We start from the raw sequence: 144,179 nt of genomic DNA, 5'->3' as shown, positions 1-144,179 counted from the left end.
GTTATCAAAAGGAGTTTCTGTTTTTCCAGATCTTCAGTCTCCCAAATCCCGCTCTGTTCTGCTCAGTGATCATGCTCACCTCTTCAAACCTGTGCCTGCTGCAGTGGGGATTTTTTTTCCTTCTGTATGTCATGGTTTTCATTGGCCTGTTTGCGATTGGATAGCCTTATCCATTGATTCCACCAGGCATGGCACATCTGCGTCATGGTTTTGATCCGTCCTCCACATGGCTGAATGTCCCACCAGCAGCATTTCAGTGGCGGAACATTTTGCCCGCCTGATAATGCTGTTGACTTGCTCAGATTTTGTCGATTTGCTCCTTTTTTTCCCTTGCTCTTTGTGCTCCCAACCACGGAGGCTACGTAGCTCCTTTTTGTCTGTTTTTCCGTCTTCACGATCACGAGTCTGCACACGGTGCTTTATGTTTAAAACCGACCCAATTTTCCGTGGTGTTGCTGTATCTGACTTCTTGCCCACTCGATCTGCTTTGCGCGGATTAATGTTGCGACTGTCAAAAATAGAGTCTCTGTGTATTTGAACTGGAGGAGTGCCACTTCTGGAATCACAAACAGTGTCTAGAATGGCTGTGATCAGCTCGGCCGCGGTGCAGCCGTGATGTGAAACAGCTGTTTCTGGAGGAACCGCACTGTTATTAGCTACAAAAATGAGGATTAAGTGTTTGGATATTAATTCAAATTCAGTACTCAAGTATAATTTTAAAAGTAGATTACATGGACAGTGTTTCATAAGTACGAGTAAAATTACAGACTTGAAAAAAAGTACAAGTACCCCCCCCCTCAAAATACTTGAAATAATTATTGTGATAGTACACCACATCACATCTGTTTTTACCTCTGAGAGATCAATCAGTTTTCAGTAATATGGCTTTGAATGAATAATTCTCTGACTTTCAGCCTTAGGATGTAATAAATTTTCATAAGGGATAATGGACAAAAATAAGAGTGAATGTCCCTTTAACAGCTGTGTAACACAGCGGTGACTTCACACTTTGCGCCCTGCCTTCATTAAGCATTCACATAACACTCGAGGCTTTCGTGACGGAAGCCTAAATGTACAAATAATTCTCGGTGGTTCCAGTTCACATCTTCTTGTAATGTGTTCTGCTGTTGTTCATTGTTACTGTGGTGGTCTCCATGTCAGCCTACACACACACACACACACACATCTCAGGTCAAACATCTGTGAAATATTCCCATATATATTCAGTGCTATATATAAGGTGGCCATATACCAGAGAAATAAATGAACCGCTAACTCAGAGGAACTGTATGTTCAATGGTCTTTCATCATAAGCGATAAAGCTAAAGGAAGAATTGTTTTTTGTTAATGCAGAAAAAGACAGACGATTAATTCTCTGATCCTATATATATTTATATACACACACACACACACACACACACACACACACACACACACACACACACACACACACAGAGTTTTGGAAATGCACTGTGGACTGAGGTAAATCTAAAGTATTCAGCAGCACTTAAGCATTTATGCGCTCAGTGTTTGTGTTCCACCATACTGATGTTAACCAGAGAGTTTCATTAGTGTTTCAATTCTGTGTACTCCATCTATTTTAATGGCTTTATCATTCTGTGGTTATTATTGCAAAGTAGTGAATGAATATACGCAAAAACCTGGGTGTCTGAGATATTCAGTAATCTTAAAAAAATGAACAATCCAGGAAGTTTGCCAGGATATTTTCTTAATCAGCTCCTACTCTATTGCACCATCTGTTAGAGTCTACAGTAATTAGCTCTACAATTACCTGTGAATGTATAAGGCCCACTTCATTCCGAGTAGCGATGATTACCGCGCTATATTTTTTTTATTCTTTAACAAATCCAGTACACATCTGTCAGAGAGTGACCAGGGAGAAGGCAGGAGGCTCTGCAGAGATTTTTTTGCGAGATGAGACTGCATCATTTAATTCAGAGATGGCTGAATTTCATTTAGACTTAAAACTCAGAAGTTTTTAGATAAAATATAAGCTGGTTTACTACGAAACTGCAGTGGAGCGGTTATTTACCTTGAATAACCCCCTACATCTAAACACATTCACTTTAACTTTGGACAAGAGACCAATTTTCGCCTGTAAATTTAACCTTACTGCAAAAATGAGCACTGATTTATCTGCTCTTATGAGAGGCTCAGAGTTGTAATGGGAAAAAAGAGAGGGCTGTAAAAGGTGTGTTCAGATTAAAGCTGCAACAATGCATTGATTAGGTGATAACTGTTGACTATTCAATTACTCATCAATTTTTGATAATCGATTAGGGTAACCTTTGGGGAAAATAAAGTCAAAATTGTCTGATTTCAGCTTTTTAAGACTACAATATGCAACATTTCCGCATTAAAATGTGTAAAAATGCCAGACATGAGTTGTTTATTTACATTATCCTGAATGTTTCCAGATCAAATTGAGAAAAATCCATAATTTATACAAGGTAAAGGTTTGTTTCCTATTAGCTGTTGCTGGCCAGTTGCTATAGCTTCTGGGAAAAATATGAGATGCTGGATACATCAGAGAGTGAGGAAGGAAGGCAGTGAACATAACTAAACATAACATGAATAAAATGTTAATTTCACCTTGTCCAGAACACAGATTCTGCCTCAGTCATGTCAGATTTTCAACCAGAAGTGATGGTTGTTTAAAAGTGATAAAAACAACAACAGTAAATATAATTGACAGATTAATCGACAGTGAAAATAATCGTTAGTTGCAGCCCTAGTTCAGATAAAATTTTAGGCTCACTGGTGTTATGGTTCCAAAGAGCCAATAATAATAATAATAATTTCGCAGTGGATAGGCAAACAGTTGTTTCCTAAATTGCACGACCCCCCCCTTTTTAACCAGAATCAGAATCATTAAAGGATAATAACATTTTATTAGAACTTTTTTTATTTTTTGTTGCTCCATTTAACAGATATAACTATGCTGGAGATCTGGGAATGGAGTGATAAAAGCAAAAAAATAGATCCAACAGGTGCCATCAAACAGGCAGAAAGGTTCTTGGGTGCAAATTTCAGGAGGGAAGCAGGGGATTTTCTGAAAAAACGAGGGGTGAAATGAGAGCAAGCCATTTAATATGTGAAGTGAACGTCTGTGGCTTCATCACGCTTCATCACAGGTTAGTTAATGATGTTACCGAGTAAATGACATGAGCCATTTTCTGCCTGTAGATCGAAACAAATCAGAAAAAGAGTCTTAGTGAGACTTAGTAACTGAAGTTTTTCTTTGAAAAAAGGTCCCTACTGTAAAATGCCTGTTTTTAGAATGGAGTTTGGTTTAACAGTCTGTCCAATGGACAGACTGTGAGGAGCAGAAGGTATTTTAATGTTAACAGTTTGCATTATTTAAGCTGACCTACCTTCAAAAAAATAAACATTTCAAATGGCATTCGGTAACATAGGAAGTGGAGCTAAAACCGAGCTGTTTCCTACTTCTCTGGGCTTAAAGTAAAAGGTCGTGCAATAAGCATATAAACTGCGAGGAAGTCCAGTGCTGAGTTTCACCACTACCACTTGTAATGAGATCAGTGCCCTTGGAAAGGTTGTTTCACGTTCATCAAATTCATGTTTTAACTCATTTTATCCTATTTATTTGGAACAGAAAGCGAAGGTGAACTGTAAAATTAATACCCCCGTCTGTCCGTTGTAAACATCCACCAGACCGGCTCCCTGCTTCAACCTTGACACAACCATATTTGCCACTTTCAAAAGAACAAAAAAAAAGGAAAAAAAAGAAAAAAAGAAAGCAAGAAAAAAACATTGAAAGTTTGCCCAGAATGACAGATTGGATTTTTCAAGTTGAGAAAGTAGGCCTACACTCCTGAGATCTGTACATTTTTTTCTACAGCAAACTTTCAGTAAAGTTTATTAATAAATTTATCAAAATTAGCTAATATTTCATAAATGAGCCACCATGCTGTTTCCCTATCAGTCATCAGTAATAAAGTGCAATCAAAATAAGGCAGGCAGATTAGAAACAAATCATTTCTGAAAGACAAGTCTGACAGATTAAGCATCTTTATACATCATTTATATACTTTATAGCTTTATTTCTATGTTTGAAATATTACATGCAATTCGTTCTGCTTAATAAAACCATTATGAAAGTTTGCATCAGGATTCATTTCATAAACAGCTTTGACTTTATTCCCACCAAGTTTGCATCCAACTGTCAACATGTCTTCAATCAAAGCGCTATCTGCCAGAGCAGTCACAAAAAATAACTTGTGATAACTTTCAATTTGTAATTTGATTCAAAAAACGATAAACATTTATTGGGACATGACATATGACGGAAATGTCAATCAATCTGAGGAAATACCATGACTCCTACTAATTTAATTTAGACCCCCAAATCATTTGATATCTTCGCAGGAATGATTTAATTTGATGAAACTCTGGTGACATTCTTCCAATATCCTCTCGCTGTACTGAAGCACATACTGTAATTTCTCAATCCCGACTCTGCCAGTGGACACGGCCCTATTTGAGAGTCTGCTGGTGTGCTGTGTGGTGGTGCAGGGTCTTGGCAGATGCATGAGATGGTGGAGGGCTCTCACTGAGGTGATTAATCAAAGCTGACATTTGGATGGAAATGAGCTAAGTTGGAGGGCTCATCTCAGTAATAACAGCGCTGCAGAGCTATTGTCCAATGTGCAGAATTCAACTTGCATAAAGTATTACAGCAAAGCCATAACTGCTTTATATCTGTAATGATATAACAAAATCATTAGTGCTAACTGCTCTATGACAATATGAAAAGTATGTGCAACAAACCATTTAAATCGTCCAAATTCAATTCAGAAATTAACATTCTTCTTTATTAGATGAGACACTTAACGTATACTGAAATAGAAGAAGCAGCAGGTTTCTTGATCAGTTTCTGCGCTCATTCAAGCAACTAATGATCAAAAGATTTGTATCTATGATTTAACGTTTCAGTTTCCAAACAAATCAGATTAATAAGCGCAGTAAAACAGACAAAAGGAAAGCATTAAGACTGCTCACACAAGAGCAAAAATAAAGGTAAAGTTATATGAAGTAGTTGGATTTGTTGTTTCAAGTCCACTTACTAGACATTTTCTGGAGCTTTTCCTCTTTTATCCTAATTACAGTATAAGATAATAACATGTGGCTGTTAGAGATGGACAGAGACAAAATCTGCAACTGTATTGAGATAGAAGACCAGGGGTGGCTGTGATCCTCTCACTGTAAACTTTGAGTTTTGAGTTAACCTATTACTAGAAATAAATGTGCAGATCATTACAGTACTCTTGAAAATTTACAACATAATACTGCTCTAATTTTGTCAGTAAATTATTGTAAATTTACAGTATGTATTTGAATCCACAGCGATATCCTGTATTTAATGATAAAGAATATTAAAGAGCTAATCACAATAATTTCAGTAAGAAGAAGAATGAAAAAATTACAAAAGGACAGTATTCATTCTGCAGTTCCTTTTTGAACATTTATTTAAATTCCTTGGACCTGAAAAAAGATTACAGAGTAGAAAACAGTGTAATAGAAATTGCAAAAATAATTGCATTATTCTCTTGTGTTTGATTTTCTTCAAATGACAACACCATTTTGACCAGTAGTATTACTTAATTTAGATAATCCAACAGTTATACTTTAAGACTATCTAACAGCCAAAAACACAAATCTGCTGTTTAGAGCACAGTTATTTAAGAGATAAACCTTGTATGGTGGTTTTTGCCGATGTGAGAAATACAAAGAACTAGGTTAGACTTACTGCCACATAGTTAAAAGCAACAGTGTTCTTTTTTATGTTAATGTAGGCTAACTTGAGACAAAATGCTGACATTTGCAAATATGAAGCTTTTCAACAGCTTTGCTATGAAACTGTTCTAACTTAAATGGCAGAAAATTGAAGTAAACTGCAGAAAAGACTAACAATTACTCGCCTGTTTTTTCATTTCCTTGGCAACGATTATGGTACGCCACTTCCAAACATTTAGAGTCTTTGATGAAGAATAAAAGTGGTTACTTGCGTCACTCGGTGGAGATCATCTTATCAATGCAGCAAGTGTGACAAAAGGTTGAGCAGGTTGCAGGTTGTAGGGTGGTGTGCTTTTGTGGCTGGGCGTTTAATTTTCCCACACTTTTCTTTCACCTTCTCAAGATACTCAGTCGCCCTCTTAATGTGTTGTTATGTTTCTCACAGACTGCACAGTTTACAGTATGACACTGGTTTGACTGAACTTGGTTTATACTGGAAGTCACATTAAATGGGCAAATGTTGTATTTTCTAACTTAATACTCATGAGCAATGCAATTATTGTGTCTGATTTTATTATGATGGTTTAATATTGGTTTATAATTAATTAGAAAATATATTTCCACCTCGCTTTACTGAGCTTTTTATCCCTCTTTTTATTTGTTTTTATCTGAACTAAATTTTGTGAATTGTCTGAAGTCTATCACCACCTTCTCTTTAACAGGCTGATATTGAAAAATCTGAAAAAAAAGTCAGTAATGACTGAAATCACTATTTCTAATACCAGTAATGAATCTTAAAGCTTAATATTGAGAACAATACAATGCAATGTTTTGTTCATTATTTTTAGGCAGTAACATTTGAAGATACTGCGTACCTCTTCATTTTGAGTATTTAAGATTTTTTATTCAGTTTTGTCTTTTACAAATGCACTGCACCGACATAAATCATTGTCCTGGGGACCTTTTTAATGCTTCCTCCAACAGTCAGCCACTAGTGGCCAGGCAGACTGATTAGAATCTAAAGCATGGACAAATAGCAATCAAAATGCTTAAAATGAGTTTAAGTGCATAGGTGCCATGCTAGACAGGCAGTGCTTGCACTTTTGAGGAGATTGAATTTGTTCCATAGGGCCCGGCTGCAGGATATGATTCATTTCAAACCCACTTTCCACCTTTACATAATCACCACTTGCTGTGCTTTTTAGGGAGGCTATTCTGCGGGGTGACAGAGTAAGTGTCAGAGTCACTATGGCTGCAAAGCAACAAGGTTATGGGTTTACTTTGCATATAAAGCAGCGTTCCTCTGAAGGGAGCCCCACCCAAGCCCTGGTTTACATCTGAGAAGTATTTGCAACAATTTGATTTGTTGAAACATGCGTGCTGGGATCCACAATGTACAAGCAGAAACATCAAGAAGCCTCATTGCCAGTCAGAATGCTAACAATGGATTCTGCAAAACTCTGGATTAGGGTGTATGACAGCAGGTTTGAATGTTCAGTTTCACTGTCACACCACAGGCCTCATGTAGCGACATTCTCTTAAACTGTCTCTTACATTTTCTCTACTAAGAGAAAAAAAAAGAGAAGCCAACTCCATAACTGGTCTTACCTAGATGTTCTGGAGGATGAATCCCAGTTGTTCATAAAATGGAGGGGTGTGGTCAATTGTTTGTTATTAGCATAGGTAGCACCTCCTAAATACTATATAAGGCAAATGAGCCATGTTCAAATACTCTGGCACATGCACAGAAATTAGAGAGAAGCAAGAAAAAGAACTTTAGCTGTAGTGAAAACAAGATATTCAGATGCTGTATTAGCAGAGAGATGCAAAGTAATTGAAGTGAGAGAATAAAGGAATTCAGTTATTTTCCTTTGAAATATGTATTGAACCCTAAGAGCCCTATCTCACACTGGTCTAAAGTGCAAGTTGAAAGTGCAAGGCGCAATGGATTTAATTTATTCAAGGTGCGTCCAAAGCCACCTTTGCCGGCTTGTGCCAGGGGCACAGGGGTATCGTGCCCTGTCCCGCCCCTTACGCCAGCAGAGCACAGCAGGAAACACGTATCAGCTGTTTCTAAGCGCCTTGAATTATTCATGAGTGAGTTTAGGACGAACATGCAATAAACCAATGAGAAAGTCAGCTCTCATTACCTTTAAGAAGCAGGTGCACAAGTGTTGGCAGCATCATGGTGGATTTACAAGGAGGAAACAGAGAAAAGATTTTCAAGCGAGGAGGCCTGGTTTGAGAAGTGAAGGCATGAAAGCGTGCAGTATATGGAGACAGTAGGGTGTCTCTAAAGCAGGTGTAAATAGTTTACAGCTGTGCTGTGATGAAGAGTGACAGAGAGAGATGATGCAGTCAAGAGGAGAGGCGAGCTGACCCAGACGAAGCTGTATCTCAATCCAGCTGGACAGCCACCTGAGCCGGACTGAGGAGCAGCTTCACAGCCGCCCTCGTTTCATCTCGTCCTTCTCCTCATCCTCACCTCCTCCTCCCACCCTCGCTCCTCTGTCCCGCTAACACTGCTGTGGGTGGAGGAAACAGGGTGAGAAAGTGTGTCTGAAGTTTGATAACCCGTGCGTAAAATGGTTGACACAGGTTATCCAGCCAGCGTCAGGCTCTGACAGAAGCACACATACCTTTTTCTCCCCGGGTCGGGCCGGTCTCATGGTCAGATATAAGGTCTTTTTCATTTGTATGCTATAGATCATAATTGTTTATCCTTGTTGATCTGAATCCAAATAAACACGAAGACACAAACACCTCAGCTGATCCAGCTGTCATGCTGACTGATCTGTTAAAGAGCCAAATGTGCCAGTTGCTATCTTGTGCAGACAGACATATCGTGCCACAGATTTTGTGCTTTGACCAGGTTTTAACCAGCCTAAAGTGCAAGAGGTTTTTACTCCAATACGCCAAGCACAAAATAGCAAATGCGCCTGGCCATTCCTTCATTTTGCTTTCATTTTTAGACTCAAGCCCATGGCCACACACACCAGGTTCAAGTTCATTTGCTATCTTGCAGATGTGGCACCAGTGTAAGATAGCAAAGCCACCTCTTGTATCTCTTGCCTCTTGGATGTAAGGCAGGGCTCCAAGTCTTATTTTTCCAAGTTTAATTTTTGCAAAGAAAAAAAAAAATTAATTGCTTTTTGTTAGTTTTTACCAACTGGTCTGAGCTTAAAGGGAAATGCTTATATTTCTTTTGTAAAAACAAGACATTCTTCTTCTCATTTTGGGAAGAGAATTTTCTCTTGCCTAAAAGAGGAGCAAAGATAAGAAAAAAAATGGTGAATCTTATTTATTAACATTAATGGGTACTAACAAAATAAGAACAAATCTTTGATACAAACAAAAGCAGTCAGTTGGCCATGAAAGTTGTGTGTACATCCACAAAGCAGGGTTAATACTGATGTCCTATTCGAGAAGAGCCAGCAAAGTCTGTTCTATTTAAGGAAGCTGAGGTGTTCAATGTTGAAAAGACATTAATGACCATGAATAATGGTAATAATCATAAATCCTTTATCCAGTCAGTTTGGTCTTAGTTTACAATTTGCTGTTTTCAGAAATATAAGTGAGAAAAGTGTTCTTCACCAGATTGTGAAGCGCAGCTGCAGGGTGAGACAGGCTGGTCTGCCTGAACTATTCAATAGAAAGTATGGCGTGAGCATGCAGAGGTCCAGACTCTTACCTATCTGTTTTATGGCACCGAGGATTAAAACAAACATACATAAGCACTCATTCGTCCCAGCAGCCATTAACTTGTTAAATAGATAGGGACTGGCACATTACCGCACTAATGTTTTACTCTAATGCACTTTACTCTAGACCACAACTCAGTGTGACAAATGTTTGACTGTGACTCTTAACATTTGAATTGTCCTTGGTGTTTGAATTCAGTTCTCTTTTCTCTTGCATTGTCCATTGTGATAAGTGTATGAATATGTCTTCTTTAACCTTTGTCCTATATTGTCCATTGTGATACATGTAAGACTATATCCTTTTTGTTTTTGTATTGTCTTTTGTCCTGTCTGTTGCTGTGTCGCTTTTGGCTTGAGAAGCAGAGCTGGTCAACCTTATTCCCACACTGCACAAGCTGCGGGGTTATGCTTCCCCCTCAGGTCAAAGCACTGACTTTGGTGAGGGGATGAAGCAGAACTAAAGAGAAAACCACATCCTGAGAGTGATCAGGGTGAACGGTAATCAGGTAAACTTGTGTTTCCTCCTCTCCAAGTTCGATATCATTCATTCACAGTGATGTTAAGTTGATGTGATAGTTCGCAGCGCACGGAGCGTCTCCCTCTGTCTGTCTGATGTCAGATGTGCTGCAATCTGTCTGTGTCGTGCTTAAAGGCGCATCCAGGGTTGTTCTGTGACTTTGTGTCTGACAGAAGTGAGAATGAATTACAACTATTTATCACGCTGATGAGCGCCAGTGTGCAGCGGCGTTTATAATCCGTGGCTCAGAAAAGATAACCTTGTTGCGTGCGAACATACATTCATATGCACACTTTCTGCACCAGTCTGTCTGTCCAGACAATATATGGACTGCATTCACAAAACCTTATTGCAGTAAAAGTCTAGAAATATTATCAGATAAATGTACTTAAAGTAAAAGTATTCATGTTGCAGTAATTATTGCATTAAAGTTACTCCTGTTTACTGCTGTAGATGTTTAAGGTTGAGCTCATTTTAATTACTTTATAGGCCATTGTTGGCTAGATTAATCTACAGAAATGCATCATGGTCTATAAGACCATCAAATGTCTGTAACATCACTGTCCTGTGAGAACCATAAATCTCTAAAAAGTCAGAAAATTTTCACCTTTGAAAATTCAATGATAGCGCAATCTTTTAATAACTTTTGATCACAAGGTAGTCAAGCTCGTACAAGCCAATTTTCCTGTTGGGTTTAGCTTATGGGTGCAAGAGACTTTTTTTGTGCGTCTGGGTAGGTTCTACATGTGTGCCGATTTTCATGCTTTCAGCAAACAAAAATCTAATACAACAAAAGGAACTGAAACCAAAAAGGAAAGCAAAAATACTTGTATGATACAGGGACAATATCAGTTCATTCCTGGCTGTAAAGAGCACAGACCAAAGCTGCAGGGCTGACCATGTTGCTGGGTGTCATCTCCAATCAATAAACAGACAATATTTAATGTAGTAATATGAAGAGAAAACCATTTTAGGGACAACACTGTAGATGTACAATTTGCAGGTACAGAACCATACAGTTGTGCAGTACGTGTAGAGGCAGTAGTTAAGTGTTGACAGGGTACTTATAGAGACAGCTTGTAGACAAAACAGCAGGTGCACCAAGAGAAAGGCAGGAGGACGGGCCGCCCACAGTACAGCCAATGGCGTGCTGGTGCCAAAGTGCACGAAAACACTAAACATTGCTAATTGGAAACTTTATCTGATTAAATTAAAGGTAATGCAAATTTGCAGATACATACCAGAAAGCAGAGGTGCAGTTTCTCCCACAGCAGGAGGGGGGAGAGCCAAACAGCTGCGGTGTAATCTCTACTTACAGCAGACCAGAGACCAAGACAAAAACTACATTAACTAGAGACCAAATGGAAGCAGGTTGAAGTTACTACCTCAACAAAGCCTCATGCAAAGCTCAAAGTGGAGCAGTATCATCCAAAACCTGTCATAATGCTGCAAAGCAAGGAGCAGAGGCAGATGTAACACCAACATCACACCATAAATGTGCAGCACAAAAAACTGAAAATTCCTACTTTACACTTGGTGTAAAACCCACTCACAAAGACAAAGCGACACAGCCACGCCAAGCTGCCTGCGCACGCCACCGTAACAGCCAGCTGGTCAGATAAGAGACGTTAAGAGCAGCAGTACACACACCTAGGCATAACCTGCGCTGCACCACCCAGTAATAAGGACACTGATGAACATCAAGGTCAGCTGCTGATAATTAAATAGCTGAGGTGGAAAGAGGGGGGAAAGACCCAACCTGATACAAATGGATGGGTGAAAATATGGTGCAGTGTGTTACAAAATAGAATCGTACAAAATCCATTTCAGTTTCAGGGTTTTTTTTTAGCCATAATTCAGTTATTTATTTAGGAATATGAACAGCAGTAAGTCTGTAACTCTGAGCAGATAATATAGTCAGCAACTTAATAACATTAAAAATTTAAATCACAAGACTCTTGAGTTCAGTCCGCTGGAAACCAGGGTTAAACTAAAACCAAAATAAGGAGTGGAAAAAAATGTAATAAACTGTAATTAAATAAAAGTTGTAACCTTTAAGAAAAAAATCTAATCTAAAAGTCAAAACTAAACTAAAATAAAAAACTCAGAAAAATTGGAAATTTAAAACAATTAGACCTATAACCTTGCCACAAACTTCAGTGTGGTGTAGGAAATCATGAAGAATACAAAAAAAAATGTTTTAAGTTAATAATCAAACTAAATTCCTTTGTCATTTTATTTCATTATTCAGTCAAACTTTAGATTTATGTGAGCCATTTTCTGTTTGTGATGGGGTGTAACTTTTGTTATAGCAGTCAGCAGTGACTGTAATGTCCCTTCTGTCAATGTCCTTTTTAATCAACACGAATGTGCTTGACTCACAGCAACCTACTGCGTCATCATCCAAGCATGCTTTTATTGCAATTTTCCTGACGCTTTTTTTTTTTTTTTTTACTGCCTGACGAAGAGGTTCTTCTTCCCCGTTTTTACTTCTATCTACTTTGCTCCGATTGGCTTGGCTATTTTTCAAACTGAGGACACAGCCGTGAAGGAACAGAGCCTCAGACCTACGCTGAAAAACAACAACAACAACAACAAAAAAACCCCAAAAAAACTCAGAGATGTGGGCACAGATCGAAGCGGTCAGAGACCCGACTGGCTGTGGTCACGGTGAACTCCTTAAAGTGAGGTGCACGAGGAGCGGCTCTGATCCAGATCACAGAGACGTCTGTCTGCAGCTGTCAATCACTTATATGATGGGTTAGGCCCTGCATTTTTGCCGTGGCATAGATCATTTACTCCCAGGCTGTACAACAGACCTATTTAATTACTTTTTAGAAGTGAAGTAAAGAAGTAAAGTGCCATGGCTTGACTTTTGCATTTCCTTTGTATGGCCTGCAAAGTTAGGAATTTAAATGTGTAAAACAGTGCACTTTTTATTTTTTCTCTGCTTTATTAGTTTTCATAGTTGGAAAATAAACTCTGCATCTTTGTAATCTTAAATCAGAAGCTAGTTGTTGTTTTGATCAGCACATCAACACATTTTTTCATTCAGTTTGACTCTAAATTACCTCTACTTAAACATATGTCTTCATGCTTAACAACAGACATGACCAATAAATGTGTCAACTGGCATAAGACAGCTTTCTAATGAACAATGCGAGTATCCATAAACTTTGAAGGTTTGCAGGTTATTTAAATTAAATTACAATGGAAATCAGCACGCATAAATTAAGACTATAGTGTGGACAAATATAGACATTTCAAAAGGTTTGAATCAGTTCTGACAGAGTGTTAATTTAACTCCTTTTTGAGAGTTGATACTTTAAAACTGGTAAAGTGTACTTGTACTTCGCACTTTGTATTGTATGGCAATAATATTTATTCTTGGTTTCCCCTCCTCACCTGAGGGTGGTGCTGTTATTGATGATTGGATTAGAGACTGAGACCGCCATTTAACATTTAAAGTTTTGATTCTTGGTCTTGACACCAACTAAGAAGAATCCCTGAGGGGAAATTATCTTCTTTTCACTCTGTTGTAATTTTTGTACATGCATAGTGCCCAGGAGGTAAACTGGCGCCTCTCCAGCTACCAGTCCACACTTCGTACTTTGGTCCGTGTGGGAGCTTTGGTTCCCAAGCCAAGTCCTTACAGACTGAGCTACTGCTGCCCCAAACGATTTACTTGTTTTCATATTTATGAATGATGAAAGGGGTGGATTGAGGTTGTTACGAGGCTGGATTTGGTCCACAGGCCACCGATTGAATAGGCCTGCTGTACAACATACAAAATGTTTCAAACCCAATTGAACCAATTACCAAAAAGTGCCCTCGAGCGCAAAACACATGTCCAGAGTCAGTACCCTGAAATCATGACTGCAGTCCCTCTCTAACCATAACTGAGTGTTTGAAATAGGAGACTCAAGGAATTAAGGTCATGTACTATCATTATGCAACAGAGGGTTGTGCAGAAAATTGTTGCTGCAGTTCCATCATACACACAAAATACAACATATATATAGATCAAGTCAGAATGGAAGAGGATAAAATATAAAACAAAATAGCACAATATTTACAGTTGTATTTTCATATGTACATGCATGCATGCATACACCTGGGAAATAATTCTGTAGTGCATTTTTGAGTGAAACCAACACACCAGGCTTTTCAAGGGACTTCAGTATAAACCCATCCCTCCATGGCTGTATGAGATGACCCAGGCTGTTGATGTATTATAAGGAGGGTTAGGGTTAGAGTTAGGGTTAGTCCACACATGAAGGAGGTGGGATGGATTGATGGTTCAAACAAACAGGACTTTCACTCTGAGGACTGGCGTTTGTGTACTGGAGTTTTTGTGCTTTTTTTTGGTGCCTAAGCCTAACTAAGTGGTTAAGTACCTAAACCTAACCAAACCCAGACACTTTCACAGCTTTAATCCCGTGTGAAAACTGCTTTCTGACCATGGATACTGCAGCAAAGTGGTACCCTCTGCTTCAGTATCAGACGTGGAGGAGTGGTGACATATCGGCGGTGCATGTATGCAACGAGTTGGGATGGGAACGCACTGGATAATATTGTCTACATCTTCACATAAAAGGTTCAACATCTGGGAAACAATGTCCATCAACTCTGACTGTGTTTGAGTATGAAGCACCAACAGAGTCCTCCTCTCAGGTCAGAGTACTATACTATATGGTCTTGTGGATTCCAAATTCTTCCCATTTTTTCCCCCATTTCTTGGTCCTTTTTCTTTGGTCTGTTTCATTTTCCTGAGTGGACATGAGCCAGGAGGAGAGTTAAGTCCCAGCTGTAGCATGACTGTTATCCCTCCTCCCTCCCTCCCTCCCTCTCCTCGTGGGGTGGTCTGCAGCAGTGCATCCAGTTGACGCCGACTGCATTGTTTATCCTGTCAGGGTCTGATGCTCTTTAATCCAAACCCAATGCCTCCCTTTCCAATGCCCAATTTCCATCACAGGCTTTAGTTCACAGCTGAGAAATAAAAGCTTATAAGTAGCAAAGTTTGAAGGAGCTAATTGTTGGTATGTTGGCCTGACAGGCTGCTGTAGGTGTGAAACTCAGACACTGCAGAATCTAACATGAACATAAGGGAATTGTACTATTTTAAGTACTGCACTGTTTATTGTACTAAGCACATACCTATAAGTGACTTAAGTACTGCGTGGCACAGAAGAGAATTCTCAGAGGTCCAATTATAAGATTCAAACATATCAGCAAAGCCATCAGATTGGTAAGGCTCAGAGGGAGACGCTGAATCTGTGGTCATCTGTTTGTGTATCAGGGATACACAGAGAGTTTCATGTCAATACCATATATTGTTGATTTAATCCTCGACACATAATGGCCTTCATCTGACTGGGGCACTTTGGGATCAGCTGTGTGTTCCTGAATTAAAAAGATTTTCTGAGTGTTAAAGCAGCATGAAATTGGTTCTGTTTGCAAGGTATTCCTAGGACATATATTTCTTTAGAAGAGGAGCAGCAAGTATTTTCAATCAGAAAACTCTGTATGTTCAGCCTCTGTGGAGGAATGGAGAAACAAAACAAAGCGGAACTCGCTGTTTTTGGCTCATTCTCAAAGAAGAAAAAAAAAGTAAACAAGCTGTGACATTAAGAGGCCTTTATGTGTTGAAGGAATATAATCAATTCCATTTCTTAAAAATTGCTCACAGATTACTCATGATTAAGTATTTGATAATTAGCAAGTATTATTTTCGTGCAGTTGGTGGTAATTACAAAGCAACGTATTTAATATTTCTCTGAATTTACCCACAAATAACCCCCAGATTTCATGGTGAGTATGCGATGATTCACATGTTTATTTTTATGCAATAAGGTGGTAATATTCATTTCACATTTTTTACCTTTATTTTAAGTCAACTGCAAATTTAATATGTTACTTGGTTGCTAGCATCCACTACATGAAAAGGGTACTTGGATAATTATTACATAATGAAATTTGGGGAACTTTTTAAGAAATTTCAATTATGTTACTTGGTAATTTCCACCTATTTATCATGAAATTAGGAGACCAAAGTAACTAATACTCTGAGTAGTTTTTGAGATGAGTACTTTGTACCTTTACTGAAGTACTCATACTTGTAATTAAGTAATATTTTAGTGATGTAACAGGTTTTCAGCACTCTGTCCACCTCTAGAGCAAGAGCCCAAAGCCTGTACAACTGGCCTGCACAAATAACTGATATATAAAACTAAACATGTTGTATTACATTTTTAACATTCTCTAAAGTGCGTACGTGAAATTGCCACAACTGTTTCATGAGATGTCACAACTCACCCTAACGTTGCATTCATGCTTCAAAACTGGAGCTATTGTGTCTCTGCCACCGAAATGAAAAGTTTTGTCGTCATGAGCTGCACTAGTCAAAATGTTTTGATGTATTTTTCACCAGTCAACCCTGAGAAACGTTCTTACACATAAACCTCTGTTTTGTTCGACTTTTTATGTTGACACTGACTGCTTATTGTAATATACAAGAATGCCAGTTTTGCTCAGCTGAATGATACTGTGTGTCACACTGAGCTTTTTAGAGTCAGATTTAAGTAAACAGTAGTGACAGAAAACATTCACTGGGAAAACTCAGTACTGAAGACTACTGTTGTTGGCTACGTGGAAAAAGGATATGCACATTTGTATGTATACAGGGAATTTATTTGTGTAGCAGGAGCATAGACGTAAAAATCTCAGCCTCATTTAAAGGATTTAAACTGAGTTGACTTATGTCTACCCCCAACTAAACCCTGGTTACACGTACTGTGAACGGAAAGTTCCCCTTTGATCTGTCATGTAAACTCATACACAGAAAACTGGCCACAAAATGATACTCATGTGACTACTGTCACCTGGCAGGTCACTGGCCAATTCAGCACACATCACAAACACTCCTGTCATCAATATTTATGGTATATACATGTATATATGACATATTTGATAACTGAATGGATTATTCTGCAAATGATGAAAAAATGTTTAGAAGTTGTGAAGAGTGAAATCTGATAAACTCAGCGGTTTTGAGCAGCGAGCCATACGAAAAGTGGTTGCTGTGCAAACTGTTGACAATTGTTACTGACTCTTTTGCAGTCGTTCCAAAACACACTTGAATGAATGAGAAATTCTAATCTGTTGTGAACAAGAAACTAATTGTTCAGAGATGTGAGCTTAATGTTTTTGAAAAAAAAAAAAGTTAATTCTCATTGTAGAATTGAGCCAAAGCAAGGAGAAAAACTGTAACCTTTTGGCTTTATCCAACTGATTGACAATTAACAGTAGCACGCCAAGAAACACATCAATGCTTCAGCAGAAAAAGGGAAAAAAAGAAAGCTACAAGTTTGTAAATGATGTTGGATTTAAAATGGGCCAGTTTGCAAATGGTTAATGAGGAAAGAAAATGCACTCAACATGTTCAAAAAAGTAACTTTTGTTTGTTTGGTTAAAAGCACTCCACAAGGTGCGTTCAAGTACTATTTAGAGATACTTGAACATGAGTTTCTGACATTTATGCCTCAAATGAAAATTTTTACAGAAGAGTATGAAGTAGTCTTGCTAGCAAGGAAGCATTTTTAGTGCAGTATTGCTACTTTTCAGTGTTTTAAGAGTCTCATCATGTCAACAATTGCAAGCAAGGCGGCAGTACACAGTGTATGCTTTACGATTCTATTAGTGTATTAAATTTTCTTTTGAATTGAGAGACGACATGCATGAAAAATGAGTCACAGGACCACAGTTTAAACAGTAAACACTTTGATTTAGAGACTGTAAAACCGTAGAACTAAATGTGCCCCTGTGGAAGTGAAAGCTTGTTCACTGTCAGCCAAAACAGGTTTATTTGCCTTTAGTTGACCTCACTGTGTGACAAACAGTGAAGTGAGCATGAACTTGAAATGAACATAACCTAAGTTTTAACTGTCACTTGTTCTCCGAGCCAACTTTGTGGCAACAAATATCCCTCAGAGTACAGTTTCGAAAAATTATAAATACACTCAATACATTCTTTTGGGATTTGTTGTTTGCAATATACAGACCTATTTTTTGCTTTCGAGTTTGTGACTAATTTTGTCAGGGTAGATTATTCTCGCCAGTCACCAGACTACAGCTCTGTGCCGAGGCAAACATGTGGCAGTTTCTTGATTGATGGAATACAGCATACGCACAGCCATATTACTGTTGTGACAGCTGGCACAGTTTGAGTAATTGCTCGCTTCTGTATCTTCTTTTATGCATAATTGGAGTATTTCTTTGTCAACAGGGTTCACTTTGCTCTCGTTTTTGAGTGTTTGTGTGTGTTTGAGTGTGTGTCGGTAGGCTGGATCTGTGCTGTGGGGTATGCGTTTTAGAAAGGCAAGGTGTGTGCGTCTGTTTGTGCACATGTGCTGTACGTGTGGGTGGGTGTTCTGTCAATGCAGAATACATTAATCCAACAGATTGTTGTGAGCTGTGACATCATTATTTAATGAAGCTATCTGCTAGCTCTTCTGTGGTGTTTCGCTAATGATGTAATTCCAACAATAATGCGATACTGAAAGCTGGGAAGACATCTGCTTTCTGCATGCATGTGCCATCGCCTTATCTTTAATTTATGCAATGCATATGAACATACAGTACGGAATAATGCAATTTCTGTTAAGGTTGTGTGATTAATTTCGCATAATTCTGATGCCAGAAACTCATTACTCACAATGAAATCTGAAAATATTGCATTACCACAAATCCCTTGAGGAGTGAATGTCCATTACACAAAATATGAACATATGACCTGAGGCAAGCTGAAATATGGAAATACTTCAATTTTTCACTCTCACTAAAAAATGTGTGTGTGTGTGTGTTTGTTTTTACATGGGAGTAGTTTGGCCACTGAAGGCGGGTGCTAACAGCAGCAGCTATAATGAAACTTCACCTGTTTTGATTTCCTATTTAAGCACCAATAGTGGCAGAGGCAGTGGAGGCTCCCTCTGCCTGATCGCCTCATTAAAGAGCCATAAAGCAGTTTGACACTCACAGGATGCCAATCCATCACAGCTAGGCCACTTCTGATGGTGGGGGAAACCTCTAGGGGAGGCAGGCTGCAATGGCTGGGAGGGAAGAAAAAAAAAAAAAAAAAAAAAAAGCCCATGTCAAACTGAGCTGTCGTCTGGTGAGCCGAGATGCCAACACCCCTGAGGCGGCAGAGCTGGATCCAGATCCAGTAGCCGACTAACACGTCCCACAAACTCATGAGCGAGGCAATTAGCAGGAGCCCCTATGGATAGCACATTCCTTTCCCAATGATTATTTCTTTCGCCACCACCCTCCTCCCCCTACTCTGCCGTTCTGTCTTTGCTTCTGTTGAAATTCCTCTGCTTTCTTGCCAGTCCAGGGCTTGCAATTCAGCCATCAACACATTTCAGTGGAGCAGCGGTTGTCTGCCCAGACACGGCTGTGTGGCCTGTTCTTGTTAAACAGCAATGTTCCTCATTACTCTAATTACCTCTGCAGGAAAATAAAAAGAAATAAAATGTCATTTGGGAGGCCAATTAACGAATTGAAAGTTAATCTATACTGCAGGAAACTCAGAGTTAAATTGTCAACTTCTCATTACTGTGCAATAAAGTTAGCGTAGTGTTTTATTTTATTTTTTTTAATTATCATTATTTGGTGGGCCAGTCCAATATAAAATCATCAAAAAAAGGTTGAATTTAAAATATTAAAGGCAGTTGTGTTTTGGTGTTCATAAAACAGTTGAAATCTTGAGCACACAGAAGACATTGTTTGGCGATTGTCGTCTGAGTTGAACCACTGTCTGCCAATCCAGATGGTGCTCGTTTTGACAGGAGCAATCCCAACATTTTGCTGTTTTTTTTCACAGATAACACATTTCACGCCTAACTAAATCCGGCGAACAAAAGTAGCATCTCCACAGTGCTGGTGGGTGATAACTGAGGAAACGCTGATTATGTAACATTTGTGTTGAAAGATGAACTAAATGGTTAAAAGGTCACAGAACCTGAAGATCCCAGGTGGGACAGAGGGAACTTATATATATTTGATTGAAACTGACTCCACTTTTGAAATTATTCACACATAAACAACGCTTTGAAGGTTTTGTTTATGATGGTATAACTTAGTAGACAGCATAAGTAACGCAGGAAGTGGAGCTTAAACCAACTTGTTCTCTGCTTCCCACAGTTAGTAACTAGTAAAGTAAAATGGAAAACCTTCATGGCACTGCAAAATTTTCTATAATGGATTATAATATGCTCTTTACTTTATGGTTCATACTTTGTGGAATCTTTTACATGCCATCTTACATTTTATTCAGGGAGTTTGTGTTAGAGATGAGATTTCCCTGGTAGGTGCAAGAATTTCATGGTGCAGACTCCTGCAGCTCCTATAGATCAGTAATAAACTTGAACACATCCTCATACCTACATGATATGGCTGGGTATCAGCACTCAATAGCTTTAAGATATTGATTGAAATAACACAGTACCAAGGAACACTGAAACTTCCCCAGTCAAACAATACTTTTTGGTACCTAGATCTAGAAAGAAAAAGACTATTTATATTGTATTAGTCACAGCAAAACACTGCAAAATACCCAGCCCTACTACAGAACACAGTAGTTTGATTACTAATTACTCCCACTCTGACAAATTACCAGTGGAGAGTACTGACAGCGACAGGCTTACCAGAGCTTAACTACATTACGAGAGTCACATGACATTGGACTTCCGTTTGGAGTTCAATTAACTATATTATGTACAGTATGTCACATGACAGAGGTGACGTCACTCGCATGATGGAAGTAACGCGATGGAAGTCACATACAGTCAAACTTATCCATCCCCTCCACTTCCTCCATATGTTGACTTTGTCTTATTTTTGCTGTCATGCTATGCCCACAAAAGGTCGCTGCCTAAAAATAAACCAAATTCTGAGTTCTGAGAAATAAGCTGCTTGCACATTTGACCAAGTAGCATATTTTCTAGTGAGGATGAGCTGCCTAAAAAAGTTCAATATAGCATATTAACATTTGGATAAATTGCTGTGTTGGTTGTTAACAATCATCACCCAAGTTTGCTGCTGCACAGAATTTATTGCCACTTTTAGCTCATTGCTTTCATTCACTCTCATTAACATACGATCCGTATAATTTGATCCAGTTTCCAAACCATATCAAATGTGTTTCCAGCAGCAGGAGGCTGTGTAAAAAAAATAAAAAAATGCTAGCATACATTGTTAAGTACGTTTCATACTCAGTTTCTGTACCTCTACATTCACTTTTGGTGTACCCCTCCTATAAAGGGATGTCTCCTGCCTTACCTCTCCCCTTGTGTTGCTGTACTCCATGGGAGAAGTAAGCGACTTTGCATGTTTATAAGTTTTCAGCCTAAACTTATTGTGTAATATTCTAACATATTCCTGTGTCACTTAATTTATTTAAGGGCTCAAGTTACATGGTCGTAATTGACGGTGGATTTTGTTTTTACCTTTTGCTGTCAGCTGTCAGAAATGAACAGAGATCGCCTATCCACGGTTTGGGCCTCTTTATCGATTCCACCAGTTACATGAATACTAAATGTGTATGTGTATCTGTAATGTGTATATGCTGAATGTAAAAGTAGCTATGTGTCAACAGAGACCCCAGTCTGCAGTGTAAACCACAGAGTAACATTAGGTGTGATTTAAGAAAGTCTGTATCACGTCGACTGTTTTGTCCACATTCACACACTCCCCGTGTCGTGTCCTGAGTGCTCTCTCTGTGCTGTGAGTTATCACACTTAAATAGTTGGATTTTCAAGCAGACAATACCAGGCTTGAAATCTGCCCCGACAACTGATTAAATGCACAGCATTTCACTTGATGTTGCCCACTCTGAATCTGAACAAAAGCTAAATTCCACCAGGCGTGGCTGCATTGTGTTACGGCTGCGCCACGTCAGCCAGAGCTGATGGCAGCCAGTCTTCTCAGTCCTTGTGATTCCAACAGCAGCGTCTTGGTGTGTTCCAGGAGTGGCTCTCCGCTCTGCTGCGCTTCGCTCGACTCACAGCCATTGCTGTTATAACCACTGTGAAATTCCTGCCATGTTTAAGACACTTTTTTCTCAAAATAAAAAAGACCAAAATATTGTCAGAATGATACAAATCAATTTTAAAGAATTTAAAGTGCATTATGCCCACCATATCTAACCTATAGACCATTTTCTTCCCATCAAGATGTGATTTATGAGCATAATTTCAACATCATCAGAACAATGGAAAGAAAAATACACACAAAAGCACACACATCCCTAGGGATAATATTTTCACATCACTTGATGATAGTCTGTCATCAGTAACCCCCTAACCAAATAGCCCACATTTTATCTGTGCTGCACAAACACTCACCATATAAATATCACTTACCTTTCCCAGTAAGCCTCACATTTCACTGAAAGCTAAAACCCATAATGGTTGTAACAAATACACAGGGATGATGGCGAAACACTCTTAATGGCATGATAGAAATATTGGATATACTCACCATGCTCTGTTAACTAAACAAATGAAAAACTAGATAATTCATGTTTTTGCTGCAGTGTAGAGAAAGCTGCAGATTGCCACTAAACCAGCACTTTCTGTAATGTTTTTTTTCTGTCAGACACTGAAAAAAAGTACGGACAGTGAGAGGACGGGTTAAGATTGATACGAAAATGTCAGAGAACCTGAGGGACACGTGGTAAATAAGCCTTCTCTGCCTCGCCACTCTGACACTGTAGGATGGCAGACTGCTTGGAAAAACAATGAGCGCCCTTTTTCCCCAGGCCTGCACACGCTGTGATATTAATAAGTGTCCTTCATCATTTCCCGCAGTGGGATCTTGTTAACCTATGCACCACACTAAATCAATCCTGAGGAAAACAAACTGTGTCACCATGCAGGTGCTTTTACTTAGCCTATAAGGCTAATAAATAAATATCAAATTAAATAAATAAAAATATTAAATATCTCTTGGACAGCACCCAAACACATGCGGTAACGGTGTACCATCTGCATAAATGTATTTGCTGCAAACATTAACAAAATGAGGGTAGTGATTTGTTTTTTTGAGAAGGTTTGTTTTTCATTTTCAGTTGAATCCATGTTTAATATTTTATTCATGGAAATCTTAATTTGTTATGGGAGCAACTGGCCACTAAAACAGAACTTTTTCAGCACAATAGAAAATGTGCACCCTGACACATTAAAAACAATATTAAATGTAGAATATAACAATAAACTAGAACCATGGGATCAAGATTTCTAGTTTGTTTGAGTTGGATTTCAGTTATAGCTGTTTCACCTTGAACCAAAGGCAGAGATTCTCCCCACCAGGAATAAAGGGAAGCGATGTTACTCCAGGCTTTGTGTAAGATTTCTAAACCTCAGGCTCTACAACCACCACTGCCATCAGCCATGGAGGTAGTTCTTCCTTTGAACATCCCTGCTGGAGGTGAACACAACACGGGCAAAGGGTCAGATACGGTATCATTCATTTCAAAGCAGAAAAACGATTCAATCATTTATGGCTGACAGAGATTCACTGATGATGAATGCACTGAAAGACTGAGGTAAAACTGGTCTGACCTGCATAAAATACGTGTTATAAAATATCTAACAAGCAACAACTTTATTTAATATAAATATCAGTCTCAAAGGCAACTGAATAGAAGAAATGTGCCATTTGTAATAATAATGATGGTTATGTGGCACTTATCCACAAAGAACAAATTTTATTCAGACATTGATAGTTGATACGAAGAAATCTGCAGCATTGACTACTAACTAAAGTAAAGACACTGAATTTGAATTTGAATTTATTGAAGGACAGCCCCTTGAGATGCAGCATCTCTTTTTCAAGGGGTTCCTAAGTTGTTAGTAAATGCTTAACTCAGTTTTCTTTCCCTTTCTTGTGTACTACATGTTGGTGTTCGAGTGGGTGATGCTACAAATTCTATTTCAAACATCCCTGTGCTGCTGAACATTGGTGTCACCATATTGACTTCACAATGTCAGGTTATGTGCAGCTCAGGAAATTGCAAATAAATAATTATCACACTGCAAAAGGAGCTTTCACACCACCACTCGGTAACCGAGGCCGGTCCAAGCCTTTATTAGCTTTGTAATCCTAACACACCCGCTCTCACTTTTAATAATTAAAGCTGTGTGCTGTACGTCACGCTACTGTTAGCCTGGCCATGTTTTCACCCTTCTATGTTTTTCGATCTTAAAAAGCCAGCAACTCACAAGACTGATCTGGTCTAAATGTTTTGCACTTCAACCTTCTGTGTGCATGAATGTAATACCAGCTAGCCAGTCTGAGAACACAATATTGTTTTTGTATGATACTATTGACAATAGTATATCACAAACAGGGAAAAAAAGGATTTCAGCATCTCTTGGGCGCCTTCTGGTCACCGTTGGGGCCCTAAGCAGACACTTAGTTTGCTTATGCCTTGGGCAAGATCAGGCACCCTGACAAGAATTGACCTGCAGGAGCATTACCCCAATAAGCAAAGTGTTGTAAAAAATGGTGTAAAGGAAAGAACATAGTTGCTGAAAACATGTGAAAAGCCAGAGAACAACTGAATTCTGGAGTTAGACTGTTGAAGTGACTGTTGTGTTCAGGTTTTTTCCAGGCAGACCTGAAACATGGCTCAGTGATGTGCAGGAGCAATGGAGTGATGACACTGCCCTCCATCCCCTCACCTTTCCTAATGGACAGTTACAAACACACCTTAAGTGATTCTCCTAGTCAGTCAGATTAACCCAGCATTTCACTTCAGTTCCAGCAACAGAACACAGAAGAAAAAAAATATATAATCCTGTCTCTGTCCTGTGGCGCTGATTTTCAGTTTTCAGGCTGTAGTTGTGTTTCACACTGACACAACGAAGCGGGTTAGAAAAAAAGTATCTGCTGTTGTGCAGATACTCAGACACCAGCATGGGCACTGACCATAAGGGTGACAGTAAATGTTGGTGTGATGTGGTGAGTAGTAGGGTGTAATATTTTCCACGAAAATTACAAGTTTTCTATCCTGGGAACAGAAGCACATTATCCAGAGAATCCCTGGAAATGTGTCTGTATTTGAGTGGTAATTTTTGCTACTGTCAAAACACATTGTTTTATACTTAAGGCAACAAGGAGAGATGTACGTTCCAAACCTGAGCACTTTAGTGTATTATCTGGTGTTATTCACTATTGAGGCAGAGGAACACTATTTCGACATGAATCAACACTATAATGAACATAATATAAAGTGTGGCACTGTGTGCTTTTTAATCTGTTAATTAAGTGCTCAGTGTGCTCAGTGGTAACACAAAAGAGCAACAAGACACACACTATTCTCATCATGTAAATCAAATATTCAAGGTTTTGTTTGCTGTTCTAATTCAATATACTTCTTTTTCATCAAATTCAGCAAATATCTCCTCTGTTCCTCTAGCTCCCTGTTCTGGGTATGTGCTGAAAAATAAACTCAATATTTCTACACAGCCTTGGCTCTGTAAATGAGATCTAACTTGGGTTGGATTGAGTCATGCAACACTATTCCAGCTAACAGCAACAGGTGAAGTTCATGCTTGCGTTATCTCGCAAGTGTGTTTATTCACGCAAGGCAAGGCAGCCCTAGGCTAATGAGCAACATGCTAACAGCAAGCAAGCACCGGCCGCCAGGCACCAGCTGTGTCTGTGTGACGAGCGAGTGAAGACAAATCCATTTTTTAATCCCAGAAGTCTCCTCTCGCTTGTAAACGGGTCTGCGATTCCTCTGTGGGCCGGTGCTGCAGATATGTTGAGAAGCAGGAGTGATGATGAAGCCTGTTTTGAATCCCAAAAGTTTTAAACAAACCCTGAGCTCTCCTCCTGCCGGTAAAACAGCTGGCATCACGTCTGTCCCCGGCTCTCTCCCCCAGAGCTCCTCAGCTCTCAGCAGCTGTCTGTCGGCTCTGTGCCTAAGCGCTCCTCTCCAAACTTGTATTTTCGTAGTGATAAAATATTACTGTCCCTCATCGAGGCTAGCAGGACCTTAATTTAAGGCTGCAGACGTGCTGGATTCCACCATGTTACTGTCATTTCATTGCATTTTCAGGAATTTGAGGGGTGGAGCTTCTGAAGGAGCACTGAAAGGAGCATTGTGTTTGTTTGGCTGTTGTATTCAAATATCAACAGTCTTGCTCCAAAACGACTCACCCCACCTTTAACAATAATATAGCAGATGATGCCTTTGTTTATTTTATTGCGAACACCAATTGGATTTATTAGTCTGATATAATTTTACAACTGTCTTGGCGCCTCGATCTTTAACTTTGAGGGGCATAAAAACAAATTGACACCAGCAGCATTTGCTCCACGTTTGTTCCTCTCTGACCTGCCATGCCAGCTATTTCCATGATGCCCACCCTCAGGCAGCAACTGCCAGAGGTTAAGCACGGTGAACTCTGTGCACGTGGGCAGGAAAACTCCTTCCTACCCCTACCCCCATGAGCGTAACCACTTCCCCTCTGCCGCCTCCCCCTCGCTGAAATGACTGGAGGCGGCGAGTTTCTGCGCAGCAGTGTGGAAAGGCCATGAGTACCTTGTGAAAACGGAAGTCTGAAGTGTCTAAGCTTTCTTTACAATGTCCAGCGTAAACTTTACAATTCAAGTAGCACATACCAATAGTTCATAATCAGGTTTATACAAAGATGTTATTCTTGAAGTTTCGGCAAGTAGTAATGTAATGTGGAGTAAATTAAAGAAAAGTCTTGTTCTTGCTAATTTGTTTACATTCTGTCCCACGCTTACTGCATACAACTTGATTACCGAGCTGCAACAGCACTCATGACCTTAAGCAGATTAGACAGAATAAATGCATTCTGAGAGCATTTCCATTTAACAGCACACAAATCTGCTAGTGAAAATGCAGCTTACCTTGGGTCATCGCACCCAGCTCCATGGGAAGAGATCTAACCGAATCAGTGATTAAAAAAAAAAAAAAAAAAAGAAAAGCAGGAGGAGGATTGGTTCCTACTGACTGAACACACTGTGATATATTCATCAATACTGCTGAAACCATGCAAGCAAGGCCACAGATAGTTTAGCCGTTCTATTCTTGGCGAGGCAGATAGTGCCCCTCTTGTTAAATTCATCTGTCAATGCTGTTAGAGGAGGAGATAAGAAGTGGAGCGACCCCCACATGGAACCAGTCGAAGTCATATCGATCACTCTTCCCTTCATTTCAGCGGGATGGTTAAAAATGATTAGGGTTTCGGAACTGAAGTTAATTCTCAGGGATTGGCTCTCTATAACAAGAGTGTGACATAATCAATGTAAATGATTTCACACCGCTGTGCTATCAAATCCTGCCCCCCTTATGGGCAGAAGCTTAATCAAGGACTATCTGTCATTGTTTAAGATTTGCATTATGGCTGTCTGAAAAGACCTTACATGGTTCGTCCTGGCAATTATTCTGCACTGTGCTTTTCAATGCTTACTATTAAAAGGCCAAGCTAATGAGCACGCTTGACTGGATTGGCAAGCTTATACACCATAACCATTATGTTGTAACCTTTTCATAGAAAGACCCCCATGTATAAAAGTAGCTAAAATCAATATTTTAATATAAACAGTTAATCACAACTAGCTCTAAGGGCTTTAGAGCTCTTTTAGCTCATCATTTTCAACCACAGCAGACAGCTGGTGAACATAGTGGAAGATTGACTAGCTAAAGAACCAGATTTTCCTCACATGTTGGATATGAGCATAACAGTAACTAAAAGGAGAGTTAATATGCAACTTACATCTTTCAGATTTAGGCAACTGTTTTCGTAAAAGTACGCCACATCAAGAAAAGGTCCAGTATGTAAGAATTAGGGGGATCGATTGGCAGGTATGGCAGGAATATAAATATGGAAAAGTATTTTTTCATTCATGTGTAATCACCTGAAAAGAAGAATCATTGTTTTGTTTTTTTTTTGCCTTAGAATGAGTCATCTATGTCTACAGACAGTGCAGGTTCTCTTCCAGAGTGTAACAGTGAACAGTAGCCAAGAACAGACATATAAATACAGCCTTTCACGTTTTTTTCGGGAGTTTCACGCTCACAACCTCACCACTAGGATTTCACTAAATCCTGCACATTAGTCCTTTAAGATAGTAAGTCGATGTTGTTTTTCAGTGGTGGACCCAGACTGTCTGAGGGAGAGGGGTGAAAAAAATAAATAAAAAGGTGGGGCACCAGCACGCAAAAAAGTCATGATGCATTTCTGGTGAAACAGTTCCAGTCGATGGTTGACATTTAAATAGTTTATTATCCGACTTAAAGTAAGACAACCACTGCACATCAGTAAGAAATAATAGACTGATTTTCCAGCATACAGGGCAACTGGAGTGGCACGGCATCATATATTTTCCCCTGGAACGATGGATAGAGGGCACTTACAAAGCATGTGACCAAAGATTCTTTAGAATTTTCAGTCATCTATTGTGTATTAGCCTGAATGAACTGTCAACTCATTACACCAGCCAACTCAGTGGAGTGGGAGGAGGTCTTTGAAGGTCTGGACCCAGGCTAACCGTGTACTGGACAGTATAGACGAGTCCAGTGAAGCACTGGAGGTTAAAAAGCCTCCATTGCTGCGGTGGCGTCTCCCTCTCCTGCTTGAGCACAAAATAATGTGAGCATAAGAAACTAACATTTTCTACTTACTTTTTACGTCAAGTTACTTTTGACAACTATGTCTAGGAAGTCGGGAAAAACCTGTGCAGTTCAGCTGTTCCAACAGTAGTGTCACATTTCAACTTTGGACAAAAAACAGAATGCAGAATACACAAACCTTTACTTCATGCAACGAGCTGCTGTCTGAGACCTTACACTCAAACCTACATAGATTCACTGAGTGCACAGAGGACTACAATGTGTCATACTGGATCAAAAATATTAACAGAGGAAATTTGTTCCTGAAAATCTCAAATACCTGATGAAAAAGGTGATTTCATATATATATTACACAGTACTTCATCACTTAAAATTGATGAAGGTGGTCTGTGTTTTCTCTTCTCCATTATCCATCGCTGGCTGTTATTACAACCAACATCTAACTACTCTGTAAAATTTTAAGAAAATTAATATCGCCATCCTAAGTTACTGAGGACCGTGCTGTCACTATTAGCAAGCAACAGCAAACACAGTGTCTAGAAGGGAACCCCAGATCTGCCAGAACTTATTCTTCTTCTTTGTTGGATTTTAAAGGTGGTTGGCATCTGCAAGATCTCGGGAGAGTGAACGTTCCGGCTGAAACCGTGAAAGATCTCGCCAGAGTCTTGCGAATTTGGGATTCCTTACTACACCCAACCAGCAGACACAGAGAGTGATGTGGCATCGCAGCATCGCCGGATCCGTCTATACAGGTGTGAAATTGGAATACTCATAAAAATAATGTTACCATTCCATATGTGTTCATTCATCCACCATATTCTGAATACACCAGCACCAGCTGTTTGTAGTCTATCATCATCATCAAAAACAGGCTGCAGTTGCTAATACAGGCAACCACAGCATGTTCTTGGAGAAAAAAAATGTTTGAAAACAAACAAAAAAAAATGTGATAAAACAGCTCTAATCACATTTATCCCCTGTGGATCCATTATTAATGTTAATATATTAGTAACACCTGTGTTTTTCATAAAATGTCCAGTGTCAAAAATATGAAAAAAAGGGTCTGTTTTTGTAAATTTTCACAGTTTTAACTAACTGTACTTTTCAGTCACATTATGCAATGATGTGTGAATTATGCTTTTCATTACTCCACACCTGCTGTTGTATGCTAAGCACACACAAAATACCAACATCTCTGGCAGCTCTGTTTCCATGATAGATAGAGTGTAGAAGGGAGGTGGCATTTTCACTCAGTGGCCTTGAATCACCGTAAACATGACTTGTCAAAGTCAGAGGAAAGGCACAGCGAGGGGATGTGTCACTAACAATCAAGCAGCACAGCGCAATTTTGGTGTCTTAAGCTGTGCAGATATTTTACTTATCATCTGACTGACAGCAAATGAAAGTCACTGAAAACTAAATCAAACTGCTGCTGCAGCAATCAGATTGTTCTCCGATTTCCCCCCTCCAATGTATTACTCCATAGTTTTTCTCTTGGGAGTTGCCACGGCTGCTCTCACTTGTTCGAGACCCGTTGGTCAACACGAAAATTGATCACCGAGATGATTCATCGTCTCTTTCACTCAAGCCCTCGATAACTTCCAAGAAGCACAACCAAGAACATTTCCTGCAAGGACTGAATAACGGTAAAATGCCTTTTTCAGGAAGACAGCTTCGGTTTACAGCACATATTATTTTGTTCACAAGTTGTCTTGGCAGGGATTCTCCACAACTGCTGCTTGATAATATTGATGAGGAGCAGAGATGGGTGAGCGACTGACTCTGCTGCTGATGAACAGCAGTGTGTTTCAGTTAATATACACACAAGAGGTTGTACTTTACTGTCATTATTAAATATGGCACTGATGCAGTAAGGAGGTCTGTAAGCAACTGTATTTGTTGCTGGGTCTTGTGCAGGGTAATGGATTATATGTAATGTAAAAATTTGATTACAAGAAATATGAAACTCCCCAGATTACATGTGCAAAATGTGGAATTAGATCAGAGTTACATTGACAAGAATTAATTGATTTCTTCTTGAATAAATGTTGGTAATTTTGCAATTACAAAGCTTTTTTTTTTTCATGGCAACTAATGACCTATAATTCAGATGGTTCATCTGACATATAAAGATTTGCTATACAAAAAACTGATGTGCAAAAATGCCTTTTATTTGCATTGAAAATGTTTAGAGAAAAATCTGTGGAAATTAGGTAACCAGTCACAAAAAAATGCCATGTAGTTTGTATTCAGTAAGTGACCACACTGGAAAGTAATCGGTTTTCACCTGGGTTATAAATGCTATGTTTTGTCACATTGCTTTATGTTACATACTTACTGATAAAAATAAATATTAACAAATAAATTAAAATATATTCAAAATAGGGCAGTTTGCTTTCAAAATAAAGTGGTATTTCCCTGGAAACACATGGGGTCTGACTAGTCAGTAGACTCCTATGTAATGAAACCTAATTTACTACCCCAGCAAGTAGCCCGACCCTTAGCAACAACCCAGCAACAGAGATTATTTCTAGTACCTGTTGAGTCAGCAGTCAACTTGGGCAAATGTTTAGGGTGGGCTTTCCCAGACTGAAAAAAACAAACCAACAAAAAAAAGTGCTTTGCTAGTTCAATCCTGTTGTGACTAAGAGATCTCCGGGAAAAAATATTTCCATCGACAGATTTAGCCATGGCGTCCACAAACTTCACATGTATTTTTAATCCATGGTGTCCCGTCACTGATGCACCAGCACAGCTGAAAGGGGAGGATGCTGAACAGAGTTTCCATGTGATCCAAACATTTCGACTAGCTCCAGAGCACCACAAAGTCTAAAAGTCAAAATGTATCTACACCACACATGTAATCATTTCAAACTTGATTTGATTATTCTAAAAATGTTACTTTAACAGTTACATGAAATAGGTCATCTCGTCGTCGTGGTTAGTGATTTATTTTTATAAATAAAAACTTTTTAAAAGCTTTGCCCCTTTTGTCCCACAAATCACACCCTGTGTATTCATCAAAATTTAAAAAAAATGATTAATTTTGTATCAGTATCAAAGCCTACTGGTTTTTGTTCCAGCTCTGGCAGTTACAATGTTTCCGTGGAAATGGGAGAATGATGATATTTCTTTTGTCATGAGCACACTGTGCCATCATGCTGATTTGATCATGTTCTAAATGTCTAATTTATCAATCAGAGCCAGTTATAATTTATTACTTGTTTAACACAACATCCTTAACTTCCCTTCAACATTCAGTAAGAGGTTAAATAATATAGCAAATCAAGAGAGTGTTCAAAGAATGAAGGGACACCAACAAAGGCAACAGAGGACTTGAGATACATCATGAGATTGAACACTTTTACACACTTGGTAGTTTATATAACACCATCCATTATGCAGAGAAACAAAATATCAGAATAGATTTTTTTTCCAAGATGTGGCCCTTGAGTGTACATCATTGTTCGCTCACCCACTGGTCCTTGAAGGGTTGATATCATAAACGTCCACTTGAGTATTGAGAGTAATATAGGCACTTAAGATTACAATGGGGCTTAACGGGAGGGAAGTGACTAAGGAAAACTCAATTAGGGCTTGTTGAACATCTGTAGGGAGGCATCACAGATCTCTTGGACTTCTGCAGCTAAAACAGGAAGACTAGGAGACTCATTTCCTGGGAATTGAGGGGGCACATGATGTGAATGGCTGGGCAGGCGAGGCTCCAGGATTCTGAGCACTACAGGGTTTGGGGAGAAGGTAAAGCTGAAGCAGACTTGGCAATTTGCCATGAGCAGTTAGTTATCTGAAGCAGCTGCTAAGATTGCTGCTCTCTGCTTTCCTGGAGAAGAGGTTTTAAAGTCCATGGTTTGTCTTCTACTAAAACTAAGGAGGTTGACCGAATTTTGTTCTTGTAGTTGGATAAAGTGCACATTTCTAACAATATCCAAACCTTACTTCATAAAAGTATTGTGTGCCGTGTGCATGAACATTGAATGTGAGAAAAAAAAAAATAAACATTTTGTGAATGACACAAATTTGCAGCGGTGGATAGATTACTGAAAATCTGCACTTACGTGATTACTGGTGTTAAAAAGTACTAAAAAAAGATAGAAAGGACTTTCATATTTTCTTGATTTTGGAGCCCCCTATGCACAAAACCAGTAATGTTTCCACTGTAATAACCACAAAATAAATGTCAAATATGAAATTATGTAAATAACAAAATCTCCCTCTGCTTCTTTAACTGGCTAACCTCACTGTAACTTTGCCTGTGAAAATGTAAACACAGGCTTGTTTCATCTGATTTCACAGAGAATCTGACCTGTTAGCAGGCATCAAGAATAACTCGTCTTCACTGATGGGCTTATTTACTTATGTAGGTCATAGAGAGGCATCAGTGTTAAAATGACACTGTTAAAAACTCCTTGTTGTAGCTCTAAGTACTGATGTTTAATCCTGCTCTGTTCTGCTCAGTGGTCGCGTCTCCACACCGGTGCCTGCTGCAGCATTGTCGGGTAACTTTTTGTCTTTATGTCGTGGTTTTCAGCAGCCTGTCTGTGATCAAAAAGCCTTACTGATTACAAAAATGCAGGTGAAACATTTAAATGTTCATTCAAATTTTACTGAGATCAATTATGACCTTTAAAGTAACTAAATAGATTACATGGTATGCTGCATAAGAGTAACATTATGCAGTTGATAAAAAAAAACAAAAGTTGACAATTATGAGAGAATTCTGTGCTCGGTAATCTGAAAGAGTTTTTCTAGACATCATTGTGAGACTGTCAGTGCCCCTCGATGTCCCGTACTGATGCTCAAGGTACCCTTTTGCAGCTGTATGCGATACTGCCAGAAAGCCTCTTTAACATGTGATAAACATTGTGAAATGGTTGCAGTATGTGTAGGTTTAGGCAACAAAAATCGTTGGGTAGGTTTGGGATAAGAGCATGTTTGTCGTTACAATAAGAGCGTTACGTCACGTGACATCAATGAAGCTATACTACGTCAAAAGCCCAGTGCATGTCTGTGAGAGTCGCCAAGGAAAAGTAACACAACTTAGGTATGTGACGATTTGGGAATGAGAGCAGGCTGCTGACACTGAGAATTTTAAGCCCAAATTCCTAAATGCATTTTGAGTCAATCTGAGCTGCCAGCATAACTAATGTCTACAAATAAATCAACAACACTGACATATGATGCAAAATACACTTGGCAATGCAACATTGCAACCTCAGTTTTTGATTAAATAAAGAAGCATTTTCCAAACCGGAGACCAGCGCAGATGGATGACATGAGTTTATAACATCTCTGTTTGCATACGTGTTTTCTGTCGCCACTATTCACCATGGGAATTCTTTTCACTTGTTGACATGTCTTGAAAATATGACAGACAGACAGTCTGACACAGATTGCGGCGAAGATTTGATTAGACTTGTCTCACACACTGTGACACGCAATAAACCTGCAGGATTGTGGTTATTGTGCATTGTGTAGCGTTGTGCCTAAAGAGGAGGCAAAGTAAAACTGTGGACCTTTCCCATGTGGTTCAACAACTTTGGAGACATGCACATTTTTTGCTGTACACCAGCTGTAAACTGGCTCGGCACCGCCGACCTCTCGGGTGACGGTCACACTTAAGAGGCCACGTTGGCAGAGGCTGTTCTTTGGGCTTTTTCCATTTTATTCTCTGTCAAAATTAAAATTGCATTTCTAAAGCCCTCTGGAAGAATTAGGTTATCCCATTGTCTGGTACAGTTAGCAGTATAAATAGATAGCAATGCTTGTGTGCTCTTAAAATGTGCTTTTTTGTGTTCATGTGCAAGCAAGCAATGAATTTCTCTCTTCTAGTTTAGGATACAATTACTGTTTAAATCCTCTTTCAAAAATGACAAGGGGTTTTTCAATTTTACTTGTAGTTTCATTTTTTGTTTTCATCAGCATTCCAAGTGATAAATTCAAGTTCAAACACTTTTCTTATTAAACCGCACTAATTCAGCTAAAACTTAGACTGCACAGCCCACAGGCTTGTTTTAAATATTCAGCTAGAATATGAACAACCAACAAAAATCATAGAAGAAAAAAAAAAACTACTTTACTTTCACTTTATGCTAAATTTAGATCATTTGCTTTGTTTTTGTTCTTTTTAATTACACTGGTCTGTCATCCTTCTCGGCAGATGAGACTCCAGCACACAACTGACTAAGGACCCAGCCTAAATACATTGGGGATAATAAGGTAGGCCTTAATTAGAAGCAGCTGAGACGGGGGAGCAGTCTGCATGTGGGAAAACGCAATGGGAGACTCAGGGACTTTTACTTGGCACGTCTGCGGTGTGTTGCATCTCAATTCAAAGGCAGCCTCATCCTATAGTCTGTATTTCAAAATGAAGCCTCCCTTTCTTTGAAACTGAAGGACACAAAACTGCTGTACCCTTTGCAGGACCTTGTACAATGGTCAATTGTTTAATGATGCATTCAGAAGGTTCTTGTCAACATGTGCCATTTCATATTTCCATCCAGGTTTTTACCAACCACATGCAAATACATGACCTGCACTCCAATAAGTATAATCCAGGCATAAATGGAAATTAATGCCGGTGTGTGTAAACGTAAACCTTTGTCCATCATTTGTTATGTTTAAGTGAAACAGCTCATAATTTAAACTTGGATATTAGGAAATTCATCCGTGTTTCATATTCATCACTTTGTCAGACTGCCACAAAAGCCATTTTTCAAATTTATTTTTGCACGAGACCCAGCACACTGCTTTCTCTTGACGAAAATCACAACCAAGAGTGCAGATGTGCACCATTTCCTACGGTGCTTTATTCTGTTTTCAATGTTCATTATTCAAAGGTAGGTCAGCTCAATTTATGTAAATTCTTAATTTCAAAATCCCCTCTGCTCCCAGCGGTTTTCATGTGGACAGACTGTTAAACCAAACTTCATTCTAAGCTGCTTTATGGCAGGGACATTTTTTTTCACCCAGTAAAAAAAAGTTTGTTACACCATCACTGAGAATCTTTTGTGATTCACTTTGATCTACCGGCACAATCGTCATTTATTCAGTAACATCATTAACTAATGAGATGAATACATGTATGTATAGACTAACTGTTTTAGAGTTTTCACAGTTGTCACGTGAAAGAGACATATACCACTTTCATTTTTCCTAGATAAATGTTATGCATCTTGGTTGAAGTTAAAGGTATAATCTGCAACAAAAAACAGTATAGACTCAATAGACACATCTATTTATGACCCAATAGAAGTGTATGGTGGTGTCTGTATCTACACAGTCTCTCTGCTCTCTGTATTTCTCTTTTTTTTATTGTTTTGCTGTACTCACAATGTTGGTATTGGATATCTTGATGTGTTTAGGAACAACTCTGATTGACTCTGCCTTAAAAAAGAAGGTGCCGGGGGTACCTGTAAATGCATAATGTATAGTATCATCTTAAGTTAGCCAGTGTTAGCAAAACACTAGCTAAACAGCTAGAACCTACAGCAGAGCTTTTAGGCTAGTTTTTTAGCGTGTAGAAAATCTACAGCTAGTTCAAAACATCAAACTGTTAGCTAACAAGCTAACTTGTGCCGGTATCCCAGAAACATATTTTAACCATCTTGAAAATATAGATTTTCTTTTTAAAATTAACAAGCCTTACACACAGCATATCTAAAGAAAGGTGAAGGTGTGATTTGGTTTGCCTCAAAATCAAGCTCCCAACAGTCATTTCTTATGTATTTTTCATTATCCATTAGCATGTACAGCTGTGCTCAAATCCATAGTTTGCTTCCCAACACAAAATTACTTATCCAAATGGTTACATAGAAAAAATACTGAACATGAAAACTTTAAAACCATTAATTGCACATCTAGCAAATCCAATGTAAATCCATCATTTCTTTCTGTGTCCTGATTGTATTGTCCTCATAGTAAAGCACATGAAGAGGTGTCTTTGTTGATATCTTGCCGGATAATCTGTCAGCGATTGTTGCGCCCAGCTGCCATCTAATTGATACACCTACATGATTTCCAGTGGCTGTCATTTTGAGCAAACAAGGTGACCGAGGATGAGACGACTTGGCGTGAAGCGCCGTGGGCAAGAACTCAGCCGAGTGAACATAATATGATGAGTTGATATTCAGAGTGTGACAATGTAAAGCAAACGCCAACCCACTCCGCCGCCGCCACCACCACCCCCTCGGGCCCTTTCAGACTCCAACTGACTCCTCTTGATAGCAGTGTCAGCCAATGATTGACACTTGCTAATTTCCCACTTTTGCATGGGCAGTTTAAGGACAGCGAAAGGCTTGAGGCTCTGAGCAGGAGTCCATGTTAATGACAGCCCCTGCTGTGACAAAACCAGCCTTGGAAAAGTTCATGTGGGCTCCATCTTAATAATCATGGCTCCACTGAGTATAATTGAGGGGAATATTTGACTGGAAATAACAGAAACTCCTTCAGATTTTAAGTGTACAAATGAGACATGAGCTTTTCGCAACATCGTCACAGCTAAGTGGGAGATAAGATACTACATATTAGTCTATTACTGCAAAAAAATAAAAATAAATAAATAAATAACTCACAACGGTAGAAGAAAAGAAATATGTCTCTGGTCTCACCTGCAATTTCACCGTTTGAGGTCGGTTTCCATAATTGCTGTAATCAATTGTGTTATTGTATACTGCCTAATTAGGATTTATTTGTTTTGATAGTACAAAAGTCTTTCAGGCCCTGGAGTTATTGTAATTGTTGTTCCCATAAATGCAGGAAAAAAAAGGTTTAACAAGGTGCAGCACAGAAATTTAGCAGCAAATGTAGACTTTTAACAAGGTGTTTAATAACGTTGTCTTCAAAGTCTATATTATAAAACTGAAACATAATTTAACAATTCATAAAAGCCTTGTGGAATTATAGTGGAAACTACTTTATAATGTCAAACTGCATAAAAGGTTAATTTATATACATCAGAGTCTGGCAGTGTCTCCGCCTTTTACTCAAGGTAGTCTGTCTCAAACACTTGAATCATCAAGTCTGTGCAGATTTTTATACATACTGAAATTAATGTTAGATGAGTGGCTAAACCAGAAGAATCACTGGCATGGTCCTTCCACTCAAAATACCAATCAGCAGGAAACCATCAAGCTGCTAAAAACGGAGACTGTTCCTGCAGTAGCAGCTCAAATTATGAGATGCAACCACTCCCCCCACCACCTATTTTCTTTTTTCTTGCCATTACACGCACGCTATTTGGTTTCCAGCCTTATTTATAGCCAGTAACAGTGGAAGACATCAATCTTAAGGTTTGACAGCTGTAGTTAGGGGGGGAGTTGATAACTCCCTAGCACCTGTGTCGTTTCCCATAAACCCCGCTGCTTCCTGTTGAAAAGAGGATGTTGCTTCCACTCTGCCTCCCTGCTGTTTGTTTACAAGAGCGAAAATGGAAAGACAGATGATATGCATTCAGTCTAGGGAGGCTAATGTGAAGGAAAAACTTCATCTCCAATAGAATGACAGAAAAAAACTGAAATATTACTTGCAAAGAAAGTAACATTTCACATTTCATTGTGTCAGATGTCAAACCCATCTAATTGATTGTGACAGGCAAAAAATAGAATGATTAAGGATTTTATTCATAATCCTTTACTATCAAACTCTTGCATGTGGCACATGTGGTGGAGTCTTATAATAACTGTTGGAAACCTTTGTAAAAATGTTTTTGTACAAACTGCAGAGCAGCAGTTTGCTTTAAATATATATAAAAAAAGGAATAAAACATCACGATAAAATCTAAAAAGATCCCCATCGCAGGCTACAGGAAATAAGATGTGGTCACAGGATGAGCTCCATCAAGAAATGTTGTACAAATAATTGATGCAATAAGAACTGAGTTGTCTTGAGCTCTGAGGGGATTGAAGTCAATCTACAGGTATTTGAACGAAAATGGATGGCAAGTCTTTTGAGAAAAGCCAGATAAAAGTGACTCAGTGACACCAACAATACAGATTCCAACACTGAATGCCACAGAAAAATAACAGTGCTACACAAAAGTTTAAGACCTAAAACCAAATATAATGTTTTTGCTCATTTAAATAAATAAATGAAAACTTTAATGTTCCTTTTTAAATAGGAACCAGCATAAAACACCTGCCCATTATGTTTGACATTTGAGATAATGGAACAAAGTTTCATATTTTAAAGGTTGACAGAAATGTTAAGTCGGTGTCACAGACTCTAATCTTGAAGATTCTAACCAGACACCAGCAGGTGCATCTGTTTAAGTCTCATCACACCTTTGGCACACCCACACAGGTGGTTTCACTTATTCAGGCTGATCAGGGCTCAGAGCTCTGTGGACAGAGCGCAGACTGAACTAGAGTGATATCACTGCCATGTTCTTTTTGTTGTATCTTTTCAGGCAGGAGGACTTAAACCTTTTATATGTATATTTCAACAAGGTAATCAACCCGCTTTGTTAACCCAGGCTTTATTTTCAGACTCTATGCACATTAAGGTAAAAAGGGATGTCTGACATTTTTATTTGATTTTTTTAGGCATAGAGTAAAGCGATCGTGAGCCACCCATTTCAGTCAAAACAAACAAGTTGGGATAATGATCTATAAAAATCTCAAAAATATGCCACGGCAAAAAGCAACATTGTTGCTGCAGAAAAAGCAAGAGAGGAATTCTGGACAGAAATTACTAATCGGTTTAATGCTCCCTTAATGCCTGCCATTTATATCTAATGTGAAAACTGCACATTACCCAACTAAACATGATAAAGTATACTACACACAGTCATGGAACATGGAAATCACTTTAGTTTTTTGGTGAAATCAAAATAAAATGCATGTTACAGATCGAATATTCCATGATACGCAGGATAGAGTAATCAGTTTCCTAATCTGTGTTCAGAGCTGCGATGTCAGCAGTGTAAAACGGACTTGGCAGCAAATTAGGATCAAACATAAAAACATCAAAGTGTCTGCAGCCGCTTCATCATTCTTTTAGTTTGTGGATGATCTGCCGTGTAAAATTTAAAGTGCTAATATGACCTGAAGCATGCAGGAAAAAATAACTTTCTGCATGATGCATGGTGTAACTGCATGGCTCCGTTTGGTCATATTACTCATGTACAGCTCTGCCACTTCGCATATATCGTCTTGCTTCAGCTGAGGCTATTGCTGATAAAGAACATTGTCAGAGAAAGAATTAGTTAAAAAGCAGTGCTTTTTAGTGCTAATTTTAATCTGAAACTTTGAAGATAACCTGCTCCCGAGCAGGTTGTGTGTTTGGCATAAGTTATCATTGTGATCAAGCCAGGTTAAAAGAGAGCCACCTTTGTGACATTGAAAACTCCAGCGTTAGACTCAACACGCTTGCTAACCCATTAATCTCACTTAATACACCCCTCAGGTGCAGATATATAGTCCATTGAAGTAATACTTTATTTTGCAGGCCCTATGCACTTTTCCTAATGAATAATTTAGGAACTTTTCTGGAAATATCTTGATAAGTTTGTACTAATTAAAGAGAAAATATAGACAGTAGGCTTTCTTATACTCACTACACAGAATCAATTTGTCTTCAATAATCACACTATGCATGCTGATTACTTGATCCTGACTTGCTACAGTGTCATGTGGACATTAGCGACAGTGTCCTCAAAAAATCAAGACACCTGCAACTGACCCTTCCCTAAGCACCGCCCTCCTTAGTTACTGTTGCTATGCCTGCCAAGCCTTCGATTCTTGCACTGCATTTATGCAGTTTACAGTGATAATTGTGGCAGACATTGAAACTGGGAGTAACTGCTGAAACACAAGGGTGATAACAGTGGATTTTGTCAGCTAAAATAATGACTCGCAAGCAGATTTCATGTGTGGCTGCTAATGTAAGCTACTGCTAACTCGACTCTAGTCAACTGAAAAGTATTCAGCTGTTTTAGTTTTCCATCTGACAGATTTTGCAGCAGACTTTGAGTCAGGTCACCCAGCCAGACAAGCTGGACTGCGATCAGCCAGGATAAGAGCTTAGCTAACCTGGCTTAGACCTGAGACAGCGAGCCAGAGAGCCATCCTCCGCCTCAAACCCCAACAGAACAAATGCAGATGCACGAGGTAAAGTTACTGTTCTAGTAAGCTGGTGTTAGTTAGCCAGAAATGCTAACATTTGCAGCTTACGTTAGAGCAGATGAAGTAAGAGTATAATCCATTCACCACACATGTACTTGTGTTTAACATTTTGGAGAAAAGACGTCACCGTCCAGAGTCACAAAACACTGAGTATCGCTCATGTCAGAGCCTCCTGCACCCTACAACAACATGTTCATGTTAAATGGAAACCTTGACAGCTCTAGTTATGGTTGTTAAGCAATAATTGGACAGCTGCTGTTTGTAGGTGGGGCTTAGCAAAGGGTCAGCCTGGCTTGCCCCTAATCTAAGAGCTCATCGGCTCAGATGTGTGACCAAACGCATTACCTTATGACAGAAAAATATGAAGGTATTCTAATTAAATCATTTCGACTTGAGAGCCCATAAATGCTGAACAGATTCTGTATAAATAGTCAAATTGTGTCTTTAGTTAGTTGTGTCATTAAGAAAACTGACAAGCAGTTGTTAATTTTCTTAATTCCTGTATTGTTTGATCATTTTCTCTCTCCATATTTTTGAATTATGTTCTTGCCTGCAGAAAAAAATCACATTGTGCATGTTAAACTGACCCGCTGCGCACTGACAAAGGCTCTCCTGATTATGCAAGCAAACACCTGGAATACATGTTTTGGAAGTGTACCAAATAGTCTTTCTAAAGGAAGAGTTTGTGGTTGCGTATCTGTTGCTTAAACTGTCTACAACAACACAAGTTGTTCTGGAAAAAAAGACAAGTTATACATTTTTCATTTTTGTGCATGATTATTAATGTATTATTTTGATCGCTGCTTACTTCTGTATTGTTATCTTACGTTCACTGCATTGCACTGTCCTGTTTCATCTTGTTTTGGGTTTTATTTATACTGAGCAACAAGAGAGATGAGCAGAGATTTAATCAGCCTGAAGTGAAAACACCCATGTGGGCCTTTAACATGACATGCAGCGAGGACTGGACAGTAGGGTTAGAAGCATGCTGGTATTCTCCTCCAGATTAAAGGATCTTGTAAAAAGTGATACAGTGCAACCCATCTGCAACTCACTCACTGCTATGACTTTAAGTGCATTTCAAAAACATGCCTTATGAATATTTTATGTCAGTCCCAGGGGAAAGCTTTGACATCGGCAAAGCAATCAGACAATGGCTACTTGTTTACTCACAGCTGGCACTTCGAAAAGAAAGACCCTTTTGCATACCCATCAAAATCATTTTAAAAATAAATATTTTTCCCGGCTGCCTTTTGGGCTCTCTTTGCTTAAAACATGCAGAATGTTTCTGAGTGACATTTGCAAGGGGGGTTAGAGTGAAGCCTGGGTCAAAGACTACTTGCAAATCAATCTTTGTGTTTTAATCTGAGTACAGTACATGATGGCAGGGATTTATGGCACCAGCACAATTAAGACTGTGTCAGCAAAGTCGACAGGTTGTCAGTCACACAGAAATATACTGAACTGATTGAATTTCAAATGCATTCCTGTTACTGTCAGAGAGCTAATTGAATAATGGCACATCCAAACATTATTGTACTTAAAAATAAACAGAACATATTTTGAAATGTCAATATTGATGTAGAAATTTTAGGGCAGAGGCTTTTCAGTTGCCAGTATTTCTGTTGATGTACAATATGTCTTAATATCAGCATGACAAAAAGTAAGCATTGTTCTCCTCAGATTGTGCTCTGGTCAGGTGGAAGTATCTGTGGAAAACATTCAGACTATTATACGGACATGAAAGCTCTCCTCTGAAGCTCAGGCTGATGAAATTCTCAGTGGTTCTTTACAATATGGTGACACATTCTTTTCTGGTGGGAAACACTGGGAGGAGAGAGAGACAACCCAAATGACATGCATGTGTTTAAAAAAGAAAAACACAAAGAAAGCAAAGAATATCAAATTTGTTTATGTCTTTTATGTAGAGGATGAGGGAGGCTCCATCCAAATCTGATGTTGATCAAGCAAGGTGCTATCTAAGTTTGCACATACTTCTCCTCATGCACACACTTGGACAAATCATTAGTGTTGTATTATGGAGTCAGTGGGTGTTTCGGGTCTTGCAACAGACCAGGCGACTCAGCCGAGGTTGATCAGGTCCCGGCGTGTGTCCAAGTGGCTTTCTGTTGACCCCACTGATCACCCCTCCTTAGTCAGAGCCATCTAGACACTCTTACTCTTGTTTTCCACTTCAGTATCCTGACATGACCGCCTGCCTTTACCATACTCCTGGTGGATTTTAACTTGTTGTGCCAATGCGATATGAAAGGGATTTTTCAGGTTCAGTTTTATAGCAGTGTTTCCAGGAAAAAAAAAAACAGTGTTCTTTATGGATCATTTCCAGGATAACATTCATGATGCAATACAAAGAATAAAAAGGCAACAATTTCATCAACAACATGATGAGTCATGTTGCATGACCAACCGGTGCATTGTGGGTTTGGCTACTTTTGCTGTATTGCTTTTGAACGTCTGTCTTCAGTGAGGTGTGTGAGGCCTCTTTGGCTAGAAAACTTTGAGTGCAGTTCGACAGACGGGCTGAGAGGACTAGTTCATTTGGTGCCAAAACTGATTGGACTTGTTAAATATGTTTACTGAGAAAGAAAATATAACATTTGCCAGGTTTAATGTGATTTCCAGTATAAGCCACACACCCCTCCATTCTTCTATTGGAATACACATACAAACACAATTTCTTTGAACAATTACAGATCCAAATAGAAAAAATAATGACACCTCTGTGCACCTCAAACTCATGATACTGACTGATAAAACAAACTAAAACCATCTTAGGACATTGGCAAAAAAGTTGATTCAATCCAGTAAAACTAAAAGTCTAAAATACACTATTACATCAATAAGATGACAGATTTCCTGATCTTCCACATTTAACTCGAGTGAATGTAAATATTAGCAATATATTGGTATCAAGATGGCCAGCACACTCTGACCTTTGGAATGACACCTCTCTTGAACCAGTTGGAGCTTCTATGTCCTGTCCATCATCAACAATAGCCAGCATGAGTCAGCATTGAAGGGAAGTACCTGCCCATCCCATGTCGCACAAAGACAGTCAGTTAGAACAGATTGTGCTGATGACTGAGGGTCGTATGACCAATGAAATCCCAAAAATACACAGTTGTAATGTGTAATATTAAGCCAGAACAGAGACATGATGTAACTTCGAATAGTTTGGTTTTTATAAACTGCCTTTCCACAGTAGCACTTGTTTTGATGTCTTCATGTGCACAAAGTGTAGTTTCAAGAAGCAGTGTTTAGTTACTCTGAAGCAGGGGTTTTCCATGGTGTTGTTATCCCAGTCCCAGCTGCAGGCATCCGTTTGCAAAAAAAAAAAAAAAAAAAAAGAATAGGTGCAAATAAAAACCTTCCACTTCAAACTTCTATAACTCAATGCCAGTGGTACTTACAGTGGCTCTGACTATTCGGGGAAAACCTTCGGAATGTTAACCTTTTAAAGGAGACCAAAATTAGACATGTCCTCCAAATGGTTCGAAAACAACTTTGAATTTACTTTGGGTATGACTAGGATAGCATAATTTTACATGCCTTTATAGGACAGGGTTAAGCGATTAACTTGAAAATAGAAAAACAGATGAAAGATTAATTGTTGTTTATCAGACTGGATCTAACAGACAAAGGACTCAGACGCAGGACTCAAAACACAAGGTCTTTTAATCGAAAAGTGTTCTGTGCACAGGTCCAAAGGGAAATGGAGGTATCCAAAAGCAGTAGGCTGAAGCAGAGTCAAATCTAAAAAAAATCTGGTCAAATCCAAAAGAAAATGCAAGGAAATATGGCTAGAACAAAACACTGAAGTAACTGAGCCGACCCGGCACTAGATTAAGGGCAGCACGGGGACTAAATTCACAAGGATGGCGGGGTAATGAGGGACAGGTGAAACCAATTAGGGCGGGGCAGGTAATCACAAAGGAGGCAAACGCACAGGAGCAGGAAGTTAAATACCTGAAATGAGATGAAAAGATGAGTATCAAAATAAAACAGGAAATACTTACAGAAAACTGGAAATGAGGAAAACGTGACCTTAACTGGGACATTTATCATTTATCATTAATTTACAACCTTAGTTCCGAAAAGAAGAGACGTTGTGTAAAATGTAAGTTTTATTTTGTCTGTTTGCAAGACTGCAAGACCCTTTGCAAATCATTGCATTCTGTTTTGACTTACATTTTCCCAACATATTTGGTTGTATTTTTTTTTGTGTTTGACAAATTGCTTTAGCCAGCTATATCTGCTGTATTTTTCATATATGCTCACTTAAAGAAAACCAGAGGATAAAGAGCAATATACAAAATATTGATTGGTGGTGCTTTGAGAAAGTTAAAAAAGATATATCTGTAATTTGTTCGGCGGTGCGGCTCCACCATCGAGTTTTCTTCTTTCCAAAGGACTAATGGAGCACATAAATTCACAGGGTTACACATAATCTATATGCATCCCAAAGACCTGTGAGGTTATGATACTACAGAACTGATTAGGTAAGAGGTGATAAAGAGGAGACAGTTCAGTTTACACAATTAGCAGGAAAGTGTTTATGTCAGCTGATTCATAGGCTGTTAATGACATCATGTGCTGATGGGTGGTAAGAACACACATGCGAGGATAAAACAAACTGGAAAGATAAAGAGCCCATAGATTTCTGTCCCTTCCTGTCCTGTCCTCCCTCAGCCTCCGGCCTGAGCGATGGCTCTCAGTAACTTATGTGACGGTGAGGTTATCGCCATGATGGATGGAGCCCCAAAGGAATCAATAAATAGCATGCATGCCTCAGACGGGGGAAAATGCCTACATATTTCATAGCCATTAACTGACCACAGTTACCATACTCAGGGCAATGTTTCTCAATTTTACCTGCCTCTTCATATCAGGAGGCAGGCCAGATATGAAAAATTAAAGTCGGATAAAGAATGGAAAGGTGCGTGTGTACGGCTTCTGCTCTCTGCTGAAAGCGTCGGGGTCGAGCAGGAGGGCTGCCGGTCTGCTTCTCGGGTCAAAGGAGATTTGTTAACAGCGTCTGCTAGATCTCTACTATCCCCTTTTAAGTGATAATGTTTACAGGCAGGCCAAGTGATTTATGACCTTGCCTCCCACAATCGTATATCGCTCACCATTTCTGAGATATCGCATGTAAAGCAAAGTCAATTAAATGATTGGGTGACACGGTGTTTTATCAGAGGGGGGCGACAGCGCAAATGGAAGCACTACCTTGGTCAGTCGTTTGACCTTTAATTATCTTCCCTCAAAACTGGATTAGATAAAGCTTTGCACCCAATGGAAACATGTTGTTATCTATCCTTTCAATTACCCCGTCCCTTGATGAAGCAGAGGTGGGATTACGTTTGAAAGGGGGGTAAAAAAAAAAAAAAAAAGGTTTGGAACTTGTTGTAAGTGATGGATAAAACGTGTTATTTTAAAATGCAGTAATTATCTCGAATGCTGCATTCATGTTTTGTCTCTGATGTTTTCTGTAGCTTTTGTTGTAATGAAATGTTGCGTATATTCAATTATCAAAACTGTTTGCAGGCTCTGGATACTGATATATAAAATTGTGAATTAAGTCATGAGGCCTTTTTACATAGAGATCCTGCAGTATACTGCCATAAGAGGGTGCGTCGCTTTGCTTTTACGCTGCCCCAGTGTGTGATTTTTAAATAGCTTACCAGCATTCAGGAGGCAAAAGAGGTGTGATGGGTGTGACACGCAACACAACAATGTCAGCATCTAGTGTGCTGCGTAACATATCGTTTTCTAAACAATAACAATTACTGTCCCCGTCCCGGTCATTGATCTCGTCTTCTGTTCCGAAGGTAAAGAACTCCGAGACCTCCTTGTCTAGGAAATTTTCAGACATTTCTGGTTGCCGTTCTTCTTTGAGACAGCTGCTGGCTGCTCTTTAAATCCCTCGGTGCTGGGTCACAATTCAGCTCTGTTGCTGCTTCCATTGTTGGCTTAAAGGTGGAACAACATTGCCCCTGCGTTCCATTTTCGGATGTCTTATATAGACTGACTTGGCAGAATTACGGCACAACATTCCTGCCTTGAACAGGCTGTGAAAAAGGGACTATAGATACCACGTTTGCCATTTCCTTTGCGCTGAGAACCAAGCGCCAAGGTGCAGGAGCCTATTGTTTCTGTAGTGTTTATTTTTCTAGAAAATTTCTGAGGGCCTTGGAATTCTCAAAAATTCACAAAATTTCACACATGCATAAGAAGTGGATGTGGCAAAATGGCTTGATAACCATGTACAGGTATCATGTCCAGACATGAAAAATATGTAATTTTCTTTTTTTTTTTTTTCTATTTTTCTTTTTTCTTTTTCGGCATTTACAGGCGACACAGCAACAAAACAGCTGTGCACAGCTGTGCTTTGAGATCAACTCATCATGCTAACATGCTCACACTGACTTGTGTTTAATAGATGTTTTAACCACAGTCACCATCTTGGTTAGCATTATGCTAAGTAGCACTATATACAGAGTATAGTTGAAGCTGATGGGGATGGCAAATTTTGGAAATTGAAGTTTGGACCATATGAAAGAACCACTCAAGAAAAAGTGAAGGGATCGCAAAAAGTGTTTAAAATTTATTCTGAGGAGGGGACATGAATGTCTGCACAAAATTTAATTGCATTTCATCCAGTTGCTGTCACTCAAAATAATAAAAGTCAGTCTCCCGGTGATCCTATCCTCCCTGACTTTTCATCCACCACCACTTTGTCTTTCATTCAGATTTCAGAAGAACCTCTGAGGATGATGTCCAGACAGAATTGTGTCAGTCTGTTTAATAAAAGTTAAGATATTTCCTGGAAAAAGTAAAAACTTGAACTTGGTGGCGGTGCTACAGGAGAAGTCAGGGTATCACCAAAACTTTGATGGGGAGGGGGGGGTAACATTTGTCAGTTCATGAGCTGTAAGTGAAATGATCAAAATGTAAATGTATTTCAGCTGTTGAAAGATGATGTGAAATACATCAGAGAATTAATACAAAAACTTGGCACTAAGAAGTCTGAAATTTCTTTTCAAAAGAACTAATTGGATTTCATCAGATAAAACTCTTGATGAATCAGTTTGTTGAGTGAAAACTATCCGCTTGTGTGGAAGCACTAAACTTCCCTCTCAGATCTGACAGCACATGGAAGCCCCGGGAGCTGTGATACTGAAATTAATCACAGCATTTTTTTGGAAAGCGATGGCTCCGTCAACAAAATTAACAAAACAGATGAGAGGGCCAATAAGGGCATGTCCCATTGACACCAAAGCATTATTGTCACAATAGACACGTAGGGAGCTGAATATTTCCTCCTTGGCATTGCATGTCTTTCTGAGGCCCAAGCAGCTGGGGTTCTATTAATTAACTTGGCATTAGCCGCGTTTGGTTTTTGTTCAGCACCGGGTGCACAGGGGTGTTTTAGGACTGTTAAATTAGGGCTCGGGAACAGGGGAATGCTTGCACCAGATTCAGGGAAAATTACAGCCAGTCAGACCACGAGGGGAAGAAGCCTCCTCTGGAAGCTCTCTGTAATTTAACATGGCTGTCAATCACTGTTTCTAAAGGGCCCCTAAATCCCTTGTCTGTAGCGGGGATAAAACAACAACGCCAGGGATTGGCGACAGCTCTCTTTCTCAGTAAATATTCTCCGAAACCCTAAAAAAACAGATGCCCAACATTCCAGCTCTTAAATAATTGTTGATGGGCGGAAGTTTGTCTTGAAAGCAAGCTAAATCACCACTGCTCAATGTCCCAATAAAAGCAGATATGCGTGCGTGGAATAGAAACCCACTTATATTCCTGAGGCGAGCGGTTATATTATGAAACTGACTTTGAGAGTTTGGACTTAATAGTTCACTGGTGCAAAAAAATGCCTCTAGCAATGACCTTTCCTTGTTTTCAGGTTGATGATCATGTACTTTTGAAATCCTCTATTTTTAGATCTATGTACTCTTAGGATTTAATTGATTGTCAGTTCATTAAACTCTACACACATGAAGGTTAGCAAAACAGAAGCTTTAAAAGTTTTTGTTTTTTTTCTTTCCAGTACAAGTGAGAACAACTGTGATATTTTAGTGACTCTTTCTCTGTTGAAAATCCACGACTTGATTTATTGAGGAACACTATTATTTGCTGTGGGATTTGCTGGGGCCCCTTTTATTATTGATAACCCCCATCTAAAGTGGCTATAATCAGTATTTTTATTTTAAAATGTTAGTTTGGTTCAGTCTTGTCATTTTTGGTTGCAGCAGGCAGCTATTTCCTGCAAAAAAAAAAAAGGCACTAAAACAACTCACTGTGCACTGCCTGATCGGCACCAAACAGCAGACAGACACAGTTCTGGAAATCATTGTGGGGAATTTTGCAGATCAAGAGGCAGATATTTCACCCAGGAGTCAGTAGAGACCAAAAACAAAGCTAAAAGAAAGTGAATTTACATTTGTCAGAAAAACAACTGTATATAGTTGTGGGGGAGTGACCACATTGACGTTCACAGTAATATGGAGCAAGCTCGCTGAGCTAGCCAGTCAGGCAGATGTTAAAGCGGTTCAGTAAATACACTTAGCATCAACTGGATAGAGAAACATCATGAACAACAGAGAGAGAATCCAGTCATTGTGCTACATGAGCCTGACAGCACGTTGTCTCTGCCTTCTTGTTCACGAGGAAGCCAGAAATATAACGGACAGCGGAGCTACAGGAAGGAAACTTGTATGCATAATTTCAAAATAAAACTATCAATTCATTCAAAACAATGGTAGGGGAAACACTGTTAATGTAACTGCTTTAGGGTCAATTCTTAATGTACAATTTACAAAATTATCTCTCTGAGAATCTCTTTCACATCCAAGTGAAATTTGTGAAGCGCTATGGGCTCGTTTTTTGATAAATCAAAAGTTTTGGCACTCATTTCTGTTTGACTGGGGCTACATTTTGGTAAATGTTGTTAAATTACAACACGAATGGCTATTTTTTTTCTTGTAATGAATTCTGTTGCCCCACAAAGCCAGCAGAGCTGCCCAGCCACTAATTATATTGTGTTTTAATTAGCAGCCGTGATCACAGTCTTGACCTAGTATTCATAGACATAAAAACATTTGCAAAATGCATGGACAGTGCCGAGAGCCAAGGCTGACCTGTCTTTTCTGTTGCTACCACTTCATTTCCCCTGATTAATATTTATTGTGACATTCATCAACTCAACTTGCAAAAAGAGCAACAGCAACACTTTAGAGACTGAAAACACTCTTTAAAGCATCTATTCTGAGTTTTTCTTTAGGCGTGTGAAAAGTGAGAAAAAAAAAACTTTTGTCTTCATTAATTTTCAATTAATTATTATAATGAAATCAAAAGTAAGCCTTAAGTCAGAATGAAGCAGAATTTTCTAAAACTAAAAAAGTGCCCATATTAGATCATTTAGATCTTTGACTTTTTAGATTCATGACATTTGTGCATACACAACCAGCCAGTTTGATGTTGTATAATTGGCTGATAGTGACACCGAGTAACACCTTAATGACAGCTGCAACATAGATTAATCCATAATACATAAATATACACACACTGGCTTACACATAGTATGTTCCTAGCTAAGGTATCGCCTGCCTACACACATACCGTACCTCATGTTGCACTGTAGTTTACCACATGAACCATCAGACAGTCACTGTAGGAAAAAAAAAAAAGCATGGCTAGCATCACTTTGCAGGCTACATTTCTAATTAGCTAGTCATTTGTGGCACTGTGGATAGTTTAAAAACTTACGAGAGCAGTTTAGATGCTAAATGGTCCCGCTAACACGATGCTGTTTGTCCTTGGCTTATACGCTGTGAGCTTTGTTTACATTGTGCCTCGATAATCCTGCTGGGTCTCCTGCCAGTCAAACACATTCAGCAGTCTGCCCACTCAGAGGCTTGGAGGCTAAAGGATGTATCTCCAAAGAGCTTTGAATAATTGAGAGGGAAAAAAAAAGATATTTCATGATTTTTTTTTTTTTTTTTAGATGAAGCTCAAAAAAATATCTGCAGATGCTGAACACAGACTTATTGCCTGCTCATGACCAAAGGACTTAAAAGGTATTCACCTCCATTTATGATTCTTTTTTTTCTTTTCCACCAGTCTGATGATTACATGTGTAATGCACAGTGACTGCACTTGTTAGTTTATATTGCTAAGCAACCAGAGTATTGTGGTTATGGTCAGCTACACGTCAGACTCATTGTATTCATCTGATTGTACAGGAAAAGTTGTTTGGAGAATTTTATGGTATGTATGAGCTAATTCACTTGATCTGATATTTGAACCTACAATACATACCTTGTTATTGAACAACAAAGTGCTGTAAAGGAAAGTAAAAATAATGGCTTGGGATCATTCTCACATAACACACACACACACATTACATTTAGGAAATTTAAAAGAAAACAGTACAAGTACATATGTGTGACGGCAATTAATGAGATGAGAGACTAAAATACACTTTAAAGGACAGTGAATCCTTGTGGATATACGGTGTTGTTTCATCCAGTATCCATGAGCGAATGATGATCAAAATAGGAGTGACTGGCTTTTGCTCCGTGGCCAAAAAATGCAAATCCATTCTACTAAGCTCCACTGTAATTGAAGTTATTAATTTGGGGAGACAGATATAAGCGCTTTATGGTAATGTTTAAAAAAAATCAATTTCTCTGCATAATGTTGGAAGCAGTGGCTTTAGTAATACTTCAATGGGAAAAGCCTGGTTTTAGTTATGCTTTTAATTTGTGTGTTTAATCGGGGGTCATAGTCCACAGAAGAAATTCATCAGTTCTATCCACAGTTTTGTGCACACAGTGAGATCACACAGCCTTCAGGTCACATGCATTTTCCTTTTTTTTCCTGGATGGTTCTGGCTGGTTTGGGATACTTAAAAATTCCCTTTCCTAGAATAATAAATGCTCTTCATTGCAAACTGTATAACTTGTGAGTAAGTTCAGCTTATGCTCACACCTAAGCTACATTCACCCTGCAGGCCAAACTGATCCACATCTGACTTTTTTTTTTCTTTGGCTTGTATGTGACTCTGATCTGTTATTTTTCTCATGACAGTGTGAACAAAACATTTTTTTTCTTTTGTTTGGCAATGCAACTTCACTGTGAACAGTCATATCTGTATTCATGTGACTTTTATGTCATCTGAGGCGCCACAAGACCCTCGTGGCGAGGCGCTGACAGATGTAGTTAAAAGCATCCCTTGACAAGCTGAAATTTTGGATGAAATCTCTGTGTGAAGTCATTCTCATCATGATCCTACCACTCCTGGCTCTAAGTCCGCATCCACACACATCTCAGTACAAAAAAAAAAAAGATGTAATCAGACTGCAGATATATTTAGTAAAAATGGGGATCATTAGCAGGATCACATTTTTAAAATAGATTTTAGTCTCACGACACCACTCTGGTCTTAGTTAAACCAGCCAGTGTCACAGTTGCCAAGTTATTATCATGGCCTTAAGTAAAAGTACTTTCACTGGGTGGAGATTTCAACGGCATTTTGTCTTTACTTCAGAGGAGAGAAACATCATACGTTACAGTGAAAGTTGTGCCTTCAAATGCTGTCACCATCTAAAGACTCGACGAGCTGGACCAACCACTAATATTAGCTATGCAGACTAATGTACAGAACAACTGCCAGCATTAGCTACACAGAAATCCAGTTATCTAAGCAGTCACCACTACTACTACTAATAAGCACTACTGCAAAGGTAAGAAGTAATTGTATCATAATTATCTGTTCACTTGGCTTCCACTGCACTTCAACTCATAAATGAAACCATAAAGGCTGCCTTCAATGGTCTCCGTATGACAGTTTGCTGTGTGTGGAGTCTTTTTTTTTTTCTTTTGCGCATGTGGATCATTTCAGGACCACAACCACTGGGATCTGATATTGGCCACATAACACCATTTGCATCATACCTGATATATGATTTTCTGATACCTCTACAACATCAGTTTGATCAATACTTTTCTGAAAACCTGTTGTATGCAAACTGAGTCACGACTTCTGCCCTCTGGTGGATTATCAGTGCACTGCAGGCAGTAGCCAGGCTGTGCGTACAAAATCCAACATGGCTGCCTTCATGTGGTAACTCACACATTTTTGACAGGAAAATATTTGCTAATTTTTAAAAAGGTATAGAAAGAATAACAGTTATACTGTTATTAATATTTCAGTATGAATATTTCGTGTATTGAAAAAACTAATAATATTGTGTAACTTATGTTTAATAAATTGCATTTTAAATGTGTGTTGAGTAGAAACATATATATGCATTTTTTAATATATGCTCCTATATTTTTATATACCTCCTTTCATAATAATCACTTTTTTATCACAATTATTTGCAAGTGAGCACTTAATTGTCTTTTGAATTAATTTTCACATCATAATCTGTATGTTACCAATTCAGATTACACTGACTGAGCTGTTTTTGTTGACCACAAGGCCAAATGAAAAAGTTCCCGTTTGGGAAAAAAAAGAAGCAAACCATTTGAAATGTGTCAAATAAAATAAAAAAATGTTGTGATCAATGAATTTCCATGAATGCCCAGATATGATCTAAACAAAAACTCATATTTAAATGATATAGAAGAAAAGGGGCAGATTTTGTCAAATGGTGCAATAAACATTATAACCTCAGTTGAATTTCTGGTGGTTCTTTAACGTGTCAGGCTTTACAGGGTTAAAAAAAATAGTGAGAACAGCCAAACAAAAAAGGGAAAAAAAAGCCTGATCTGAGCAATAAATCCAAATTGAGTGCTAAGGCTTGCAGTCTGAATGAATCTGAAGGTCTAGTGTCCATCAGAGGCCCAGTCCCACTCAGGCTGTTCCAGAGAGAAATCATCTGCACAGGGAGTGATATGGTACCTGCCAAACTGTTTGACAAATTAAATCCCCGCCTTAACCATAACTGTTGACGCCGTTACGACTTTACACTGAAACAATAAGTACCTAGGCAGCAGCGGTACATTATGATATTGATTATTCAAATCGGTACACATATAAACATATTTTATAACGTGCTTCGGCAAACACATTCACGGGATCTCCTCCTTTGGCGTTACTGATAAAATGAAAGCGGGAGATTCTGACATCTTTAATGACAGAGGAAGATTCAACAGCAGACTGGGCAGACAGTGCACCAGCCAGCTCATCCCTGATAAATTAACTGTGGACAACACAGTGCCAAACCCATCACTGCTTCGACAGCTTAAGTAGTGGTAGGTGTAATAAATGATTCAGTAGTCCCGAGAAGTAGGGTGTCAATTTGTAATGTCCTCCAAATGCCCAGCCACCTCTGCCTACAGCCACAGAGCTTACAGATTTGTCTGAAACCTGCTGTAAATTTAATTTTAATGGTGCGACACCTTTCGCTGAGTCATGCACTTTCCCCCCTTCTCTGCTTTTCCCCCAGTCCTCGCTGCTTTTCCCAGTGCTGTCACAAAACAGTCTTTCTCTCTGCCTTGTATTATCTCTGTCAGCAGAGGGCCCATGGATCTATCAGGCCAAGCTGGGAAATACAGATAGTGACAGGGGTAATGTGGACCGGGTCACTTCACATGCCTTAACTTGTCCCGATGCTCAATCCTCTGCAAACCACAGGTTGCGAATTTATCTCTGCAGCTTCCACTCAGCTTTGTGTCATTTGTTTACTCTCTTTACACTTTTGTTGGATGAGAAGAGGACACAAGAAGAAAGGGCAACAAAACCATTCAACACTCCTCATTTCTAGTAAGACAACTTCCTCATGGAAAAACCCACCTACCCAGAACAAATAATAAAGCAGTTCTGCAATTAGATATCATAGATTTGTGCACCAAAAGAAATTCTGTTGTCAGTTATGATCCCAGGGACCGAAATATCTGCCCTCAGAAATAAATGAAGAATAAGATGTCAGCTTTCTGTTTTGTTCATTTCTAAGGCTGGCCTTTTTTGGGGACCTTAAAAGATTCCAACTAGAACTGGCACAATGGCAGATTATCATGATCAAAATAATTCACAATAACGATATGATCGTAATAACTATAAAATATGAAAATAATAATAATTTTGTCAGTCAGTCCGGTTTAAGAGAGAATCTGTAACCATAAGAGCATCCAAAAAGTGCAGTTAAACTTGCTGAGTCATAAAAAAAGTAAAGCCTGACTCATCCGATAATTGGCAAAATTCTATTTATGAAAATTAATTGATCACGATCATTGTTATTATTATTTTAGAAACAAAAACAAATTATTATTAATTGCTTTTAAACATTTCAACTGGCAGCTCGATCGGTATAATCTTATATCAATATAACATACAGATTATAATTACCAAGGAATTATGTTGTGCTGTGCAAATCAATTAAGAAGGGATAATTATAAGTGCTCACTTGCTAATAATTGTTTACACCCAAGTGATGATAACAAGAGCAGGTTGCATACATAAAAAAACACATTAATATTTAAATTTTCACTTCAAATTAATTTTGAGATGACATTTAAATCTTTGATAAGTTTATTTAATAGCATATTTGTGATTGTGATAGGAATAATGCAGACTGCATCATGAACTTCAGTAGATTAATTGATCGAAAGAATCACAGATAAATTATCCTTATAAATCTGTTGTCTCATATTTGATACACATATTTTCTATAAAATACAGTAAAAAATATTAAGTACTGATAGGCTGTTTTAGAATAGTGAATATTCATATTAAAATATTATCAGCAGTATAAATGTTTTTCTTGCCATAACGTTTCATAAATAGATTTTCCTTCCAAAAATGTATCTTATTACATGGAGGAAGCCATGTTGGATTTTTTACTGACAGTCTGGCTGCTGCCTGCAGTGCACTGATAATCCACCGGGGGGCAGAAGACATATCTCAAATTGAATACAACAGGTTTTTAAGGAAAGTATTAATCATTGATGTTGTAGAGGTCAAGTATGATACAAATGGTGTTGTGTGTATCGTTAACATGACATCACCCCTGATTCATGACACACCACATTGTTAATTGTCTCATTGGCCTCATGATATCTTTTGCAACAATGCAAACACTATAACTAGAGATATCTAGGCAAGTAAAAGCATTGCTCACTGAGCAGCTAATGGTAATGAGCAGCTCTAATCCCTGGTAAATGAGGCTTGCTCACGGGCTTCATCAAAGACAGTCAGCTGCCTTCAAAGGTGGGAAGCCAGTGAGGGATCCTGCCTTTCTTGCTGGTTGGATGGGGCATTTAATTACACAAATCATGGTTTGATCTGGAGGGACAATATGGATTTCTGCAATGTCTGGTGAAGCTTCATGCTGGCAAGTGAAACAAAGCACTTTTATATCAAAGGAGGCGTGTGTACACCCCAGCCCTGTCTTCTCAAAATTTATGGGCACCACTTTACAATCAGGCTTCCCTCATAAATTATTTATAAATGTTTCATAATTAGGTTGTAAAATCTTTACAAATAAATAATATAATAAGCTGTTACAACACATCATATAAAAAGGGAAACAGTGACCTATCTCTTGGCAAATAGTGAGCCCACATTTATCTGTATGGTTTAGCCTCAGATCTTATTGTTTACTTATCTTAGTTTGTCTTCTCTATCAGGGATCTAAGTAACTCATGAGTAAGATTTAATAGTGGTAAACAGTGACTGGATCTTGACAAAACGTGACCTTCATCAGTGTATGAAAGCTGTGTTATACTTGTTTATAATTGTTTATCAATGCCTTACAAACAAACATTTTAAAATGTCATTAATAACTTAATTTTAAGCCATTTATAAAGCATTTATAAGCATAGCCTGATCGTAAAGTGGTACATGTTCATAAGCAGGTGAGTTTTTTCAAGTTAAGTAAAAGTCCTGCGTTTGTGTACTGCATGCAAGTTGTAGGAAGTTGGTTGAAGTGGAGGCATGGGGAGGTCATATAAAAGTTCAGCTGCATTCTAAATGACACATATTATTTTTATTTTTGTATGTAAGCTGTCCTTGCAAAGTACATACCGTTCCATGCAGTATGCACACAATCGGACATACTTCGCCATAACATTGCGGCATCTCTATTGCTCATACATCCGCCGGAGTCCATAGAAAATGGAAAAAGTATGCGATTTGGAGTTTGTGCGCAGAGCAGAGCACAGATAGATGACAGCTTGCACCGAGGATTGTGGGTCAGAAGCCAGGAAAGCATGCTGGCTTGCATACTGCAAAATCCAACCAGACGCAGTAGGACATCCTGGTATTTTTGGCATACTGCATTCAACATACTGGGTATTGGGATATACTATACTACTATACTCTTTACTCACCAACTAAATAATACATGGTAGAATGGGTATGGCAATACCCAGTTTGATTTCATGAGTACTGCATGCTAGTTTAGGTTTAGACAAAAACCAAGCTTCAAGCTACCATGGACTTCTTCTGTGTTAATCCAGGACCAAGATTGTCCCCTAAACACAATTTAACAAAATGCTTTACTTGTTATGAGCAGATATTGTAAGACAACAAATAAAATACAGTTAGTGAGTATTTAGTATTAAGTTACTACAAATTTGCATTTACATTTTGCAGCTTGCTAGATATGTGACTTGCAAGTTTTCCTCATTATCTATCTCCGGGAGCATTATGATTCCCAGAACATATTTACTGTTGCAAATTAGTTGTATTTCAGGGAGACACATTTGGTAAGATGCTCAAACAGTGACCAGTGATAATAAGGATATAATAATAACATTTTTATTGGATTTTTTTTGTGAGTACTGACCTTGTTTCTTCTACAATGCTGCTAGGCTTCTGGCTGAAATTTCTATTTAAAGTTCAATATTTTGTTATAAGAGAGGCTGTCCAAATCCTGTCCAAATGTGCCAACAACTGATCCAGAACGACACTCTTCTCCCCGTCGTACAAAACACTATGGGATACTTTATTAAATTTAATTGTAAACCATTAAATGAAACCTGTAAAATAGGCTATATTTCCTTAATGCAAATGCATTAACAAAATGCTTAAACATATATAATTCAGGTCATTAACTTTAATGAAGTAATTATGCAACGCATGCATGGTGCAGCTGTGCATGCAGCTATAGTACGGAAGAAAATGTAAATATTGGGTTGACCTCTATCGGCCGACACTCAATATTAAAGGACTTAAATTAGTACTCGGGATAAATATTCAAACTAGGGCATCCAAGGAGACTACTATTGTTAGGATATTAATATGCAAAGATCTTGCTGAGAGTCATGTTTTTTTTTTCGGGCTTTTTGAAAGATGAGTCATCTCTTTGGTAAATGGTGTTTATAGACTGAATTAGGTTGATAAAGTGTCACTTTACTGATGGCACTGATTCCTGAGCTTTAAAGTACTCAGAATAAAGTCAGTCCTGTGCTGCTGGTCGGTGCTGCTCAAGTGCAAAACTAAACACAGCTTTGAGCAGATTGTCTTAGACTCCTGGTCATCAAACATTTACATCTAAACACAAAAGGCAGGCTCAGCTGCAGTCTATTTTTCACTGTCAAGGTGGAATAAAACCAGGTGTTATATGAGCAGGTGAGGTCCGGTCTGGTGAAGACGCACCTCAGCCGCACAGCGTGAGAACAGCCCTTTGACTTCACCTTCAAGCACTGATGTCGAGGAGGGGGGGACTTTCCATCCCATGTCTGGAGACAAATTGTGTGTTTGTTCTTTTCTGTCAGTGCACACACACCACCCCCAAGAAGTAATAGTGTTGATATGAGTTCCCTCGTACGGAGACAAGCTCTGACTGTTGTATTGAAAAGAGGGGGCTGTGTATGCTGGGATGGCCATGGGGGAGTTTTCGCTTTCATCAACGAGGTCAGCCTCTCAGCAAGAGCTTGTTGCTGCCTGGTAGTTTATCTGCAATACATCATTGGTGATGGATGGGTAATGGAGGAGCCATACCCTTCTCATTCACAGCACTATATCATTTCTGATAAATCTCCAAGCAATCTGTTCATTGGGTTTCAATGATAGGCTTCCTCCATGGCAGCATACTCTAGCTATAAAAGCACACTAGTCTATCCATATCTGGCCTCTCCATCCCCTCTTTTTTATGTAAGAGAACTGACTGATAATGTCTGTACTGTTAAATGTGTCACTACAAAGAAGGATACCAGCTGTGCTGCAGATTATAATTTAAAAAATAATAATTTAAATGTTTTAAATGTTACTTAACACGATTTAAAAAAGAAGAAGAAGAAGAATACATTACACCAACAAGAAGGGAGTGTTTGCAGTGGGAATTCTTTGTCAGATGTTTATCATAGCTTTGTTTTGCTCACCAGTGAGCCAGTGAACAACTTAACAGGGGTAGTTGCAAGTTCAGTGACTAACCGAAGGGCACTTTGACTGTAGTTGATGTTCACTTTCTTTTGCAGCCTGTCCAGGGACTTCTGCCAGCAACTTTGTTTTCCCTGATTTTCTGCAGATTTTAAATAAATAGATGTTGCTTGTAAAACTCACGCTGAACCCTGCATTTTAGATGCCACGCGTTCCCCTTTTTGTGCCGGTTAACTTTTCCAACACGTTCACATGTCAAATTTAAAAGGGAAATCTGGAGTATATTTTACTGCAATAAATCATAGAGTGACTATTAACTTCTTTTGTACTCCAGTTTCATTTTAATTAGAGTTCAAGTTAATGTCAAATCTTCACTGAAGGATTAAGTGTCTGTTTATGAGTTGTAAGAAATTGTTAATAATCTTTTAGAAGGAGTAGATGTTTATAGAGGTTAAACTGAGCAATATGTTAACCGAGTCTGGCAGGCAGCCACTTGACTCAAAGTCCAGAGGGTGTATTTTCAGGGCAGTGGGCTTTTGTTTTGACAATAAGGGGCTTAACTTTACACTGAGAGATCATTGTTAGCTCTGAACAGCTGATCAACTTACAGTGTAGGACTCATCATCACTTGTTATTGTCAAATTACAATGTTACACACTTTCTACATTCCTGCAGGGCTCCTGCAGGACTCCTGCAGCCTGCAGAACATCCCACCAGTCTAGGGAGGAGAGGGTGGGGGGAAAACAACTCACTTCAACTATATTAAATAGGAATTAAACCCATTTAATGTACAGTCTATGGCTCCAACTCGCTATTTGGCCTGCTCTACTCATTTTTGCAAGCACAACTGCTACTTATTGCTCCTTTAATGGTTCTACTGAATCTTGCTTGGTTGGATTAATGTGTTGGGTAATATTTTTGCTCAAAAACAATATTTTTTATCTTAAATGAATGTTATCTCTCACAAAACAAGCAACAACCAATTAGGTTAAGTTTTGTGTGTGTGTGTATGTGTGTGTGTGTGTGTGTGTGTGTGTGCACAATCATAACTGTGAACGCTGAAGGACCTCTGTGATTCACATGTTTCAAAATCTTTTTTTTTTTTTTTTTGTGGCTCCACACTGGGAGCAGCCATGGCTGCAGGCACTATGTTTTCAGGTCATCCCATTTTTTTGAACATGGTATCTCAAGAGCGCCTCGTGGGAATTTCATCAGACTTGGTTCAAGTCGTCCACTTGGACTAATGCATGGACTGATTAAATTTTGGTGGTCAGAGGTCAAGGACATAGTGACCTCATTTTGGCCATATGACAAAATTACACACAAATATCTAAAATGATGAAGTGATGACTTTTTATATCCAGAAAGTCAAAGGTCAGCTTCACTGTGACATCATGAAGTTCAGCCCTCTATCAGCCTCTGTACTCTTCTGTAGAAAGTATAGTCTCTAAGTTAAGACTGTGTGTTTCTCACTGGAAAGTATATAAGTGACTTCCATTTTGCCAACATGATTTGACTGTTATATAACTGGTCTGGTCAGGGGAGACAAACAACTGAGAGGTAGTAATTCTACGTTTTGACTGCTGTGTTTTATACGAATATTGACAGCTGACTTCTCACTCTTCTTAACCGGCCACAAGCGGCCATAAGTGATCAACAACTGCTTCAGTTTGAAATCTTGTTTTAGCTCAGGACAACATATGAGGGGGTCATGTTAATCCTGGCACAACTTTGCAAATCTCTGCTGGTTGCATCTGGCAGTTATGGTGGCATTGCAGTAGGTGCTTCATCTGTTGCTACTGAGTGGAGAGACCTCTTCTAGTTCAAAATAGAAAGCAGTACTCAATTATGATTTTAAAAGTTACTCAGTAGATTATATAATGAAATGCATACGTAAAAGTGCAGACTTGAAAATGTAATCATAAAAGTACAAATACATCAAAAACTACTTTGCACAAGTATGTCCTACTTTTACTTCTACTTAAGTGAAATGTGTGTACTTTTACCACCTTTGCAAACTACAGAGAGAAAATAAAATTTGCATTTCAAGCTATGACTCAGAAGTTTACTAAAGCTCTTTGTAAATCCGCAGTTCTTATGGCATCATATGAGTGGCTGAATGTTTATTCAGAAGAATAGCACATTATCTGTATGAGATTGTGAATGCGATCTGTGTTTACTGAAAGGTAGACAAAGCAGCTTACCTTCCTCATCCCCCTCCACAGTTGTTTTATCAATCCTACAATCCCACTGAATTAGCGGCCGCGCTGTTAAGCACTGAAGCTGCCATACCATGATAAATATCTTGAATAAAAACACTGATTACTATCGCAGTATTACTGTCGTCCCTTCCAGCCGCAAAACAAGGTTATCTCACCTTTATAACTCTGCCTCTGGTATCATCTTAATTCCTCTTCTCATCAGGTTCATCATTAAGCCTCACATTGGCCATTACACAAAGTGTTGTTTATGGTATAATAAGTACAACAGTAGGGTGCATTTGGGAACTGGTTATGATATTACGAGAAGTTCCGGTAGATTAAAACATTAACCCTGAAGAGTCTCATTAAGTCTTTTTTCAGCACCCAGTAAGTGTCAATGGGGTTGTTCTTGAGGTTTTGCTGTTCAATAAAGGGTAAATAATGATGATTGCTACTCGCCCTCTTAAAAAGTCAAGAGGGGAAGCAGCAGAATTTGCTTTGTGATGAGACAAAAAGTTAAATATTCCCTGCGAGCAGTTTAAAAGTTCCTTCTGTTCATGAACCTTTTGTCCTGGGTATGCAGAGATAAGCATATAAACAGAGTATGATACTGCTGGCACTGGCTTATATTGTAATACTGAATCTGTAGTGCAGCAATAGATAGGTAGCACAAGATAGCTTGGGGTAATCTGTATGAAGTATGAGGTATATTCACCCCATGCACCAAATAATCCTAGCTGTTTTAAATATAGAATAGATAACTGCTGGTCTGATGGTATTCTGGGGAAATGATAGACGGTGAAATGGAGCCAAAATGAATGGGTCCTTAGTTGAACAGGCCTAAATTCATTTCACAGGCCCAGTGGAATGGAGTTATCTGAATCAACTGTCCTCCATGCCTGCCTGAGGGATATTGGAGACGGCTAAGGTCAAATTATAGGGGGGGGGGGTTCAGCTTGTGTGTGACTGTGGAGGAATTGCTTAAGAGTTTGCGGGAGCCTGACAGTCAGCCAGTCAGCTATACAGTAAAGATCTACAGAGCCTGAGCACAGAACGGGGGAAGAGATCGCAAAAATCCTGTTGCGCGTTAAGGTCGCCATTGTCAAAAATGTAAAATCAAACAAGCATGCAAGCGAAACCCAACAGCCCCCCAAAAAAGGTTACATCTCTGATTCAGGGCTGACTCATCGCTGACATGGACGTGAACTCCTTTTTGAACGGAGCGCTGGCATTCGAAAATGAAAAATGACAGCGAAAAAGGCCAAATATTACACGTGATGCCACCCCCCCCACCCCAACGGAGGAACATTTTCCGCACCCGTCCAGACAGTCACAGAGCTAAAATGAACGCGATGTTCTCCAGACACTCCCAGGTCCTCTAATGAGACTGTGCTTAAGGTGTAAATTAGTTACGCAGCCACGCTCGTCTCAGACACTGGAGCGGCAAATCCACTGGGTTGCTCCAGTTCCACCAGACATGATGGAGATCCATTTCATGAACATCACTCATTAATATGCTAATGGAGGTCATTAATGGTTGATAGCGAAATTAATGGAATTACAGTACTTAGCAGGTCATGGCCAAGAAAAAAGGGACACTGCTTCCAATGAAGAGCCATTTAAAGAAGGGAAAAAAAGGTATTTCTGCTTAAATTAGACTCTTTTTAATATAAAAAACACAATTAAATACACTGTAATTTTGTTTTAACTTAAAAAGTGAGAGTCCAGCCTGCTTTAAAATTTTAAGTTGACTGAACTGGGAAGTTGAGATAATTCTGTGGTGATTAAAAATAAATAAACTTGATATTAATTCAGTTGTACTTGAGAAAGCATCCAATAACTTTAAGATATTAAGCTGAACTCTTGTTCAAGCGTTGGCTCAAAGACAATATGTGAAACTGCTCTCAGTAGATTTATTAAATTTTAAGTGGATGGAGGTGGGCACTGAATTCAATAATAACCTTCACTGTGGTTCGCACTGTTTTTATTATGATGAAAACAAGAAACCATGACTTATCTTAAAGTTTATTAGAGACATGCAGCAAGTTTTCATCAAACATATTTTCTTCAAACTACAAAATAGAAGGCTCTCAGAAGAGCTTTAACTCTTACACATTGCAGGCTGGGAACTCAGCTGATATTCTAATCATGGTTCATTAAAAAATCAATTTAATAGTGAGTTCACTGAACTCTGTTCTGTACGTTAAATCAACTCATCATTTTCAGAACAAAAGACTTTGAGTTAAAAGATTGTTCTGACAATGAGTATATAATTTTGGATATTTATGTTTTAAGAAAAGATTACTTGGTTTCACTAAATTCCTGTATGATTTTTTTTTATTATAGTAAAATGGTAGCTCATGATGAGCGCTCAACCCAACAGGAAATGTCGTTAAGATTCACTTACATTTAGCCAAAGACTAGGATTAGGCTTTTTTTTCCCCCATGACATATTTTTCCTCCCTACAGTTTAAACCTGGGGATACACATGTGCCTTATTTGAGAATAAAATTACATACTGAATAATATATATTAAGCAAATACAAGCTCTTATCTTATGCTGACCATGTGTTTTTAGAAATTAATTTAATCATGAGTTGACTGAAGTAAGTTCTTAAGCCTTCTGAAAACAATTCAAGAATCCTTAAGTTTAATTAACTTGAAGAAATAAATCTTGTATATGTGTTTTAAGTTAACGAGGGAAGATTAGCTGATTCCACTAAATTCCAGTGTGATGTTTTTTACTGTGTAAACTGGCCAGAAAATATTCTGTTTCGGTTATGCAAGGATAGCAATCTTGGTAATGCTTTGCTAATAAATACAGTGAATCACTTATCCAATCAAGCATTTAAGTGGTTTTTAATCTACAAGTTAAACTTTGATGATCCCAGGGGCTCCAAACAGTGTGAGGCTGGTTATTCAGCACCATGGACAGCAGCCCCATCCACAAGCTTATCATCAACAGCAACTACCACAGAGCTGGATGGGTTTAATATGAATGATGAATGGAGCGGTGCATCGTTTTTCTAATGCAGCGCACAGGTGGAATGATACACTTAAGGAAATGCTTAAATTAATGGGATTTTTCTAACAAGTTGTCACTTTTTCTGGCACCATCCTGATCGGAATTGACAGTCAGGAATATAAAAACAGAGTCTGTGTCACACCGAATCTGGCACAAATCTCTGCTGGGACGCGACATAAATCAACTTCAGAAGCACGGACAGCTACAGCACAGCACAGCATACTAAATGGACACTGAAACACACGGGGAACTGGGTTAATTAGCACCACACTGAGGCTGCTGTGTCTGTAGAATTCCAAGACCTGATTGCTTGTGCAGATTAACTTCTGCTGTTTCTGGGTAGATTTACTTTCTTTTCTTTCAACCCAACAGAATGATGAGTAAACACATGAATCATGGACACCCCTTTACACTGTATTGTACATGACATGGACACAAATACATCCAAAAGTATATTGTTACAAATAACAAATACTTGTTTGTTACATAAATTTAAATGAAATACAAAAAACTACTATGGAAAATGTATTTAATTAAAATACAGGTAACCTGTCATTTGAAAATTCAAACCCACATTCTATACAAACTGACATTAACGCATTTTAGGTACCTGCAATATGGGTCTGACATCAACTCCCCTTGTTTTAAAGTATCAGCTCTGTTACTTTCCCACATCATAGATTTTCAGGATAGCTTGGAGGTGGGTGGCTGCCAATTCAGGGGTGAATGAAAAGAGGGTGACTGCCGATTAGGTGCCCCAATGTTATTAAAAGAAAATGCAAAGGTGCTGTCCTAGATGCCCCTATAAGAGAAGGGATAAAATGTGGGGGAAAAAAAATACCCATTTGGGTGCCCTCCCAGTGGACAAAACATGACAAAGTGCCCTCTAAGGTGCCCTTCCAGACAATGTGATGACGTATTGTTGTACAATAAAACAGATTTAATCTAAACCAGGCACTGGAACTTTTGCACCATAAATGCTTATTGATTTTCACTGCAGTGGTGCCCCACAATGCACAGCTGGTGCCCTTTTTCCTTTTTTTTCGCCCCTGTCCCTCAGACAGCCTGAGTCTGCCACTGCATATACAGATGGCAGTGATAGGCCAGTATGTACCCAATATTTATCATGCATCCATATTTTAAATACATTTAACTGAGATACTGCCCATCTCTGGTTGCAGCACCCCTTTTCATTGGTCTCATGTCTCAGTGTTTATCAGCATTGATAAACACATGAAAACACCATTAGCAGAAATATTGCAATTTGCATTTCAATACTTTATATTTTATGTTCTTACTAACTATTCAGAATTCACCGTTCGCCTCCGTGGGCTTAAAATCTACTTACCCAGCAGAGTGTCCACATAACTGAGGATTTCAAATTGCATTTCAGATGTGATTCAGACAAAAGACACTCTTTTTCTCACTGCATATTAATTATTCCTACTGAGCAGTAAGAGCCAGTTAGAGACGAGAGGAGCTGGTCACTTCAGATCCCACACGCTCTGGCGCTGGTTTTGATCGGTGCGATGTGAAATGAAATCAGGTTGCTCGGGCAGTTACAGTTTAACGGCGCTGATCCGTGTTACTATAATGTGTGCTGTCATAGTCATTATGAAAATGCCAGCATCTATTCACTCACTCAGTGGCTATAGTCTCTGCTGCATGGTGATGTTAGCTGAGCTGCCACCTAATGACTCCTGGTTCATGCATAGGCATGCTCCACAAGACAAAACCAAAGAGGATTAGACTCAACACCTTCGCTCAGCTCTGACTAATGTGACAGCTCAGACAGATAAGGACTTAAATGTTGACGTCCTCTCTTGAGGCGCCTTTTGGAGTGGACCAGCCAAGCAGTTATGGGGGATATTCAATTACTTCCACTGCCCATGTCTTTATAAATAACTGCGGCATTAAAAGAACTATATTACAGCATAAAGTTAATGACAAGAGTGTCATTTCGCTTAGTGCACACCAGAGCTTTTCATCTCAAGTGAGGAGGAGAGAGGGGGGACTGTTCCCAAAAAACGCTTGTTATCATTCTCGCCACGTCGCCTACCTTATTCTACCATCCTTTGGCAGCTATTACAGAGGGCTACTTGTGTCTTAAACATGTGACTAAGTGAGAGAGGGGCACAGAGGAGAGCTGAGGCGCCCATGCCTGTTATCTGCTGCTGCTGCTTGCTTGCTGCTGCTGGGCGCCTTCCTACACTTTCTACAGGATCCGGCTCCTCCGCTGCGCTCCGCTCCTGCGCTGCTCCACACAGCGATGCGGAGTAGGCGGGTCAAGTAGAAAAAAAAAAAAAGAAAAAGAAAAAAAAAAATCGGCGCTGGGGTGGAATTCATAACGGGATATTTAACCATCTTCGTGGGGCGGCTGTCCGCGTCCCCGTAGCCGCATTCCGACGCTGGACCCCGCCGCTTTCTGGCTGAAACAAATGCGCAAAACGCGTCTTTTTAATCTTCTAATCGACAGCCCCTTTGCGCTCCTTGAGTCTCTCCTCCTCCTTCTCTCTCCTCCTCTTCTCCTCTTGACTACATCTCCTGCTGGATGATTTCATTTTGTAAAGTCATTATCCCCCACAAAGGTCAAAGCCTTCTGCTTCTAGGAACGCCGAATTACACTGGGATAAGCCGACTTTTCACCCCCAGCCAAAGTCAAAGTTTCTCACTGGTGTAGAACCGCGGGATTGGTCCGGAGCAGCCTTCCTCACCGGTCACTTTTTACCTCTTTTTCGGATCCTTGAGCGTGTGCTAGTGTTTTTTGGAGTGCTGCTTTTTTTTTTTCCTCCGCGGAGTTGTTGCTATTGAACCTTGACAAACTGTGAAATGAGTTTCTCTCCAATTCCGACACTTGAGAGTCACCGAGATTCAGCGAGAGGATGGGAAATACTGAGTTAAAGTTTATCTGCTGTTCCAAACCGCGGTGAGTTCTTGTAATTATGCATTTTTTTGTCGAATTTGGGTGTGTGAATATGAAGTAGAATGCCTCAACGTGTAAACAACCTACCTGTGGATATTTTCTGCATATTTTTTTTCTGGTAAATAGCAGCAGTGTACCTGGCCTGGATAGAGCTCTAAAATCTGCTGTGCTGTGACATGTACTGTATGAAAAATGCTCTTTGAGGCTTGACCACAGACACACACACACACGCACACACACAATTTGCACAAACATGACTACACTCACACCTGCACATGCACATACACAGTATTGCTCTTCATGCCTTGTCAGTGCACACATGAGCACTATCAGACTACCTTTCTCACTGATCCCCCCCCCCCCCCCTTTTTTATATACACACACTGCCACCTTTTCTCTGCCTTTCCAACAAACATGTCTAATCTATATTCCTTGGGGTGTATTGGCATTCTCGCCTGTAGAGGATCAGATCTCTAATACTGATGTGTGCACAGAGCACGGTTTGCCAAGCACAAGCGAGGGAGAAAAGAAAAACAGCTCTGCTCTCAGCCTGGAAAAGAAAATATGAAAAAAAGTGCCATGGATTTCATAATTATACATTTCACCCTCAAAGAAGGCACATGAGTCAGGGCAGCCTTATGGGATCGTCAGTGGAGTCTCTGATAATGAGCCAAATGCCCTCCAAGAAAACAAATAACATTTTAAATGCAATCATGCTGGCCCAAGGGCAGGCTGGCATAGGTGTTATTTGTAGTATTTTCAATGTAACTTTATATTAAGCCAGTATCTTAGGGTGAATAACCCACGCCGGTGACAGCAAGGTGGTTTTGTAGCTGAGCTTTATGGTGGAGGAAAACAGTGAATCACTGCTGTAATTCTCATTGCCACTTGCCAGTGTTAGGCAGAAGTGCCAAAGCCTCTGACTTTTTATTGGGCCACAACAGGGCCACTGTTCAGCGGTGTCCTCATCTATCCTGGGAGACTGGTGAACCCGACCGTGTCTAGGCCTGAAAGGCACACTGTCTCCTCCCATGAAAAGAGCGATTTCTCTCCTTGTATCGCTCTCCTGCCCCGCAAAGAGGAAGAAGTTAACAGCTCAACACATTTCTGCTACAGCCTGACCGATATATCAGACGACCGATATTAGCAGCCTGATATTGGCCAGTCACAGTTAGGACTGGGTATTGGTACTCAATACCTTTAAGTTATCCATGAGCAATTTAAACCAGGACTAAGTAGTATCAAACCTTCTCTAGTAAAATGATACCTGCATTCAATCCTTTTCGTAGCCAGATCTAGAAAAACATGTTTTTCCTCATAGCCAATCAATGCAGTTTTTCTTCGATTTATTGCGATGTGTGATCGACCCACTGCTGCTGCAGGAACAACCCGTAGCCTGCAGTCTGTGGTGTGATGTGATGTCAAGCACAATGTATTTGATGCAGCGTGCCAAGATACCGCCATGTTTGAAAGTATGCCTACACTATTTGAAGCATACGTTAAAAAACTGCTTGAAATGCAGAAAAGATTGGTTTTAAAAAGCTAAAAAAGACAAAATTTATCAAATGAGCTACTCAATTTGTATCTATCACTTTAAAGGTACCAGTATTTGTACTGTTTTTGTAAGTTTTTAAAAGATACTCAGTCCTAATCATAGGTATATTGCTATTGGCATATATGTTGTGTGATATTGAATGATATATACCTATTTGAAAACTTTTTTTTAAACCAAACACAATGCAAATTGTTTTTATTTGTTTGCTTTATAGGCAGTATTTTATTATTAATATACAAATACTTTATTCTGTATTTGTTTTATAGAAGAATCATTAATAATGCAATTGAAATTGAACTTTATTGTCCAAAATGATATCAGGGCACTGAAACAATCATTTTTTAAAGTTATTGATTTGTTCCAGAATGATCCAGGATGTCAAATACCAATGTTTGGTTGGTAAAACGTCCCAGACATAAGAAAAAGAAGGGCATACAGACAGAGGCCGGAGTCTCTGCTGATACAGTCACTAGAACACACTTACAAGTGATGATCTTTCTTGGTCTATTCATTATTTTTTAGGAAAATGTTGCATGATGCCTTTAAACTGTAAAATATGCTGCCTCTGTTAGGGCTGGGTGATCTGGACAGAATCAAATGTCACAATATTTTTGACCCAACACCTCTATTGATATTTAGCAACATTGGTTCACAAATGATTAACACAATGAAATTCTTGATAAATAATCATCTATAATGTGGATATACAGACCAAGTGAGTAAAACCAAACAATAGAACAGCTACAGCAGGCTGGTAAGTTCTGAAAATTACATCACTTTACTGCAATGCAGCCTTTAAAACAAGGTACAGACAACATTTATGCCATATCACAATATCAAAAATCCAAGACAACATCTAGTCTCTTATCACAATATCAGTATAATACTGATATTGTCCAGCAGGAGCCTCCACTATATGTCTGTGTCACAAGTGTTAAACACCTTTGAGTGAATATTCTATATTCTACATATGTTAGTCTGTATAAAGAGTATCTGCCACTAAATAAATATTTGATTTTTTTTAACTTCCTAATGTCGACGTCAGCCCTAAAAATTCAGTATTGGTTGGGCCCAAATTTCTGCATCTTCTCCCTGTTTAACTAAACATTTATGTCACCACTTTTAATCCTTGCAAGAGTGGATTTGCTTGTTTGTCAAGGTGTTGGCGGTAAGACCTGCTGGTTGTGATGAACACAACTGAAAGGAGTCAAATTGAGCTTGAAAAATACTTTTACATGGCGACTGTGACTGAGCAGGGAGCCATCTATAGGCTTGTAGACTAATGCCAACAGCAGGAATTACATGCCTGAGAGGGCGCCTTGTTCTTACAGTTTAGTGTTGGCTGCCTGATAGGACTGGGTGAGGCATCATACGTAGGTGTAATGGCTGAGGAGAGAATGGGAGAGGGCGGGAGGAGACTAAAGGAACCCTTCCAGCCCTCTTCCCACAACCACTGTAAACACACCAAAAGGCGATGAAAAGATTCCACGGAGTAAATGCAGTTTGCAAAATTCTTCTCCATCGCTTAGCTTTGGATAAAGGGGTGGGTGGGATTGGAGGGTAGAATGCTAACAAGTGTTCGACTTAATGAATGAGGGCCCTTCCTGTGTGAAATACCACTGCCATGTATTTGATCATAACAGCTATTTGCTCTGAAGTAGGAGTTTGAAGAGGGAGGTAAAAATCAAAATCTGAATTGCGAAGACAAGGGATTGAAAGAAAAGAAGAAATAGAAATGTGGATGAAAAGAGGGGGAAAAAAACGATTGACTGTGCAGGTTCTTCTGGTATTTCGGGGTCAAGTTTTGCCAGGATCTGCTCAATATCCACAGCCCATTATTTTATGATAATGAGCAAACGGTCGAGTTTGACTTCGGTGTAAAATGATGGAGAAGAGCGGTTGGAGGGAGAGAAGGGAAAAGAAGACGAGATGAGAAGATGGGAATAAAGCAAAAGAGGATAAAATCATAAAAAGGGGAAGAAAATGTCTCATTGAGAGATTTGAGACTGGGCGTTAAAATAGAGTCTTTCAGATTAAGTGCAACTGGGGCATTAAACTAAAATCTCTCTGTGAGGCAACTGGTAATTGAATGTTGAGTCTGAACGTATGCTGTAGAAGCACACACTAACGGACAGACAAAAAACTGCTCTTACAGCAAATTTGCAGCCGTTCACAATAAGTACTGTTTTTCATATTAAGTTCTAAAAACCTTCATCTCACAAAAACAGGCAGACATTCAACTGTCATAACCAAGGCGAAAACCACACACTAAGCATGACAAAAATAACAAATGTCAAAAAATACACCCCTAATATTAGCCAAATTACTGACACAACGAATCGTAGTTAAAGCTGCCTTCAGAAGAAACTTGTGAAGTTGCATTTTCGACATGGGAAATCTGAGATCAAGTGGTTAAAGTCACACAAACATTCTGTGACTTCAGTTAAAAACAGATGGCTCCTAGTTCGCTTTCAAAAATGTTTGATAATTTTGTTTTTTACATTTAAGGGACATGCTAAGAAGAAGAAAAGGATGGGAAACTAAATTAACAGAAAAAAATGGATTTCCAGTCAGTGTTGATGGTAAATGTAATCAATTGAAGCAATAAATTATTCAGTGCAGACTATATTGACCGAGAAAGCTGACTTCTCCTGCTTGGGGAGTCGGGCTGGCATTGCCTACATGTGCCAGGATGCATTGCATGCAAGCTTCTGGCACCTGTGTTGCCATGTGTCACCACCCTTGCATAAAGCTCTTCCTTTGTTGGCCAAAACGTAGCGTTAGGTGACAAGAAATACTCACCTAGCACATCCCCTGGCTGTACTCAGTGGTGGAGATTAGCAGTCCAAGCTGAAATAGCCTGAAGTTCTTCTTTAACAGCAGCTACATCACTGTGACAACGCATGTTCTCGAAGAACAAAAGATTTTACAGCAGGGGAACTCAGCTTTCTCGATCTGAGGAATATTTGGACATCCCCATAAACAACATTTTTAAAAACATCCCGACACGGCTTCTGAACTCTGATCTTTCAGAACATGTCCAGTCATGCAGTTGTGAATGCTACATCATAAACATTACATAATTCTTTACGATAATACCAGTAGAGATGGGGCCGATCTGATTCAATATCAGTATTGGGGCCCAATATTGATGTAACACACTCATCACCTGTTTTCTATTCGTAAATACTACCCTACGCAGTGTGACCTGAGAGCTGAATTTTAACTTTGATTCTGCATCAGATTTCAAAATAAGGGAAACACACTCCAATGTGCTGTGTCACCATACAGCTGGTGTGAAGCGATGTACATCTCACTCATGGTATAAACAATAAACCAGCACAAAAATGACAATTAGCCGCATAAGCCACCATTAACCACCATGTTCTGAAGAAACACATCACAAATGCATTACAAACACTGACTTTTGTTACATAAAATAGTCAACTTAAACTCTCAGCAACGCATCATGGGAAATGACGCAAATGAGGGTCGTCACAGTCATACAGTGCCCCACAATGTTTGATGGATGCCATTACACAAGTTACATTAAACAAACTATGCAAACTTTTCCAGACTGATTAAGTTCAGTTTTATAATCACCAAGAAAAAAAAAGAGTGCGTTTATTGCTATAGTATTGTATCAGCAGATATCCAGTCACAGATAAGTAACTAAAAAAATCGTTATATCTCCGATATACCGAATTTTGATATCTGTGATATCCCTGCTACACCACTAAATCAGTTTCAAATTGCCACTTCTCATGATCAAAATATACACAGCACCACTTAAAGGCTTCATACATTAGAGATAAACCAACTGGAAGTTAGTGTACATGATTGCTGTATTATAAAAGAGTGCTCAAACAAGAGCTTCAAACAAGATGGCATGACAATCACTGTTTGATTATAATGCATGCTCTCTATATATCCTATACCGCCTCTTCAGTGGCGAAATGAAGTAAGGAAAGTAGGGAATAAATGCTTCAATTTGCAGCAGAATACTCCAACAAAATAAGGGAAAAAAAACAGAGAGAAGAGTGAGGAAGGAAACCGTCCCTTTAATTTAAGAGCAACCCCTGTCCCTGTTTGCACAAGGCCACCAGAGGAAGAGGTCTATTTGTGTTTTACTGTGATTTATAGAAGCTTCGTTCTCTGTATGTTCTTGGCCACTCGGTGATATGCAGCCATATAAAAACGTGCAAGTGAGAAGTTTACAGTCTGGGTAGCAATCATTAAGGTGACTTTTCCCCTGTTTGCTTTCAACTTCAGTTTTTATGTACTATAGCTTATAATGATTTACAACGACAATACTCTTGCAGATTAAAAATTGCACACTTGGTTTTAAAGGAGAAATCCCCACTCGAAGTAATGCTAGATTGGTTCAAAGAAATCTGTAATAAAGTCACTTTAATTTATCATAGAATGAGCATGATATGGCATCAGAGATTAAAGAAACATGTTGAAATACTTGCTTCTCTGATAACACCACCCCAGCTGCGGCACAATAACTGCTTTAGTTTGGCCATTTATTAGAGTTAAAATTTATGCTGAATGTTCACCAAAGTGTCCCTTTATGAGTCGTAAGAAATCATGAATAATCTTTTAGAAGGAGTAGATTTTTATAACAGTTAAATTGAGCAATGCGTTATTGGAGTCTGGTAGGCAGTAAGGCAAGTAGCCGTTGAACTCAAACTCCAGAGTTTGCATTTTAGTAGCAGTGGGCTTAGCTTAGCTTTACATTGACAGACAGCTGACAGTTATAAACAGCTGATCAACTTGGTGCAGGACTCGTCAGTACTTGTCAAATTACAATGTTGCACTCGTCTTACACTCCTGCAGTCCTCCTGCAGTCTGGGGAGAAGGGGTTGGGTGGAAAGAAGTCGTTTCAACCATAAATTGCACATTAAATTGGGATTCAACTGATCTAATATACTGTATTTTCGGCTGTGTGATTGCTACATATTGTTCCTTTAACTTGCTAAAACCTACACATGTACACACAGACAGTATAGACACTGATAGAGACCACAAGCTGAGTAATTGATTGAATCCGTCTAAATAATTAATCTGAATTTGCTGCTGCAACCATCAAGGAGAACAAAAACACACACACACACACACTTCCTGTCTGTACTAACATAGTTATATTGATCGTCAACACAGGAAAATCAAGGTTTGTTCAGAATTGATGTGGAGGAGGTCGAACAGACGAGAGGCAACTTTTTCGGATCATTTTTTCATCTTTGCATAATGATGTGAATTTCTGATGGCAGCGTGTGAGGTGACTGGGCTCGGCGCTATCCATCTTTCATAATGAATTGTAACTGTATTAACAAAAAGGGAGGATTTGCTGTGTTTGCTATCAATTTATTGCATCCTGCAGCCAAATTTCCATCTTGCTTTTTGCGAGAGGACGGATTTGTTGGCCTGATCTATTTCCTCGCTGGCCTAGAAGATGTCTGCTGCAGACTTCCTCCGCCTTAATAAGCTACTGTCTTATTTTGTAAATAGTTGAAGAAAGATTAAATGGGATTTTACAAAGACACGGCTTCTGATGTGTCGCAGGCTCGTGCTCCTTTAAAGAGACACAGACGCTGTAACAAACTGTAGCACTGTAAAGTCCCACAGTGCATTTGTGGCAGTAGCTCTGGCCGGTTTATTGGTTTATCTGCTATCTGGCTCCCCTGTTGATCGTCTGCTTCACAGACAGAAATCCAAACAGTCCAAAAATCTCTAACGCTGTCAAATAATCATATAAAGAGCAAACAGATTCAGCACATAACCTAGTACATTTGCTTGTACAGTACTTTAACATAATATTCTGTTTGGGGTTGTGGAGAGCCCAGCCGATCTTTGACAGTAGAAAACAGATACTTAACATTGTTTTATGAGCTTGACACTCAGTGACTTTTACTAATTTCACAAGAATTGCTTGTTAAGACAAATTGGATCACAGATGACATGTTGTAGAAGCTGGCTACAGATAATTACTCCTGTTTGGTCTCAAAGACGGTCACAGTAAACACAATGGATTTTCACATGGTTTGTATTTGTGACTGACATTGACGAGACTTTTTTCGAAGCAGACTTCTCTGTGGCCTGATTGACCAAACACAAGAAATCACTAAGTCGCCATAATTGTACATTTTTGCCTGTGAAAGACATGGCAAACAAAGGAACATAAGAAACATGATTTTTCTTCATTTAGTCTAACGACTTTATGGTAATTTTGTGCTTCATAAGCTTTTACCAAATAAAATTAAACAACAATATGTCCTTTGTCCGTGCTCTGAATGACACGTAGTAGATGTGCTTTTTGATCAGAAGCTGTTATCAGCAGGACAGCATATTTTTTTTCTTTCCAAAAGCATTACAAATCACTGTTGAAAAATGAATCAGTTTTGTGATGTGACAGTGCAATGGTTCAAGTTTGGTTCGACTTAAATGTCTTGAATAGGTTTAGGGAAAGATCAGCCCGCTCTCATTCCTTATTCATCAAATAGCGACGTTTTGTCATGACCCCCTGTGACTCATACAGACAAATGAGCTTTTGACGTAGTACAAAGAGTGAGACAGTCTGTGAATGGAGGAGGCGGGGCAGCTGGGAACAAACAGGTCTTACGCTCAGGTGGCTGGGATTCGTGTCTGATTTGAAATGTTTTTAAAAGTTTTGAGGGACATTACGTTGCGTGCATCTTGTGACTTTCATCTTGCAAAGTGCTTCACTGTTGTCGTATGATGCATGTAACTAGTGATGCAACGGATCAGAAAACTCACAGATCGTATCGGGGTTTTGAGTCAAGGATCAGATCTTTTTTTTGGTTCTGCATATGCAAAATAATACTCTACTGCATTGTAGTACACGATAACATAGTGTTGAGTGATGTCTACCAAATTAGCATATGATAGTGAAACACTGTGATGGACGATGATACAGTTGCTGGGTGTAAAGGTGTCTGTCTGTCTGTAACTTAGTTGGGCAACTCTGAGGGGACACATTACCTCAAATACAGAAGGCTTTTAAATCACAATCTTACGATGGTAGAAGGCTCATTGTTCAACCACCGTGATGGACGATGACATAATCCATCCACACAAGCAGTGCTACAATACATAGATAATGATACGCTACAGTATAATAATAGTACACTCCGTAGTCTCACGTAATGTCCCACGCATAGCACTGATAGTTATACATCCAGAGTGATAGCCAGGCTGTCACAGACATGTAAAGAGGCACCTGCTGCACCGATTGATCGATTATTAATCAATCATTAAATTGATGGCTAACTATTCTGATAATCAAAATTCAAAATTCTGATTTCAGAACCTTAAATGCAGTTGGTTTTCAGTTTCTTTTGCCTTCTGTGACAGTAAACTGAATATTTTTGGGTTGTGGGCAAAACAAGACATTTGAGGATGTCATCTTAAGCACCAAGCAACTATTAATCAATTAATCCAGAACATAATCGACCAATTAATCGACTATGTAAATAGCTGTTAGTTGTAGCCGTACTTAAGAGTAGATGTGAGTTGAGGGAATCGCCAAAGTTACAATAAACATCACAATCTTAAGATCTATTTCAGTGATGATAAACATATTTAATTTCCCATTTACTCCACAGAAAATGCCTGAATTCACAGCATGATTTTCCTCAATGGAAGCGAAAGTGACAGCCTTCTAATCAGTCACTCTTAATTTTTTCTTTTTTGGTATGATTTTTTTCTGTATTTCACACTATTTATTACACTAACAAGGGTCAACAACTTATGGCTCCAGAGCCACACACGGCTCATTTGCCCATCTCCTGTGGCTTTGACAAAAAAATTAAACGGAAGTGAATAATGGTTGTTTTGTGAACATTTTAATTTTCATTTATCATAGTTGTAAGGTCTAAAGATCTTACATTTTCCTTGTAAAAAAATGTCTTGTGTCTTCTGATGCTGTCTCAGAGGTAAATAGAGAATTCATAGTTACTCCAGACAGATTATTTCTTTGTTTGTTTGTTTTTTGGGCAAAAATGGCTCTTTTGATCATAATGGCCGCTGAACCTTATGAAACTATTAAATTTAGTCATTAGAACAAATGTTTACTGAAACGTAGGAGGTTGATCTGTATGGACCACGGACCAGCTATATTCTGTTACGCCACCACACATGATGTAACACATATTCTTAGCCAAAACATGATAATATACTAAACAGAACCAGGTAGTTTTGGTGCTTAAACCTACCCAAACTGCAGCCTTTTCACAAACATGTTAAAAGGCTTTCCAACAGCGTCTCATACAGCCACTAAAGGGTACCTTGTGCATCAGTATGACAGTATGAGGGGCGTGACAAAGCAGCGTCGTATTCGAAGAGCTGGTTTGAAAGATCATCGGTTAGGTTAAAATAATCACGCAGTCGAGCTTTGCCACCTCCCTTAGCAGACTTACAGCTGTCGCTGTGCAACAACATCACCCTCTTCCTCCTTTGTTCCTGTCGTAATTACTAGGGCTGCTGGAGGATTTTGTCACATGAATGCAGATGTGTGTCATTTGAGGACACCATGAAAGAACTGATACAGTCACTCTTCTAAAAAGGACAGTCTCTCCACAAAGCCCAGTTTCTGCCAAAGAGACAGGCAGGTTTAAGAAAAAGCTTGTTTGTGTTGGGTCTCTTATTAAAAACAGGTTTAAATATACACTATTTCCATGTAGTGTAGTCTGCATCATTATAGCAGCAGCACATGTAAATAAGTTTCTTTGTTGTGTGACTTCACTAAAACTCATTTACATACAAAGAGGATTATAAGAGATAACAAATATTGCAGCCAAAATGCAAATCATCAAACTTTAAGTCATACATTACAGTGATAAAAGCAGGAATTATTAAAAAAAAAAAAAAAAAAAGTTAATGCGCATGAAATTATGCCTCATAGTGTCCACTTACTAAATGTGAATTTGGACTTGAAGACGACAGTGTTGAATTTTTAAGAAGTATGGGTGGTTGAGGGAAAGTTTTTTGTTTTGTTTTGTTTTTTTGTTTTTTTTTTCTTTTTAAGAACCTTCCATCACTAAATTAGATCCACAATATCTCCAGGAGGCTCAAAAGTAAATTTAGTAGTCCACAAAACAACACCTACACAGCAGTCTGTGCAGAAAAACACACACTCACAGAATACATGCTTTCATTTGACCTTTCCTACAGCAACTTTTTTTTTTTTTTTTTTTGCTAGGATGGTTACATATGCATGTTTGCAGATCTCTACATGTGTGTTCATACATCAACATTTTTTTTTTGTCTTTGAAGTCTTCTTCCCAGGACACAGTGGGAGCTCATCCTCTGTATTTGTTTGTAAGACAGCCGGATGTGTGCAACTGGCAGTCATATATTATAATTTCACAAAGGCTGTGTTTTACCCCTGGCGCTGGTATGAGAGGTATTGTTGACAGTTGTAGGAGGGAAGATAACTGGGTTAATTAGGGCCAAAAACCTCATTAGTCAGCACAGAGGGGAAGATGTAAAGTTTATCAGTTCCTGTTTCCCTACTTTGAGGATGGTTTTGGGGTTGGCTCGCAGACAAGTTACAAAGTGGATCCTGTTGAAGAAATTCTAATGAAATGTTTTAATCAACCCCACCCCCACCCCCCACAACACGCGCCATCACTTTTTCCACCGTCATTTTCCTCAAATGTGTTCAAAGTGTGCGATATCACAAAAAAAAGAGTCATTTCAATTTGCATACTTGCCATGCCAACAAAGAGGATCTGCTGTGGTGAGCGTTCCAATCACGGATACGGACACACACTGCAGGAAGCCACACAAACGTGCAATCATCTACACACACACACACACAAAGCTCAGGTAGGTGACCGTTACAGCTCTGGCATCCTACAATAAGCGAGCAGATGTTTAGGGGCTGAATGCTCTGCTTTGTCCCGGTCTCCAATGAAAACGGCTGCTGAAAATCTCAAGAAAGATTAGGCTTGGGAGTTCCCACATCTCATCAAGCGTACTGTATCCTCCAAAAGCCAGGGTGAGAGTCAAGATCCAACACTGCAGTCGGTAGCCAGGCCCATATCTCTGGAGGGAACATGCAATTTTGGCACAAAGTTACAGGAAGTGCTGCAGCACAGTCTGAAAGACGTGCTCCGAAAATTTTGTGAAGACAGAAAAATCCATTCATCACAATCATTGGTACGAGAGGCCAATAAATGAGCTTATTTCGGATTTGTTCTCTTTAGCAAAATCAATTGAGATATTAACTCAAAGTGGCAACACTGGCAATTTAGCTAATTTAGCTCAAGAAGTCTGTGAATCCTTCACATAATTTCAAACCGAGCGCTGAATAATGTCAAGAATATCAGCAATCATGGCTTCTATGAAATTATCTCTTTTAGTGAATGACATACTGAACATTTTCTTTTCTTTCAAAGGCTGCTAATTTACAAGATTTCAACTGAAATATCAGCTGAGAACCTGGCATTATACAATATTTTTCCTCTGTTATTTGAATGCATCTTGATCATTCGGATGAAAAGCGGAAAAACAAAGAGAGTTGTCATTTCGCACAGAGGTTCCAAATAGCCGGAGGACATGCCAGGCCCACACTTTGCATGTGTCATACCTTAATGTAACCACCAGAAGGCCTTGTAATGAAAAATGCCTTTGACTCACTCGTCCATCATTTCATTCATTTTTTTAACATCGTGCCTCGGGGAAGAACATTTTGAGATATGTTTTAAGTTATGAGCATGTTTTCCTTTTTGCTTGACTGGAAGTCTTCTGACGCAGACTGATGGTTTTCTGTCAGAAAATTATGTTCCAAGAACTGCTTCGATTCTCAGAATGAACATATTGTGTGAGGCCCTCTTCTCCAAATGGAGTCACACTGGTGTGGCATGCAAATTGTTTGTCCCTGTTTAAGAGAAAACGCTGAAAAGAGACAGTTCACCCTAAAATCAAAAATACATCAGGCCAGGACAATAAAGCAATGGCGATATATATTGGCAATAGATGCTTGATCAATAGCAATAAGAAAATTGTTCAATAAAATGTTCAATAGTTGCATTTAAATCCACTTAAATGCATTAATCACAAATCCCGTAAACAGCCTGTCATATCTCTTCTATTGAGTTTATTACCTGTGTGCCTTCATAAATAAAATGGTCGAATTATCCTGGTCTTTAAAATTGCTCATTGAAAATCATCAATAATTATATATATTGATTAAAATGAAACATTTTGTTGTGATAAATTTTACATATATCTGTATCGCCCAGCCTGACAATACATATTCTTCCTCTTATCTGTACCTGTACTCACGGGAGGTTTGTGCTCGGAACCGTGCAGGATGTAAACATTAATGGCGTCCTTCTCAGCTGAGCTGTAACCTCTCGTCCATGAGTAGATGCATGATTCCTTCTGCGCAGTGATGCCATTGGTGGGTGCTGTTTGATAGCAAGAAAATAGTGCCTACTGTAGAGTGCAACAACGTCTGTATTATTTTCAGTACCCTGGTCATTATTTCTGTAAAGACACATTGATGTTCAGTTTTTTAAATGTATTTTTTGGTGCTTTGAGCACAACAAGCTATCTGGTTCCATTATACTGGAGAGAATGCAAACATCTCTACAGCTGATATCTATAACACTAGCAGCTACCGTCAAAACAATCTAAATGAATAGCACTACAGGAAGAAAAAAATATCTATTTTTGATAACTGTTCCTTCAGATTCTCCTCAGAGAGTTTAATATATTCAACAAGCGCACACCAGGGCTGCACAATTAATCAAATGATCAAAATTGCAATAAGGCCAAGTGCTATATTCAAATCTCAGAAGCTGTAATGTTTTAATAAAGGAAAAATATGTGACAAAACAATGTTATAATGAAGTGCACTCTGAGAAATAAAGGTGCCAACTGGAACCAGAAAGGGTTCCAGGAACTCTTTCTGGTTCCTGGTAGAACCATTTATAAAGGTCTCACTTGGAACCCTTTCAGAGGGTTCTACCTAGAACCCCCTGTGAGCTTTTTTTTGTAACTTGCAAAAGATCTTTTTCCTTTTTTTTCCCCCTTCCAACCCTTTTTGATAATATTCCTATAAAAAAGTTGCCGTGGATCAAAGGCGCAGCATCTTCTCAGCCTCATTAATTAGAATCTTGTCCACCCTGTCGTCCTGCTTTGATGAGAGGAAATAGATAAGTCAAGGATGTGGCATCAGTTTCAGACAGATAAAATAGGTTGGAGGCGCCCAAACCTTGGCTGAAATAGAACCAGGGTGAGCGATTTTTCAAACAAAGCAACACGTCGCTCAGCCTGTTCATTGATACACTGAGCAGTTTTCAACATCTTAGGACAGCTAACAAGAACCTTTTCATATTCCAAGGGTTCCATGTAGAACCTAGAACCCTTATATATTCCAAGCATTTCATCTGGAACCTGCATAGGGGGTTCTACTAGGATTCCTTTCATTTTGTGGTACAAAGATCCCTTGATGAAAGTGTTCTTCAGGGATTTCAGCAATCTTAAAAGAACCCTGTCTTCTAAAAATGGAATGGAACCACTTGTCGTACAAAGAAGCCTTGATGAACCTTTTCCTCCAAAAAAAAAGGGTTCTTCAGAAGCAAATGGTTCTGGGTAGAACCTTGGCCCTTCAGGAAGAGCTGTTTTAGAACACTTATTTCTAAGAGTGTACTGCTGTGCTGCAGCGATGGCCTGGTTGACAAATCTTGCAAGATTGTGTAAGAAAACAAGTTTGTCTGGTACAGAACCAACAAATATCACATTATCATGATTGTTTTTTTGTTTTTTTTAAAATCAGCAAATCAGCAAAAATAAAAAATCTCAATAATCAGGCATTATGTTACCATCACAATATCTGTCCAAATAATTGCAATGTGATTTTTTTGCCACATCATGCAGCCCTGGTGCCTACTATGTTTTTTTTTTATTTAAAAAGTAAATGGCATGAGTAATAGCAGCAGGGTTTTGCATAAGTCTTTGCTCTGCCATTGATCTGCAGAGCCTTTTGGTCAAGTAATGACAAGACATTAAACCTTGCATATGACGGGAGTCATCATAGACGACTTGTTAAGTATTTCTGCAGCTCAAGTATTTGATATTCAGCGGTGCTTACTGAATATGGCCTGCCATTATGACGGGCAGTGGGCGTAAAAATGTTGTAGAGCTTGATCCACTGTTGGCTGTACTTCACTTGAATGGCCATTTGTTTAACACACCTCCTTTCCCCATCGAACTGGCAGAACAAGAAAGACTTCCAAATGGATATTTCTTCCTCACAGAAACAAACAGGACCCTGTCATAGGTGTCATTTAAAAGAGAAATTGCAATCTCTGTGCTTTCTCTCTACTCAAAGAAACGTTATACCTTCCCTGCGCAAATGTGTTGGATATTTTTTTAAACACGTGAAAGAAAAATTGTGTGTCACATGACAAGGCTGAGGCGACTGTGCATAAGGGCACACACTGACTGCCAGTTTTTGCTGGAGAACTGTTTCTAAACCATCAGGGCCCTGTGACATTTGCGAAAGCAGGAAAAAATGCTTCTGAATGCTCATACAGTTTTTAATTTAACTTTAAATTATGATTACCCTGGTGCCCTGTGAATATGTCTGGCAACGTTTTCATAATCTGGAAGGAGATAATGAAAACATTAGAGGAACAAAACTGTCACTTGATGGCTAAAATCTACATGGATAATTGGTAAAAGGCTGCATTTGTTCCATGATTCCACATCTTGACTTTCACCAATATTATTCTTGGCGTTTGCCTATTCAGGGAACGCAAGTGCTCATTACATTCATGTGTGGGAAAATCTATTCCCCCATCATTTGCACTCTTCTCACAATTCCATTGAGAGGACCTCACAGGAACAAACAGAGCTTTCATTTTATACAGAGGTTCCAAACAGCCCCGGGTTATTGCTGGCCCACGTTGTGCAAAATCATATTTGAGTGGATCCAGTGGAGCCCTGGTGCCTGTCTACCGCTTGAATTGAAAATTCCTTCTTGTTCTATCCCCCAACATTTGATTTGTTGTTTCTAGATTATGTGAGGGCTTCGTGCCTCAAGGAGGAGCATTTTTAACATTGTTTGATGAAAAGCAATGCTTGCATAAGGTTGGAAATGTGACATAATGCCCTTGTAGAGCAAAAATGGCATGTATCTGATATCACCCAGGCAGCTGATAACAAAGGCTTAGCGGATGGCTTTGTTTGGGCGATAATGTGATTATAAGGCTGGCGCAGACCTGTCCTGAAAACAATGAATGTTTACTGACAGGACTGTCACAGCAAGTGTGCAAAAAAAGCCATGCAGGATTTGAGTCAAAAGTGGGTTTTGGAGATATTTGAGAATGCAGGGTAAGGACAGAGTGGGTTGTCTGAGGAAAAGGAGACAAAAAGAAAAAGACAAAGGAGGATGAGAGGAGGGAAAAGAGAGCAAGTGCACAGGGAACAGAGAGAGCACAGTGTTTTTTCCTGCATCAGCTTTTTGGACAGCTGCCTGTTAGATGATAGGATTAAAGAGTCTTTTAATATGACCTCTGTGCTCTATTTTGATATTAACACGCCACACACTCCCCTCTGAGATAGGTCACTCTATACACAACATGCACCATGTAAAGCAAGGCAGCGTTCACCTATAATATTAAGTGGAAGCTGAGGGTAGTTTGGATTCAGCAAACGAATGATGCACTTGTAGCCGTTTTCAGGCCAATTTTATTGCAGCGGAGCCACATTGTCATACATTATCGTACAGCAAACCGCGCTCAAACCTGATACTGTATCATGGTGAGCCACAGCTTTAGTGTCAGATTTTGTCAAAACACCCACAAAGCTCAACTCTGCTTGCTGTGTGGCCCTCCACTGCTGAAGGAATAGAGAGAAAAGTGCAGTGCTCGAGTTGGAACAGAGAGCATGGCAGAAGATAACAGAAGAGCTGGGAAGACAGAGGTCCTCTGTCTCAGTGCGAATAAACTATTCAACACTGCTGGAATGAGAACAGATACTGCTAAAGGACCCGTTCACAGTTTAACTGCATCAACAACAAAAGAAGTTAAAAGAGAATTGGGGAGAATTTCTGGGCAACTTTATTTTCGTCCCCTATTTTACTGTTAGTCACAGCACCGCAGAACAAAACATTCATGCCTGCGCTTCATGCTATACATGAGATCAAGTGCAATATGCACTATTCTTGGATGGTGTCTATTTTTTCCTACCTTCATACCCCCCTGACATTTTACCTTGGTCTACCGTATTATGATGGTATTTGTGTACTCCACTACAGGGTTGATGGACGATACCTTGATCCATTGTGATGGCTGACAGTCGTCCACCACTGAGCCATCCACTACCATAACATCCTGATTTAAAAGCCTCCTACATTTGAGGTAGTTTGCCTCCTCAGAGCCGCTGTAAGGCAGGACTTGTTGGCAAAGTTCAGTTTTTGATATGTGGGGGAGAAAAGAAAAAGAAGCGGTTGCTGCTTATTTTCTAGTTAAGCTCATTAGCCAAAAACAGGACAATCTGTTACACCAGTTGCAGCAGTGTTTCTTTACAGCGAGCCGCTGAAAATTATCGTTCATCGCCATGTTTCACTATGGACATCATCACATACCAATTAGGTAGAAATCACCCAGTCAGGTAGTATCCTCTCAAAGGAGGTGGTGTTGATCACACACACACACACACACACACACACACACACACACACACACACACACACACACACACACACTCTTTGCTTTGGTCTTGAGAGGCTGCAGTCTTTATTTAACTCACTCACCCTCATGCCGACTGAAGGTCGGGTTTAGATTTTTAGTCCACAAAACTCTGCTGGAGTTTGACAGAAAAACAGCATTGCGGAATTTCCCAAACAATGGAAATGAATGGTGACCAGTTTTCAAATGTGAAAAAACAACAAAATAAAAACATAAAATGCCTCCATACTACTCATTTGGTGGTCTCATGAAATCCAAATATGCCAAGTTGACTGAAAAAATGTTATTTACACCAAGTTTTTAGCCTCAATCATCACTGTAGATCCTTAGCGTGGAGCCACATTCACCTGCACATGCAGACTGTCTGAACTGGGGGTGTGTTGTGACGTTGTGCAAACAGCATGTCAGGACTTTAGGAGACTGGATTATGACAGACGAGCACTAAGGAGGTATTGTGTGCTTTTTTTTCCAGTTGTTTTTATTGTTTGAAAACTGGTCACCATTCAGTTTCATGTTGTGGGAGATTCTGCAGCACTGTTTTACTGTGAAACCGTTTTCCTTCCCAGACCCTCAGTCAGCATGAGTGTGAGTACAAAATTGAAAAATATAAGCTTAAATTAAAAAATCCAATCGAATTGTCAGCTTAAAATCAAAAGTCATTTGAAATCATGGATTTGGAGGATCTTGACACCCCTAATCCTTACGCTGCGTTGCTCTGACCAGTCAGTGGTCAACAGTGTTTGCTGGCTCACCTTTATTATTGGGACTGAGCCCGAAATACTTACAAACAAGGAAAGGCATTTTTCTTTTTTACTAGTTAGTCCTGTAACCAGTAATGTTGTGACACAAGTGTATTGATGATAACTGTGATATTTGAAAAATGAAATACTGATAGCATGTTAGCAATACACCTGTACCCAATGATTCTCAAACATACTGTTTGCTCTTAAATCATTTGTTTCTTTCTGTTCTCACTTTGTCTCCGTCCCCAGAACACGTTTTTATTCTCCATTAAGTGTAATCGCACTTTTGTAAAGTTGGTTACAGACACTCTCTCCACCCCCCTACAATCACATGTAATTCATTTGCCAAAAAAAAGAGACCAATAAAAAGTTAACAATGAATTTGACTGATGTCAGCATATTGAATTCTTCTGGCCACGATGATTGTGTAGTGAGAATTTGATATTGTGACAGCCATACCTGTAACTTTATCCCTCAGATGCCATGTTTCTTGGCTCAGCTGAGCTGCCTTGCTCACCGGTAGAGAGACTGACCTGAAGTGGCGTGCTCTGCACACTACAATACATGTCCTCAAAACAGCATCTCCGTATCAAGTGATAGAAAGCAAAGCATCTGTAATTTTGATGGTATTAAAAATCACACCATCAGGATTTCTTAATATCCTGCTTTACTATAACACATTGATTCAGCCCAAGCCTGATAAGTACGCTTGAAAACTGCAGGCTTGACACAAGAGACTTTGACATGAGTTAGACAGCAGGTGCACATATTGTGTTTATAGTGGTAATTATGATCTGGCAACATGATTGGACTAAGTTGGGTTAAATTCATCACAGTCTGGACCAGTTGGTGTTGACAGTTGGGATATAAAAAAAATATTGTGTCTTTTTTTTTTAATTTGTATAATAATAATTTGCCTTCTCAAGTCTCTGCCCATTTTTCCCCAGTAACATTATTACAAATGTGTGATTTTTACAACTGGAATCCGGACCAAGGTGGAAAAAAAAGCAAGCAAATGGTAAAGCGATGGGGTGCTATGAGTGAGAATTATGATTTAATCCAGTTCAGCAAATTTCAGCGCCCGGCAAAGTTCACCTCATGCTCACTCTCATAAAGCTCAATCTCCTCCAGCTGTCTCTGCAGAGTCCTTGTTTCCCACATACAGTCCTAGATATCACCGTTTCACTCGAGCATAGCTTTTTCTGTGGTTTGTGTGCCTCTTCCGTGCAAACATGCAGTTTCTGATGAATGCCCAATTCTGTTTTGGCACAGGAACAAATAGATTGCAGGGGTTTTCTAACTCTATTTATTTCTATGTATTTATTTATTTATATGTATTGTCCAATGTGTTGTGTCCTATCTGCCTGTTGAGAACTAAAAACATCTGTGTTTGTCGGCTGAAAAAGGTGCTATGTGCGGGATGTGTGGTCTTTGTTCGATTCAGTCTTTTTAAGGTTTATGCAGGCTGAAGTCACAAAAATGAGAATTTAAAATCTTGACTTGGGCTTAAGGCTTCACTCAACAAAGATTTAGCTCAAGACATGATCACAAATGATATCAAATTATTGAGTTTCAATAAAACCAACACTCAAGTCTTCGGTTTTGATCCTGTATAAAACACTACAGAGTCTGCCTTTTGCTAATGACATGAAACTTGACTTGAGCATACCTCTTTAAGCAAACTCACGTCTCTTTACTGTCTTAAAAAAAAAAAAAAGTTAAAAGCCTTTTGTATTTTTTAAAGGACCAATGTGCAGGATTTGGTAGCAGCTAAGGAAGAGTTTGTTAATTGCAAACGTTGTGTCACCCTCCCCTTCCAAACATGTTAGGAGAGCTTTGATTGGCTGCCAGTGTTTGCTTTATCCATTCTGGTCAGCCATAAAAACCAGGAGTAGTAAACCAGGTTTCATTACAAACTTTTATTCATTTATTATTTTTTGTTTTTAGAATGAATTGTCCCACATTTTGTTGGTAACCTGTCCTATAATTCAAATATTACACTCGAGGGTGAGCATTACTGTCATTATAAGCACGATAATGATGCAGTCAGGAGGTCTGTAAGCATCTTGTCTAATATTGCTTAAATGAAATATATTGATGAATATCATACCACCTCTGCCATATTCTGCCAATAGACCCCCCTAAATCATACACACTGGACGTTTAAAGAAAAAAAAACCCTAGACTAAAGTCAGCGAAAATACACAACACATAATAATAATAATAATAACAATAATAATAATAATAATAATAATAATAATAATAATAATAATAAGAAGAAGAAGAAGAAGAAGAAGAGCACATATTGACACTGAAATCCCAGTAGATTTTAATGAACAGAATAACAAGAAAATGAAGGCTTATACACACACACACACACACACACACACGCAAGTGCACACACACAAACACACACACTCTCCCACACAGGTCAGACAGACCGAGGCTGAGGAGTGATGACAGCGATGCCAGCCTGAAATTTCCAAATAGCCAGCTCATCCCATCTTATTAAATCTACTAAATTAAAGTCCTCCTTCATGCTTAAACTTTCAGCGATCAGTCGTCATCACCGTCCCTTTCTGTGAATGAACATGTAATAGTGGGTAATGTTACATTTTAAATCCGTTCATGCTCTTTCTATCCACCTCCTGCTAATGTACGCTCTTCCCATGCCTGTCTGCCGGGTTGTCTGAGAGTAATGATTTTTGAAACCCACACACATGTGCACACACCCACACAGACGGTCATATGGCTGAGTTAACTTGACAGATTGTCATCAGAATACTGTAATGGGACTCAAACCCCCCACGTACACACACGGCGAAGGAGTGTGTTTCTGCGGGGGAGATGATTGACGGGGCTCGAGATGGTGATGGAGACTAATGCGGGCCCTGGACAACACTCAGAACAGCATGTAGTCTGATAAAATACAGCAACCGAGACTTTTTATTTCAGGAAAAAAAAAGTGTGTCTGTGTCTGTCTGTGTGTGTATTTCCTCCTTCATTTCACAACTCTTAATAGATCTGTTGTGTTACAGTGAAACAAGTGCTCAAGTATGATGAGTGTAATTTTGAAAACAGCAGCACAGCAATTATTCGCTGAGTTAAAGGAATGAGTTCACAATTAGAATCATAACATTCAGAATCATCAATCAGCAATTAGACTCGTCGTAACAGTTTGGAAGAGGTTGTGTTAAGCGAGAGTTTTATATCAGAACACGCCGACTAACTCTGCTAATCAAGTCGGCGAAACTTTCGGTCTTGTACGTGAAAATGCAAACTCACCAGAAGCGATGACTCATAAGAAACGTGGAAAACTCTGTGTCCTAAAATATGAGCTGAATTGTTCTTTTTCCAGCGGAAGATGGATTTACGGCACACCGCAGTGCATTTCACTTAAAAGTCCTGTGATTTTCTTTTGATTTGATTTCCCCAGCAGCCTCCTGCAAAAACCAATTTTACTTTTAACGCAACCACGGGGCTTGCAACTTACTGTTATTATTAATCAATCTTTCATATATTCTTTTTTTTCACAAATCATCACTACATCTTCAAGTCTAATTTTGTCATTCCAGCAATCTAAAATCACTTATTTTCCTCTTTTGATGTAAAATGTTTAATTTTACAGTTTAACTGAAGAGTTCTTTCTTTAAATTGGATTAAGTTTAAATTAAATTGAAAAAGAGCCCAACTGATACTGGATTCTCCAGGCTGCCACCAATATTTGGGATTTAAAAAATTCTGATATTGATATATATCAGCCGTTATTCTTCAAACAGAATAAATAAATTTACATTTTTTTGGAGTGATCACTAACAAAAGTGGTTAACACTGACCAAAATATGTAATAGAGGCAGGATATTTTAGTTTAACAAAAAACTTTACTGTAGAAAATTACATCAGGACACTAAGACGTTCACTGGTATTTTTAATAATAATGAATAAGAATAAGTAATAAACACAAAAAAATCAAAATACGTTTATCTCGAAGAAAAAGTATCAAATAAAGAGCAAAAAATGTAAATAAAGGATCCAAGCATCTATTTATTAACTTTTTTTTTTTACTAGTTACTTCCCTCTAAAGTTGTAAAACCTGTAAAATGGGAAATAAATCTGTAAAATAAATTATTTAATGCCAGTATTACCGCTATTTTTTCTTTATGTTCCTCATTTTTATGTTGATATTTCTCTAATGCATTGAGAGAAACCAATCCATTTCCTTTCCATTTCTTATTCTGTAAAAAGTGCTGCCTTTAAAGCTAACAAGTAAAAACAGTCTGCATTATGTCCTGTTAAATAATAATAATTATATTATTCATTCATATTTGTTTTCATATAGGCGCATACTAGACAACATATATAGATACCAATATAGACCAATATAGCTGTGATAGGCCAATATTGGACTGTCATCATATATCTGTCAACAATATGTCAGTCGTGCTCTACAATGAAGGACCTGATATAAATAGCTTATATTGATTAATACTGCAGTATGCAGAGATAGAATTGACGAACTGCGTCATCAAAATCCTGGAGTCTGATTTCTCGCATTGTTAACAATATTATTTTCTTCTGTAATATTCCTACAGTTTCCTCACACTGTGACTGATTAATCTGTGATGTTCTCCCCAGTTTGAGCACTTAGAGCGGCGCGGATCAAAACAAGTCCGAGGCTTTGCTAAAGGACACGGTGGTTGAGCCTTGGCTTTTCCCAGCCACATAATGAAGTGTCTTTGATCAAGACACTAAACCCCCAATTTACTGTTAATGAGTAGACCAGTGCTGACATGGGATGTTCAGAAAGGAACTATTTCTAACTATTATATTGGCCTACCACAGCAATATCACTGACAGGTTTGTTTGTTTGTTTGTTGTATAAAGCAATTTCTATATATACGATTCCTTTTCAAGTCTTGTTCTTTTTGTATGTATTTTTTTTTTTAATTCATAGTTATTTATAATTAGTAAAACATACTGATGAGTATAAGTTTACTGTTTCAGTGCTTAATGTTATTTTGGACAATAATGTTTATTATTAAACTGTACAATATCCAGCCTCCATTAGCACTACTGTTTGATAACCACCTTTGAGAGATCATTGCAACAAATGCATGTTTATGTATACTACATTCAGTATATTATATTCTACTTAAATTGATAACAGATTTTTTTTTAAATTCGTATTATCAGAATTGGAATTAGCACAAAACTACCCCAAGGATATTTTGCTGATTTAGGAGGCAGCTGTGGACAAAGGCAGGTGTGTCTCCACTATAATAATCACAAAATATATGGTAAAAAGTAAGATGCTTCTTTTGCCTCTTTTCCTCTGTAAAATGTAAACACAGGCTTTATTTCTGCCTTTACTCAAAGGTTTGGGATAAACTAAAGAAAGTTTTGCCGGCCTGTAATCTTTTGTTGAGTTAATTTGCTTTTCTTCTTTAGAAGAACTTGAATCTTTGTGTTTATGAAAAATGTATTTTAAAAATTGTTCACAGGGAGCTGTGGACCTGTTTGGTCATTCTTTGAATGCTTGAAAATTAAATGGCTGCAATTTAAAATATTAAATTATTAACCATTATTCACTTTTACTTCAATTAATTTACTGAACAATTTCTGAAATACAATTTTCTGGGGGTTTCTAAAACTCAAAGTCTCCAGTTTACCTAAAGAAGTAGAAGTCAATTATCTCAGAAAAAGTTTTTTCATTTTGCAGTGTATAGAAATATGTTTAAAAGTTAAGTCAAGGTTCTGTTGTCATCTAACATCTTCAATGTTGTTTCGTTTTGTTCAAACAGCAATGAAAAAGCGAGGTATTCAAATCAACAAATGTTTTTACATCCTGAATTTGTCAACTGAATAATTGAAAAAAGCTGAAGATACATTTGAGAAGCTGTGATGAGTTTTGTGATGTTTTTTTTTTTTTTTTTATCTTAGTTAAATAGTTAAATGTTATTGACCATATGTTAAATGAACATATGAAATATGTTTCCTGTCAATTCACACTTGATGAATGGATGAATCATTTTAAATTAAAAGGACTACATTTTACTGATCATGTCAGGGTTTCTGTGTAATGAAAGCTCCTAAAAATTTGAAAATGCAAGCATCTTTATCTTGCTGCCAGATGGAGCTGCTATTGTAAGATTTCTGTTTCTGTCACCGCATCGGTATTTTTTGCTGGATGTGGGTGGTTGTATGTATCCTTATCTGTATGTTTGTGTTTTCCTTTAGGTGTTCCGGGGGCTTTGAGGTGATGCAGGTCCCCCGGTCATCCCAGTGGAGGAGCCAGCTAATGACGAGCAGCTTTGGCTGCTGAACGCCCCCCCCCACCCCCACCCACCATCACCACCCTCATCCCTCCCTCGTCCCCCTCCATCTCTGATGGCTCTATGGGGCGTCGTCAGCCTCAGCCTTCACTGCTGGGTGTGTTTACGGTCCGCGGTAATAGCAGCAGCAGCAACAGCCAGCCTCCCCAATGACAAGCCCGGGGGCCCCCTGGACTGGCTCCTGTCTGATAAAGGGCCTTTCCACCACTCCCCAGAGTACATCGACTTCGTGGAGAAGAACCGGCAAGGCTTCTCCACCAGATACAAGATATACAGGTGAGTCATGACTGCAGGATGAAGAGACACTTCATACTGTATAAACTACCACTATTATCACTTCTCCTGCTATATGCATGACAAATACGCCAGCAGCTACGTCAAGGCTACGTAATATCACAAAAAGTTCATGCAGTCACCCTCAAGAAAAAGTTTTGATTTTGCTCCTGTTGAAGTAAAAGATCTAAACTTTTTCTGCGCACACAAAAGTTTTATTTTTCTCACATTTTGTTCTCAAATTTGTCAAAGTGAGCATTTCTCTTTTGATAGCGTAATCCATCCATCAGACAGGTGCGGCGTATAGATGTATCAGGCGACCGATTTTTATGTTCCATCAGCTAGTGGCACCGCTACTGCGGTGAAATGTCATAGTGTCCAGAAGGGAACCCAAGATTTGAGACTTCCCTTCTAGACACCGTCTCTGCTGTGGCCTGCTGACAGTGACAGCATGTATAATTGGATTGATGGCATTAGACAGTGGCCCTCAGTAAGTAATGAAGCTACCTTTGTGGATGACGAGATTAATATTAATGTTCTTCAAATTTTACGTAGTAGTTAGACGTTGGTTGTGACAATAGCCAGAAATAGATAATGGAGTAATAGAGTAATAGACCACCTCCGCCCTATTTAAATAATGATGTACTGTGTAATATATGTGTGTGTGTGGACCAGCTGAGAACTGCACAGCTTCTTTCAGTCTTCCTAACCATTGTTGTCAAAATTTATGTTAGATAAAAAGTAAATAGAAAAAGAGAAATGTGCACTTCTTATGACAGCTCATAAGTGAATGCATACAGCAGGGAGACTGTAGCAATAGTGGCTTGTTTGCTTCCGGTACTTCCCTTGATTTGTGTGTAGAGACGCTCCCTAAACAGCAGGATTATTGGAACTTTGTGCTTTAGACAATAAAAGACCACCCTAAAATGTTCATTTTTATCTTGGAAAAAATACATTTACCAGTTATTTAACTATGCAATCTCACAAAGGACTGCAGATATGATTTTTTTTTTTTCCATGAGGGTGAAGTCATGACAGTGTGATCGGTTAGGGTTAGAATAATGAGAGTCATGACTTTGCTGTCCTGTAAAAAAAGAAGATCTCCATAGCTCTGTGTGAAGTTGCCATGGTTCAGTGTCTAATAAATGTTTTTTTTTTCTTCAAGACAAAACTGCAGATCTTAGAGTGCCCTTTTATTGTAAGCAGCCCACGACACACCTGTGCAATAACCATGCTGTTTAATCAACATCTCTGTATGCCACCCATTTTAACAAATTACTGAACATAATTCGAGAGAAAACAAATCCTTTTGTGTGCATAGAGAAAGTCTTAGATATTTTACTTTGACTCAACAAAAATATAAACCCAACGCTTTTGTTTTTGCTCCCATTCTTCATGAGAGAACATATTTAGGTTAGTAGATTTCACAAAGTCACAGTATTTTGTCCTTAGCCACAGTATGTATTCAAAAGCACTTAGAGCTGCACTTTAAGATTTAGCTTATGTAACATGAACAGTTTATTACTGATTTTAAGCATCAGCATTAAGCTGACACTTGGCTTCTTCATCCTGTGTAAGCTTGCATGAGTTGCCACCTTCAATGTGGAAAAAATAAGGCACACCTTGACAGTGACCCCATGCCCAGGGGACAAAAAAAATCAAGCAGGGGGTTTTGAGGGTGACGTTTTGACTGTCAGATACTTCATTCCCTGCATTCAGTTTGTGCTTTTCATGCATCGGTTTTAAAGTCCCCTGTTTCTTTTATAAGTTGAGAGCAGCAAACAGTCAGTGAGTGTAAAGCACAGTAGGATCTTTTATTATTAAGCATTAAAACATCTGATCATAGACACAAGCAAAATGCTTCGTCTGTCAAATGCTTCCACTCTGTGTCCTCTGTCCTTGTGCTGCTCAGATGTGGAAGTCCCCTGCCAAATGTTGCCTCAGGACGGACAGTCCACCACGGACAACAGAAAATACTTTAGGGCAAACTGTACAGTTTGTTGTGTACTCATTCCCACTGACATTCAGATCTGTATTTGAACATCCTCTTGTTTTTTTACGGGTGGCCTTGAGCTGGAATTATTTGCTAGTCATTAAAAAAAAAAAAAAAAAAAACACACACATTTGAATGTCTGTAACCAGGGTAACAATGACTTCAAGTGACAAACGTCTGGCCTTTTCTTTACCGCAAAGTCTGATTTAATACTTCTCCACTGTGTCTCATTAAACTATTTTGGTTTTATTTCTCATATCATTCCACACATGTAGGTATGTGTACAAAACTAAGGGACAACTTGGATCGAGTAAAGAACAGGTGCTTTTACTTTGAAATGTGGAAAAATTATATGTCACGGATGGCAACCCTAAGCTTTTGGGAAATATTCTAGACTAATTTGCTCTCTTGCCAAGAGTGAGATGAGAAGATTGATAACATTCTCATGTCTGAAAGGTAAAGATGAAACTAGCATTAATACTGGAAATAGGGAAACTAGTTTGGCTCTTTGAAGCTAACAAACTCTGCATACTCACATCTAAAGTTCTCAAATGAACACACAGTCTGGACACAGCCCCCGTAAAACCACAGCTTTGGCTTGTTTAAACACATCTTTAGTAGAGCCAGATTCAAGAAAAAACAACTAAATGCCAAATGGCTGGACATCTCCTCTGTTTCACCTGTAAAGTTAGAAATTTATGTGAATTAATGTGTAAAACATTGCATCCTTTTTATCCACTTTGTTGGAAAAGGAACATTATGTACAATAGTGCAGGTAAAAAGAAAATATCTTTGCAGTCCTAGATGAGAGCTAGCTTGCTGTTTTGTTATACACAGTGTTGCTTCATCTTCACTCAGTTTGACTTCTACATTCCCTCTGCTTTAACAGCTTGAACTAAAGCCTTTTAATAAAATAAGTGTCTCTGTGCTTAGCAACAGAAATGAGCCCATTCATAACCAATAAATGGGCTATAAGTAGTCTCTTTCTGATTTGAAGAAATTATTTGTTTACTTGTTTTTTTAATATTTATTTGGAATCAAAGAGCCGGGTTAAGGTTGTCAATGGGCCGGATTTGACCCACGTGAATAGGCCTGTCCTAGAAGACTGAACCGTTGCTTTGAATGCAGCTGCTGTAGCACAGCCATGACACAGTTATTGTTCACATCCACTTCTTCCCAAAGGCTGAGGACCTCCATTACAGCTATTAGACACAGTCACTGTAGTAATTATTGAACTAGAATTTCACGAGCATTACTTTCATTGTGTGTATGTCTATATATTGGTTTGGGGGAAAATATTAAGTTTCTGATGGATTTTGCCGTATAAATCGAACCAGCATCATTCTTGGATTTTGGAAGAGAGAGCTCCTGCATGTGTTCATTAACACTGGATATTTTCACTCAGCTCACAATGTTAAAATTCTTACCTAAAATTATTCTGCTTGCAGCTGAATGCACCTCAGTCAGAGGTAAATTAAATGTTAAAGATGAGAAAGGAAGGGAGTGAACTTTCATCTGCTGTGTTCAAATTACCTTACAAATCTGTGCATCTGTTCTAATATGTTGGTTGGGAAACAGATTAAAGGACAAGGTCCTTCCAAGGGCACTTTAACATGTGTGTGATAAGGTTTCCTGAGCACTACTGTAGTGTGACGGCAGCGTTCACAGCTGCAGCTGCAGAAGGTTTTTATGAGCAGTGCATTCTGCTTTTTCCTGCTAACTTTTTATTGTAACATCAAAATGATGTAAGGAGAGAATGCAGCACAACTGTATATCTTATGTTAGTGCACACAGTGTGTTCGTGGTTATTTACCAGGCATTATTTACCCTGCGTTGTAATTCGAGCTGCAACAATTAGTCAGTTAATTGATAATTAACTATTTTGATCATTGCAGTTGTTCTACAGTAGCTTATTCCACCATCTTTAATGTAAACTTCTTCTCCTTTAAGGATTTACTGCTTTTCTTTCTCTTTTATGATAATAAATAGTCTTTAGGTTTTGGACTGTTGGTTGGACAAAAAAAGCAACGTGAAGATGTCTGGGTGTTTTGTTCCCCTGGTTTATTCTAGGGAATGAGGGAAGTAACATAATGAAAAAACTGGAGGAAGAAATAAAGGAAACAAACACAGTATTGAGCCTGATCCGCTTGAGGTTTCTGCCTGTTCAGAGGAAGTTTTTTCTCACCAGTCGCCTCAGAGCTTGCACTTGGTGGGTCTAGACCTGCTGTAATTAAAAAGTTCCCTGAGATTACTTTGTTATGATACTATACAAATAAAATAGATTTTTGTTGAATTATCTCTTTTTATTAATAAATTTAAACAGATTAATAAAAGAGATGCTGCACCAAAAACAAGAATGATGCCCTAAATTGTGATGCCCATTCTTATTTAAATATTTCATAGATGTGAAGATTAATTGATCAGTCATGAAAATAATCAGAAGATTAATTGACAATGAAAACAGTTGCAGTTGCAGTCCTAGTTGTCATGCAGAAAATTACCATGTGAACGGTCAGTGTTCACAAGGTATCAGACACGAGCCAGATAGAATCAGGATGTATTTCATGCAGGCGTGTTGCTCTCAACTGGCTGTATTTCACATCCTGCTGCCTTCCAAACCCCCCGGGGAGTCACCTGATCAGGTGGTCAACTGAAATATGTTTATTAGCACCAGGGAAAAAAAAAAGATGATTTGTCATGACAGCAGCACAGTCTGAGGTATCGGCGTGCGACCGAATTAGCGGCGATCGTGTCATGAATCATATCCTTCGTCGTTTAGGAGGATGTTGTCCGGGCTCCTGGAAACAGACAGACAGGGTTCCTGACATCTATGGATCGGTGCAAGGATACTTTATAGCTTCGGTGAACGGTTGCTGCATTAGAGCTTTTTAATATTTCCTTCTCTGGCAAAAGGCAGCGATCCGTTGGAGCCGAGCTGCATGGGCGGCAAGATTAATAGTCTTATCATGTGGCCAAGTGATTAGTGAGCTCTTAGTACTTATTACTCTGCATTATCACAGAATCCCCTGAGAGGCTTCTGTCAGCTGCAAGGTTGTGTTTGAGGCTCTCTAGATTACCACAATGCGGCATTGATTAATAGTGATGATATTAAAAGGAAAAACTAACCTAAAAAGTAAATAGCTTGTAAATCTTCCTAAATTGAAATCCATTTGGATTCAGTCCCATTCGATTTCAGAAAGGAATGTGAATCCAGAGACAGGAGAGATACAGCTGTGAGTAAGCTTCTGTTTTTCTGTTTTGGCAAATAACAGCTCTCTTTCAGTGCCTGTGCTGGTGGGGTGAAATGTGGCGATGATTTTGGGAGCTCACACCTGGAGCTGGCTCATAAAAAATTCAGTAGGGTTGTTTTATTAAAGAAAGTGGGCCCTGATGCAATATTCTCTCAAGGGGCCCAAAATTCATAGCTGTGCTCCTGCCATGTAACATAGGTCCTTAAATTTTCAAATCAAGTTCTAACTCTTGTGTACCGACAGGAAGAGGGAGTGCAGCTCAGTGGCAGTAATTCCCAACCTTTCTTGACTTGTGAAAGGCTAAGAAATGTCTCTTGCCGCTCCTCCCCACAGGTTGAAACTGTGTCGGAGCTGTGAGCAGCTCAATCAAACGCTGATGTTTCCTTTTCAGACTGTTTTGTTGAAAAGGAACTGCATCATAAACGCACACAAAGTAAGTTCTACTGCTACATTAAAACATAAACCAAAAAAATGACGTTATGAAGTACTGTGGAATCATGGGAGTCGCTTTCTTTGTTGTCAAATGATCACAATTGCAGATGAAAATATATCAAGACTCAGTCAGAAATTATGTTTATATGTAAGGAATAATGTACACCGAGCAAGTCATTATTGAGAAATAAACCCTGACAGTGCGGTGCAGGAACCTAAACAGGATTAATTTGCTTATTGTCCTGCTTATTACATGGCTATGTACTTTAAAGTATCAATAAATAATTAAAAAATGATTGTTTCTCCAGAGTCTATGACCAGAACTGCATCCATGGCAACGGTTAGTCTTCATAGCAATGGACTGTTCTTCAGAAATAATAGGTCTTAGAATACTGCATTCAGAAAAAAATCTGTTTAACAAGGCTGTGAAACAATAAAGTTTTATTCAAGTAATATTTGGCCATGATCGCCTGATCCTGAGTTTTACCAATTGATGGAATTGATTTTTTTTTCCTACATTTTAATGCTGAAATGTTACATATCATATCATGTAATACGATCCCCAAGCTTCAGTGCTGATATCAGAATGATAATTTTTACTTTTAGCTTTCTCTCAATGCATTAAGCCAGTGGTTCCCACACTGTTTTCCTTGGAGCGCCCCCTGCTTGTATCTAAGGAAAGCTGGACCCCCCCCCCCCCCCCCCAGCCCAAGGACATGCTCACATATATAAATAGGAAGTTAATGATTAATTATTAATTGTTTGCAAAATAAGAATATAACTGATTAAACATGAAGTAAATGACAATTAATTGATAGTCTAGAAATGGCATTAATTGCGCCTCATTTGACATTGTTTTGTCTGACAGAGCCGTTCACTGGATAGGGTAACTTCAAATTAAATTTAAATAAGAAAGAAAAGAAAGAAAGACAAAAAAGAAAGAAATTCAAATAAGAAAAAAAGGAGGGCATCAGAGCAGAAAAAATCTTGGAGATCTTCTGTGATTTCTGACAAAGTTTCCCTCAAGAAATAAAAAGTTTTCTGATAAAATATTTTACTTCAATATTTAATCAGAAAACTTTACTAAGAAAATGGCAGAGCTTTGGATGCTAACTTTCAGTGCTCAACAATATTTGATACTTGATACTAGAGACACATTAAATATAAATAACTGCTTGCATGTGTGAAAGTTTTTTTTTTTATTATCATTATTTTGTTGAGATTTGTTTTGTGACCCCTTTAGTTGTTTAATTATTAAGACCCTGGGCTAATATGAAATGGACCTTCCTGTACCTCTTCAGATTAAACAAGTCTTAACTGTGTCCAGTGTCCTAATGGATTTAATAATACAAGTAATTTTCAATTTATGTGAATGAGTTTGGTTATTATAAGCTGCCTGGCTTTATTCCTTGATTTTTTTTTTTTTTTTTTTTTTGATAAAATTTTCAACTAAATGATTAGCAAACGTTCTTTACAGCACATTATGCATATTATCCTTATGCAACAGTGACTGAAAACAGGCTGTATTATTGTCATGAAGACATCCAACTACTTTAATAGTTATTTGTGTCCTGTCAGTACATTGGGATGGATTCAAAGGATGCTGCAGCTGTTTGATGATTATGAAAATAATTTGCATGCAATAAGGATTACCAGAGATTAAAAAATCTGCGAAACGTTCAGAATATGGAAGTGAGGAAATGAAAAATATTGACAAATCAGGTTATTATCCAGCAAAAGGACAGAGATGCTCGGATGTTGTAGAATTTCTCAAAGACACGGGTGCTGCACAGAAAGTCGAAACAGTCGAAAAAGAGGCTTAATGAGAAGAGGTCACCCAGTAGAGTGCAGATCCCCACCAGGCAACAGATGTACATGGTGAAGCACCTACTGCAATGCCACCACATCTGCCAGATGCAACCAGTGGAGATTTGCAAAGTTCTGATAACATTTACATGACCTCTACGTACATCGTCTGTACTTGAAAACAAGATTTCAGACATGCTGTCTTCACGTTTGACCTATTGCATATAAAATGGAATTGCTTCATCATTTAATTCTATTAGGTATGTGTGAAATTATATTATAATTAGCGTACAAATTCTTGAGTTATGGTCATAGTGACCTTTCACATTTGACCACCAAAATTTGATCATTTCATCTTTGAGTCCAAGTGAGCATTTTTGTCAAGTTTGAAGAAATTCCCTCAATGCGTTGTTGAGATATCTTGTTCACAAGGACGGGATGACCAGAAAACATAATGCCTCAGGCCATGAAAACATAAAAGGACTCAATAAAAGGTTTTTTAGAAACTTTGAATCACAGAAGTACCTCAGCGTACAGTCATGAATGTCCACTGAAAAAATTAGGCTGATCGGTAATATTCGAGTTTACCTGCGGACAAGCTATAGGTCCAGTGATCACGCACACACTCACCTACTCACTGACAATTATAATTAGCAGAGGTATTAGTGTATTAATTTGACCTTTTCCCACCATTAATACTGTTGGAATCCACTGTAACTCACATGGATTCAAGCTGACAATAGCCACTTTTTTGTGGTCAGCATTTTAACTTGAAATAAATCCTACATGACTATAAAAAACAAGACATTTCCAAGTCCCTTAATGTTAAAACAAGATTCAAAGTGTAACAACCTTTGAATTCAGATACATAGACAATAATTCCTACTAAATCCTAAACAGAAATGTTGCTGAAGCTGCTGTTAACACAGTTAATGATAAACAAGAAAATTTGCTTTGTACATAAACTGAAGGACACCAGATTTATTTAGAATGGAAAAACTATTAAAAAAAACTAAATAATAATGTTGGGGTTTTTTAATCAAATAAACTTGCTATTAATTCCTTTGTCCTTAAGATAGACAGATATTAAGTTGAACCAACAACTCTTCAGTCGCACCGACAAACATACAAACAATTTTGATTTCCTTTGACGTTTTTCTCGCTTTGAAGAACCAGTTCTTCATTTCACACAAGAACATCCAGCTGCAGCTGCTTCTGTTGGAGCGTTCCAGGATTGGCACAGAGATATTATGTGAAACTGCTTCCAGTCAGTTTATTAAATTATAAGTGTAAAGGGGTAGTGACTGAATTCAGTACTACCCTTCATCATGGTTCCAAGTGTTTTCATTATTTTGAAAACAAGCAGCAAGGACTTGTTGGAACTATGGAAAAGCACGGTCTCTGTAGAGTTTTAACTCTCAAACAAAGCATGCTGGGAAGTCTACTAATAAGCTGATATGTTTCTTAAGAATCTATTGAGTTGATTGGCCTTTACAGTACATTTTCAACTCATATTTACAAGTTCTGAAGTGTTCTGAAAATAAATAATTGAAATTTTAAGGTTAATTAAGTTGAATGAACAAAACTTGTATATTTACTTTAAAGTAATGAGAAAAGATTAGTTAGATCCACTAAATTCCAGCAGGACTCGCTGTGCATCAACATATAATGAATTTAAACACCGGGACACTAATAATTATGTGCAATTAGTTTATTCATGCAAACCGAAGCACGCAGGACACGCCCACCCTTAGAGTCTAACTTGATCAGAAGAAAGCAGCTTACTGTTTGATAGAAGAGGCACTTCAAGCACAATGAACAACAGCAGATTTCCTAAACCACGGGGGAGTCTGCAGGTGCTCTGAAGAGGGTTGAGGTGAGTGTTTTAGAGCAGCCTCCCTCAGCGCTGCTTCTCAACATCCCACTGCTACATTCTTACTGATGTTCTTTGTCTTGTCTCCTTTCCTGAAATCCCCTCAGAGGTTTTGGCAACCCCAAGTTGCTCCTTGTGGTAAATAAGCTGGGAAAAGACAGACAATAAATAACAGTTTTTTCCCTGTAAAGACACTTTTCTTCAACCAATATTTAAATTACCAGAAAAAATATTAAACTCTGCACTTTATTATTTTGGTAGTCATCAGAGACATTAAATCAGCCCGATTAAATGCTCAGTTTTCACTTTAGTTTCTCACTTTTATTCAATTTGTTTACACTCTGGGCAACTGAAGGCTGCCTTGCTAAAGTTTGATTCAATAAAGATATAAAAGTGTGAAGGGAAGTGGTGGTGATTCAGCTATAAATGGAGGGCAGCATCTTTATGGTTTTCCCTTTTATCCTCATGTCAGGTTTTTAGTCAAGTTGCATGGATGGATAGCAGTGTAAGTCTGATGGTTATCACTTTGGTCCAGACTGAAATAACTCAAAAAGTATTGGATGCACTGACATGAAAATTTACACAGGCATTCATTGTTCCCAGAGGATGAATCCTACTGACTTTGGAATTTAATTCAGAGATCAGTGTCCCCCTGGGGATCACTTGGGAAAACATAATTTTCCGCAGAATGCTATCATCAGGTTGATATCAAAGATTATTGATCATGTAGGTTGTGACAGACGACATGTTGTGAACTCCAAAGGTGATAAACACATTCGTTGGTTGGGACAGAATTTCTGCATAGTTTCCACACAATGACATTCTGATAGCTGTCCGTCCAATGCATCCGTCCATCCATCCATTTTCTTGCGCTTATCCACAAGCGGGGCGCAGTGGCAGCTGTCTAAGCAGACGTCCCTTTCCTCTGCGACACTTTCTAGCTACGCCAGGGTCTCCTCCCAGTCGGCGTGCCGGAACCACCTTAGCTGGCTCCTTTTGATGCAAAGGAGGAACAGTTCTTCTCCAAGCTCCCTCTGGATGTTCCATCTGCACTCATGTTGTCACTCTATGCTGATTCTGTTGTTTTCACTTTCACTGTGGTTTGCATCTCATGCATAAGGGAAACTTTCAAACATTTGGTGAAGTTCTTCTTGTTATTATTACTATTGCATGACGTGTCTATTATTATTGCATCTTTTACGACTTAGCATTTAGCTCAAAGCAGGCTGTGCCTCTGTGCAGCCTTTTTCATGTTCTCTGTCTGTTTTTGTTTTATATAGTATGCAAATTAACTCTAACTTTCCTAAAATAATAATAATAATTTTTTTTTCTTCATAAGACATCAATTGCATAATTAATAATGTTGCAAAGAAAAAATATGTTAACATTTTGCTATGATGGTTGTTTCATTTTATTCTTGGGGAGCCCAGTTGGTAGTCCTTGTATGTTAAATACGTCAGTGAAATGAGGCTTTTCTAGCTTCAAAAGAGACAAATTATGTTGAAAAACTACAGTTATGCAGCCAAAAACAGATACAAAAGACAAATATGTTGCACCTGCTAAAATTTCATTGCCTCAGCAGTTTCTGTGCTACACACTGTTTCTTATAATGTGAGGGACATACATGAATAAGTGTCAGTGGCCATTGTTCAGATCCAACTATAGTAACTTGGACAGATTAATCTTAAAATAGTGTTTTTTGATCATTTTTGGCAGTCCGTGTTTGGTTGAGAGGCACATCACGTGAAAAGAGACAAGAGAGCGGAGGGAATAGAAAGTGACAATATTATTTTCTGGTCTGCTCTTCCTCTTGTGTAGTCTGGATCTCTTTTAAATCCTGCTGTAATAAATGCAGGAGAAGATAGATTACCAGACTCGATGCTTGGAGTTTCAGTGTTTGAGCTACCTCAGCAATGATGGATTAATGGATTCCCACCAAGTTATCCCTCTCCTCAATTCCCCACCTCTCACTGATTGAATTTGAAAGATTTTCAACAAGTCCTTTGAAGGAAATGAAAGGGGGTTTGTGTTTTTTGTGGATGTCTGAGGGTGTGTGTTTTGGCGATTCACTGGAGAGCATACCCATTGCTTCCAATTCAAACACAATGTGGGCCTTCCGCCTTAGCCACCTGTCCTCAGGAAACACTGCCAAGGGAAAGCTGCCATATTCACCAGGGTGAAAGCAGGAGTGTTGACATGAATTTGGCCGTGTTCAGAACATATTGCATTTGGATAATGCATGTGATTATTTTTTATGGGATAGGATTCCATTATAAATATATTTGACTGTGGTAAATTCACTATGCTCATTAAATATTATTAAACTGCTTAAACATTAGGCTGCATGCCAGGAAATAAATGTGGATACAAAATCCTTTTACATAAAAGTACCAATGCACCAATCTAAAACTACTCACATCTTATGCACTTTAAATATTAGAAGTAAAAGCACTTGATCTGCAGAAAAATGGCTCCTGTAACTGACATTCTATTAAATATGACATTTTTTGATTGCTACTGATGCACAAGTTGTTGCTCAATGTAACTGGTTTACACAGTTACCTGAGGTAAAGTAAACGTGATTCCCAACATAGGAGGGAGAAAGTCAAACACGTGCAAGTCACAGCAAGACTCAAGCATTTTATTGAGAAGACATACTGTTAATGCAAAAGACAACAGATTCAAAGCCAAGTCTAACACAGCTTAAACTTGACATTAGCTAGAAAGCTATTGTTTGACCAGTCAATAAGGTAAGCTAAAAAAAAAAAAAAAGACACATTTATATATATAAATGTGTCTTTTTTTAGATCACCTTTCTTTGTGGGTTTTGTAGTGATGGACAAAGTTGGATGTTGTGGTGGTCATTTCACTGATTTTTGAGCTACGGACCGCTGTAATCCTTGAGGTCAGGTTTATTACGTTTGAACAAGCCCCCCTCCATGATAGCTGCCGTCCTTATGTCCTTACACTCTTTAAAAGAATGAAAAAAGGGTTTAGAAAAGTTTCCAAAAGGGTTCCACCTGAAGGGCTGAGGACTCACCCAGAACCACTTGCTTCTGAAGAGCCGTTTTTTGAATAAAGTTTTCATCAAGGGTTTCTGTGTAAGACTAATGGCTCTATTAAGAACCCTTTTCTTCCAAAGAACCCCTTTTTAGAAGAAAGAATTTGTCAAAGATTATTTGTACCATAAACTAAAAGGGTTCTCTGTAGAACTCCTAGGTGGGTTCTAGATAAAACCCTTGAAATATAATAGGGTTTCAGTAGAACCCCTGGGTGGTTTCTAGATACGACTCTAGGAATATAAAAGGGTTCTCAGTAGACCCCCCCTGCGTGGGGTACTAGGTTCTAGGTAGGGGTTCTTTCTCAGATGGTTCTAAGTACCATCTTTTATGTTGGGTTCTTGAAAGCATTCAAAGTGTAACCTTAATAAAAGGTTCTACCGGGAACCAAAAAAAAAAGGTTCTCATATGGGTACAAGCCAAAGAACCCTGTAAGGTTCTAGTTAGCCCCAGTATTTCTAAGACTACCAGGTTTGTGCACATTGCAAACAAATGTAACTTCTCTTTATGCAAATGTTTAATCAAAAAAAAAAAAAAAAACAATTCTAGTCCTTGTGACTTGAGACTTGAGTTAAATACCAAGTCAGGTCTTTTATCAGTATTAGTCAAGCAGGTCTCAAGTCCTCACATTTACAACCCAAGCCTGACTTGAGTCAAGACATATGACTTGAGTCTCCCACCTCTGGTTCCCAGCCTTGGGGCTCTAGAAATAAGTTCTGTGAAAATGACAGTCTTTTCTCTTTTTTGTGAAATTGTATGTAGTTTTACAAAATTGTATGTTAAAAGTCATTTAAATGTAACCATCTGAGAAGGGGTAATCATTCTTTTGGATTGCTAAAAGCTTTTATTGCACGGCTTTGTTGTCCTCAATTCTGATTCTTCAGTTACGTCATTCTAAGGTCTGTTCTTTCAGTGTAATGGACCGTCGCTGTTAAGAACAGACTGTATGCTTTGCAATGCTATGGACACAGTTCTGAAGGAGCAATAAAAAAAAAAAAAATCATGTCAAACCAAAAAGGTTGAAAACCGCCGGTTTAATCTTTTACAATACACTGGATTTTATAAGCTTATAATATGGTTATTAGTAACTAGTGATATGTAGTGGTGTAAAACATTTGTTCATAATAACACTATTTTCCGCCATGCAGATACGCTAAACCAGCCCAGAAAAAAAAGGGGCCTTTATAAATTTGGAGACTCAACCAACTCAAACAACCTGGCTATGATAGCGTCCACCAACTTTAACTGATGAAACTGATGTACCTCGGCGAAAAGGAGCACTGAAATTGATAATAATAATGACTTAGGTGGTTGTAGGGAGGATTGCAGCCCCAAAAAATCAAACTCTGTGGTGAAACCCATTTCATTTCCTCCTCTCCCTGCAGGACGAACCATTTGGCCTATCGGGGGTTTAAGATAAGACGGGGCTAGCTTATCACAGTCAACGATAACTGAAGAAACGAACGACAGCGGGGATTTGCGAATGCTCTTTCTGTACCTGTTCTCTTGCCCCCCCCCCCCCCCCCCTCCCTCCCTATGTATTCCTCTTTTTCCACAGAACGTGCCGCGGCTTTGAACTAGTGCTCTCACGCTGCAAAGTGGAACTCAAGAGACACAGTGTCCCATTTGAAGAGGTCATTTATTTGTATGGCATGAAATGAGGTGAAGATTAATAGCTACACTAGGTATATCTGAGCAAGAGATTAGTCAAAGGCTTTGTCTGAATACTACAGTGTCAGCAAAAAGGTCAGCGGGTACCATATATCCATTTAACATCATTATGTTTACTTCACACACTCTGCCTACAGTTTCTGCTTAATACCGTGTGAATCAGTGTCTTGTTTCATGATTATGTGACAAGAATTGAAATCGATGTGTGCTGCAAATCTCTGACACCAGCTAGTTCTAACTTTTGTGTGCAGCAGTTCGAAATAGGGGATTTACACTTGGTATCATTCAAACATCTGGGTGTTCGAGCTTTCCTCATTACTCCTGGTTTAATGTGATATATACCCTTTCAAAAGGCCACACTCCCGCCATCCATCATCAACCGCCAAGGTTGTTCAACCCGTTCTGATTACAGCAGTCAAGCTTTTATTTTGGAGAGAGAACAGTGCAACATTTGACTGATAGGACAATGCAGTTCACATAAATTCACTGAATGTTTATCCTCTGCCACACAATGAAATCTGACAAAAATAATCCTCCCTAGTCAAGACAATTAATCACAAGCATTTCTGCATGGCTGCTTCGTGATTTTGATGTTCAAAGGGTTCTTTCTAAAAAGCATCAGGATGTAGTCCATCAAAAAAAAAACAATTATATATTTATAATGAACAGTGTGCTCTGTAAAACGGCAAAAGCCTTTTTGAGGAACATTTTCCCTGTTACTTTCTTCTCATATAAGCATGATTATGTGAGTAAATTGAGGGCAGTGGCAGGTGGATTGAAAAATTGGCACCGCGTTCCTGTAGCCTCCCTGAGAAATTTCAAAGTAATCACAACCGATCTGTTATAATTACAGTCGCGATATCTGTCTGCGACTTCATAACTGTCTCTTTATGCATTCATTGCCATGCAGATTTGTGACGGAGGGAGAGTGCTCGCAAAAATAAATACAATCTCGCCCCTGGCCTAATATCAAAGTTGTACTTTTTTAAACATCAAAGATAGTTGTGGTCTTCAAACGGTGTCTTGATTTTGCAAGCACACATTTAATTAGTCCTAGTTACAGTCGCTGAAATAGGTTATCTCTCTGTAGGTGGGTTTCCTTATGAGTATCTATTTAGCTAATTTTCCCTCTATGATATTTTGATTTTAAATTAACATCAACCCACTCATAAATAATCTGCTTTTATTTGAGTTATTCTTTCTTTCTCTGAGCGGTGAAGCAGTGGGTGAGACCTACCCCTTTTCTGATTAGATTCTTGAGGTATATCAGGGAACAGTTCTTTTGATAAAAGAAGATTTAATGAAGAACATATTACTTTCTAGACATATTGAAAGGTGTTTCTTTTGGGGAGTCCAATAAACTAAAAACCTTTATGCCAAAACATCCCATGGGTTTGTGTGTCCTTTAAGCCTCCAAAAATGAAATGTCAAAATGTTACCTTTTCACTCTATAGGCAACACAAAGTTTTTGCTAAGTTTTAGGAAGTGGAGGTGTAGGAGAAAATACTGTATAAATTGTTAAGTTACCCATTTTAGTGGCTTAAAACAAGAGGATTTCAAAAAGAAGACATTTGTCTCTGAATACCGAAGGTAAAACATAAAAAGAAGAGACACAGATGGCCTACTTTATGTGAGCAAAATGTGCAGAATTTTATTTTAATGGTGTCTCTCCTCATTCCTTTGAGGTCATGGCCTTTCTTTTCTGTGTCTCGGCCAGACTGAATTCTGAAAAGAAGGAGTGAATCACAACGTCTAATGATGTACAAAACTGGCAGCTACATATTGATTCATTTCACGGGCCTTTTGTGAACTTATGAGCTTTACATTGAATGTTTCTAGCGATACAATAAAGGCACAGTGCAAAGCTCAGGTTTTAGATGCTTAGAAATTAGATCTGTTGATATTTTGCTTCCTGTCCTATTGCCACAGGAATCATGAAACACATGCTCAGCATGCATAATCCAGAATTAATTTCCTTCCTTCAAAGCACCTGTGCTAAATTAGCAGTAATCAAAGTTAAATTAGACCAAAACATATTATCATTGTAAATTGACGACTTGAGCAATTACTGTGTGGTTGTCATTTTCTGATTTGCTTCCAACAGCCTTAAAATTGAGATTGAAAGCAACATTGAAAAGGTGGACAGATCCAAGGTTGGTGCCACATTCATTGGCTGAAATTTGAAAGTATAAGGGTACAGTCACACATGCAGGGGAGTAACCATCAGCAGACGAGGCGAACGCCACATGCACCTCTTTGCTCTTATTGGAAGCTGCAAGTTTGCCACTCAAAGTTTGAACTAAAGTTTGAAGCAAAGATGCAGTTTAGATGCATATGTGACCGTGCCCTAAATTACTGGTTCCCTACCTTTTTTCTTTGGAGCCCCACCTCTATCTAAGAACTAAGTAGTTCTATTTTTGAGTAAGACTTTGGTCTAAATTGAGATTTCAGTCAATATGTGCAAATGTAATTTTGCAACCTCAGACCAGACAAAGTCTTGTGAGCACCCAGTCATTTTGATATATAATGTTTAATAGAAATTGTTCATTATATGATTGTTTATTAACTAATCTCGCAGGTAACATATCCGGCATCCTGTGTGTCTTCTTCTGCTAAATCCTACGGTCTAAACTATGTGATTACAGTGTAGCATACAGGTATATGCTAGTTGTTGCTGCCCCCTGGTGGTTTGGAGTAGTAATAAGTCCTACTAGTGATAATAGGTACAATGATAGGTAAAAATTGAACAGCTGTCACTAAATTAATATAGCTACACTACAATGATATAACAACACTAAAATAATGCATTTACTCTAAAATAATAGACCTAGACTAAACTAATGTCGCAACACTGAAATAATATATCTCTGTGCATCATTATGAGAAATAAAGTAGACATTTAAAAGCAAAAATTACTTTCACTAGTAATTAATTGCAGTGTGGTGACGTAACTAGTAACTAGAGTGACTCTCCTTTTCAAAAACAATTTCTCCAGTAAGATGATTTGCTGTTGAGGAGTTTTTGTGCTTCTTTACATAAATCAAAAGAATGCAGAATGCAGGAAATCAATTGTCGAATTCTCAAATTTTCTTTGGGGAAGACAACCTGACCCCACACGTTATTCAGTCCACCTCTGTGTAAAGTAAAGCCCCTGATTTTGACAAATCTTTGATCAGCCCTGCTTAGAAAATAGTAATTGACAAATCAATTTACATTTACTTTCTATTCTGGAGCTATAAATTGTGGATGAAGTTCTCCCAGTTGTCAAGTAATTGTAGATGTTCAAATTTCCATTTTTTCTGACCATGTTAAGGACCTCTCCTCCTTCAAATATATTTTAGGGACTTTCAGCCAAGCAGAGATACAGATTTGGAATTCCTGAGCTGAATGGACAGTTCTGAGAGCATATTTTCTGTAAAGCAAGCTGTTTTGACCTTGCATTTTTGATCTTGTGCTACCTTAGTCATATGGAGTTTGGCCGTTGGTTCTTTTTATCCAATTTGTTATGACAGCAGGCTAGCAGTGGTCAGAGCACAACTTGTAGCCCCACCTGCTCGGGGCAAGTGAAAGCACTTTCACCGAAATTATCTGAATTTTTCTTTGGGAGGGACAGAGCTAAACAACCTGGCATTGCAGCTTACTGGGTGTCTGTGCAGGCAGCTGCTGGCAACCGTATGTGTGTTTAGAAGCTTACATTCATGGACGCAAACAAAAAAAGCAGATTGTTTTTTCAAGGTGAGCAACTCCACATATCACCCCAAAGGTTTTGTTTAACAGTGGTTCCGATTTAGCTCCCTATCAACTTGTTGCATGGCAAGTTTTGTTACTATTTTTGATTTGTAAAATTGCATTTTTAGCCTTGATAGTGTCATGGCTCCAGGGATGGGAATGACTGAAATATCTTAACAACTACTGGACGGATTGCCATGGAATTTGATACAGACACTCAAGGTCAAAGTTTTAACTTACCCTGGGGAATTTTTCAATAGTTTGATTAGATTTTGCTTCCGCCAGCCAAATCATGATTTTGATTTTGTGTGTATCCATGTCTAAATTTCATTCCAGTCCGTCCCACAGTTATGGAGACATGGGTCTTTAGGTCTTTCTTGTTCAGGATCAATTCTAAATAGTTTGGTGATTCTTAACTTCATCTGCATGGATCTTCCACAGTGGTCCACAAGCTCAGATAATAATTTAACATAATAACTTAATTTGCACAACATTGACAAGTAGCAACCCTTGAAATCTTGCGCAATCATGGGACTGAGCTCCAACCCAATCACTGTACGGCACCCATCTATGATGGCAAACATATAGGGCTGCACCATATGGTACAAAAAAACCCAATTATTTTTAGAGATATTGTAATTTCAATATGATTCACAATTAATGTTAATGAAAATGGGTATCTGGGCATCTCTGCAGGATTACAGTACTTTGTTTTAATGCTGTTTTGTCACACATTATTCCTTTATCAAAAAATTTGCTCATGTTATTTGGATAATGCACTTGCTCATATTGCAATTTCTGTAAAAGGTCGATTAATTGTGCAGCCCTAATTGCAACATAGTAGCCAATTAGCTATATTTTCATCCAAACTGTACAGACATTCTTGCGAGCCACAATAGATCATTTTGTAACTTCACAAGCAAGAAACTCTGACATAACCTCCACCTCAGAAACCACCAGCTACAGTGCAGAGGGTGAGGCTAAGGCACAGAACGTTAGCTGTGCTATAACCACAGCTAACACAGAGAAGACCTAAAAATATTCAATGCAATAGGGGTCCCCGCTCTCTCTACAAGCTAGAGGGTCCATTGCCTCAAAACCGTTGGAGCCATTTCATGTTTAAATCAGTAAATACTTTGATCAATATCAGTCTAAGCTGTATTTTGTGTTAAGTGCTAATTAGCAAATTTTAGTGTAATAACATAGTTAAACTAAACTAAGATGGTGACTATGGTAAACAAATATAAAGCGTGTTAGCACTGAGAGCACTGCTGCCTCACAGCTGCTGGCAGAGCTGTAGATAAAGAGCCTCAGTGGAGAAACTTATGGTGTGTTGTGTCCTAACTGTTAATATTTCATGTCAGAGCTAACAGCTTAGCCTCCAAGTAGAAGTTTCAGATTTAGTTTTATCTTTGCTTTTTCTCTGTTGGTGATTGACTTTACACTCATGTGGCTTCTGCATAGCTTTACAGTCATTAGTGTCTCAGATCAAAACTAAAAAGATGAATGAATTACTTCTGCTATCAAAGAGGGTGCCGATGTACTTTGTATTCCAATTCCAGCTGCCACAATTGACCAGGAAGAAAGAAACAGCGGCTGACTATTTAAATATCTGTGATCAGTCTTGTTCTGAATCAAACAAATAAGGAGATGGATTTTCATTATTTCAAGAAACTAAAATGTATTATACTGAGATTCTAAAACAGCAATTCAGCTTGCTGCGACTTATTTGACTTTGCAAAGCTACTCAGATGAAGGATTCCGTGCACACCTCTCTTCTCTAAACACAATATTCTCAGCCTAAAATTTGTACTGTTTTGCCAAATGTCAGACAAACAAAACACGCGGAAGTCTGATTTTAATGCACAGCATGCTCTTTCTGTTCAGCCGAGTGCGGAACTGCAGGTCTAGGAGTATATAAAAGTGTCTGTGAAGGACACTTTGCATGGGAATTTTCCACTAAACACCTTTAACTTCTTGGTGGTAGAATAACGTTGTTAAGGCTATGAGTCAAAGCGCTGCCAAATGCATATCAGTTCAAAGAGCTGCGCCTTGGGCAAATGTTCTACGAGAATACCAGAAAGGGCGCGTACAGTGTGCCAGGTTGGTCTTTGTTGATTGAACAGCCGCATCCTTTGGTTCCTTGAGTTTTTCTCCAGTTCAGCTTACCATGCCGCCTTTGACATATCTATTTTTTTTCTCTCTCATAATGTAGACTGTGTGTTTGGTTTTTACATGAAAGTCACAGTGGCTTAAAAGCTGTAAGAGGGAGATAGGAAGGAAGAAAGTCTTGCCTTCGCAGTATACAAAGTTTTATTAAAATTCTGCTCGCTTCTCTGCCGCCTGGACTGGCAAATGTGTATTGTGCACCGTGTTATCATCTTAAAGCTGTCAGATCCTACCAAATATGAACATGTCCAGAGATATTGTAATCAATAAAGCATTAGGGATTCATATAAAAACAGCAAATATGCTGCTCTCAAGGTTGAGGTCAGACATATTAGTTGCTAAAGGGAAGAGAAGGGAAGGGAGTCTTTTGTTCGCACTTCTTTCACCAGTTTTGTGATTTTTTTTTTTTTTACCACTTTGTTTCTCTCTAATCACAGAATGCATTCACTATTTGAGCAATGGGGCTATTTCTTGTACCACCTTGTGCTTTATTCATTTCGATGTATATCTCCGTCATGATGGGGCTATTAAGGAAAACATCTGTCAGCTGTCTAGCAGGAGCATGTATCCGTCCCAGGTGAAAATCACGGTTTCAAATGATACCACGTTTTTGTCTGGATGCTTATTATTTTGGTCTGTTCACTTGCTTTTTCTCCTTTTCTCACTCTCTCTTTCTCCGACAATTCACTTTCATTTTAGTTCAGGCTGTGCCGGCATGGTCGAGGGATTCCTTACAATGCAAAAGCACAGAGGGAGATAATAAATTAAATTCAGTACCCCGTCTCTCTCTTTTTCTGTCTCTCACTTCTTGTCATTTATATTTGCTCACATACACAGCTTTAGGCAAACAATGTACCTATATATAATGTTGCTATATTGTAATAGATGTATAAAATTGGCATTTCATTTAATTCTCCTATGGCACACTCCAGAGGTGGAAAGTAATAAAGTATAAATACTTTGTTTCTGTACTTAAGTAGAGAGTTCAGGTGTCTGTACCTGACTTGATTAATTTTAAGACAATTTTTAACTTTTACTCTCTACATTTGAACCCACATATCTATACTTTGTACTCTTTACATTTCAAAACATGCTAATTACTTTATTTTTAATGCATTAGAGGGGGATTATTGATTATATTAATTTTGCATTGCTGCAATGTGCCTTCCCAACATCAAGACTCATTGCAACCTTAATGGATCAGACAGTAAAACATTAAAAAAGATGATTGCTTGGTGTTTCCATCAGTGCAAATCACTCACAACAGATGTAACAAGAGGAAAATTACATAAAGGAAGTATCAAGACAAAAATGACATAACAAGATGGCATACACATAACAAAATGTAACAAGATGAAAATGTAGAAGGTGTAACAGGAAAAAAATGACAAAACAAGATGGAACAAGATGAAACTATAAAAGTTGTAACAAGATGAAAAAGACAACAAGATATAAGAACATTAAAATGACGTAACAAAACAAAATAATGATGATGATGAAGATGTAACAAAACCAAGACGATGTAACAAGAAAAAAATGACGTAAATGACGTAACAAGATAAAAATGTTGTAAAAGACACAACAAGATGAAAAAATTATGTAACAAGACAAAATGAAAACAAAATAAAAGATGTAAATATAGGAAAATAAAGTAAAAGACATTATAAGATGAAAATAATGTAAAAGATATAACAAGAGGAGACAGAGGGAGACTCAACCGTAGAGAAAAAAAGACTTTGCACAGAAACAAGAGAAATGTACTTTAGAGGGCAACCTTACTTTTATACTTCGAATACATTTCAGAGCCTTTGCTTTGTCACCTTTACTTGAGTAAAGAAGTCTTGTTTCTAAGCACCTGTGCTTCTACTTGAGCAAAAAATGTGTGTACTTTTGCCACCTCTGCCACTCTCACGCTATGCTGATATTGCTGTTTGTTGTTGTTTTTCCTTTGATTCTTTCTAGGGAGTTTGGGAGATGGAAGGTGAACAACTTGGCGGTGGAAAGGAGAGATTTCTTGGAGTCTCCGTTACCTCTCACTCCTGAGTTCATCAGGAACATTCGACTCCTGGGCCGCAGGCCCACCACCCAGATGATCACCGATAATCTGATCAGGAAGTATGGGACTCACTTCCTCTTGTCAGCTACACTGGGAGGTAAACAAAAACAAAGTTGTTCCACTGTATATAGGTCGACTACATTTAGGGATTGCTCAAAACCACTTTTTCATGTCAAATACGATAGTGGTACTGCAAGCTTGAGCATCTGCCGATACCAATGCCAATCTGATGCCATCTTTTTCCTTCTGTTACACAACTGAGCTGTTAATAATGCATTTGTGTGGATGCACTTTGCTCAACCTAGCCATCTAAAAAACATCAGTGCCCAAACTGTGAAGCAAATATTCTACTCCAATGATGGAAGAAATATGTAGCCCACAACTTGACTCTTTTTATTTAAAGTTATAATCAGCATTTTTCTTTAAAAAAAAAACAATGCACAGATACATATAAACATAATATCTTTCTATCATCGCTTCAAACCCACTAGAAATGTGTGGTGGTGGCTGTATCAGCAGAGACCCTGCCCTCTGCTTGTATTTCCTTATTTTTCTCATTGTTTTGCTGTGGTGAGGACGTTTCACCAACCCAAAACGTTGGTATCTGACATACTGATGCGCTTATGAATAACTCAGAAAAATCCTACAGACTCTACCTTTAAACTTTTTTTACACCCAGCACTTTTTGCTGCGGTTTTGCTCAGCACCGTTCAAACACTTAAAATGAAAATGCATGAATGCATAAATCTGCTGCAGTGCTGCAGACAGCATCCATGTCTTAGCTCCAGTTTACGACACATGCTGCTCATCTGTGTTGCTGGTGCTTAAAGATTAGTTAAGCATTTAGGTGATAGTTTAGGCAAATGGATCATAGCAGACTGACACTGATACTGAGTATGGGATCAGTACATCCCTAATCGCGTTAATTAGTCATCTTTATCATGGAGTACATTGGCCCATATGCAAAAAACCTGGGAATAAATTGGTGAACCAACTCCACCAACTGGTATTTTATTTGTTCACTAAGCTGTGCAGCCCTTCGTTTTTTTTATTTTGAGCCTTGCCTTCTGGCTCAGTAAGTATGCAATTTTCAGTAACAAAGAAGGCACGTTCAAAAAAATCATTGTAATCTTTGAAACAATGGTTCTTGTTTTCAGACCGACGAAGACAAAAGCAGTCTTTTCATTTTTAGCGAGCAACTGTCAGTTTTGCTGAATAAAAATGGTTACCATTGCTGGCAGATTTTATCATCTGTCACTACTCAAATGATCAAGATTAATTCTGGGAGATGGCTGCAAAAGTCTTTGGTTGATTTTTTTTTTTTTTTTGATGTTTTAACTGATTGAAAATGAGAAGCCTGCAAAAAGGGATATATCAATGATGATCATGCTAACTCTGTACAGGAGTAATGGGGAAAAAAATGCTATTGGGTAAAGAAAACATGCTCAGTAGCTGTTGATTCATGTAGAAGACCCAGACCCAGCGTAGAGCTAATTAACCCAAGTATTCCAGTGTTGGAGTATGAGTGGAAATGTGCTTTTAGGAGGTACTAGGCTTTACTAAAGTATACAGTTTGGTATAGAATTCATGTTGCTAAAAGCTTTTAGAATTGAGTCTTCCCGGCTTTGCATATGGAAAACGAATGGACATGGCACAGTAGTTCAATGTAGTAACTGTATAACACATCGCAACAAAATAATATGCCACCGGCAGCACAGAATCCCTCTTCAGAGATGTATGAATACATGTAAAAGCCTGTGTACTGTGAACTTGACACTCCCACTCCCAATCACAGTCACCCCATTTCTGATTTTCTGCAGTATGATGAATGGACAAGCATTAATGGGCCTCTGAGCAGAGAAAGACGTAAAAAAAAAAAAAAAAAAAACTTAAGACGCTAGGGAGTCTCAGGCAAGTCTCGCAGAGCAGATTTGCTTTTACAGAGCAACACTTGTCAATTACTTTAGATCTGACTCCTAGCTTAGAAGAGGTCGCTGTTGTGAGTGGCTCTATGCAATGCAACCCTACCAGCTGCCTGGGCTGATGCAGCCCCTAACTCTGGCTCTCAGCCAGCACTTAGTGGTATGAAGAGAGGAGAATGAGGAGTTTGCCTTGGATTGTTGCCAGAGATATGCCTCTGTGGTCTTGAATGGATTGCCTCTGTGTTCAGAAACATATGGACTTAATGAAATTAATAAATAGATTGTGATATTAAGAGGGTGCCCTTCAGCAGCAGAGGAAGAAATGCAGCGGGTAGAATAATGGCCCTGAAGCATTAACACTGCATTATGATGAGAAATATGATGTGCAGTGTCTTGGGGACTCTCAAGCAAAGAGAGTGTGCTGCACCGTGGCCCCTAGACTTATGAAGTGCTGATTGCTATGATCAGTGGCTACTGAGACAGGGTGGCGTGGCTTTTCCTAATTGTGGTCAAGTGTCTTTGTGCTTCAGAGGCTCCTGTATGGGTGCTCTTAACCACCTGGAATCTGGTGTATGTGTCTCTCCCAGAGCGGAGCAGGTGGCGGCTTTTAAAATTGTGGCAGAGTGTTAAATTGTAGATTAATTGGAATAATTCAAAACAAAAAAAAAGAAGCTATCACAGGCCTGTGCCAGCGTGAACACAGAGGCAAATTCAGACTCTCAAACCTCATTAACAGAAAATCCAAGTGAAAAGATCTGACAGCTGTTAGCACATTTTTTGACGGACAAGTGATTTGTGGGAAGTGCAATGCATAAACACCTCAGCTTGAGTGCTTAGCATCACAGATAGAGGCAGCAAACACCAAAACTCTTAAACACTTAAGATATTAACACTTTGATTTTGTGTCAGAGAAGCGTACCTCAGCCTGAGAACGATTGCAAGCCCTTATAGCGATAGATAATGTGCACAGTCTATGCGTCTAATTGCAGTTGTTAGTAATTTAACAATGAAATGTTTTGTCTCTATGCAGGAGAAGAGGCCTTAACGATATTTGTGGACAAGCGGAAACTGAGTAAGAAAGCAGAGGTGAGCGACTACTCGGGTAACTCCTCCACTGTGACTCTGGAAGCTCTGCACCAGCTGGCTGCCTCCTACTTCATTGACAGGGAGAGCACTCTACGCAAGCTGCACCACATCCAGATCGCCTCCACTGCCATCAAGGTAACGCCTTCGTATCTCTATCGTTGAGTTCTTAGGGCGAGTTTGTAGACTAGTGCATTGATTATCAAATTTTCCATCTTCTTTATTCTTCCATCAGCCCAGAAAAAGTCAATGCAATTAAAATAATAATTAGGTTGCAAGTGCTGCAGAAAATACATGAAAATAAAACAAACAGAGAATTAAAAGATTGATAACCATACATAAGACAATAAAGCAACACCAATAGGCAGGTACTGAGCCGGCAAGCTTGATCTCCTCGGGCAGAGAATTTCATTTTCTAGGGCAGTCATTCCCAAACACTGGGTCGGGACCCACCGGTGGGATACAGGAGTCTTTATTTAGTTTGCCAGATAAATAAAAGATAATGGACACAATTCTGCAATTTCACATTTAATAAAACAAGACATTTGAGGATGTCATCTTGGACTTTTTATGGACCAAAAAAGTAACTGATTAGTGGAAAACTTATTGCCAGATTGACCACTAGTTGATAAATAGGTGCAAATGTGAAAACAGGTGGAGTGCAAAGTCATATGTATCTTGATTCAGGTCATGATGGTTTTGCATTGTTATAAACTGGGTCCCCAGAAAAAAAGGTTTGGGAAACACTGGCCTAGGGGCCCTGACGACTTAAAGCCTGGTCAGTGAAGCTAATTCGCCAACTTTGACTGAGGGACAACCAGCGAGGGCACGTTGGGCGACAACTCAGGTCACAACGTGGAACATAAGGAGTCAAAAGCTCTGTAATATAACTGGGTGCCAGAACATGTTGGGCCTTAAAAGTTGAATCAATCCTGAGTTTAACTGCCAGCCAGTGGAGGAAGGCAAGAATTGGGGAAATATGGGACTTGTGATTGGTTTAAAAATCAAAATAATAAAAAGGTTAATAAAAAGGTTAATAAAAAGGTTAAAATACTAGCGGCCGCACTCTGCATGATTGTATAAATCTGCTGCAGTGCAGTAGTTCAAGCGTGAAAAAAAAAACAAAAGAACAAAAATCAAAGGCATGGATAAGCCTTTCCAAGTCGGGAGGAAATAAGGCTGATCTTATTTTGGTAATATGAAGGTGAAAGTAGCAGAATTTAATGATTTTACTGACATGGAGTTCAAAGTTCAGTCGAGAATTGAATGTGCTACCTAGATTTCTTGCTGTAGAGTTTATATTTGTTGGCAGTGGACCAACAAACAGTTGTGCTTTGCTTGAATATTTTGTCTGTCTTGTCTGAGTTTAGCTGCAAAAAGCTACAAGTCATCCATTTCTGAATAGCAGTTGCGTATTTCGTAAAATTTTTAGATTGCAAGAGATTTGAATAGATCTGGGTATCGCCAGCCTATCAGTGGTTGCAGACCCCATGAACACAGAACAACCAGGGAGGTCATTTTGACAATTTTCACATTTATATTTGCAATGCTGCTGGTACCACACTTTTCCAACAAGTGTCTGTATTTTCATTTAAAATGTTATTTTTATATAAATGACACAAAAGACAAAGGAAATGTGATACTCTTTACATATTTCATCCCTAGGTGGTCATACCGACCACACAGATATTGCCACTGTTGTGTTGTTACTTTTTGTACAGTTGGAGATGCATCTTGGTTGCTTAGCAACTATCATTGTCTCTGTCAATAAAATTTCACTAGAGGTCTCAATGTACAATTTCCCGACATTAAAATACAAATAATTGATTAACTGGACTCATTTAAAACTAAAGTAGAGGAGACCAGGGACACTTTTGTTCCAGCACATATAACTCAGTGACTTTTTGTGTTAAAGCTCTCAAAGTTTGAAGCAAAGCAACTTTCTTTGGTTTTATTTTTGTACTCACTTCCAGCTTTTCCCATAGGCTATGGCCTTGTTCTAGGTGGAAATGAGTTATTATTGATGTTAAAAGAATATGTTTATAATCTTATAAAATAAATTTAACTGTCTCTTGCTCTGAGTAATTCTAGATTAATCTAAAATTTGATTTGGCTCACTGATGATTATCAACCTACAGAATACTGCTGTGAATCTATATAATTATTATGGCGTGCATATTGATAAATATATAAATAAGTTGAATAAAATTTACATTTTGGTGTTTTAAAAAGACAAATTTACAGAATATTTGCATTAATCTCTTAGTCTGGTATTTTCTCACGAGAAAGGAGAGGGAAAATAAAATGGGCAGTGATTGAATTGCTTATTGATTGAATGTAACAATAAAATGAGATTTTCTGATGGTAAAAAGCTTGTAGCCTTGGTAGATTAATGCCGCTGCTTTTTCTTTGGCAGCCTTTTGTTGTCTCTGACCCTACAGCATCTGTAAAAAAAGATCCTAAACTCTTTTCCTGCGTTTGCATTCTAATTTTGTAAACTCTGATATGAAGCTTATACCAAGCCAAACTATAATCATATTTTTTTTTCCTGAAAATCAGGTAAATGAAAACTATCTAGAGTGACCACAGGAGACATATGGCCAACTCACTTTCAAAGTAGAGGTCTGGTCACAATGCTCATAGAATTTAAATAAGCAGCCCGGGAGCTTAGTAAGGCAAAATAGGGCTATTAAAGGTAGTAAAGTATAATTGACCCATTAGATCAAATTACACTGGAGTTCATATGACCATAAAAAGAAGAAACAGAAACAAGAGTACTGTCTTAAACAGCAGAGAGCAAGTGCTCTATTTTAAGAAGTCTGGAATCACAAATATGACTTTTTTTTTTTTTTTATCCTTTGTTATAAAGCGTCAGACAGGCTTTGATTGTAAACAAAATCACAGAATACGATTCCAGGGTTTTAGGATTTAAACTGTACCTCTCACTGCCATCTGGAGCTGCTTAAACATGGGAAGCTGCCCAGAGACGCTTCTTTTGAAACCTTTCCTTGAATGAAAAAGATGCATAATTACTATAACTGGAGGTGATGTGATATAATATTCTGCCCCGGACTAACTATATCCCATTTTCAATGAGAAACATTCAAAGACATGAGCCCTTTGGCATTATCGAATGTGTAAAATGTGTAGAGTATGGAGAATAAATCTGGTACGGGAAACGCACAAAATTTAGTGTCTCACCACAGCCAAGATTTATTTAGACAAAGAGACTGTTATTGTTTTGTCTCTGATGACAGAATTGCAATTCAAATATCAGATAATAAAAATATTAGATATAAAAGTATAAATACACTTGACAAATAACAAGAAGAAAAGCCACCAAATTCAAGGAGGATCAGTTTTATTTTCGGTGCCATCCCTGGCAGCAGCCTGCCAGAGATGCTCTTTGTTGCCTTGTGTCATTTTACTGTTTTTATATTTATGTACTTTTTATCAGCTTCTTGCTAAACTAGTAAGCCGATTTGGCAGCAGTATTTTTTGTTTCATTTAAGCTTACTTTCAGCGTACTTGTATGCATGAATTTGAAAGGAAATGAATGAGAGAGTGTTGGCGAGGCGAAGCCCCCCCTTGCTGTTTCCATGCAAAGGCGAAATCTTAGGTAATAAAAATATTAAATATAAAAGCGTAAATATACTTGACAAATAGTGAACAGAAAAGCCAACAAATTCAAGAAGTATCAATTCGATTTTTGATGCCATCCTTAGTGGCAGCCTGCCAGAGTTGCTCCTGTTGTCTTGTATCATTTTACTGTTTTTGTATTTATGTACTTTTTATCGACTTCTTGTTTAACCAGTAAGCAGATTTGGCAGTCGTAAATTTTCCATTCATTTTAGTTTACTTCTATAGTTTTTTTAATATAAAACTTGTTGAAATGATTTCAGTGTGTGTGTCAGGGATAATACTGATAGACATGATCATTTTGGTCACTATAATCATAATATGGAATTTTCGTACATCTCTAAGAAGCTCATTACGCACTTGATCTCTGTGTACCTAACAGTGTTTACAATACATCACTGTTCACGAGAAACAATCACAGATTGCAATTTGTATTTCAATTTGATATTTGTGTCTTACATATAGGTATATTTTGAAGGTGAAAAACTGTCTTTCTAACAGTCACACGTAGGTTTGGGCGATATTTCCTTGTTAAAATACAATGATCAGCGGTGAGGCGGAAAATGATGCTTTTTATCAGTCTGCTTGTGATGAGATATGATCTTCAGTAGCCGCAAGCACATTGAGTCTGGAGGAAGGTCTGTGATGTGCACATATGGTGAGGGGAAGATAAATGAATCTTGTGAAACAGCGCTCGTGACAGGTTTCTGCCTCCGGTTGTCACCTTCAGGTAGCATGGGGTTAATAGGGCCGTGGAGGGGAGGATGACCCTCCTTTCTGCCTTTTCCATTCTTCTGAACACAGTGGTAGTCGGTTTGTGAAGTGTGGCTTTCTCTGCTGTAGCAGAACATGAATCAGACTCCCTGTACTTATATCAAAGCTCTGCCCTCTCACTACATTGTGTTCAGGGAGGGTTGGGTATTTCTTTTTGCAGCTAAGGTGGGCACATCAGAGGTGCAGAGGCAGATGCTTTTGTGTGTTTCATTTCTTGGGAATTAGGGTTTTTTCTGTAGCTACAGAGAAGAAGAGAGTGTGCTTTCATGCTCCAAAGGCAGTCATCGGGCGTAACTGACAGGTAGGAAGTGGAAACAGGAGAAACTCACCTCCATCACTGCTAGAAAGTGAGTCAAAGGAGCGACGAATTCCTCCACACATTTCCACAGGGCGTTGACCCACACAGCGGTGGAAGAGATACAACTAAGCGCTCGTCTGCATGAATTTGAAATCGAACAAGTAAAGGAATGAATGAGAGAGGGTTGGCGAGGCGAAGCCCCCCTGCTGTCTCCATGCAAAGGGGAAATTGAAGCTCATTTTGGAGGAAAAGCCTGTTACTGTTGTGGTGTGCTGGGGGTTGGCTGTGGAAATCTGAGTTCTCTTTAAGAAGTCACGGCGCAGAGCAGAGTCTGTGATCAAATCGGCTTGTTTGTACATTGAGTAATGGCTCCAGTTGTTCGAGAGCATCAGGGATCATTTTTGTTACAATTTGAGAATTTCCTAGAGTGAATTGATGGTGATATCCCCAACCGACTCAGGCCATATTTGCCAGTCAGGCTACACAGTGATGAACAAAGCGACAGACTTGAACGAGGAAACAGCAGGAGTCTCTGGTTTCATATTTTCATCTGGTGGACAGCCTCTCGATTGTATTTTGTTGTCATTATGGTGGAGAAATACATTTTTGTGTTCCATGACTCGATCGATTGCTTTCTGAACTATCACAGAGATAGACAGCTAACTTTATCTATCCATGATCACAGCCAAACCGGACTTTATTTTTACAGCATTTCTTTGGCATACACATGAAAAAGTAGTGGAAAATTGCCACAGCAAAACAAAATACAAACTTACTGAGTCAAGTTTCCAGATGCTGATACACTATGCTGCATTAAACTTTGAGTCAAATGACCGTGTGAAGTGATTATTACCAACTCTGCAACTTTTCAGCCTCATTTAATTAGCTTGTGTTTTAGTTTTGCTGCCTACAACTTTTCAGTTTGGCTCAGTCTCATCAAACCTGTTTCCACCTGCAGAATGCATCAATTTCCACCAAACAAGCTGTGATGAACATATTGCACACTATATCTCACCAGCATGAGATGGCAGACAGGTAAAGATAAGATCTAAAGCAAGATGGCTTTCTCAGGATCTGGTGGAGACCAAAACACAGCGAGAAAGAGAGTGAATATTGGGCCTCGGTTGGATACTTAGTGATGCTAAGTAAACTACTGTTTCAAATGAATACTGTATATCTGCTGGATGTGTAATCAGAGGAGCTGGGAATTGTATTACTCTAAATTATCATATTTAATTTCTCTTAAAATAATATCCTCAGTATCTCAGGTAATGAGGTTAACAAGTAGTTCTTATCTCAGGTCGTCAAATGCTGATATATTTGTCATGCCCCTTAGCATATTGCATTAATGTTTAAACTGTTTTATACTGTGCAAGGTACCATTTAGTACCTCTATGACACAGTGCCAGAAAGCCTCTTTAACATGTGGTGTAAAGTTTTAAGAAACGGTTGCAGTTTTGTCAGGTTTAGACACCAAAACTACTTAGGTTTAGGGAAAACAAAGCTTACGTTACATTACGTTACATTATGTTACGTTGTTATGTTACATTATGTTGTTACGTTACGCAGTTACAGCATTCAAGGTCTGTTATTTCTGTATGACAGACTGTTGCTATGGAGAGCAGATTGTTGCCATGGATGCAGTTCTGATGATAATACGCCGTCGACTCTGTGTTGGGTTCCTGCATCACTCTTCATCCCATATGTTATGCTATGCTACATTGTGCTACACTATATTATGCTATGCTATGTATGCTACATCATGTGACTTAGAACTTTAGACTTTGGGCTTCACTGCGGTCTCCTGGGTGAAATTCCTGCATTTGTGTGACATGTACCATATGCAGACTTTGTTGTTCCTTATCATAGGTCACCTGACATGGATGGGTTTACACTGAACTTACATGAAAGTGCGTTGCATCCCATACAGATGCTCAAGAGTACCTTGTGTGTCTGCGCTAGTTGAGTGACACGGCGCCACTCTTACAGACAATGTAAGTGATTCCGAGCTGTAGTTACATCTTCATCGCTGTAATTGAAAACTCCACAAATTCATTCAAAACTGACAGTTAAAGAAGGAGACTATTACTGGTCACCCACATAGCAGAATTTTAAGATAATAGACTTTTCCTACCATAGTGCCCTTTGGTAGTCCTGGTAAGCTTCTTAAAGTTTGTTAAGTACACAAGTTTTTACTTTTGACCCTCTCATTAAAAGGAGACATTAAACATCTAAATCAATTCAAGTTTTGCACCAGTGATGCACTTGAGAGAGTTGCACTCCCATTCAGTCCTTGAAGTGCTTCAAAAGACAGTCATCATACATTGTCAATGCACTAATAAATCTAATAATAACTCCTCCAGCTTTGTTAATGTGTTAACGGAAATAATTGTATAACATGATAGTATGTCAGGTTGTGTGTCTACTGCCCTCAAGTGGTCCAGAATAATTCAATGCAACTAAAGAATTTCTCTCTCTTTCTTTAGCAGAGGTTAAAGTTAAGGAACAACTCATCTCAATTCCTCTGACAGACTATTTCGAGAACAACAAAAATAAATGGTAAACATTTGTTTGCCAGTATGTGTTAAAGGTTTGTTATAATTCAGAATATTTCAGCTGCTTACTCATCGGCTTTATGTGGCATTGATCAAAGCTTTCCTCTTTCTGTGCTTCTCTTCCGCCCACTCTGCTGCTTGAGTGAGTCACTGAAATACGTTAAGCGCTGTATCACCTGGACTTAAAGTTCACACCATGAAATAAAAAAAAGGAAACAAGGCAGAAATCTTCCGCAGGGCACCAGCCTTTGCTCCGTTCCCTCAAACAGCTATGTGCCAAGATACAGGTGGCCAATAATGTCCTATTAAGTATTTTTAATATACCAGAATGGATCTACAGTGAATAGCAGCTGCTATGCAAAGCGGAAATTGAATGCTCTGCTCATCAGTCAATGTTTTGCCATATGGCATATCATATGGCATATCAAATAATTCCTTATATGGATTCAATATTCATGTGGTCTGAAACCCAGGTTTGTATCTCATTTCCTCACATTCATATCAGGATTAAAATCCCTCATGAGGGAAACAAGGGATTTATAATGTGATATAAATATTATAGTCAAAGAATTGTGCTCAAATTATCTTCATTTTCCTTTTCCCATTCACAGAGGATATTTATTCTTCCGCTTACAAACCCCTTTCTTCTGGATTAGGCTTTTGATTAAAGAACCCCACACTGAGTTTTCACTTTCCTGCAGCACATATGAGTTCCCAAGCCCTTCAGCCCTCTATGATTGTGTTACTGATCGACTGACCCTCATTGTTTCGCCTCATCCGTCTGTCACTTTACACCAACTGTCCCCTGACAAGCCTGACCAGGACAAATCGCTGAACAAAATATGGTGTCCCAGAACCACAAAGAGAGAAAAATGAGAAGCAGTTAGACGCTCCCTGCCGTGTCACAGCAAGAAAAAGGAGACTGCTGAAATAAGATCTCTTCTTGCAAATGAAGTGAAAAAGGATGCTTAGCTGGAGCCGCTTTGTGGCAAAGGTCAATCGAAGCGTCTTCAATCAGTGACTGGACGAAAAAAGAAACGTTTTAGCATTCTTGCAGAAAAATGAGTGCAGCGAAGTACTCTTACAGCAATTTAGAAGAATCCAAATGAGCTTGCCCTGGTTTTCTGTTTCTTTCACTTTCAAAGTACGATTGATTATCGAGAAACTGCTTTATTTAAACAGAACAGACAAAGGCATTTATGTGTTCTTTACCCCCCTCAAACTAATATTGTATCTGAAATTTAAAATTACCTTTATGGTGTTTGTTTGTGTGTGTGTGTGTGTGTGTGTGTGTGTGTGTGTGTGTGTGTGTGTGTGTATAAGGAAATATAACTTCACTTGTCCTGATATGGATGCCATAGGAATTTATAAACAAGCTTTTTATTTGTCGTTGCCCAGGTGACAGAGACCCGCACAGGTCCTCTTGGATGCAGTAACTATGACAACCTTGACTCTGTTAGCTCTGTGCTGGTTCAGAGCCCAGAAAATAAAGTCCAGCTGCAAGGTTTGTTTTACTTTTACCACTTTTATTGTGATTGTTGTGGTAGACTTTCAAAGTTTAAACATTCTTCAGAATGGTATATGCACAAGGGATAAACATGGCATCCAAATTTACAGGTTTATAGATTTTATTAAGTAAGTTATAAGCTCAGCCCAGCACGATATTGCCAATACACTTTCACTGTCACTCCCCAAGTCCACAGTTTGATGATGGTACTAAACCCAGCTTTGTTTTACAGGTTTGCAGGTGATCCTTCCGGACTACTTGAAAGAAAGTTTTGTCCAGGCTGCTCTCAGCTATATTGCTTGTAATGGAGAGGGCGACTTCGGCTGCAAGGACAATGACTGCTGGTGCAACTGTGACCCCAAGTTCCCAGAGTGCAACTGCCCGTATATGGACATCCAAGCCATGGAGGAGAGCCTGGAGAGGATCACAGAGACATGGGGGATCCTCTATAAAGAGTTTGAGGAATCAGGTAACAACGTCCTCTGGAAAATAATGGATTCTTGCCTCCTTTCACATTGAACGCCTCATCAAAATGCAGGAAAATCAAACTTTTGAATATAAATCTTTCATATGAGAGGGAGTGAGGATGAATTCAAGTGTTTTATCTGCACCATTAAATCTGAGTGAGCATCCTGTATGTATGTTCCTCCCTATTCTGTGATTTATAGGTGAACTATAATAGCTGGGTGCAAATTCTGGGTTCTGGCTCACTATCTGCATAAAGCAAATTAACAAGGCGACAGGACCGGATTTAAAAAAATCAACAGCTTTCGGCTCAGGTAGTTTACAATATGTCTGGAGCAGATTAATCAGCTATAAAACCCATTTATTGCGAGTCCGGCTTTTCATATCACCGGGGAAACAGAGTTTGAGTGGAAGCTCCTAGCATAATGTTTGGTTATTATTGCTGTGCTCGGTCACCCTGCCTTGGTGATTATTACTCAGGTGAAATCAAAATGGATGTCTTTCTTTTTTTTTTTGCAGTCCTCAGATTTAGCTGAAATATCCCTAAGTGCAATTACTTTCAAAGTTTATGTTTTAATAGCTGGGTGTGAAGTGAGGGCAGGAGCGTGCTCAGAATGCAGACACCCATAAGAGTCATAAATGTGTCCTTCAGCGAGGGATATCACAGATTTCTAGCTCACGGCTTTATCAGCAGAGGAAGATGTCAGCATGTGGTTTAACCACTGACACAGATGGAGATCAGATTGTGACTTCTCCTTAATACCAGTACTTTTGTTAACCTTGAACCAAATAGTGAAAAAAAGGACATAATATAATCAGAGATGCGTTTCCTGTCCAAACAACTGACTACTGGTTTAGGAAGCATAGTTAGTACGCAGCTTTTGCATTCAGACTAAACATAATTCAGTCATTTCATGTGGAATTTAGTGGTAGATGATAAGGTAAAGATGAGGAATGTGAGAAAAGTTAAAATATTTTTCAAATTAAAGCTCCAGTGTGTAAGATATTCTGGGATTTATTGGCAGAATATGACAGAAATGGTATATAATAGGCCATTCATATGAATGTTATTTTAATCATTGTGTGTTGTTACCTTAGAATAAGCTGTTCCTTGGTGCTGGGCACAGTTCCTCTTCCTCTGAAGCCTAGTTTGACTTACCGGTTGTAGACTGTGCGCAAAAGCCCACCATTGGCGGCCTGCCTCAGGTGGCATATGCCATATCTGCTAACTGCGTTTTCAAAGTCTTCTGTCACTGTAGGATACACCAACAATCTAGCAGCTAAACATGCCAGATTAGTACCGAGGTCGCTTTCTGTATGAACATAAACAATCATGCAGCTGTTACCTTTTTTTTGGCGATAATGTAGTGATGACGTGCAAATGTTGCATCAAAATAAGTACCCTAATACTATTTTGCAGGGGAAGCGTTGCTGAATCCTGGGCGTAGTGCCACCCAAGACAAATGTGATTGGTTGAAAGAAATTCAAACAAGCCAGAGACTTAACTTGGCCACCCCGAAAACTCACCCACATGCTTGGACAGGGAGGGTGAGGTGACGTTGTTGCAAGCCAGATAAATCCTACACACTGGTCCTTTAAATTCGAACAGAAATGATCACAAAACAGATTTAAAAGTATAAAAGTCACAGAGTCACAAAGTTCTTATTAAAATGTTGCTTTTTGCCCTAAAAAATGAATGAATTTAAGGCTTTTAAAACATTTTTATACCATCTTGAGTGTCATTCAGGATGTTTTTTTCCCCTTTTTGCTCAAGTGCATATAATCAAAATGTGAGAGGTGACTTTTCAAAGCACCACCTGCCAGATGCTGTGTCCCAATTCAGGTACTTCTGAAGTCCACATTTCTAGTTCAAGTAGAACAGGCTGCCACGGTCTGTCCAATTTCAAAGACTCCTTCAGATGCCACTGAGGCGCCTTCAGATGCAACTGATCCATCCTTTGCCTCAAACTGAAGGATGCAACTGATGCACACTCTACACTTTATGGCACCCAGTGTGCGCCGGTCAGTTGTTTGACTGGTGCACATTAGATGGTGAGTTGGTTGAGTCATAAAGTCAAGAAATATCACGTGGCCATGCTGTATTTATGAGGCATTGGGTTTCAGGTGGTCATCATCTTTGACCACTGTAAATATATGAGCTGGATGCATGAAAAGGCCGCTGCAGGACGTTAATAAGCATAAAGATAAATGTGCTCTTGTTAGCAGTCCAGACATGTCGTAAACACAAGACAGAAAAATCGAAGTAAGGCCACATACTTTTAATATATTTACTGTTAACATGTCAGTTTGTTTATCATGTGTTAAAGTGAAATGTAATCATTTACGCTAGACCTCTCACAATAACTGTTTTTTTTGGATGATATATTGTCCCAAAATTGCGATAAACAATATTATTGTCATTTTAAGACACTTATATTTCATGCTACTTATATAATAATATAATAGTGTTAAAAACTCGTCGAGTCTTGGGGGTTTACTAACAAGTATCTGACACAAGCCTTAATCTGTGTAGAAGAGGAAACTGGTTTATTTTCAAGTATAAAGGACCAGCCGAGTGCAGTTAGTGAGTCCCTTGGTCCACACCCAGCCAGTGCTGGCTCTGCTCTCATGAACATCGAAGCATCTTTTTTCTTCAGTTCAGTTTAGGTTGGCATCGGATGGATCACAAAATAAAAGAGCTGCTTCTAAAACAGAAGTCCTCAAGCAGGAAGGGAGTGAAGCCGTTGCACGTCCTCAGTGGACCTTTCCACAAGCCGGCGTCACTCCTCTTTCAGCCGCTGCACGAGCTCCACACACACCTGAAGCTATAGTCACATCAGTTAACTACTCCAGCGGGTGTGGGTGTGTGCACCTCATAGTGACGTACTTTCCACAACACGCAGTTTAACCACACGTCATTATTATTAACTTAATCCATTTTGACTAATTCTTCCAAACTTTCTGGTTGAAATGATGCAGTTGGGAAAATCAACTATTAGCCTTGCATAACACGTTATCTTCACTTTAGCTGATTCACTGTCACTCTGTGTGTGTTAGTGTGTGTGTGTGTGTGTGTGGAGAAGTTACCTGAGTTCCACCCACGGTCAAACTGTGAGACAGTAAGCAGACAACGGGAGGCCAGACACTGTGTGACGAGAAACGACAGCAAATGTGTCTTATCATAGATTTTTTTTTTATCGCGTTTTAGGTGCTGTGAAAAAATCCTTGACGGAAATAAAAGCGTGGAGGGTGAATGTGCAAGCATCTTATTCCAACTCACATTTCTGTTTATTTTTATGCGGCAAGCTCTGATGGGTGTAGTCACCCAGGAGAATGGCTTACAAGTCCTTTGTGAAATGAAAACTCAGCATGGAGTTATTTAAGTTTTAACTATCATAGATCTTATGCTGAGCCAAAGAGAAAGTGGAAAGCATGAGGTGCAGTGGCTTTAATTTATCCAAGGTTTGTCCAAAATCCACCTTTGGTGGCCACCTTGGCTTAGGCGTATCCTGCCCTGTCTCACCCCGTGTGCCAGCAGTGCACAGCGGGATACACCTGTGCCTCAGCTGTGCCCAAGTGCTTTGATTAATTCATGGGTGAGTTGAGGTTGAATATGCAATAAATCAGTCAGAAAGTCAGCTCTCTTTATTGTCTTTAATAATCAGGAGCACAAGCAGTGACAGTATGATGGTGGATTCACCAGGAGGAAATAAAGAGAAAAGATTTTTAAGCAAGGAGACAGATTTCTGGCTTTGCACCAGGTGTAAGATAGGCCCTTAATGTACATGACTACCTAACATCATATGACTTGCGGAACATAGTTATGTGAAGATGTGTTGGGCCCAAGTCTTGCCTAATGGTAGGGAAAATCCTTACATTTATTCTGGCATTATGTTGGTCAAAATGTTTCCATTCTCATTCTTATAAATGTATGTTTCTAGAGTAACATCATTGTTTCCCCTACCATTGTCCTGAGGGGAAGGCTCGCCCCTCAAAAGGGAGTTCAGCCGTTCATCTTCAGAGACTTTTATATTGAAATTTTATTTTGGGGTTGTGTTGGTTTGTGCTTCCTGTCACTCCGCTCGCTCTCTGCTCTGTTTTTGCCTTCGTTAGAAAGCAGAAATCCCTGACAGTTGGCTGTCAGGCTCGTGTAGCACAGTAACTAGATTCTCTCACTGTTTTTCATGATTTTGCACTCTCTCATTTTGACGATCTTATTTTGCAGTCTTGAAATACATTTAGGTAATGCTGGCTATAACTAACAATTAATAGATATGCCGAGGATTAGAACAGAGTCATCAGGTTTATTTAAGATCTTTCCCGCATAACTGTATAATCTGGTTTAAAGAGACCCAGGTTTTTTTCAGCAAACAGCATACTGTAATTACACACTCGACATGTAAGTGCGAGGCAAAAAAACCCCACAACAACAAAAACACCTGCACACTGACTCCAAACCACAGCTGTATTTAAATAGACAATGTTTCAATCCCAGCTGGATCATTGCATCTGCAAAATGTGATAAAAGTGACCACAAAAACACAAAAGTGAACATTTTAGTCATATATCTGGGAAGGTTAAGTGATTATTTATACCTGTGATCATAAATTAATAATTTATTGATATAAATATGATGGTGGTAACCAGTATTGGTGACATAAACAATGCTGTGGTGATGTTAAAATAAATTTTTCCTCGTCTTTTCTGTTACAGATGAATTCAAGGCGTTTTATGCGAGGCTGCCCCAGAACTACTTCCTGAACGTGTCCGCCATCCAGCACTTGTGGTCGATGGACAGCTTGTTCCAGTGGCGATATGAGCAGCTGGAGAACAGCATGCGGGTCCTCTCCAAACGAGCCCAGAGAGTCATCTTCAAGCTCTTCAGTCTCAGTAAAAGATGTCACCGACAGCCCCAAGTCCGCCTACCAAGGGAACGGTGAGCACATCTGCTGAAACACACATTTTCACTCTCTCCACGTGTATGTTAACTGTGCACTGACAGATTTTTCTATAATTTCACAAAGCTTACATACTGTTTAGCCGAGAGTGATACACCGATTGCAGCCAACATTTTTACATTAAAGCAGTGTCATTTTTAATGTACTTTTTTTTTTTTTACCTTCTTCCCTTTTTGTTTGATCTATACCCCATAGTAGCTGCAAAGTTGTGGCATTTTTCTGTTCATTGAATCACAACCTGCAGTTCTCAATATAACATAATCCAAGGACATAGCTGGCAGTAAACAAACTGCCATGGTATTGTGGCATTTCATGGTGTACCCTTGCAGTAACTCTTTGGTGTATGTAAAGCATTTAATTTTTATCTCTTTTGTACAGCTTTCACCAATAAATATATAGTGAAATGCCTTTAAAACAGGCTAGACATGTACAGAACTGTACAACTTTCAACCAGTGAAGCCCTATTTTTAAGAGACACTTCTTCTTTTATTTGTAGATGACCATAAATGACCTAACCTGTCTTACTTTGCCGTTATCAGCTGCTCAAACAGTAAACTTTAGCTTCAGAGATCCTCAACTGTCTGCTTCATTAAATCTTTATTGAGCTTCCTGAATTCTTCATGAAATAATGAAATCTTAATTTCATTTCACCGGACTTCATCTCCATGAAATCTCTCTGAAACCAGATTCTCTGCGTAGGTTTCATGGCTAAAGAGGATAAAATTTCACGTTTACAATTTTACGTCTCTGACAGCTACAGAGGTTAAATTCTGTATTTTAAATGATTACAAAACAGATGAAATTTTTAAATAGGGATTGACCGTTAGTTGATTTTGGCCAATTATGCTTTAGCTTTTGTTAATCAAAAGGGTTTTCTCCTGAAGTCACAACTATTTTCAGGATAGAGTTTAAACTGAAACAGACTAAATAATACAGTTTGTTCTCATACCTGAATAGTTGTATGTCAATATTTAGCAAAATATGGCTGTGCCTCAGTGTTTTCTGATCTGCAGCATTTATTGTCAAGGTTTAGCTGGTTTTGGTATTTGGATAAATAGAGAAAGACGACCATCAAGGCTAAACAAAATCAATGTTGTCTGTTGTTCACACAGAAAGTTGGATGTTTTACAAAACCAACCATCAGTTATTTTTATTTTAATGTTCACATGCCAGCAAGAAGTCTCTTGTAAGTAAAGAAAATAGACAGCAGAGAAAGGTCATTTTATGTGTTGGAATAGGGATGATCGGTTTCATGATAAGCTGCGATATAGTTTGTGATGATTAGTATTATTTTAAATGTTAATTGCTGTAATAACCATGTTTGATTGCAGCATTCACCAAAGTTAGGGAAGTTGAAGGTAGATACAGGCACAGCATGCAATGTTGGTTCATTTAGCATCAGTGAAAACACTGATGTTGTCAAATCATTCAGGGGTTTTCAATAAAAAAAAAATTGTAAAATGATCTAATTGTGTGTATCAGTACATTCTGAACATTTTAGCAACAATACCGCAACAATGCTGATGACAGTGATAATTTTGGTCACCGTAATCATGATGTGAAATTTTCATACCATTTCATCATCTCTGGCTGTGAGCAACATACACCCATGGGATGGCGGTTTGCTACAACTGCCTTACTTCACTGAAGCATAATGTCATAAACACTGTATAGCTCCTTTAAGGAATAGGGCAAGCGACTTACATTTAGTCGTAGGTTGTCAATGTGGCAGCAAATATACACTACAAGTCATAGTGTGTCAGTTAATAAATGCTGCAGTTTCTCAAGACCAAGAAAAGTTTTGCCTGTTATTTCCCAACTACTGAAAAAAGTAGTCTCTTTCAGAAGGTTTGTAATCCAGCCTTGAACTACAGAGTCTTGGATGTTGTCAAGATGTTGGTGTTAGCATGTTGCTAGCCGCCCTTTGGCAATCCCAAGATGCCTTTGGTTGAGTCTGTGTCAATGGCTCAGTCAGAGACTGTGTTTCTGACCTGTCATCCAATCAGAGGCTTTATTCCCAACTTGTGAGTGATCTCAACATTATATCGACCCTTCAAAATAAAATTTGCAGATGACGGTAATGAGCTCAACCCCACCGTAGGCGCACAGATGTATTATAATGAACTAGATACAATATACAAAGATGGCACCCATTCAGTCTAATGAGAATTTTCTGCCTGGCACATAAGCCGAAAACATTTTTGAGCTTCTGGGTTTGCGTCCTGGAAATACGTGCAGTAGCGTTTCTCTCCCTTGTCCCGCCTGTGAGTTCCCGCTCATGCCAAAAATGCCACCAATTTTAAAATAGCTTTTCTCGGCTGTAGGAATGTTTTACGAATATAAGAACTCCATGGATCAAAAATTCATCACTGAAAGTTATAATTGAGCTTGTTTGCACCTTGAGGTGTCCTGTCAACTGTTTCACAGATGTCAGACTAGTGTTTAAAGAATAAGATTCACATTTACTACCTTCCCCCGTCAGAGGGGGCGATTGCGGATGGCGATGAATCCAACCATCGCTGTCAGTCACACTGTGTTGAGATCGACTGAGCCTCCACAGTAATGGCACTGCCATTATGGTGGCGTTGCTACAGAGCACAACACATGAATCAACTGGCAGACTAATCTATACTATGCACTCTGTTCAATGTCCAGTCTCTCTCACGGTCTCTTTTCTTCTTTTTCTTTTTTTTTTTTCCTCTCTCAGTGTACACGCCCGTCTCGGTCTTTCCAGCACATGCCAAAACACACATTAATCACTGATCTATGCAGCTGATATTCCCACCCACTTGCCAGGAAAAGGAGTGGGAGCGTCATTGCCCTCATCCAGGCAGTGTTTATCTATGTTATTACCGTCGTGTCAACTGTGAAGCCTTCCCTTTCTTTTCTGTCTTCACAGAAATTTCCATACTCAGTGGAAAGAGATTGAGAATGGGATGTTTGTCAGTTTGCCTTGGAGAGGAACGGAAGCTCTCGAAAAACCCCTCACTCTCCCTTTAACATCCTGTTTGAGGCGCTTGAGATAGATGAGAGATATGTGATTGATTTTGCTTCCTGGGGGCTACTTTTCCTCTGCGTTAACAATTATGAGCGAATAAGCCAGTCGAAGCAGCAGTCAGCTTGGTTTTTATTAGGCGGGTAATGATAAGACTACACAGTACATTTTGTACTCAAACTTTTGCCATTAGGCATAATGATGCACATTGTCATTCAAGTGATGTTTTCAGTACTTGCGCTTTAATCAGCTTAGGCAATGTCTTTCTTATGCACAGACTTCTCCTGAAAAAAGGTGCCAGATTTTTTTTTTTTTTTTCATGAACACCAAGGTCTTGTCTTGAGGAGTCCTCTCATCTTTGTTTGACTACTAAGAGAGTGCAATTAAGATTTGACTCTAAAATGTTGAATAACATTTTAATGAACTTGTCAAGGCATTCAGTAGATCAGAAGAAGTTCATCTTAACAGCTTTGCGCTGTTTCATTTACATTAAATTGCACAGGAAAAAAAGTCCAAATAGTGTGAAAGTTGAATATCACAGCACTGGTCTTTTCTTCCTTTACAGTCTAAATATTGATTTCTTTTGCTTGCTTCCCTTAGTGACTAATTGAAGGGTTTGCTAATCTGCCTGTCAGTTTATATACTGTACATGTGACAGAAGATAAATATGAGTTAGTAAGAAAGGTTCTGAAAATAAGCACAGTTGTGCTCCTTTGCCTCTCCTGCAGATCTGACCTAAAAATACCAGTAGCGAAATAATGAAAAAAAACGTAAAGGATTTGATGTGATGATGCGTATGCCAACAATTCAACTGTCAAACATGACAGCTTGGTTAGTGGCCTTAAGACTTTCTTACACTTTATACGTCATTGAAAGCCTGGTGCTTCTTATACAACCACGGATGGGTTTAGAATGACTCGCCGAGTGGCAGTGAAAATCAAATAAAATCCTCTGTATGTTACTGATAACCAGTGAGACTGGGCTATACCAGGGGAAGGGGAAGATACTGATGATATTCTTTGTACAGATACAATATAAAGAGGATCGATACAAAAAAAAGCGTATTTAATACTTGTAAGGAAGATAATGGCAGGATATTTTAGAGCTCAGCAATAAACAGAATTGTCCACAATGACATCAGGACACTGACACAGTAAATTTTGTTTTTAATAAATATAAATAACTTTTTAAAAAAAAAACAAAGTCAAAAAACGAACAATATATATATTAAGCCTGAATTAAGAAAAATAAATCTGAATTATGCTACAATATACAATAGTATTTCAAAGAATAGTTTCGTGGAAGGCTTTTTCGTGATTCAACATGCAATGAACAAAAAAAAAAAAAAACTGTTGTTTTCAGTGGCAGAACTTCACTGGTCTGCACAGAGCTCTGACCTCAACTCTGTCCAACACATTTGGGATAAACTGAAACGCTAACTGTGAGCCAGGTCTTATCACCCACCATCAGTGTTGGGCCTCACTAATGCGCTTGAGGCTGAATGGGAGCAAATCCCTGCAGCGAGGCTCCAAAATCTTGTAGAAAGCCTGGAAGCAGAAGAGCGCAGGCTATTACAGCAGATTAACGCCAATGGATTGAGAACAACATGTTCAATGGCCACATTTGTTCGGTCATGTCTGGGTTTCTACATACTTTTGGCCATGTATTTTACATTGCTTCAGTCAAAACTCTGCAGGTTAGAGTATATGCTGGTCTTATTCCGATATGAGTCCAAAATAGGGCTGCAACTATCGATTACTTTCATCATCGATTGATTTTGATTATTTTTTTGATTAATTTATTAGTTGTCCGGTCCATAAAATGTCAAAAAATGGTAAAAAACATTGGTCATTCTTTTCCAAAGCCTGAAGTAATGTTCTTAAAGAGGAAATTCATCTCTCTTGTCAAAGAAATTCATCTCTCTTGTCAAAGATCCTGTGTTTTCCCTTTATTAAAAAAATTATCTGCGGAGACAGAGCTTAAGCATCCCCACAATCACTGGCCGAGAGTCGTTTTTCCAAAAAAGAGTTAGAAAACACTGTGATTTACAGCAGTGGTTCGGAGGAAGAGATGCAGGGAGCAAGAAGGCTGTACATAATCACACTAGGGAACTAACAGCACAACTGCAGCCTTGTCTTGGCGATCGCTTTGCTGCGCCGAAGCTGTCGGAGGTGAAATACCTTGCCCACAGGTAGCGGGGTGATGGAAAGGAAGAGCCCTTTTGGTTCATTTCCCATCGCTGCTTTTTCCATTAGGGGGTTTTGATATTCAAATCAGTGATATTCTGAACTCAGTCTGGCTTCCCACTGCCAAGCACACAATAAGATTGGGATACAGCGGAAGGATGCCCCAAATGTAATCCAGCAAACATTTTCAGATTAGCATAAAGTTTACCACAATACACCCTCATCAAAGAAAAGTCTTTTTTTTTTTTTAAAGGAAAGCCAGCGGTATGTACTGTGCATTTCTTCTCTTCAGCGAGCAAAGAGGATAAGAGGCATAGAGGGATCACAGTCGAGAAAGTGCTACAGACGGGAATCAAACTCCGGCCCACATGGGGGAATTATATGTATGTCTGAGAGTCAGTTACCCTACGGCTACAGCACGCCTCTAATATTTATGTCACAAACTGATCAAAGACAACTTTCTCTCTCTGTGTCTCTCGCTTTCTCTTCCTTTTCAAACAGAGATGTTTGTGTTCATATTCTTTGCATGCGTAACCTACACTTATCAGGAACTTTAGGACAACAAAGACATGGAAAGTGGTACGCTCCACAGGAATCTCAGGCCAGCCTGATTCAATAACATGAAGGTACTCCTGCAAACACTTCTGTACGATCTCGACATCATTATCCAGCTGGAAAAATGCAACTGAAAAAAGGGCTGACTGTGTTTTTACTTGGTAAGCAAGACTGTAGCTGTGACATTAGAAGAAAATTCTAAACCTCGTAATAGAAATCCAAAGAGCACAGTCATTAGGGCTGGACGAATAATTGAAATATTATCAAAACTGCAATATGGCCAAATGCAGTATCCAGCTTGCGGGAACATGCTTGTTTGGTGCAGATCCTAGTAAAAGCTAAATCATCATCACTCTTACATTCTTATCGTGACTTAGGTCATAATTGCAAAATCTGTATATTTTATACATATATATATATGTGTGTGTGTGTGTGTGTGTGTGTGTGTGCACATATATAAACACTTAAGATGTCAAGCTTAAAATCTGGGATGGTGTGATTAAATAATTTTTTGGGGGTATTTCTTTGATAATGTACTGTAGTGCTCCTCTACTGAAAGCAACAGTGGAACTCAACTTTAGACTTCAACTGCTTTTTCACACTGTGTCACTATGGCAAATATTAAATTGAAGAATATGGAATAGATTAAGTAATTTCATGGAACATGGCAAACACAGGTCATAACAAATAAATCAAATAAACTAACAAACAAAAAAACTTTTACCTTAATTTGGCAGTCCCCCTCCAGGAACTCTGAGAACACTAATGCTATTACATTATGTAATATATTTGTAATAATCTATTACACTACTTTTACACTACTTTTAAAATCTATGTCTTGCTAAGTCTACTCGTACTGAGTAGGCCTACAATTTCAATTAATATTCAAAGCTGTCATTTGCATCTTTGTAGCCAATTAGTCTCCTATTGATAATGTATTAAACATCTACAGTTAAAAAGTAACTACTACTGTGAGAACTTTGCACTTTTTCTTTAGTATTTTTTAACATCAGTAGTTTTACTTGTGGTAGTGTAACATTTTAGTAAAGTAACAGACCTCCCACTTGATCACAGATTTTCAGCACTCTTTCCACCACTGCTTAAACGAAGCTAAATTTGAGCTCAAATGTGGAAACTTTAAGTCGTATTCCATGGCCTTGATCGATGGATGCTTGCTATTATCATCACTGCTATTGCTACTTTTGCTCAGTTACTTGACCTAAGCAGATTTCTTGAATACTGTTTTGTAAAGCTAAGTTTTGAAGAGTATTTTGCTTTGTTGCAGGTCAAAAGTAAGCATTGGGCTGCTTATGAAATAAATGTTATGTAACTTTGACATTAATAAAATAACTTTCACAGAGATCTTTTGACCTGGAAATTACCTAAACCACGCTTTCTTGAATCCTGTCGGGTCTGTCTGTGTGCTTTACATTGTGCTGATTATAGTTTATATTTTTAACGAGCAAGCTGTCTGCAAACCCAGACAGGTGTCCTGCACCCAGTAAAGCAACTACCTATTAAACCAGCTCATCCTGTGAGCCCTGTTCAATAACCGCTCCCTCTCTGCCTCTCTGTCTATCCTCCGTCTTCTGTTTCTCTTCTTTCCTTGGTGCAGGCCTCAATCCTATTGGCTGAGTCATTTCCAGTCTCTCCTGTATTGCTCGGAGAACAACCAGCTCGGTACTTTCTCAGAGGAGCTCCACAGCTGCAGCTGTCGATATGAACACAGCCCCTGTCAGCTGCCACCACCCTGCTCTGTTGGCGAGGGCTCGGCCTGCGCAGCATGCGCAACAGACAACCACACCCGCTGCGGGAGCTGCAACCCGGGCTTCGCCCTGACGCAGGGGGCCTGCAGGCCCATGGTGGCAGACTCTACAGAAAACTACCTGGGTTTTGAAACAGACCTCCAGGATTTGGAGCTGGGCTATCTACTTCAGAGAGCTGACCGCAGGCTAGAGGTATTTTTCTTTTAGCCTTTGTTTAATCATGTCAGGCTGACCGAGAGCTGAGCTGTCTTTCACAGCAGTAGCCTTGGGAGGATATACTCACTCATGGGAGCCAGTCAGCATTACAAAGTCTCGCCCTTCTGGCTACTGAAGAACTTCATAGATTTTCCACTTGTATTTGTTGCAACATATTTTAGATAACCTGTATATCTTAGGCACTTTGTCGTTCATTATTCAGAATAGAGAATAATAATGCACAAAACCAATTTAGATTTTCTAGTGATTTGATCTGTGGATGATAACATATGGTGAGCCAAGTGTTGTAAAAAAAAATCACTTTCACTTTTCTTTATCCACACAGTACTTACAAAGACAAGCACACAGTGTATGACAAAACCTGGCCAAGCAGTGCTACATACAATAAAACAGAAGTAACCTACTTTTTGCCTCAACATAATATTAGTTTATATAAATAAAAATAGGTCAGCTTGAAGGGTCATTCTTGACCATGGAAACAGCAGCTCGATGCATCTTGTGGCCTTTGTTAGTGGATGGAGTTGATATATACAACTCCATCTGGAGGGCCTTGGGATGTTGTTGAAAGATGTGAAAACAATAAGTAAGTTCAACAATGTGTGTTGAGATATTTTTTTGTCAGGCTACATGAAATTGACAAGAAATTCAAGAAGCAACCTATGACCTTGTTACGTCTTTTAAGTCGTTTTCCTATTCCTCCATGCCACACTTCCTTTCCCTCAGTGAATTTTGGCTCTAAAGCATAACTGTGCAGCTAATTTGGTACACAGATGCATTAAGACAACACAATAATATGTTCTGAGATTGTTCTGACATTTTGTTGAAAGTTGCTCACATTAGAGTTGCTGACAGAATGCATGTAGCAGAGTTATGCACCACATAAAATACCTGATGGGTGACCTGCAAAAATGTTGTGTAATGGGTATAAATGTATATTTATGTAAATTCGTGGGTGCACACACAGGTAAAACTGAAGTAACTGTGGGCAGGCAGCAGCATTTTTTCCCTGGAGAAAACACAAATGAAAATTGTTAATAATACAGTAATATCAAACCTATCAGCTGCCAGGATTTTATTGTGAAAGCATACAACACAACCTTTAACCCAACATCCTGCCAAACAATGGGTTGTCACTGTTTAATCTGCTAGATAAAATGGATGACATGATGGCAAAAATAGCCAGTGGAGGATATCAAATTGTGTCAAACATCATCAAGGCCAAGTTGCACATTTTGGGGGAATTCAGTGCACTCATAAATGATGAGAATTGCATTACTGTGGCTTTGGTACTTGTGAAAATATTCAAAAAGTATTAGCTTTTGATAGACACAAGCTATCATATCACAGGTGCAGGTTGGGTCATGGTGTACATTTGAGTTAGAGATAATTGGGGGGTAACAGGTCAGTTCTGGTTCCCAGATTTTTGGGTGTGGGTGGGTTTGGGTTTACTAAATTGGACTAATTTTGTAACAGCTCGTTCTTTAAAAAATGTTACATGTAATGTGGATAGCAGTTGCGATTACATGTTGTCATACTGTTGACACTGCATGGACTGTGTGTACTTGTGGTGTTCATGAGTGTGATGCATCCATACTGTTCTCATGTCTGTGTGTCTGATAGGTCCACGCAATCTTCATCAGCAACGATATGCGACTCAACAGCTGGTTTGACCCATCGTGGAGAAAGAGGATGCTGCTGACGCTGAAGAGCAACAAGTACAAGTCCAACATGGTCCACATGCTGCTGGGAATATCCCTCCAGATCTGCCTTACAAAGAACAGCACCCTGGAGCCTGTCCTTACTCTCTACATCAACCCCTTTGGAGGGAGCCACTCGGAAAGCTGGTACATCCCTGTCAATGAGAATAATTTCCCAGACTGGCAGGCCACCAAACTGGACCTACCCTTTGAGTGCTATAACTGGACGCTGACGCTGGGCAACAAGTGGAAGACGTTCTTTGAAACCATTCATATCTACCTTCGGAGCAGGATAAAGACTCAAGATGGAGTGAATGACAGCGTTTATTATGAGCCTTTAGAAATGACAGATCCTGTCCGGAACCTGGGCTACATGAAAATCAACAGCATCCAGGTCTTTGGCTACAGCATGCACTTTGACCCGGAGGCGATCCGTGACTTGATTCTGCAGCTGGACTACCCGTACACCCAAGGTTCACAAGACACGGCCATGCTTCAGCTCTTGGAAATACGAGACCGGGTGAACCGGCTGTCCCCTCCGGGTCAGCAGAGGCTGGACCTGTTCGCTTGTCTTCTGCGGCACCGGCTCAAACTGACTGCCAGCGAGGTGGTTCGCATTCATGCCTCCTTACAGGCCTTCAGCTCACGTCTGCCCAATTCGATGGATTACGAAACCACCAAGCTGTGCAGTTAACAGCTGCTTGATGGGGGATCTGGACAGCCAATGGCCTCGAGGAGAACTCCTGGACATAAAAATTGTGCCCATTGTGGGGCAGATGCTTAGAGTGTCTATGGATTACCAAACTGTACGGTAAATCAGGAGAGAAATCAGAAAGAATGTACTCATCTGGTTGTTTTGGTTTCTGTTTTGTGACAACAACCTTCAGTGCTATATCATAAAGAACGAGGTGGATCAGCCAGAAAATGCACAACTGTTTGACAAGAACAAACTCTACAACAAAAGAATTCTACAGTATAAATTCAGATACCGCTATATAAAAGTTGAACCATCCTGTTTCAATATGACTCTGCTCATTTATACTGTAAGTACCAGTGCCAAATGAATGGACATTTTATGGCAAAAATGGTACAGTCTGTTTGTTTGTAATTTTTATATGTTCCTTTTGCTTCAGTGACAGTGCACTTTCCATGAAGACCAGAATACAGTGGTGTCAGTCAAGATTTTGTAGATAAATTGATATTAAAACATCATGTTATAACAGATTCCAGCTGTTGGAATATTTTGTCATGATACTTTAACTAGCTCTCTTCTTGTTTTAAAATACACTTTGTAAGTTTTTGAAAAATTAGAGTTGGGGTAAATGAATCGTATCTAACCGATCCACCCACACCCACACAGTAATTTTCAGATCAATTATTTTCCACAATTATTTCCACGTGTCTCGACATTTTCTGCTCGCTATACACTTAATAGAAATTCAAGGAGGCAACAAACATCACAGGACTTGAAGTGCTGGGGAATGCACAGAATGTATGATCACACAAGCTTTCTTTTATTCCATTCACACTAGCAGGTCAAGTTAAAAGGTGCTACCTGTTGTTTGTTTGTTTTTTTTTTTTTCAAACATCCATCTATAAACTCCCACACATCTTGGTCGGGTTAGTGGAAAAACCAGATGACAGTGGATGCAATCAATAACCTCCATTCATTCCATTGGTATTGTTTAAGGCAACCTACTTGTTCCCCCGTCTCTTTAAGTAGAAACAACAGCCCTTATTTAAATTAAATATTGTGTAATCCAATGAGGTAAGCCAGTGTGAAATTGAAACTATGCAGTTTGAATAGTAAAAAGAAGTTGGGTATTATTCACAGTTTTATTTACAGTTTTACTCAAATGCTGGAAAGCAATGAAGTTGATTTTTTTTTTTTTTTTTTGCCAAATCTAATACAGAGGTATTTTAATATGAAATGCAGTATGGAAGTGACTAAAGGGCAGAGGTCGGATGCAGTACATGACTTGAGTCCAGGTTCCAGAGTTGTTTCAGGCCATATTTAAACGTGCCAGGTTTGAGAATGTGAGTATTAAAGTGTAATTTGTGTGTAAGAAATAGTTCTGTCTGCCGCTTCTAGTCTCTACCATGCACCATTACACGACTTTGGTATATACTCGATTCTGATTGGTCAGTTATAGCATTCTAAGGTTCTGTATAGATGACTCCAGTGAAGTACTGAAAGTGAACAAGTCACCATTGCTACCTGTATGCGTGCAATTGAATGTGAGCTGTCGTGGGAAGTGTACAATTTTCTGCTTTTACATGTACTTCTTATGTAACAGTACTGTTGACAATGATGTCTAGGAAGATGGGAAGAACCTGTGCAGTTCTCGGCTGCTTCCGGAGTAGTAGCAAACTTAAACTTTGGAAGAAAAAAAAAACAGAATGCAAAATGCACAGACCTTTAGTTTTTATTAAGAGTGCCCATGTCTGACACCATGCGCTCTACGCAGATTCCCTGAGGGCCATGATGTTCGCCGGAAATATTCACAGAAAGTACATTGTTCCTGAAAATCTTCAACATTAACTCCAATAACTATTTCCAGCTATTGTCACAACCAATGTTCCAACTGCTATGTAGAATCTGAAGAATGTTAATATCACCATCCAAAAAGGTGCCGTCATCAGTTACTCAATTCTCCCTGTCAAATATCCCTGTTGGCAGTGATCACTGTAACAAAAACCATGGAAAATCTTGCGAGAGTCTCACAAATCTTGGGTTCACCTGTAGACACGAACAGCAGACACAGAGAGAAAAATAAAGTAAAATGTACTAAGTAAAGTACTATAGTAAAAGTAAAGTTACTTTATTTAGTACTTTTACATTAGTACATATGCAGGACTTTAAATACAGGATTTTTACTTGTAATTCTGTGTCTTTATATTGTGGTATTACTACTAGTACTTTTACCATCACTGCAGATCACAGACTGATGGGTCACCAAACATGGTATAACTAGTCATTATAGACTTTATTTTGCTGAGTCACTAATTAACACGGTCACTCATTACTTGTTTGTTTTTATTTCCCTTGTAACACTGATGGATGTTAAAATTGCATAACGATGCAAAATGCAGTCGGAGTTAGCTGAAGTCAGTGGTAGCTTAAGTTAACATTAGCTAACAAGCTGGCACACTTTCTATTATAAACAGGTTGGGAAAGATGTGATCGGGTGCTATAGGACACCCTTCAACTTGATTTCACAACACGTCCATGTTTAAGAAGGAAAAGAGGATGATGGAGTTATCTTGATTGTGATTGGCCCCCACGCAAATGACATATTTTGCAGCAAATTTCGCTGAAAAGCAACTACTTTGCAGATATGTGATCAAAGGCACTGGAGGATCAATAAAATTGTTTTTAAATCACCAAAATCATTTTTAAATCAATATTTTGTGTCATATTGTTGATTTATTTTGGTGAGTAGCTGTGTAATAAGTAGAACAATGCACAGTTAGCAGGACATTATTATGAAAATAATCCCTGCATTATCCTGTCGGGGTTTATTTCACAATATTGACCTGCTAAAGTCGCATTATCCTTAACGTATCTCTCTGCCTGTCA

The 144,179-nt window shown here is 38.8% G+C and overlaps 1 protein-coding gene across 1 annotated transcript; it reads left to right on the top strand.

Moving 5' to 3' along the window:
• The first annotated feature begins 66,321 nt into the window (after nucleotides 1-66,321).
• On the top strand, nucleotides 66,322-141,823 carry brinp3a.2 (bone morphogenetic protein/retinoic acid inducible neural-specific 3a, tandem duplicate 2). Its single transcript, XM_084723586.1, has 9 exons — nucleotides 66,322-67,316; nucleotides 91,577-91,947; nucleotides 113,890-114,080; nucleotides 116,936-117,126; nucleotides 125,653-125,758; nucleotides 125,994-126,230; nucleotides 130,940-131,162; nucleotides 138,536-138,878; nucleotides 140,523-141,823. The coding sequence occupies exons 2-9, from the start codon at nucleotides 91,727-91,729 to the stop codon at nucleotides 141,291-141,293; spliced, it is 2,283 nt and encodes a 760-aa protein (XP_084579712.1). The 5' UTR covers nucleotides 66,322-67,316; nucleotides 91,577-91,726; the 3' UTR covers nucleotides 141,294-141,823.
• The last annotated feature ends 2,356 nt before the right edge of the window (nucleotides 141,824-144,179 follow it).

This window comes from Lutjanus erythropterus, chromosome 7 (genome assembly GCF_056507025.1).
Source record: "Lutjanus erythropterus isolate fLutEry1 chromosome 7, fLutEry1.hap2, whole genome shotgun sequence".
Taxonomy (NCBI): Eukaryota; Metazoa; Chordata; class Actinopteri; order Lutjaniformes; family Lutjanidae; genus Lutjanus; species Lutjanus erythropterus.
Note: the sequence above shows the minus strand (reverse complement) of the source record. Positions and strands in the feature narration are given on the sequence as shown.

Bases quoted from the DNA above. Each gene is read 5' to 3' on its own strand.
- brinp3a.2 (XM_084723586.1), top strand. From the start codon at position 91,727: ATGGCTCTATGGGGCGTCGTCAGCCTCAGCCTTCACTGCTGGGTGTGT. The intron at 126,231-130,939 runs GTAACAACGTCC...TTTCTGTTACAG, and splicing joins TAAAGAGTTTGAGGAATCAG to ATGAATTCAAGGCGTTTTAT. The intron at 138,879-140,522 runs GTATTTTTCTTT...TGTGTCTGATAG, and splicing joins GAGCTGACCGCAGGCTAGAG to GTCCACGCAATCTTCATCAG.